Here is a 144,179-nt window from a genome sequence, read left to right on the forward strand (position 1 = left end):
CAATATATTTATTGATCATCTTATTTATTTGTTGATTATTGTAAACCAAAACAAAAGAAGCAGTGTGATGCACATATCTAGAACAGTTTGGCCGTGACCAGCAGGCATACTGGCTTAAATGATGAAACTTTGCAGCCATCACATCTAGCTGAAAAAAGCTGTTCGCCATCTTACCTTGGTATACCAGAGATGGAATCAGAAGACTTTAACAAGCAGTAGATCTAGCACAGAGTAGACTCTGTTTACCTTCCCCAACCCAGCCATTACACTGTATGGGAAGATAGACACATTTTTTTCCCATGGAGAACATTGCAGGTGGGAAATTGTGATGCAAAGCACTGTCCTGAAGAAACGTATGACACTTCTTATGCACGAACAAATGTGAAACTGTTATTTAGAAAGCTATTGGAGTGATTTCTATTTCCAGTTATGGTTCTTGTATTATAGCCTTAGGATCGGGACAAGCAAAACCCCACCAATAGTGCAGTGGTGAAATCCAATTTTTTTTACTACCAGTCCTGTGGGCGTGGCTTGGTGGGTGTGGTGTGGCTTGATGGGCATGGCAGGGGAAGGATACTACAAACTCTCCATTCCTTCCCCACTCCAGGGGAAGGATATTGCAAAATCTCCATTCCCACTTCACTCTGGGACCAGCCAGAGGTGGTATTTGCTGGTTCTCCAAACTACTCAAAATTTACACTACCGGTTCTCTGAACTGCTCAAAATTTCCGCTACCAGTTCTCCAGAACCTGCTGGATTTCACCCTTCCAATAGTGTCAGGGTATTCACAACACTCCCACAGACTCCCTATTTTTAAAAGTCCATTTAAAAATATTTTTTGAAATGATGAACCTCGCATGAAATGTTGACGTCTTTATATGAGATCGTGTGAGACGTCAGATAGGAACATTAAAATCTTACCTTCATTCACGCAGGAATGTACAAGCTCTTGTTAATGAGATCTTCCAAATCTGGTGAGCTTTGGGGATCTTGTAAGATGCAGCCATCATTTTTCAAAAGGGATGCTGGTGGAATCTGGTGCTTGTAAAGATGGTTCTGTGTTAAGACTGCAACTTTGGCCAGCATTAGCCTGCTGGGTTGTTTCTATCTAAGATACATTGTTCAAGTGTACTTGCTGAAGGGTAGAAGTAGTTTATATTAGCCTTGAATTGGATAATAGGTTAAATGGATAAATGGTATTAAATAGGTAAGAGATGATATGGATGAATGTTTGTGTCACAGATGAATCACCAATGCAAGCGGAGGGCAGATTTTACCAATGAGAAGAACTCGAAAAGAAGTACTTGAGGAACTCCCTGGAGACATAGAAACATGACATCTTGATCACAACTTTTAACGGATAAAAATCCAATCATCTTATGTCAAGAGAGTTGCAATGAGGATTGAGGAGAGAAGAAATAAAAAACTTTACTGCCTGATATTTCTGTATTCTGGGTTGTTTCTATGGCCACAAGGTTTTTAAATAAAGGTCACATCAGATCAAATAAAGCAGAGAAGAACTGAAAGTTTAATTAGATCATAGTCAAAAAATAATTACTTCCTGTCCAGTAGAAGCTGCATTTCATTGCTTGGACCAGTCTATTATCTTCTAAAAAATAAAGATTAGACAGACCTGTACTTCAGACTGAATTGGGCAAAGTAAGATACAGTTTAATTTGGCTTCATAGCAGAAGCATACACAATTTATTCTAGAGTTTGGAGAAGCAAAAAAAGCTTGACATCAGGTGAAAGGATGCTCAGCCACGATGCCAAATGTATGTTTACATTCCAAGATTATCAGAGCTTGAAGAGCCAAGGGGAGTGCAGTGCTGAAATCATATATTATTACAATATGCTTTAATTTTTCAGGCTGCAGTAATCCATCTGAAATTAGATTCCAACCGCTACATGCATTCATATAATTTCTATCTTTTGATATTGTAATAAAAAATGCTTACAGCATCCCACTGATAGCAGTTTAGTATGCCAGAAAGTTTTCGCCTACTTAGGCAATTTCTTTCATTTCCTATTCCTGTAAAATTTACAGCTTTGGTCTTTCAGCCTTTCTCCTATGTCACAGTTGTTGATAGTTGCTAGATTTTACAAGATGATCACCCCATTGTTACCTACTCTCCTTTGTGGTTGGCCTTTCTAAAAATAAGTTGCCATTCTTCCTGTGGCTCAGGAAGCATTGTAATACACTTTATATATTCATTGTTTGAATTGAGGGTCGTTGACTCAGGATGCAATTTTAAGCAATATTCCCTAGAAATAAGTTATTTCAGATTAATAGGATTTATTTTGACAAAACCATGCTTAGGACCTGAACATAAATCAGTTCTGTTTCAGGTGAAATGTTTCCTTACATTAATATCATTTCAGTGGAGGAAAATTACATACAAATTGCAAATATACTTTCAGAATAATTCAGCTTGCAATTCCAAAGACACTTATTTGTGAGTAAGTCAAGTCATTTTCAAGTTGAGCCCAATTCTTCATGGCCAATGGATTATTATTTAGCTCACTAATGTTATAGATACAAGATTACCTCCTTTTATTTTTTCTAAAATTACCTACGTATCTAGCCTATAGCCTCAATGTTTTGTGGGGTCTTCTATCCAAGTGTTCACCAAATATGACAGTGGGTTGCTTTTTGTGATCATCCAAGGTCAGCTAGATGCTGCCACTTAGCTGACTACTGATGCGTGAACATAACAATACATTCTGGGTTATTATGTATTCAGCATTTTCCTAGACCACCTTTCATGTTGATACCCCTGACAAAATTTCATTATGCAGTGATACACCAACACTCATACCATAGTCTGGGAATAGCCAGGTCCTCATGGCCTGTGCATATCTCAGGAGAAAGACTGTTCTATGGGACAGGTGCCATAACAAAGAAGGCATGCCGGTACTTCCTAGAATTCACCAAAAACATTGCTTCACCAATGGAACCCAGAGCATGCTTACACAGCCATAACTAATGAGATGGACAGAAAATATTGGGAACAGGTACAGTAGTCCCACAAGAAACCTAGGACTCCACTAGTGCTTTAAAGGTGACAACCAACACCTTGAATTGCACTTAGAAGTCTAATGGGAGCCAATGCAGCTCATGTAGAAGTAGTATTACATAGATCTCCCACAAAGCACCTAATCTGCCATTGCATTCTATACTAGCTGACAATTCCAAATGCTCTTCAAGGACAGCCCTGTGTAGACTGCATAGCAATACTCTAATTGAAAAATGATTAAGGCATGAGTGATTGAGAAGTGCTTCCAATCCAAGCATAAATGAAAATGGTGGACAAGGTGTAATTGTGTGAAGGCCTTCCATTATCTGCTCCTCAAGCAGAAGCTATAAATTTAGGAGGACCACCATCTTGTAACAGACCTTAAAAGCCACAATCACTCAGCCTTCTCAGGGTTAATCTGAAAGTGGACTTTCCTACCCAAGCCCACATGGCCTCGAAGCAGTGAGAAAGCATCTTGATAGCATTACTTGGGATGAACAGCTGAGTAGTACATAGCCCATGCCCAGATGTTTCATATAGATGTTATAGAAGACCAGAGAGATAGTTGAACCTAGGCCACCCTCAAAGCAGATACCCAGGACTAGATTTCTTCCCTCACTGACTGGAACCAGTCCTGGAGGAAAAATGAAAATCATCAAAAAATTATACATCTCCTTCAGCTAGAACAATAACATGATCAATGCTATTAAAAGCCACTGAGAAATCAAAGAGGACCAGGACTACATCTAAGCCCACAAGAAATCATCTACAACAGCAAGCAGTAGTATATCCTGGCCTGAAACCTAACTGCAACAGATTCACCTCCCCCCCGATCCCTTTGGACCTGCAACCTACCAGCTTCTCTAACCTTCTAACCTATCTAAACTTCCTCAAGAAGGGATAGTTGGCATCTGTACAAAACTGTGATGTGTTCCTCATGACTTCTTGAGGAGGAGAGAACCAGTTCCTTCAGTTCAGGCAAAATCATGCCCTCTTGCAAAGATACATTCACCACCACTTGGCCTTAGCTATATGACACTTCTCAGCTGCATCAAGTGCATAAGAAAGGAGGAAGAAAACATTTAATGAGTGCCACTTCCCTTTTAACTAGACAGTAAATTTGCATTTGTATGAAGGAGTGCACTCCAAATTTATCACCTAGTCCCTCATTTTATTGCATTTTGTTTATTATTTATTGCATTACATTTATTATCATTCATTCATTCCCGATAACCAGAGGTCTTTATGTGGAAGTGTTTTGGAACATAAAAATCATGAAACAATCAAAAGTGCTGGCTTATGCACACATAATAGCAAATGATGAAAGCAGAACAAATATTAAGAGGCAAAACTCTGGACAGGCAGACAGAAGCACTCTCTTCAGAAGTCAACCTTTAGTTAGAGATCCAACCAAATCTGGATTTTTTTTATTACATGTCTTGAATTCACCCAGTAATAAATTAGGGTTGCATTCAGTGCCAGCTTCAAATCTGCTATATAGAATCACCGTTCAGGAGAAGTTGTTAAGCATGTGTTTCAATGCAGCTGAGACCCAGCCTAGACAGGGTTCTTCATTTTGGTTTCATGAAGAAGGTACTTCTTTCTAGAGGCTTCAATTAGCAGTCACAGAGCCGCCATCTTGGTTTCTTTTTTTACACACATACACATACCAGCACAGTCTCCTGTTTTTTTTTTTTTTAAATGTATGTTAAGTCTATTTTAGGGTTTGGGTTACAAACCTGGCGCGTCTTCTAACTCAAAATGCTGGAAACCATTTCTCCCATTTTTGAGAAATTGTGTTTGGAGCAGATTCAGGGGGATATGAAAAAGAAGCCGAGACATACAATATATGTCCCTTAATAAAAGAAACCACCCAAGCTTTGAAGAGAAAGTATGAATAGGAAGCCAGCTGATGGAAGAGATTTAATGGCTAACTGTGGGAACTGAAAAAATATAGAAATATAGAAGTGATATTGGAGTGAGACACATGGTATGCAACTAAACAAAAACAAATATAATTGGAAATTGGTTTTTCCAAAGAAAGCATGCCAAACACAGAAGCAAAAGCATTTTCAAAGAGAACTGTCTTTAAGGTGATATCAAGCAGAGCACAATCCATGACCACTTTCAGGAAAATGCTGCCCATTTCACTCTGCTTTAAAGTCTCTGCCAAGGTGTTTTAATCTGCATTTTCGCTTTGGAAGCCAAATTTTCTTGAAATAGCAAACTGAGAGCTTGGTTATAGATGCTTGCGTAATCTTCAGTGAGAAAGTAGCTCCTTTTTGATTCCCACTATTAATTCTCAGTAGATTACATCAGGGCAAACAGCAAAGTTAAATGGCCGAAGAAATTCTACCTTGCATTAATCACATGGCTAATTTATTAATTTGCATTTCAGTTATATCTTGAGCCTTGAATAAAGTTTATTGATAAAGTTTCCTCTCCTGCCTTTCTTATAAGACTTATCAAATGCTCAGGCAGCAATCAACTGGATGGCTAAATGTCTCTCTCTCAGAATTAATGCTATTATTACCACTATGCTGGTAATCCTCATTTAGCAAACAGAATTGGGATGGACAATTCAATCATTAAGTGAAGCAGTCACTAAGTGAAACTTATTTGAGCTTTTTCATGATTAACTGACCTGGGAAAGTTGTAAATGCAAATATTGGTCATAAACTTACTTTTTCATTACCATCATAACTGAACAATTACTAAGTGAGGCAGTCACTAGATGAGGACTACCTATATAGGCAGAATAGCAAGATTTTGTATCATTTCCCTTTGTTCTTGTCTATCACTAACAACAATTATCCTTGGTTAATTGTTTGAGTGAAGTTCTTTAGGACTTCATCTTGTTTTGTGGAGAATCTTGGAGGTAAAGTTGTTCTTTCTCAATGAAATATTATTGATTAGTTTACTATTTAATTTTTCTGCTATGGTTGAAATTCCTTTCTTTTTCCCTGTTCCTTACTCAGCATAATGACAATGGTAGGGATTTTCACTCACCTGTGTATCCAGATAACTTCCTAAGTGCTGATAAAATATGTATTTGATATCTTTTTATTAATCCACCATAAACCTATACAACATTACCAGCATCTTAGCCCATTGATTTCAATGGGCTTCAGCTCATGATATTCTTTGAAAATGGTCTCAGCTCAGCTGCTTTATGTTAAAGTTAAAGAAAACAAAACCTTTCATATCTGTGATTTGACAACAGTAACAATGATCTAAAGATAATAATTTAGAGATTTTGCTTGTGTTCACATTAGGCATTTATATCCACTATTCTAAGAGATTAGTCAATATGAGAAATTCTTTTCCAATATGTCCAAAACTGTCTATAAATACAGTGAACCCAAACATTTTTGCTTTGAAAATATGAATCAGCAAGAGATTCCTTTGGTTGCATCAAGGCTAAACTTGGAATTTAGAATTGGAATTCAAAACATGGGTGAGTCCCAAAGGCAGGGTGTTTTCTTCAGTTTACACACAGGCCTTCTTTTCTCTCTCTTCAGAGCAATCTCCTTCATCTCATTTCTGTCAAGATCAAGATGTGCCAGTTACACTGTTGATTTATCATGTCAGAGAAGACTTCTCCCTGAGAAATGCTGGGTTTCAGTTTTCATTCTTCCCCAGCTATTAGTTTCACTACCTCATCTGTTGCACTCTTTCATACATACTGTGGCAAAACACTTTTACTTAGTGACTCAAAGACACAGGAAATTTTCCATTCAGTGGCCCCAGGCCTGGTCAGAGAAGTGTGAAGGGTTGAGCCTGTGGGAGAAGTTGAGAAACATTTGCCATCATTCCCTGCTGAGTTAAAGTTCCTATCAAGACAAAGCAGATGCAAGAAGACTGACGGAAGAATCTTGTCTTTGTTTCACTCCTCTTTTTCCCCTGCTCCCAAAGAAAAGTAGATTTCTGTATAAGGAAAATATTTGGTATGCTTCCCCTTTTCTATATTCCAGTCTTTCCTTCAGATGCGCCTGTAATCTCTGGTGGTATGGGGTAGGGAGTAAAGTTACATTTTTAAAAAAATCAACACTTTAAATTGAGACCACTCCTAAATGCATACAACTCACAGATTGCAAGTTGAGCACAACATGTAGACAATCTAGTTTTTCATGTTAAAAATCAGAGAGCCAGTCTGAAGCAGTGGTTAAGGTGCTGGCCTAAAAACTAGATTATGAGTTCTAGTCTTACTTTAGGCATGAAAGTTGGCTGGGTAACCATAGACCAGTCATTCTCTCTCAGCCCAATCCACCTTGGGGTTATTGTTGTGGATAAAATAGGAGGAGGAAGGTATTACCTTTGTTTGTCTATTGTGTTAAACCTATATGCCACCCACCTTGCCAACTATTCAATAAAAATACCATGTAAAACATTAAAAAATAATAGAGACTGTACATTTAAAATTCAATTAACACAAGACTATGCAGCCTAGCCCCAAACCCCATAGCCGGGCCAAAAGGATGCCAAAGGTATTGAAGGCCAATGAGGGGTTCAATTGTATTGAAGGTCAAGGAGGGGTCAAGGAGAGCAAAGATGGATATGCTACCCCATCCCACTCTTGCCAGAGATCATCAACAAGTGCGACCAATGCTGTTTCTATCCCATAACGGGCCTCAAATATGATTGGAAAGTATCCAGATAATCCATTTCATCCACAACTCTCTGAAGCTGCCGTGCAACCACCTTCTCTATCGTGTTTCCTAAAAAGATGGGAGACTGAACATAAATTGTCCAGACAGATGGTTTTTTTAGAAGGTGATAAACCAGGACCTCCTTGAAAAATCCTGGAAACATCTCCTCCTGCAGTGAATAATTTTTACTGCCTGAACCCTCCTGGAGGCTTTCACCAGCCAAGACCTCCAATAGAATAAAACTGTTCCCAGGTATCTCTAATGAACCTGCACCATGCATGGATTTCAACTGGAAACAAATCTAAATGACTTTGTCTGCCAGATGTTCCACAAATTCTTCTGCATGGCCATGAAGATGATCATCTGAGCCCTCCTGTCCCTGATCCTGAATAGGGCCACCAGACAACACTCTGTGAGTGCAATAAGGGTAGGAAACAATGGTGTTTCACCACTCTTAATGAGATAGGCCTCTGTGTAAGGTCTGGTCAGATTCATCCCTTGTTTTCCTTCAGTACTGTTCTAGAATTGAAGAAGCTTCTTGGATGAAAAGTGAAACATTTTTAAAAGGGAAAAAAATGAAGTCCGGTTGACTTATGGAAAAAGCGCCTTTGGAACAACCATGACCTGGATGATTGAGAATCGCCATAGAATCGCCATAAGAGGCGGTGGTGAGGCCTCTCCTCAAGAAGCCGTCCCTGGATCCAGCAATATTGGCTAACTATCGTCCTGTCTCCAACCTTCGCTTCATTGCGAAGGTTGTTGAGAGTGTGGTCGCGCAACAGTTTCCACAATTCCTGGAGGAAACATCCTATCTGGATCCGTTCCAGTCGGGTTTCAGGTCTGGGCACAGCACGGAAACGGCATTGGTCGCGTTGGTTGATGATCTCTGGAGGGCTCGGGACAGGGGTTATTCCTCTGTTCTGGTCCTATTAGATCTCTCAGCGGCTTTTGATACCATCGACCATGGTATCATGCTGCACCGGCTGGAAGAGTTGGGGGTGGGAGGCACCGTGTTACGGTGGTTCTCCTCCTTTCTCTCCGACCGGTCGCAGTTTGTGTTGGCAGGGGGGCAGAGGTCGACCTCGAGGCCTCTCATTTGTGGAGTGCCGCAGGGATCGGTCCTCTCGCCCCTTCTGTTCAACATTTATGTGAAGCCACTGGGCGAGATCATCCGTGGCTTTGGGGTGAGATACCACCAGTACGCTGATGACACCCAGCTGTACATCTCCACCCCAGGCCACCCCAACGATGCCCTTGAAGTGATGTCCCAGTGCCTGGAGGCTGTGCGGATCTGGATGGGGAGGAACAGGCTCAGGCTCAACCCTTCCAAGACTGAGTGGCTGTGGCTCCCGGCATCCCGATATAGTCAGTTGACTCCATCACTGACTATTGGGGGCGAGTCTTTGGCCCCCACTGAAAGGGCTCGCAATCTGGGAGTCCTCCTGGATAGGCAGCTGTCTTTGGAGGAACATCTGACGGCTGTTACCAGGGGGACCTTTTATCAGGTTCGCCTGATTCGCCAGTTGCGGCCCTTTCTTGATCGGGATTCCCTGTGCACAGTCACTCACGCCCTCGTCACCTCTCGCCTTGACTACTGTAACGCTCTCTACATGGGGCTCCCCTTGAAGAGCACCCGGAGGCTCCAGCTGGTCCAGAATGCAGCAGCGCGGGTAGTGATGGGAGCAACATGGCGCTCCCATGTAACACCACTCCTGCGCGAGCTGCACTGGCTCCCGGTGGTCTTCCGGGTGCGCTTCAAGGTGTTGGTTATCACCTTTAAAGTGCTCCATGGCATAGGGCCTAGCTATCTCCGAGACCGCCTGCTGCTACCGATGACCTCCCATCGACCCGTGCGCTCCCACAGAGAGGGCCTCCTCAGGGTGCCATCAGCCAAACAATGTAGGCTGGTGGCCCCCAGGGGGAGGGCTTTCTCTGTGGGGGCTCCCACCCTCTGGAATCAGTTGCCCCCGGAGATAAGAAGAATCCAGGACCTCAATGCCTTCCGTCGTTCCCTGAAAACCTATCTTTTTCAGCAAGCCGGGTTGGCTTAAGAAGAAATTTTTAAAATTTTTAAATTCTTTTAATTAGTCTGTGATTTTTAATTTTTTGGGCCAAATTTTATATATATTTTTAAATGTTTTAATATTTGTATTCTATGTTTTTTATCTTGGCTGTACACCGCCCTGAGTCCTCAGGGAGAAGGGCGGTATATAAATTCGAAATTAAAAAATTAAAAAAAAAATACACCAGGAAGTATCACCATAGAAGACAATATGCAAATTAGATGATGTTATTCATTTTGCATAATTTTCATCACACCCAGAATCCAGTTTTCCTTGGCAGAGGATTCCATTTGCTTAGGTACACAATTAAATTAAGAAAAACACAAACAAAACATAAAATGCACCCATACCCTGACAGAAGTGCTCAATTCACACCATGAATGATGGCACTGAGATGCAGACAGTGAGATGGCTCCATCCAGTAATACATTTCAGCAATATATGCCCAAACATGTTCTTAAAGAAGACGGCAATGGCTTGGGGTTTAATTAGTCATCTGTAAATATCCCCAGATACAGAGAGAGAGGGGGGGGGAGATAACACTTTTAAATGCATTCTATGGGTAACAGAATCAAATTCACTGAATGTGCCATTCATTTGCACCATGCCAACATTTCAACAAAGATTATCACATAATCCAAATTACAGTTTTGTCCAATCTGAGAAGAGGAAATTAACTCCAGAAGAAGAAGAAGAGAAAATGGAAAACAGGAAAGGAGCTAACTGCAAATTATACTGCCATGCATCTTTTGCTACTTCTGTATCTATTACCAAAATTAGAGTGGAAAGCAAGGCAGTGCAAATTTATTTTATGCATGCAATTTAAGCCACTCTGAATCTTGGGTAATCTTTAGTTCAACCTAAATTGGTAATTGGATGGGAGACTATCAGGAAATTTTAGGACTATAATTAAACTGGGAAGGTAAAAATCTGGAGGAAACCAGACATCTCCTTAAAATCATCTGGATTTTAGCTTAGTTTATGCTGCTACTCAAATGCACACATACTCTTTTAAATACATGGACATGAAGTACATAGCTGTAAAGCAAATAGGTTTGGAAATATGTTTAAAAATTGTTGTGCCCATGTTAGTAGAGAGGTATGTTTTTGAAGTTGAGTTCCCAGATAGCAGCTCATTCTATCAATACAGCATCAATTTATGTTTGGCAAAACCATAGTTTGCTCTGATGTTTTTCCTCTCAATTTCCCCCTTCCTATCTTTCTTGATTTGGCAATCATTGAGAAAGAGAAGGCAAAAATAACAAGCCTCCCAAATTTCCACAGCTGTGATAAAAGTAGTTATTTTCTTAAGATTTGTAAGGCATCACTCAAACCATCTTCAGGCAAGTTAGCTATGCACTGAAGAGCTGCTGGGCATAAGAAACAGAGAAAGAAATAAAAGAATTGATTTTTTAACTTCAGAAGAATGTCCTTATCAGCATAGCTGGGGGCTAAGAGGAGAAATCATAGAAAGATGGGGTTCAGAGAGCATTTGAAGAGAAGGTGGGTTTGAATGGTATCTGCAAAGGGCAGGGCAGGAAAGTCCAATGTTTTAAGAGCTTTTCAGCATAGGAGCCATTCTGTAGTTACTATGTCACATGGAATTATCCTGATCTGTTCCACATAGAAAGAAAAGCCTCAAGGACAGCTCCTAAAAAAGTAGTTAATTAACACATATGCCACAGATGTTGGAGTATTCATAAATATTCCAGCTAGTGATGGATAGCAGGATAAACCTGAAGCACATGCCATAACTTCTTTATCTCTGCAGCTATCTAGAAGTTGGGATATTTACAGAAAATCACAGCTGCATATGCTTTTATGCCATGACCATATGTTTTATTATTTCACCCAGATGTAAACCATAAAACAGCTTTATCTATTTTGTGGTTTGGCAGAATGCTAATAAAATAAGCTGTAAATACCTAATTTAACAGCTCTGCTCTGAATCTTTGGGTTTTACTGATAGTGAAAGTGCTATTTAAAACTGAAAATGAACTCACTCAGATCCTGCCTTGGCCAACCTGGTGTCTTCCAGATATACAGGACTATAACTCTCACTCCGACCAGCTGGCAACAGCTCAATACATCTGGGGAATACCATGTTGGGGAAGGAAAGATGCACTAATCTAAAAATCTTTAGTTGCATGTGAAGCTGATGAAAAACTCCATCATTTATGGCGTGCTTCTGAGATCTGATAGAAAGGTAACATACCACTCTGTAATCAAATCTATACTTTCACTATGTAAATAGAATGGTTTTTGTTTTGTCATGAAGGGTTTTCATTTAAATTTTCAAATTAATATAGCTGCCTGGGTCACAAAAGTGACACAAAATAGTAGCCACTGTTTTGCAAACATGCCTATTTGACCTGGTTCTTGAAGATAACTTCTTTGCTGCTTCTTTTTTTAGATTTCCTATTTCCCGTAAAATAAATCACATTGTGTTCTCTGGAGTCCTGTGTTACTGATATTCTTCAATCGCTATAGACAGACGTTATTTTTTATATATAGAAAAATTGCTTAGTTTCTTTCCTATTAGTCTCTTTCTTGGGAGGCATTTAATAAAAACAAGAATATGATAATGTGGGAAAAGGCTTTATTGTGGTTTTCAATTGCATTTGAGTTCTTAAAAAAATATCAGTACAACATAGTATCTTGAGAAAAATCTATAAGGAAATATAAATAGATAAGGACAAATGTTTCCAGAAGCTAAGTTTGTTTACTTGATAAGTTTTCTAAGCTTGCTCAGAAAAACAGTTCTATCCCATGGATGATTTCCAGATCAAATATACTGGGCCATATGGAGAAAAAAAATCCCATTTTACAGTCAATTTCTTGAGAGAAAATGAGTTGAATGGGTCACTCCTAAATTAGGTTATTCGTACTGTAAATTGACAGATCCTGTTGGAATCTAAAGGACATTTGCAGCTAACTTCTTCCATGGATTCCAGTGAAATTTAAATTAAGGAAGCAGTGCTAATTCCCACATATGCTAAGCCATTCCCCCTTAAAGAACCTTTCTTCAAAGATAGAACTATTTCTGGCTGTTTTTCACAAAGTATAGGGTCTCCAAATATTAATGTTCTAGAATTAAGGCCGTGGTAACTCTGGATCCATTAGATTCAAAGCTTTTTGTTTCTTCTCGTGTCAAAGCCTATATAATTTCTAAATTAAAACTGAAAAAGACTATGTTAAAAGAACTTGGAGAAGACAGTCACTTTTTAGAAATAGATCAAAGATATTTGCAGGAGAGTCAAGATGGCAGCCACAGCCAAAGTCCCATGATGCCTGTAAAAAGGGACAGGACTTTGATTGTACAGCTACCATCTTGACTTTTTTGACACAAATTCCCCTTCTATGGACACCCGTAGGAAAGATAGTACATTGTTTAATTTTGTTTAGATGATTGGAAATGCCTGAAATAATGACATAATTTTTCAGTTTTCTTTTTCCATTGACTTATTTTTTTTTCTAAAGCAAAAAGCAAAACTTAAATGTAGTTGATGCTTTGGTTGAAACTGAAGTTTCCCATTTTTTTATCTTATTAAGATTTTCTTTTTCTTTTTCTCACAGTCAGGAAAACACTTCTAAAAACAAATCTGCTCCTCAGCACATGAAGCACCTTTGACTGAGAAGATTTTGACTCTAAAAAAAATAGTTGTATTCAGCTGCACGCATTATAATTTCTCTATCCCTATCACAACACCCCTTCCAAATATGAATTATGATTGACGGAAAATAACAGTGTTATTTTTGGAGTTGTGCCAGATTTTAAACAACTTAATAGGCAGATTTCAATGTGAAATCATATAAGTTAAAGAGAATTCAACAACTGTCAGAACACAGTCCCACAAGTGTTTGTGAAAACTGTTTAAATCTTTACTCCTTCATCATTTTTATGTCACTGCTGAAAGGGTAAGGCACAAAATGCCTGTCCTATGATAAATCCATTTCCCTATTGCTTACCATGTCTCAACAAATGTAGAAAAGGAAGGAATAAAAAAAAGACTTCTCTCCCCACACACAGGCCCATGCTCTGAACATCTGCTTCATACCCTTCTCAACCAGATTTGTTCCACTGCTCCATTTCATTGAAACATCTGTCATTTATATCAAGCAGTTGACAAATTCTCCATGATGAATTCCAAAAGCAAACCTGTCAGCTCTTTAAACATCATTTGTACAGACAAAGTGAAAAACAGCACCCCAATCTCCTTGAAGGTGGCAACTCCCAAAGACCCAGAGTAGAAACCAAAGATGCATTCTGGGCAGAAGACAGTTAATTCATTCCAGCAAAGGCTCTTCATTTTCACTCTCTGACTTCTATATTTAATGACTGAAAATCGTTCTGTGCATAAAAGACAATCATGTGTTATTGAGAGTCATTACATGGCTATTGTTTAGCAAATGTGTTTATCTGCTTAAAACACTAGAAGTTTCCAGAAAGCATCAAATCCTTAGAGTTTTACTAGCTTGGGTTTTTTTTTTTTTTTATGTTTCTTATAAAGAAGCTTTGCATTGGTATTCAGGAGCAAAATCGCTGGTATCTTTTGCTTTATTGCAGTGCAATTTCAGGAAAGAGAATAGAATTGCATACAAAGGCCTATAGATAAGTACACATGAACACACATACACACACACCTAACAAACCTAATTATTGCAAGAACTCATGGGGGACTGTTTTGATCTTGGGGAAATTGAAAGAGGGGGTCTTTTCAGGAGAGCAAAAATGTATGTTTTAAAAGAATTCTACCAAACAAATGATATGCCCAGATTTCTTTCAACCGTGTTACTTTGTATAAAATGTGAAGAGAGAAGTTTAACTTTTTTTTTAATTGCAGGGTTAAATTCTAAGTTACAAACTCTTGTAATTGGTCCACATCCCTAATACTTTGATTCATTAGATGCCATCAAATTACTTAATGAATCAAACATTGCACATTGATGTCTTGCCCTTGAAGATGACAATGGAAAGTTACAATAATGTCCCTTACCAGGGCTATTTTTGCATTTGTCCAGATCAATGGTGGGATTCAAAAATTTTTACTACCAGTTCTGTGGGCATGGCTTGGTGGGTGTGGTGTGGCTTGGTGGGCATGGCTTGGTGGGCGTGACAGGGGAAGGATACTGTAAAATCTCCATTCCCAACCCACTCCAGGGGAAGGTTACTGCAAAATCCCCATTTCCTCCCAATCAGCTGGGACTCGGGAAGCAGAGAATAGATGGGGGCAGGGCCAGTCAGAGGTGGTATTTACTGGTTCTCCGAACTTCTCAAAATTTCCGCTACCGGTTCTCCAGAACTGGTCAGAACCTGCTGAATTCCACCTCTTGTCCAGACCAAGGTTTCTCAACTTGGGCCACTTTAGGATATGTAGATGACAAGTTCCAGAATTCCTAGGCAATGTTTCTGGAAGTTGAACTCCAATTCTGGGAGTTGAGAAACCCTGGTCCAGACACTGAAGTTGAGTCAGTGACTCATGCTACAAAACTGCCCTATTTCACATCTGGTATCTCAAGCTTTATGTGTGGCATGTCTGCAAATTCACAGACCAATTTCAATCAGCAACTAGTGAACAACTATTGCTGAATCAATCTATTGAAATATTTAGGAGGATTGTGAAATTCTTAATTGTTGCTATTACCTTTAGAAGCCTCCAAGTCTGTCCTACAATTATTTAAGCCTAGGTTCCATTTTGCATTTTTCTTTACAAAGATTGTCATATATATGTACACACCCAAACACAGTGTGGGAAACGGGGTTGTGTGTGTGTGTATGGTGGTCTTGTCAATCCCTTCTAGAAGGTATTTGGTGCAATCCAGTTAGATTGATGATATTTTCTTTCTTACGTACACTAGTCATGAATTTTAAATGTTTATGTTTTGTTTCTCTGAATGTTTATTAAATAAATAAAATAAACTACATGTTTATTGTGACTTTTGAGATGGTTTATGTAGATTGTCTTAATCAAGACTTTTATGGGCAACTTGGTGAGTTTTGCCTTGCTGTTCCATACTTCATGCTACTAAATAAGGTTGATTCAAGCTAATAAGAAAAAAAATTAATCCTTTTGGATATTCTTTTACCAGTCAACAAGGCTGATTAATATTACAATAATCATTACAGGAAATCATGTTTAAGGTTTTCTAAGTCATGGACAGAAAACATCCTCTGTATAATAAGTAGGATTCGAATAAAATGGTAGTGTTAGACCTGTATCCAGCTGCACCATTTCAAAACCTAGACAAGGCCATAGGGGTGGGTCCACTTCCATTCAAAATGCCTCCAAAGCAAAATAATAATATTCAGTTTTCTAGTTTTTCTACTGTGTATACAGCATAATTTACTCTGCATGTTTGTTCCCCAAATGGCATGTCAGGCTTTTGAAATTAGATGACAGTCATTCATGGCTGAAATCTCTTCATTATTATTATTTTTTAATTTGATTTATATGCCGCCCTTCTCCGGAGACTCAGGGCGGCTTACAATGCGTTAAGCAATAGCCTTCATACTTTTGTATATTTATACAAAGTCAGTTTATTGCCCCCACAAACTGGGTCCTCAATTTACCTACCTTAGAAAGGATGGAAGGCTGAGTCAACCTTGAGCCTGGTGAAATTCGAACTTACAGTAATTGCAGACAGCTGGTGTTAATCACAATGCTATCAGTCTGCTGAGCTACCAGGCCCTTTCTGGTCAGTTTGTGGTCAGTTTGTCAACATACTGCTTGTTGCAGATTCCATATCCTAACAACATGATTATATTCCCAATTCCAGACCCCAAAAGCTATAACTTTGAAAAATTAACTATCATGGTTACTATTTTTTATTTCAAGCCAATTAGTATTAGTCCCTCCTTCTGAATATAGTGAGTTCCTTCTTACATATCCTGGGTAAAGATAAGAGTATTAATATTGTCATATATGCAGAAGAGGAGAAGGTAAAACACTGGATATTTGGCCAATAGACCAGCTTCAGAGCTACAATTCCAATAAGTCCAGATTTTCAATATCAAGACCTTTTTCCTTGTTTCCTGGAAAAATGCTACTGCCTGGACTTGTCTATTGCTTCCAAACAGAATGATTTCGGAAAAGGAAGCTCTAAACATGTATCTATAATGAAAAAGAAAGGATTTGTCACTGCACCAGGAATCCTGTCTCTTTAAAGAACTTAAATACAGAGTTTTATTTTTTCTCTGCTCCTGTTGATGGTTCTAAAAACATTAAACAAAGTAAAGCTTCTTCTTTTTTTAAGGCAAAAACTACTGAACCTAGCTATTACAAATGTCTATTTCAAACAATGAAAAACCATTAATAAAAAAGAATCTCTCTCTCTCTCTCTCTCTTTAAAAATTAAGTGGAGTACCATGAAACACCAGCATAGCATAGCCATTGTTAGTTGACATAGATCACCTGTCACACTTGGTCCCTAGGGTGCATATTAATCGCGATTTGCCATTTTGACCTTTGGTTGCATTTGTCAATTAATGACAGAGCAGGAATCTAAATTTTGGTGGGTGGAAAAGCATACCAGGAAATTAGGAAGAATCGCATGAATGAGGACAAGGGAGTATTAGGAGAAGCAAGAACTTATCAGCTGCAGTTGAATATTAGAACATATTCAGCAGGTTTGCACAGCAATAAATACCATGATTAGAACTGTGGAACTTGGAGTATACCATAAATCAGAAATGGCAGCACATTCTGAAAAATTGTTTCTGAAATTAAAAGTAGGAAAGGATTAAAAAATGCAAATTTATTATTTCACTCATCAGGTATATGCAAACACATACCTGAGAAGTATGTACTTCTCAGTGATTAGTTTTTCATAAGGTTGTAGGATATACACTCATCTTTATGTTTCATAACTGTCTTAAGTCTTAAGTCCACCAGAAACTGCAGACTGCAAGAAATAGAATTATGCTCTAGCATATTAGCATTAGCATAAACTTTTGAATCTCTAGACTATTTGCATCTTCTGTGGTGTTTTGCAGTGACAAAACAGAAGAGAAAATGTAATATCTAGAGTTTTGGAGAAAATATTGGATATATATCTATCAAAGATAAACAAACATAAGTAAATAATATTAAAACCAGGATGGGCAACGTTTCATTCATTTGGAGTCATATTTAATACCTGGGAACAGGAGAGGCATTGGGTTCTATTCTGTAAAGTGCAGATATGTTACACTTTCATTTTTCAAACACATGGATCAGATTTTGATTTTTAAGAAAGGCTTGGGAAAATTTCTTTTTTAAAAAATACCATGATGTACCATCTTAAGAATTATATGTAGTTTGCATCCATTTTAATTTGAACTTCTAAAGGGACAAGAAGTTATGCCACTAGAAAAACCTTTGAAGGTCAATCAACCTTTGAAGGTCAATGAAGCTCACCCTAGAACTGCAGTTTGTTCAGATTTAAGATGTTCAGGGAGAGAATATTCTAAAGCATCATTTAGCAACCTGTTGCCTCTGGACTTTTGAACTTCTCCTCAGTCATTCCCAGACTATCATTCCATTGGGCAATTTAAAATTATATTATATTATATTAACATTATTCAAGAGCAGGACAGGGAATTGGGCCTAAGAGTTTAAGAACCACTGGCCGAGCCACTAGAAGCAGAGCTTGGCTGAAGTTTTTTTTTCTTACAAAAGAATCATTAAATGCTGCTGACATGGATAATATCTAAGATGCCTGGAGAATATGCCCTTTTTAACAATTTTAGCTATTTTCGTATTCCAGGGTTTCAAAACAAAGGAGCACAGTTAAATTTAATACAGAGTAAATGTTTCTTTCTCAGTACATAACCTGATTCGATTTTAATGAAACCTGTTCTTCCGAGTTAAGACAATAAAACACAGTTTACTGCATTTGCCTTGGATCTATTTATCATTCAGCTTTGAAAGACCTTTGTAGTCACAGTCCTGTTCAGTAATTCTTTACAGAGAGATAAGCATATGGGATGTAGAAATCCAACATTTGGGATGGTAAACTGAAAAGGCTACAAAAGACTCAAGAGGAGTTGTAAATACAGAGACCAGAGGTGAGAATTCTAATGCATCAGGCGTGTAATTGCATTAATTCAATACAATGATTAAAGAGCTTTGAAGTAGTGCTTCTGTGGCAGCCAGATAAATTCTGATTAAACAACAGAGGTGTGAGGAAAAAAAACTATTATGGATCAAAGATTGATAAGATACATGCAAGGGGAGAAAATAGGTTGAAAAGATTTCGAAAATGATATTAAGTGGCTCTGAAAGAAATATGTTAAGTATAAAATGCAAATGAAGTGTGCTAGGCAGCATGACAAATATGCCATTAAACAAATGGATTGAATAAAAGGGGAAAAAATCAGATGAAAATATTCTGGTTCGGATTGTTCATTTGATCATCAGTTATTTCATCACAATATAAGACTTTGAAGACTGTAAAAGAAGGAGTATGGGAGTTCTCTTCCGTCTAATCAAGCAACTTGGAATTAAAGAAAAACTTCCTAACAGTGAGAACCATTAACCAGTGGAACAGCTTGCCTTCAGAAGTTGTAGGTGCTTCATCACTGGAGATTTTAAGAAGAGATTGGACAGCCACTTGTCTGAAATGGTATAGGGCAGGGGTGAAATGCTACCAGTTCAGACCGGCTCGGGCGAGTAGGTAGCGATGATGGCCGGTGGTTCAATGGAAGCTGGAGGCTCCGCCCACCCACACCATTCCCCGACTCCTACTGCTCACCTTTCTTCCTCAGCTGGCTGTCAGGGAAGGCAAGCGCCCGAAAGGTACCAGAGTCACTCACTCTCCTTCTTGAATGCGCCGCTCTGGTCCACGCGCCAGCTGCACAAGTGCACAGTTTATTTAATTCAGTGGCAGGTTGGATGTGCGCTTGCAGGAATGCACCATTCCTCAACTCTGGCCTTGCCACAGAGCCACTGCCTGCTCGCCCTTCGCCACACAGCTCCACCCACCTGCCCCATTCCCTGGAGTCGGGGAATACACCATTCCCGGACTTCTACTGCTCACCTTTCTCCTGCGGCTGGCTGTCAGGGAAGGCAAGCGCCTGAAAGATACCAGAGTCGCTCACTCTCCTTCTTGAATGAGCTGCTCTGGTCCACGTGCCGGCTGTGCAAGCACACATCCAACCTGCCGCTGAATTAAATAAACAGTGTGCGCTTGCGCAGCCGGTGCATGGACCAGAACGGCTCATTCAGGAAGGAGAGTGAGCGACTCCGGTACCTTTCGGGCACTTGCCTTCCCTGACAGCCAGCTGCAGAAGAAAGGTGAGCAGTAGGAGTCGGGGAATGGTGCATTCCCCGACTCCAGAGAATGGGGTAGGTAGGCGGAGCCACAGGAGAAAGGTAAGGACATGCTGGCAGAATAGAAATTTAAAAAGTTTTCTACAGGGTTCTGTGGGCATGACTGTGAGTGACTTTGAGTTGGCCATGCCCACTCAGTCACAGGATACACACCCCCACCAAGCCACGCCCACAGAACCGGTAGGGAAAAATTTTAGATTTCACCCCTAGTATAGGGCAGTGATGGTTAACCTTTTTGGTGCCGAGTGCCCAAAGCACCTGGAAAGCCTCCTGCACCAACCTGGAAGCCAAAATGGGTTGCAGGGGGCCGTGGGGACCCCCCCATGCCCCATTGTGAGCCTGGAAAGCCACCTGCTCCAACCTGCACCCTCCCCACACATGCATCCTGCCCCCCGCACATGCACGCATATGACCCCCACATGCACCCTGCTCCCCGTGCATGCATGGCAGAGATCCAGCTAGCCAGCAGGAGGCACATGCGCATGCATGGTGGAGCTGGGTTGGGGTGATGGCGGGCGTGCCCGCAGAGAGGGCTATGCGTGCCATCTGTGGCACACATGCCATAGGTTCGGCATCACGGGTATAGGGTCTCCTGCTTGAGCAGGAGGTTGGACTAGAAAACCAAAGTCCCTTTCAGCTCTATTCTGATTGAATAGAATAGAAAGCATGCCAACTGTACAATGATTGGAGAGATATAGCCATTTAGTTTCCAGCCAGGCAATTTTGCCCCCGTCTGTCTTCTCCTTGGCCTATTTTTTCCCCCCTTTTGCTCCTTTTGCCCCAAGACCTTTGCCATTCTTCAGATTTTGCACCGTCTCCCTTTACCAAGCCACAACTTCTGACCTATGGTTTGATATAATTTCAGCACTCACACATAATGATACATTTTTAAAAGCCATAGCTGCTGGAGCAATCCATATTTGGCATGAGAAAGCCAACAATGCACATGACAGAGCCAAAAGTTGAAAATCAAAGTATTTATTTCTTCATCATGGTGCTGTCTGTTCTATCTGCACTACTTATCTCATGGGAGATTCCCTTTTCTCTCAGTCAGAAGTACTTGTTATAAGAGTTTGGTGAAAGGAAAAAGCACATGGGGAATATAGAATGAAGGGTTATAAACTAGAAGCTGCAGTAAATAAGCATCACCAAACTAGATCTACCATATCTAAGAGGACTAGCAAATTTTTAAAAGATCCGTGCAGAAATTAAATACATTTATTTTATTATTTTTTACGTAGGACTGATAAACTCTGACTCCAAGATCTCTCAGATCTAGCAATCATAAAAGCATCAGTAGCTCTTCATGAACTACTTAAAATCACTGCCTTCCTTCTTATGATTTTCTCAAGAATACTTGAGGGAATCCCTGTTACATCCCATATAGCTTGGCCAGACTAAACACTGCTTTTATAACATTACATCTATTCCCTTGAAATTGCTTAATATTTGGAACTTTCTTGTGCTGTTTCCAATTAACCCCACAGCTTAAGGGAGATGGAGATGAAGACATGCTTTGCATATTAATATGGATACCACACAAATACTTTTTGTTTTGCTTCCTTTCTCTGCAGATTTGCTCTTCAGGTACTGGCCTTACCATCCACAGTGTGGTCACTAATACTCAAGGAGAACCACCACCAGCTTCTCTTTAAAACGTGGCTTATAAAGTGGATAAAATAATGGACTATGAACACTGTAAAACTAAAATATAAGAAGAAAAGAGAAATGGGGACAGTATACATACCCTGTTTTCCCCAGAATAAGACCCACTCAGAAAATAAGCCCTAGCATGGTTTTTCAGGATGCTTGTAAATTAAGCCCTACCCCAAAAATAAGCCCAGTTAAGACCGTCAACCAGACAGATGCATTTAGTACTGTATTTTCCCGAAAATAAAACCTAACTGGAAAATAAGCCCTAATGCATCCTTTGGAGCAAAAATAAATATAAAATCCGGTCTTATTTTCAGAGAAACATGGGTAGTAGCAAAAAAATAAAAAAAGGCTTAATGGGAATCAGAGATACAATTTGATCCTGGGTTTGAACTACCTGGGATTATAACTAACTAAAGCAACTGCACAGGTGACAAATGTCAGACTATGAGAAACAGCAACAGTCTCCTCCCTACAAACAGAGACACACACATGTATTCTTCCACCACACATTGTTCAATCATTCTCTTTGTAGATGACAGAGTTGTGTATGCCACACCCTTCTAAAACCTGGAAGGTATGGTTCCAACACCAGTATCAAAAAGGCAACAGCAACATCATTGGCTTTTTTGCATCACATGAGGAATGGCTAGAGTTGGAATTCCTTATCTTTCTTTCAAGCAACCCTCCCACACCTGTAAATTATTTTCATTCCGAAAGGTATAGCATTAATTCAATAAATAAAAATAAAACTTCTGGTAGATAACCAAGCTTAAATTTGGACAAATATCATGGGGCAAGCAATTAGATACCCTGTTTCCCCCAAAATAAGACATACCCTGATAATAAGCCCAATCGGGCTTTTGAGCACATGGCAATATGGCCAAGCGTTTATTTCAGGGTTCAAAAAAATATAAGACAGGGTCTTATTTTTGGGGAAACACGGTAATAGGTCCCTGTGGCTGGCAAAGATCTGTGGTCTGGAATTACATAACATTGTGGCTTCCCATTGTCAGTTTGATGGTATACAGCATGGGTGTCAAACTCATGTCATCACGGCGGTGTCACGTGACATTTCAGGACTTTTTCCCCCTTCGTTAAACAGGGCATGGCCATGGCCAGCATGTGACGCATCCAGTCCGTGGGCTGGGAGTTTGACAGCCCTGATATACAGCATATTAAATTGAAGAACTTTATTGCTCATAGTGATCCAGAACAGGACTACGGATTCTGCACTTTATGGAAAAACATTGGCTTCTAATTCTCAATTCTAAGCAGAAGCCTGCACAAGCGTGGAAAATTAAAGGATCAGTCTGTGTTCTGGAGAATTTCTGGTTCAAACTCTCCACTCAATAGCCAACAATCCCTACTGTCATCCCTTTAAACCATGGCATGGAAGGCATGGCTGCTTTATTTTTCTATGGGACTGAACCTGTAAAATGTGAATGTTCCATTTCTTAATCTGGAACACGAAAGTATCAAAAAGTTCTGGCAACACATAACAGAGGTTTTAGTGTAGAGAGGATGAAAGCTAGAATTATGCAGTTAGCTTTACTAGTCTGCAGGTTTCCATTAAATGGATGTATTTTCCTTGCTATCCTTCTCTGTAATTGACATGTCTGGGAAGCTGACACTCCCTAGAGGTTAATCTATTTTAAGTTTAATGGATCAAGGGAAGCTACTGAAAAACTTTTACTAAAAAAAAATAATAATAAAGGACAACAATTCTCTACCACTTTATTTCTTAAGACCAAAGGAAAATAGTATTGTTTCCATCTGTATTAATTGGGGACATTTATCTGGCACTTTCCCAGGCAAATATTTCCATTCTATGGTTTCATGTATTTATTTATAAGCACTCAGCCAAACATATACTTGTAAGTTTAGTAAGGGACTGAAGAGTCCAAAAAAATATTTTGGAAGAGATTTAAAATTAGAAACAGTCACTGAAGCTCATTTTTCAGTAACAACTTGCACAGAAGACATATACAAAGAAAGACATCAGTTCCTTTGGGGTCTTAAAAGAACAGCTATTTTACAAGAACGTTCTAAAAAAAAATGTTGGTATGAAGACACAGATATTATTGTGCATCTTAAAACATAGAGATCAACTTAGTGTCTTCTGCAAGTTGCTAGAATTGCAGTTTCCAGAACTTCCTTTGGCCATAGTAGCTAAAAACCCTAAGAGAGTTAATTTGGGGAGGCTACTTAGATACTAGCTCATATTCCAAATGTAAGAGATTCATTGCAAGAGAGGATTAGTGACAAATTCAGTTTGAATAAAATGTCTGATACTGGAAAAGCCAAGATAAGGATGCTAGTAGAGAGTGGTATAGAGCAAAAATTGTTGTAATGCATGAGTTCAAAGAATAAAAAATGTAACCGAGTTCACATGAGATAAATACTAAGTAAAGACAGATCCAGAAAGGTTTAACTTAAGCCTGGGGATAATCCACATCCAATTCCTCCATTCATTATATGCTGAAATTCTCAGAGAAAGGGGAGTTTCAACAGAGATAATAGTATGTGCTTCTTTTAAGGCAATAATGCAAACCGATTTTCTGTATTTTGCTCCCCATTATCCCGGTTCTATCAGTTTAAGTGTTCCCATATACAACGTCTAATTTGAATACTGTTTTCATTGCCATCCATGATCTGCTCTGACAGTTTCTCAAATGCATTCTCAGAATTTTTATTTTTCAGTGATATTTGGGGTCTAAAAATAAAATGTGCAACAGCTTACTACTTCATTCGGCATGAATATCTTTGATGATTTTTGTTGATCAGGGGGATTGAATAATTGACAGGAACAATTGAGCAATACATCCAACAGTACAATTAGATAATAACTTGTTAAGGGTCTGTTAAATCTTTTTTTTTTTTGATAGCTAAATTAAATATTTACTGTACTAAACACAAATAAAATACTGCAATAATAAACTACAAGAACTCTCCTCTCACAAAAAAAAATTCTCACCTCTTCCAAGGCTCCACCTCCATCTGATTACCCAGTTCAGTTGGTTTAGGGCAAATTATTGGTGTGATATTTGAACCCAGCCCTTTACTGCAAAGGTTTTCTTTGATATGTTATTGCATTTCTGAGAAGGGAAGTTTTGTATTGTAGACTCAAATTAAATGTTACAGAAATGTCTTATGCTCAGCCCTTTATTCTGCAAACTTGGACATCTTGATCACATTGATCAAGAATCAGAATAGAGCTGGAAGGGACCTTGGAGGTCTTCTAGTCCATCCCCTTGCTCATGCAGGAGATCCTATACCATTTCAGACAAGTGACTGTTCAGTCTCTTCTTAAAAACCTCCAGTGATGAAATACCCACCATGTCTGAAGGCAAGCTGTTCCATTGGTTAATTGTCCTCACTGTTAGAAAGTTTCTCCTCAGTTCCAGGTTGTTTCTCTCCTTGATTAGTTTCCATCCATTGTTTCTTGTCCTGCCCTATGGTGCTTTGGAAAATAAATTGACCCGCTCCTCTTTGTGGTAGTCCCTCAAATACTGGAATACTGCTATCATGCCTGCTCTCCCCCCCCCCCGTCCTTCTTTTCTTTAGACTAGCCCAAATCCAAATCCTTCAACCATTCTACATATGTTTTAGCCTCCAGGCCTTTAATCATCTTAGTTGCTCTTCTTTGCACTTTTTCCAATGGTGAAGAGTACAAGTAAGCCTACAATGGCAGAGAAGAAAGTTCTATATTTTCTGTAATGGTGTGAATAAGTGCATGATTATATCTAAAAATATACTCTAATTCAAATGCCTCAATTTTAGATTATTATTTTTTTCAATAAGAATCTTTGGTTAATAAGTAAGTTGAATCCCACCAAAGGCCACCTAAATACATCTGAGGAAGGTTTCATGACTGTGGATTTTACTGATATCAATCAACTTTATTACCATGTAAGGATAGTTAGGAAAGCAATCTGTGTTGCGGACAAGCAAATGCATCTACATATTTTGTCATCAATTTTATAGCATGTCATATATTATTTTAAAAACAGACCATAAAAAAGGCTGCTTCAGGAATCCAGCAGTTTATATGTTACTATGCACTAAACTGCCTTTAATATTTGAGAATACTGCATCTTGCATCTTGATGCAAGCACTATTAAAAGATCCCATGCAAAGAGAGATGGGGGTAGGGATGAAGGAGAAAATTTTCTGTAATTAAGCCGGCAATATATAAACTGCAATTTCTGCATTCTTGTTAGTACCTTGCAAACCCAATGAGTGAAAAGGGAGCTAACTGAAACTGAAATGGATTGTCCTTTCTTCCAACCTAAGCAATGAGAAGATTTCACTGCCTGCCAGTCACAGCTCTAGGAAGCTCATCTTCTTTCAAAGCATTTCAATTTTTCAAGCTGTTGGAGGGATTGCTATAGATCTTGGGGCCATATGCCTGAAAGCAAGATCATAATTCAGCAGTAGGAGGCCTGCTTATCTCACTCAGCAGTGAGCTGGCAGAAGACAAGAATCCAAGCTTTGTTTATGAAGGCAATAAATAGCATGCCTGTTTTGTGGCCTAAATGGTTTTTAAAGCCCATTGGCCAGGGAAAGTATGAGCTTGTGTGCATGCACAAATAGGACATTTACCATAACTACCTCTTTAAAAGCAACACCTTTTGTCCCCCTTTCCCCAAAAATATCCACCATCCATTTTTGCTGTTACAGTTTCTTGATCTCTTGGTTAAATTGTGCTTTTTTTACAGGACCATTGTCATTCAAGAAATGCCACTCCGTCATTTTAGCGGAAAAAGTGGAGAATGGAAAAGCAGTGGCATTTCAGTGACTAGGTAGCAGTTGAAAACATCACAGTGTTTAAAACACAATGAGAGTGGTGCATCCACAAGACCAGAAAGATTTAAAACTGCCTATGTAACAATGGACACATACTGTATATCTGTTTCCAGACCCTTTGCACAGTGCCTTTGTCTACAATATTAGCCTGTGTGACAATAGAGATAGTTATCCAATGCCTGACTTACCTCACCTCATCAGTAAGTATGTTGAAAGAAAATCAAACAAATGAAATAAATTTGAAGCTTTTCTTTTCATGAATGAAGATCATGAATGAATCATTTCATTCATGAATCATGAATCATTTCATTCATGAATCATGAAGATCATTTTTGAATGAAGATCAAAGCTATTGATCAGTAGAAAAAAATCATTCGGCATGACATTAAGTACATATCAGAAGGATATAGTGTACTTCTGAATTTCATTGGTAGTTTTCATCTAATGAATGTTTTGATGTACCTCCTACATGTTTTCATTGTCAATTGATACAGTGGCCTCCAATTTATCACTACAACAAATACACTATTGCAAGAATGATACAGCAGAGGGTAATTCAAATCCAGAAAAAGCTGTTATGGTTTCTACACTGGTTTTCCTGGAAAATTCATAACATCAGAAGTAACATTACATCACATAAGATAACTGTCTCATCTGGTGCCATATGGCCAACAGGGACAGGAAATACATGGAGTCCTCGACTGACAACAGTTCATTTAGTGACCAATTTTGGGCTCAATTGTGGTCATAAGTTGAGGACTACCTATACATGTCTAAAGTTTCAGGCACTTTATTTAGTTTTATCCAAAGGTACCAGCTATTACACTTAGAACATTTCATGCAACAAAACCAATGTTCTCTCATTGAACTAAAGCTGATTTGCAGTTTATCATATTATTTCTCTGGAAAGTCCTTTGTGAAATTCTGAGTTTCCTCTTATCCAAACTCTCATCAAATCAATATATTTCAGATTACTGGAACGGTCTGAACAGTAATGGAACTGAGCACAACTCTGGAGAGTCTGAGTGCACAACTACTCTGAAGCCTTGTTCAGCCATTAATTTTAACTTGGTATAATAGGATTCTGCCAGGGCAGTTGATAATTGCCAATAACCGATTGTGTCTCATATAAAGTTGCAAGGCAGCTGTTCTTTGAGCTCTTGATATACAGGTTACTTTCATGCAATGGACCTTTTTAATGGTTGTCTTAGTTTTTTTTAATAATATTGGGGCCAAATTATTTAATATATTTTAAATTGTTTTTAAATTTTATGTATACGTGTGTTTTATTGCTGGCTGTGCACCGCCCTGAGTCCCTCGGGAGAAGGGTGGTATAAAAATTTAAATAATAAATAAATAAATAAGTAAGTAAGTAACTTTAGAAACTCTTATTCATTAATGTCTGGGATAATTCTATGGAGATGCAACCAAGTGTATGAAAACAAATATATTGAGTTAAAAGGAATATTCAGCTAACAACTAGTGGTTTAAATATTATTAATTTCTTTTTTGTTGAAATTGTAAAAGTAGTTTCTAAGGACAATTTGTATGGGTGCATACTGATTTATAATCCAAGACAAACAGCACAGTTATAAATATTGTTAACTACATATAATTATTGGAGATGTATGCTATTAAATTATTTAAGTGAATCAGGAATTTTAGGAAGAAGATGTTACTATTATTTCTATAAAGCAAAAGACAACTATCTACCCATTCACGTAAGATAAACATGTGTGAGGAGTGAGGGAGGGAGAGAGAGTGGGAGAGAGGAGACAGGGGGGGAGGAAGAGAAAAACTTCATAAAGACTCACTAGTTAGATGCACTAATTAATTTAGGATAACTTTTTAATATGCTTTAGTAGCAGTTGTAAAGGTGGTTTATAACATATTTAAATTCCAAAACCAGAAAAATCAAAACTACAGCCATCAAGTTTATTATCACTGTAATTTATTTATTTATTTATTTATTTATTTATTTATTTATTTATTTATTTATTTATTTATTTATTATCTGCCCTTTATTATTTTAACAAACTGCTCAAGGTGGTAAACATATCCAATACTTTTTTTTTTCTTTCTATTTTCCCCACAACAATCCTATGACATGGGTTGGACTTAGAGAAAGTCACTGACCCAAAGTCACCCAGCTCACTTTTCACGCCTAAAGTGGTATTAGAACTCATGGTCTTCTAGCTACTAACCTGGTGTTGTAACCACTAAACCAAACTGGCTCTTCTAGTGAGAGAAGTCAACTAAGAGCGAGCAAAGCTTTTGCCATCTTGGTGCAACAGTTGTTTAAACAAGTGACTTTTAGGCTCAGGAGAAATAATGACTCATTATATTCAAGGAACTATTGCTCTCCTTTCAATTTAGAAGACGACTAGACAACCCATGACAACCCGTCTTTTCAGAAATATTTCTTTACCTAAACCTTTCCTTATTTTACAAGTGGGCAAAAAAGCAGTGGGAGTAGGAATGACTTCAACTTCCTGCTGGCTTCCCCAATGACTTTCTTTGTAGGAAACTGGTAGGGAATGTTGGAAATTATTATCATCTGCATGCGATTGACCACAGTAATGTGGTATGGCAGCTCTGAAGTAACCACAACTTTGTCAAATTTCAATCCCACAGGAATAATGGGAGCCCAGATTTTGAATGCATGTTGTAAGTTAACCCATTTGAGGTACATTGATTCAAAAATTGTTGCCCTTACGATGCATCATTTCATTCAACTGAAGGTTATAAACAATCAAACAGACATAAAACTTTTAGTAGTATATAGATGTCCAGCATGGTTCTATTTAAGAATTCAAATTAGTACAAAGGTCAATCAAGAGTTGCTATTAAAATTGTCTGTTGATATTTTATAATTTCTTTATCATCCTGCTCTTTTTCAGATAATGCTCTGTTATTTTATCAGTGACAGCCAAATATGAACCAAAAAAGTATCCCTGATTATATTGATTGGAAAGGATAAAGATGGTGCCATTGCAGTAAAATTTGGGATGGAAAGGTATGGAAGCCATGAAGTTTGTTTGCTTGATGATTCCTTAATATAAGTAATCCAGTATGTAAAACTTTACTGAAGCAGAAGTCTGGCTCTTCAATTTGATATAGAAATCAAGCATATAAAAAGGAAGTTTTGTTAAAGCACATTCTATAGTCCAGATGTTCAGAACCTTTTAGAATACATTTGGTTGCTGTTGCAGAACACTGTGGCTCTTGACAACATAAAAGATTTACATTAGCTCCACTTAACTTTGTAAACAGATGCTCCATCTTTATAGACCAGTAAAACTTTTTCAGATGTGGTAATCTTGCAGATGGCTGTCATAACTGCTACAATTGAAGAGAAAGATAGTATAATGTAGTTTGGATGAATATAATTAAATTAAAGGAAGTTCATTGTTATTTAATCTGCTTACATGCTGGCAAATTATTTATGTCTGCTCCGGATAGCCCAGCCTAAAAGAACACTGTTGTTATAAAATCTCCCTTTTCATTTTGCTCCAATTTCATAATTGTGATACAATCCCCATATATTTCACATGACCAGACACTTTTTTTATACAAATCAAACAAAAAATGTTAAAACAATGGAATTTGATGTACCTATGTTTATATGCCGCCTTTTGTTTGCACTGTACGTGCAACATGTTTTTAAAAACAAGACTATCAAGAGCCTTGATAGTACAGGGGTTTAGTGCACCCTGTTATTAAGACCAGCTGCCTGCAATTACTGCAGGGATCAAATCTCGCCAAGGCTCAAGGTTGACTCAGCCTTCCATCCTTTCTAAGGTAGGTGAAATGAGGACCCAGTTTGTGGGGGCAATAAGCTGACTTTGTATAAAATATACAAAAGAATGAAGGCTATTGCTTAACGCATTGTAAGCCGCCCTGAGTCTCCGGAGAAGGGCGGCATATAAATCAAATTAAAAAAAAAAATGTGAACCTTTAGCCTAAATAAAATAAGGAAAGCATTAAACATTGTGAGATCCATCTTGGGCTGCCCACTGAAAAATGTGGTCTCTTCTTAAGCAGTTGAGGCTTCACCCAAAACAAAGTCAGCAAAAATCCAACAGCACAGAGCAACATTGTGGGGCTGAGAGTCCTTTGAAAAAAGCCGGTGTGCTGAATATTAACACTATTTCACACATTCCCAAGATGTATGCAATTACCTCCGGGAGAAGAGCTGGGAATGTGAGGTCTCCAGGGCTTAGATAATGACATAAAGTAAGTGGCAACGATTATCCATGTATTTTTTTTTCCCAGAGACATGTTATTTAAAGCCTATCTTAGTTTTCCAGAATGAAAGACAGAGGAATGTCCACTTTATGAAATTGCTATTAATGTATGACCTCAAGTTGAAGACAAGGTTAATTATGGGTTTTTAACAGAAGTTTCATTTTGACTTAATATCAGTGCTGGGCTCTTAAATATTGAAGTAAGTTACATTTTTCAGGGACAATTGCCTTTGAATGAAGAATGGCAGGCTCTGATCTTTACTGACCCTTACAACTCCCACTGGGTAATCCATAGCAACCACGTTTCTAAGGCAACCAAAGAACACGTAGTAGAATAGGATAAAACCATGAAATCTGATGTTATACTTTCTCCAGGATACAAAATGGAAAGTAATCTTTTAAAGTGGACTTATTAAACATTTGACCTATTGGGTAAAAAGGATGAGATGCGGTGTGCACTATCTTTTCCATATTGCTCCAAAACAGAAACCTATCTCTGGACAACAAATATAGCAATGTGCATTGAAGATTGATCTGGAAGGAGTTTTCAAATATTCCATATCATAACTGCTTATGAATTAAGCTGCTGATAATGCCTTTATCACAATCTTTATTTTTAGACTCTGTACCAAATCATGTTACATCATTTTGGATAGTAATATTACAGTATTATTTCATTTGCTTTAAAACCTGGTAAGTCATCGTTGCACAGCTTTCCTCATTTTTTAAAGGAGTATCTGGACCATTAGCCTATATTCTTTCAGAGAGAAAGAGAGAAAATTTTGACTGACTGATTGATTAATCATAATTTTGCACTTATTAAATACAGCATATTCTGTAAACCGATGAAGTGCCTACCTAGGGATGTGTTATACTCATAGTTACATTCAGTCTTACCTATGCAATTTGTTTCCAGATGTCTTGGGACTACAATTCCCCAAACTACACAGCTGGCCCTGAATATCTTCTGACTTATGTTCAAATATTTGACTTGAGTGAATGTAACTTAAATCCTGAAGCAGTGCATCCTGCACCACGAGCTAATGAGTGTTCCTTTGCTGCATTTAGCTGTGGTGTTCAATATTAACAATGTCATTTTTAATAAACAATTGTTGCTCTATGCTGGCCTATATTTAAAAATGAGATACAGCTCCTGTTAAATCTCAAGATACAACATTCTTTCTTCTACAGAGGAGTTTATATTTTTAGGCTGCTTCCAATCTGTTCTGGATTTGATTATTTTATCAACTGAAGAATAACTTTTTGTTTTAATTTACATGTTTCTATTTCAGTTTGCTTTATTTGGCCACCCCTATAAATACTAAAAGAAAAAGGGTAGATGAATCCCTATAAATATTAAAAGAAGATAGGAAGCCCTGCATATTTTTAAAAGTGCAACCCTATATGTATTTATTCAGAAAGACGGATTTCAGTGAAGCTTACTTTAAGTTAGCTAGAAGTACTTTTACAAAGTTGAGAAACACAAATGACCCATGTACTCTTTCAAATTGAGGATGTAGTACAGTCATTAATATATCCATCTTCAGCTCTTCAACTTTACAGTGTATCAAAACCCACCGTTTAAGACGGCATTTCAAACTGAAATTAAAATGCACCAAATAAGTATGACTATTAGTCCTCTCTTATCAATCTATTGCAAATTTTTGTAATACAAAACCTTGATGTGATGCCATTATATGACTTTTATGGCTTCGTGTGGGTGGGGAAACTTGACACACAGTGACATCATGGCATATGGTCTGGATTAGCAGATGTTAACAGAGAATAAAATGTGGGAATTGTGGTTTTCAGGCACAGTCATATGAATCTCACAATGTCTACTTCCAGTTTGATTGAGAAGTGAACTCAAAACCTTCTAGGAGATAGTCATTCAATAATAAGCAGTTACATAGTTATGCATGGAAGTTGTCATTTACTATCACTCTCTTATGGAAGACTCCATTGTCTCATGATGCCCTCTATTGTGCTCCTTATGTGTGATACCTGCAAAACTATTGGATCCTAATTTTTAATAGTAACATTTTCTAAAGGATAATAATGACTGGATCAAAGCACTGTAAGGCATTTAAACACCAACTTAGGTTGGTGTGTGTGCATGTATGTGTGTGTAAGGTTGTTACAAACATTAAAACTCCTTGAATATTATTTGTTCTCTTAAATGAAATTGACTGGAACTATAGGACTGCTATAAATTAATCCAAGTGCTCTTTAAAGATATTTATGAGATATAGAACAGAAGCCCTTATATACTGTCATAGAATAATGATCAGATTATATAGAATCCAGAACCCTGAGTTCTGATTAAAACCATTTGCAGTGGAAAGGGAAACAAGTGAAAATTTAACACATATTTTTCTAACAGTGAAAGCTGGGGGGGGGGGTAGCTTTGTTCATTCATTTGAAATCTATTGCATACATTTACATCCTGCTTCTTTGTACTTTGCCCTCAAATTATATTTTTATCATGTATTATTCCCAAATAGCTTTAGAAGAGGGCCTGATGAGTAGCTCTAAGTTACATTTTTTACAAGAAGATTTGTGAGGCAATTACAGTTTGATGGGCTGTCAGATGTGCATAGGCAGTCACATAATTGGCTCTAATTAAAAAAAAGAAAGAAAGAAAAGAAATATATGAATGCAGTTGTACTGGTAGCCAAAGAAAATAAAGGAAAAGGAGAGGAATGGATAAAATCTTACTCGACTGTTTTTTTGCAAAAATCCTGCAGTTTTAAAGAGAAAAAAGCGAAGAAGCCATTTGCCTTACATGAAGAAAATGCCTCCTGTGCAGGTATCCACAGGGTGGATATTTTTATGAAGTCCTGCAGTATCTCAACTTCATCACCATCTGCTCAAGTTCTATCTGATTGTACGAGAAGGGGGAAAATATAAGTATGGCCATTTTTGTGCAAATCTTTTTTGTCCCAGCCCCCCTCTACAGAGAGGGGATGTGGGACAGAGAGAGAGAGAGAGAGAGAGAGAGAGAGAGAGAGAGAGAGAGAGAGAGAGAGAGAGAGAGAGAGAGAGAGAGAGAGAGAGAGAGAGAGAGAGAGAGAGAGATTAAATAAATCTCTCAAATATTGTGTTTTCTCTCTCTCTCTCTCTCTCTCTCTCCCTCCCTCTCCAGCAAAAAGTGATGGGTTATGATTGAACATTAAAGTTTTAATATATTCTATGCTCTGCCATGACAACATAAGCAGAGTGACTATTGATGCCTCCATACTGTTTTCTACTCCTCTCTCAGCATAGAGGAAGAAGGAAGAAAAAGAGAACGTCCTCATAAAATTAGCACAGTAATTAGAAAGGTAATAGCAACAGCAAAAGACATACAGTCATCTCCTGGAGCATTTTTAATTGCTATAGAAAGCCCATACAACTTTGTAGAAAGTCTCCATTCATTGAGAGAATGTGCGTACTCTTGCTACTCTGCTTCAGAAACAGCAGAAAGACATTGCAAGCAAGAGAGAAGTTGGACCTCACCCGATAAACTTAAGCTAGGAACCTGAAATCTGACTCACTGGGATAATTTGCAGACTCCTTCTGTATTCTGGGAAGTGAGCCTACTACTGCTTCAAAAAATGCAAACTTGATAATTTCATTTCAAAAGGAATGAAATTTCCCTCCCTCCTTGTCTATAGCTTCAGTGTTACTCTACATCTGTGTATCCCAAATAGCCAACACACTTAACCTATTTTTCTTCCTCTTTATCACCATTCCCAATAAAGTAACAATGAAATAAAATTGAAATAAATTTTAGTTATTTAATCTAAATCAGACTTCCTCATTGGTGGGACACAGATAGGACTCAGAAGGGATAGTAAGATAGACGATTTGAGATTGACGAAGACACATACCATCCATGTGGCTGAGAAGGGAATATATATGTACATACACATACATACATGAATGTCCTTCTTAGAAAGCATTGCCTCTTTCTATGATATGACAAATTGTGGTATCAAAGGGCAATAATAATAACAACAGTAAAATAGAACAAAAAGAACTAAAGAAGATAACAAAATACAAAGACCTGCAAATAGAATGGAATGACTCTAGCAAAAGAAAGCAAAAGTTGTACCAATAGCACTTGGTAAAATTTTTAATTTTACGGTTGGTAAAAGTGTAATTCCCAAACAACTGGAGCATCACCTGTCAAGCCACAAGCCAGTTTGTGATGGATGCATTATTTGGTGCCTGACATCACCATCAGTTAATTGCAAAATGCAGATTTACTTGGAACAGCTTATATCCTGCGATGATACCTCTAACACTATCAAACATCCACATCTGCCTATCCCACGTCCTTGGGAAGAATTTGATAGAAAGATAAAAATGCCAAATCCAGTCTGAATAGCTGACTGATTGTGTGACAAATCATAATAATAATCATAAAAATATCCACCCAATCTTCCTTCCTGCTAGATGTGCTGTACAATTTTTAGACACCATGTCAATGGTCCTGAGAATTTTGAAAGCCATTGTCCAATACATATGGAGGGCTGCAGCTTGGTAAAAGTTAACACAATGTATTCTGTGTATAATTTGGCTTTTCTTGCTAGTTTAAGGATTTTTTTAAAAAAACAATATACAAATGCCACATACAGAAACTACTGTGAACAACCCTTTATGGTTATATTTGTTGAGAAATAGGTTTTAGTAAAAGCTTCTTAATTTGCCTTGTTCAAATACAAACAAATACCCCAACTGGAAGATAACTTGATGACTACATTTTTAATATAACATTCTGAAAAGTACAGATGTTTTCTGCACAAATTTGGGTAGGCCTGGTCAGGCTATTCAGACCAAGGCCCTCCTCAAAACTAGACAGATAACAAGCCATTTCACAGGCTGGAATGTTTTTTCCCAAAAAACATTTCATAGTGTAATGAAATAGAGCAGGGGCGGGTTCCAAATCCCATCGCTACCAGCTTGCTCGTGGGCGTGCACATGCTCGTGCTCTCGGCGCTTCTGAGCATGTGCAGAAGCGTCCAGGCAGCTGGGCGGAGCCTCCCGCTGCCACCGTTACCAGTTCGCCCGATCCAGTGTGAACCGGTAGCAACCCACCACTGTATTAGAGCCTTTTGAGCCCTGTTGTGTATGTGTGTGTGTGTGTGTGTGTGTGATATGGAATAACTTGTAGCACAACAAACAAATCTGAAGTTTAATATCCTAATTTTCTCTACTTCTCTTATATTCCTACATACAATCCCAGAAACTTGAAATGGAACTGTTAGGAACTGATGAAGACATTTGTTTGTTTGTTTGTTTGTTTGTTTGTTTGTTTGTTTGTTTGTTTGTGGGAACCTTTATTATTTTTATGAATAACTCAAGGCAGCAAACATACTTAATGCTCTTCCCTCTTCCTACTTTCACCACATCAATTAGGAAATGAATTGGGCTGAGAGAGACTGACTGGCCCAAAGTCACGCAACTGGCTTTCATGGCTAAGGTGGTACTAATGGTTTCCCGCTTCTAGCCAGGTGCCTTATTTTATTTATTTATTTATTTACAAATATTTTTATGCCGCCCTTCTCCCAAAGGACTCAGGGCGGCGAACACAAGTTAAAAAAACATACAATAATAAAGGAAAATCCTAATTAAAAACCAATTAAAACAGGGACAAATAAATAATAAAACCCAAGAATCAGAATCAGCCCATTTGTTGAAACAGCCAAGTCTTTAGGCCTCGACGGAAGGAGCGGAGATCAGGGGCCATCGGGAGCTTGGTGGGTAACTCATTCCAGAGAGCAGGAGCGCCCACAGAGAACACTCTACCCCTGGACGTCGCCAGCTGACATTGTCTGGTCAACGGTACCCTGAGGAGGGCAGCCCTGTGTGAGCAGACAGAACGGTGGGAGGCGGGCAGGAGATGGTCCTGCAAATACCCCGGACCTAAGACATAACCTCTAGGGAGGCCAAACTGAATGTATATAGTTAAAGAATATGCATAGACTTTTACCACATCTTTCAAAAATAGCAATTCCTTACTTGGCAGTTCCCCTGAGAGAATTGATTTACTACAGATCTACCAAAATATACTTGAATTTTTCTATAAGAGGAACTATTCCATTACTACATTTTAATGTGAATCTGGCCATTGTTATTTTCCTCTTAGCAATTAATCCATCTTTAACACTCCAAATAAATGCTAATGAAAGAAAATATATAATTCAACAAGAAATGAATGAACCCCAATGGAAAGCCATTTTAATTAATTAGAGAAGCTACACAGAACATATTCACTCCTCAGATGCCTCATGGAAAGAACAGTCCCCAGCCAATACAGACAAAGTAAAATTAATTACTCTTAGCCAAAATATAAAGACAGCTCTTGTCCACAGCTGATTCTGAGTTCAGTTTTGAAAAAAGAAAAAAAATCAAACCAATCCCAATCAGAAGCATCTAATTGTTAATATCTATGGAACAGAGCTTAAAGAAATGTCTTTTTTAAAATACAGTACAGACTGTAGAAATAACCCTTGTTTTCCTCTGGGGATCTGTTATTTTTTCTACCCTGTATTTTAATAGGATTTTTATAGGCGCTGAACAGATAAATTTATAGCTGTAGGGTTACTCGGCTGCCTCTTGAGTTTTGCAAAAGGTAGAAAGAAAATAAAGTGGGTTTTTTCCTCCTCTTAGTCAGAAGTTATAACAAAAAGATGGGGAGGGAGACTTATCAACCAGAATTTTTATTTTACAGAAAAATGCAGAATGACAGAACCAATGTACTTAACTTTTAAATACTCTTTTTGCTTATTTTTTTTTAAAGACCAATGTGCATAGAATAAGCTAATGTTCTTTCATAATGACCATATACTTTCATAATTTACAATGATAATGAAGATTTTACCTAGCAAAGTATAAAAGTATAAAATAATAAACATTCAAAGAACTGTGCATTTAATATAATTTTATGAATGTGCTTTTCTTGCCCAAATTACTTTCAAAATAAGGTTGTGAAATAGTATGGAGTTAAGCAAACTGAAGAAAGAAGAATAAGTGTCACTCTGAGAATCTCAAGATTACCTACAATTGCCCAACAGTTGGGCAAATCTTTGGCCATGAACATTTTCAAGCATAACTTAGGGCCTGTCTCTCATCTACATTTACTTCGCTGATTTATGAGTATAAAAAGAGAAGAATTTCTTATAGGTTTCCTTAGTTGCTTGAGGATAGTAGAACAAACTATATAATACATAGATCTTTTGTGATGCCTAGCAATGATTTTAAAATGTTCTTTAGTGATACTGAGTTTACAGTACTGATGTAAAAAGAACCTGAAGTGAGTGATAAAGCCTTGGATAGCTTATACCAAAAAGTTCAATCTGCTGTTTGCCAGACAAAAAATGAATTAACATTGACATCAACTATATGTAGCACAGAGGACTTGAATGGGCAGTGGGATACCCCGTCAACATTTACAACTGCCATTTTAGGTCTAATTCCAGGGGTGGGCTGCTGGGGGTTCGCAGGGGTTCGAGAAAACCTCTAGCTAAGATTCTGTGCAGTTCAGAGGACCCCCAAATCAGATGGCTGCCGTCCCCCGCCCCGCCCCAGTTAACCCCATGAAGCCTGTTTTGGATGCAGGTAAGTGCAGGGTGTGCGTGGAGGCTCAGGGAGGGTGAAAAACGGGCCTACTGGAAGTTCAGGAAGGCCGGAAACAGGCGCCGGAGCCTTTTTAATGAGAGGAAGCTGCTAAATCACCAAGATGCCATTCACTTTGGCAGCAAAATCTCTGTGAGGCAAGAGTTTTTATAAATTGTAAAATGGACCATCTAAAATAAGTTCACAGAACAGCAGCATTTCAGTTAGATGTATCTGGCATATCAAAGCTAAATTCAGAAATATTTTAATATTATAAAATAATACTCTGTTCTTTTGAGGTATAATCCACAATGAGTCAAGAACAAGGATAGGTTATAATTTGAAAGTGGTGTATTCCGAGGCCTGAATTTAACTAAAATATATATGAGAAAATCCAGGTTCCTCTGCAGTTGCAATCCAATTACTGCCTCAAAATCTTACCAGGAACTAGTAGTTTAATGAGTGGTCAATAATTATGTAGGATAGCCAGGGCAGGGTGTATTTTTTTTAAAAATAGATATACTACCTCTAATTCATATATCCCAATTCCTTTCTTGGAGGAAAAAACCTTACAATGATATCCTTCCTATTATTCTCTGATTTTAACTACCGAAATGTGCTTTTGGTGCCTTTGTATCTAGTCTGGATACCTCAACGGGTACATAATTCAGCAATCAATTGCTATTTAGAAAAATTCAAGGAGACCAGATTACTCCAGTTGAACTGAAAGCATTACACTGTCAGCCAAACCATGTCTGAGGGAAATATATAATGCTGTTTAGTTTTTTAAAAGACTCTTCGAGGTAGGCAAGGTCAAAAACCAGACAGGGCATGGATTCCAGGAATGCTTTTTATTACAGAATGATAAAATAACAGAATCTTGAAAACCCATCAAAAGTTGTTCTTTGCCCCAACTTACACCAAATAAAATCAAGGTGAGGTTGCTTTAAATTTTGCTTACTTTCCCAGAACTGAGTTGTCTTTCCTTCATTTCCTTTTCTTTCGTTAATGTTTCATTGTTCTCTTCCCAAGGTCAGATCTGAATTTGTTCTCGCTTACATAGATTGGGTGTAGATTACCAGAGATATTGTTTTTTCTAATGTTTCTCTTCTTTCTTCTTTGACATGATCTGGGAAGGTATATCTACACACGCTATGGGCTCCTCTGGTATTAATCTACAGGACATATTTAGATTAAGCTAGTTTATATCTGTCCTGGTCTAGGGAATGCACCTCCTATTGAATTAGAAGATTGAAATTCCTCAGTTTAAATTTAAGGACCTTAAAACACATTTTTAAAGTTTTAATTACTAGTTTAATTAGATTTCAATTATTATTTTAATCTTGTATTAATTCTGATTGTATGCTTGTGTTGTAAACCACTTTGAGTCTACAGTAGCTGGCAGTTTAATTTTTAATAATTATTAAACTATATATAATTGTCAATTATAATAAATCACAAGTATTAAAAGCAATCTAAATTAACAAAACAGAATTAATAAAAATGTATTGTGTTTTTTGGAACTATCATGCAAATTACTATTTGCTTCTTTTCTTAAAGTACTGAAGCTCTGGCTCATTCTTACCAAGTATATAATTATAGAGGAATGACATGCAGATTTTTTTAAAAAATGAGGTCATATTGAAAGTATTAGAAAAGGCCCTTCAATACTTTATGAAAGAAACACCACAAAAGATAAAGCAAAGGCAAAACCAAGAAAAAACATCAGTGACTAAGCAATTGTGTACAGAAATCTTAGACACAAAAGGATGACTTCCCAAAGCACAGATTACATTTCATAGAATTGCTGGGTCAGTTATGAGACAGTGAACATTCAGGAACTCCAAAAAAGGGATGTGGACTATGGGGAAATCAAGAAGGTCAAGACACACATGAAGATATTTCTTCTTGAGGCACATAATAGAAAGAAAAGTATCGGATTTTGTCCTTGGCAAGCAAATTCAGACCTGACTAAAGGAATAACAAATTAATGTTTATACTTCCACCTTCTGCATTTGCTTGCTCCCTCATACATGTGACCTTTTTCTTTGTAAGGTTGATTTTTAACATTCTGTCTCTGGCAAATTTCTTTCATCTTCTTTATTTAGCTTGAACTTCTGTCAGCCTTCAGATGATGCATCTATCATGGTTGTTTCTGTTCAGTAATATGTAAAAAGGAAATTTAAGATGAACTACAGTTTGCTTGCATAGTTACTTACTCATGATTAACTTAGTCTTTTTTAAACATTAACCTAATTTTCTGAGTTTACACAAGACACTTAGACTTAAGTTCACCACATGACTCAGATTTTCATAACATCTTTAGTCTAACCTGAAATGGCTAGAGTGTCGTTTAGCATGTCTTGTCTTTTCCCATCACCATGATTCATATCATGGTGATATGAATCATGGTCTCCACTATAATCTAACTAGCTTTAAATTCTAATGCTGTTTAAAATTTGAGATTCTCTTTTCAACTGACTGGTTTTATTATCCTTAATTTTAACATCAACCTCAGACATAGCGAATATATACTTGCAAAAAAAGAAAATCTAAGCAAAGGGGCTTCACTTCCCCCAGTATGATAAAGATGACCAGGGTGGGCTTATTGTCAAGAAGATGAATGTATCATGAAAGATATTGTCTGTGAGTATATTTTGCATGGATAAGTGGCAGAACATTTAGCAAAATGGTCTTTCTGAAATTCAACACCCTTATCTAGAAATGGAAAACATTGCTATTTCTATAGCATAGCAGCACAGACTTGGAAGAGCTCATTCTAAATTTAAGCATTTCAACTGGTGGCTGCCTCACCACCCATTGCATGTCCAATAAAGGGGAATCCATCACTTCTCCAGATAATTAGTTCCACTGTCGAACAATGTCAGTCAAGTATTAGTCAGGCAAGACATGGAAGAGTAGATACAATTGTTCCTTTGGTGACACTAAAGGACTTGAAGTTTCCAACAACTGTAACTAAGCTGGGAAGAAAACTATGTTACTAAAGGAACTACTGATAAGAGATGAGACAATCTTATTGAAAAAAAGGGGTTGATTCAAAGAGTTCACTTTTGGACTTTAGAGAAAGGAAATGGAGCAAGATTTTACCAATTGCTGACCTTTCAATGCATACGACATAGCCTCAATACAATTTCCCACATCAGTGCCACAACAGTTTTTGTTTTACATGATTCCATCCTATTCAGAACTACCTCTTGGTAAATATAAGATTATCTATCATCTTCATGGCCTTCTAAAAACAATATTCCAGAGGGCTTTTGGGATTTGAACATTATCTTACTGTTCTGTTATGGAATTATACCATACATTGGTACTGTTATATGATGTTATGGTATATTACTTTAATATGATGGCAGAAATAGGACGTAATTATGATTATTGTGATTTTTTTTATTTTACCATGGAAGTTTTAATATTTCTATTTATTGTAGATAATTATTGACATTATTTATTCTAAATGGACCATGGATGAATTATAATGCAATTGGTGGCTTATAACATGGATAAATAATAAAAAACACCTCTTCACCAGCTTTGTATTTGAAGTGTGAATAATTTTAGAATGTAAGGTAGGTAATTATTCTTATTTTACAGTTCTGAGGCTCAAAGGTAGGAGCTTTTCAACTTCTATTATTAATCAGTTCCCCAAACTACACAGAGGAAAATAAAACTGCATTAAGCCAGCCTGCATGGCAAATGGAATGGAAATTTCAGCAAACAGCAATGAAACATTTAGACTAAATCCACTGGAGGGTGAAAATGCATACTCTTATTTGCCCTAACTGTGGCACTTTGCACTTACAGTGCTCCTGAGACTTTAAACATGAAAAATATTGTAAAGATCTAAGAAATAAATGCAAAGTAACGTTCTGTTATGTGGAAAAGCTTTATGTCTGGTTGTACTGTACAACCTTTGTACTGAATTAGACGCTATCATGGCCAAGCTGAATAATGCTTATTCAGGAATCATGGTTTGGTGGTTAGATTGCACTGTTTTTAAAATTACAGGATCTGTACTGTGCCCCAATTAATATAAACTTTGGCCAATGAACAACAAAGCATAAATAAAAGAGATACCAAGATGAACTTCTTTAAAGCCAAAGGCACAACTACTAGGGGTTTCACTTCGCATAATACAAGCAGAGAAGAAAACAAATATGTTCATGGGGCAAAACATGTTCCAGAGAATGGGGGCTACCATAGAAAAGATCTGATGCTATCAGCAGGTACTGATAGCAAGGTGAAGAATTCTCAATAGACTTGTCTCCAGAAGTTTGAACCAGATAGGCAGATTTGATCTTGGCAATGCAGTGTTTGATGTGTCTCCCAGGTACACCTTATGGGCTTGATAACAGCACTTAATCTGGAAGTTTAGTGATACCAGGTTACCAGAGATGGTATTTTGCATTGATGTGGGTGTTCTGCCAGCAATCTGGTTGATCTATTCTGGGCCATATGAAGCTTCTGATTTCTCTTCAAAGACAGATTTTGCTCACATAAAGTGTGTTGCAATTGTTCAACCACCTGATAATTTACCATCAAAATAATGTTGGGGAGAAAAAAGGATTGCATTCTACAGATTAGTATCTTTAAACAAGGCAACAGTATATAAAGTATTTCTTTCAAAGACCTTGATAAGTCACTTCCAACCTTAGGCTAGATTAGTGCCCCCAATGTATAGCCTGTGGGTCACATGGGGCTTGGGTGTAGAGGAGCAAATGTGAAACAGTCTCACATTACAGATTCTATCTCTTTTGTACTTGAATATCACACTGAACTTCATAAAAGACATAACATGTATGGCAATGTCACATGATTTTGTCCTTTTGGTGACTTTTCCATTTGCCCATTGATTGAGCTCTCCGAGACATTTTCTGCAGTTTACAACTATATTTTATAGGCTCTGATAATGCAGCCCAGCAAGGCCAAGGTAAGAGGTGCAGGTTGGACCAGGGAAAATACTCCAGAAAATAGAGCAGCCTGATGGTGGGTTTGGGACTTCATGGCTTAGTCAGCAGGGTTGTGTAAACAGCACCCTAAGTCTCAGTCTTAGTTTTATTTAATTTACATTGATGGCATATCATGGCACTCTCCATTTTCTTTGTTTTTGACTCACTAAAGGTTTTTGTATCAAAGTATGAAAAAGCTAATGAACTAATCCTTCTAACATTCCAGCTAGAATGAGCAATGCCTACCAACTTCAGTATCAGCCCACCAGGTAGACCAAACTGCAATAGAAGATTAAAACTACTTTTACTGAGATAAGATATAATAATGGACATTTCCAAATCTGATCATGCTGTACCACCTCCCCATGTTTATATGCCAGTAAATTAAGGCAGCATGTTGACTCATTTCTCATGATTTAAAAACATTTCAGCCCCCTTTCCTAGATAACAGTTCTTACATATTTCTGACACGGTCATCTTTCTTAGTCTCTATACCAGTTTTATATGTTTTTATCATTCAACATGTAATTCCTGTTCAAACTTTTCATCTGAACAACCAGAGAAGTAGCATTGTATTGTCTACCCCACTGCTCATAGCTGCATTATCTGAAACAGCCACAGGCATAGATTCTGGATACTTAATGATAGTACAGTAGCTTGAAGACCAGGATGACCTATCACATATAAGCAGTGTGTATAGTTTATACTCAGGAAGACTCTTTCAGGAACATAAAGGCAGCTACCAGAATATATGACCACTCTCTCCCTTAAGTGTATTTAAACAAAACTCTGAAATTTATTATTAGAAATTTATATCCAGAGTCTATCTGTGAGTAAAATGGGCAGTTTCTAATTTTGATAATAGAATAAAAATAATTTGTTCCAGGATTAACAATATTAGCTGAATAGCTCAAAAGGCATTAGGGTAGGATTTGGGGAGCATAACTCAAGAGTCCTGTGTAACACCTCATGATGACTGTTAACCCAGTGCAATTACTTTCCTTCATACTCTAACTATTGAACAAATGTTACATTGCATAGCAAGTGCTTCCTGCAATTCTTTTGTGAGATTACTGAATTCTGCTTGCGGTGGTTTTCCATTTCAACATAACCAGACTGCAAAAATCAATTACGCTATTGTAATCTTGGGAACTAACTCTGAATAATTGCATGAATATTGTTTTACCCTATTGTTCAAGAATGAATCACTTGTAAGTATTTCTTAATCATTGAATTTTTTTTCTGATCAAATTATCTCTCGTCAATTTACACTGAAGGGAGATCTGACATGGTGAGGATATATTTCTCAAGTCATTTGGATATTGTTTATAATATACAGTTTAACTTTAGACATCTTATATACACACACAACTCAAGACATCGATATAATAGCTTTACTTCAAAAATTGTACTGACTGCGGTTTGGTTTCTGAATGCCACACAAGATGTGGCTGTTACTTTTAAAGCACTTCATGATTTACGGGCTAGATATCTGCAAGTCTTCCTTCTCCTGATGATATATGCAGGCAGAGTAGACTCTCTGTATATCCTCTCATTAGAGATTGCCACACATAAGGCCCTGGAAATACGTCTTCTCATGCATTGCCCCCGCCCAAAACAATATCCCCTTGATGTTCAAAAAGGTTATTCCCTCCTGATTTTCAAAACATCAGGGAAACCTAAATTATCCCATCAAACCTTGAAGACTGGGCTGCTAGGACTACTTCTCTTACAATAGTTTTCTTATAATGAATGTAGATTTATATAATCACTGCAATAATATGGGTTTAATGCTTAATTTGATTATTTATCTGTTTGTTTTTAATCCCAAATTATGAATTTATGGAACTGTATGCCACTTTATCAGAAGCAAGAACTTAGTCATAATATTAAGTTCATCCCACATAAAGATATGATCAAACAATGCAGGCTGGTGACCCCCAGGGGGAGGGCCTTCTCTGTGGGGGCACCCACCCTCTGGAATCAGTTGCCCCCTGAGATAAGGAGAATCCATGACCTCAGTGCCTTCCGCCATGCCCTTAAAACTTTCTTTTTTCAACAAGCCGGGCTGGCTTAATTTCTTTTAAGGGTTTTTTAATTGTTTTGTTTTGTTTATCGTTTTAATTAATGGGGCCAAATCTATATATATATTTTAAATGTGTTTTAATATTTGTATTTGATGTTTTTATTTGGCTGTTCACCGCCCTGAGTCCTCAGGGAGAAGGGCGGTATACAAATTCAAAAATAAATAAATAAATAAATAAATAAATAAATAAATAAATAAATAAATAAATAAATTTTGGACCTCTTGAAGGGGAGAGATTTGAGGGTTCCAGGCTAATGCAGGCAACTTAGAACATGGCCCCAAAGCAAGTCACGTAGGTGACACATGTAGAAAGACATCCAGAGACAGAAATAAGCTCCTTAAAGCTAAACCCACAACTATCACATCCATTAATTTAGTTGTTATTTCAAACCAATGACAGATAAAATAAACTTCACAATGGCAACCTCCCTTATTCCTCTCTTTCCATTATTTTTCTCATTATGTTGATTTTCTATTTTATTTTCATCCACATTATAAATTGGAAATACAGTCCCATTTGGAGGATGTGGATGATAACAATACTACCACCATAGGGTTTTATTGCCATGGAATATTGTTTCTCCTTTTAAAAAAGGAGTTATTCTCCTTTCGTTTTGGTGAGTCATGCAGTATTCTATTGGGCTTTCCCCCTCCCTCCATCCCCCTCCCTTTTAGGTTGCATTATCTCTCCTAACCTCTCTGCCCTGCTCTTGTGACTGGCTGACATCTCCACTCCTTAAGGTTAGGCTTCCTTCAGGTTTTCCCTTTGAGGGAGCTTTTGCAAACTCTTTTAGAAGTGAGGCAAGTCCCTACCCCCACCCTTGCTCTCTCTCAACCTCTTGAGAAGGCTCCCTGTGTGCTCAGCTTGAAGGAGATAAATTATAGGGGTTAGAGTGACTTGTGATTATCTGAATTGAATCTGACATGGATATACTGGAGTCTAAACATTATGTTGGCCCTTGGCAGGCCATAAAGTCCCAGTAATTCAGCTAGCTGATCTTACCTTCCTTTTCAATAAAATGATGATCCAGATGAAATACTCCTATTTTTAGCCTCTGAGGAGTCAGAAATTTTAACTGATAATTTTACTCAGTAAAATCTGGCTTTCCTTAAAATTTAGTGATAACTTTAGGCAGCTGCAGCCTTCCTCAATTATTATTTTCCTTATAAAACCAGCTGTTATAGGGATGGTAAACATTTTGCAAGTTAACTTAGAAGACAAACAGCCTAATATGCAAAAAAAGTGGGTTTATCATGACCAACTTAGAGAAACAAACTGGAATATTAGACCTCTTTAAATCTTTTCTTTTTTTAAAAAAAACCAAGTTGAACAAACAGTTCAGTATAATAAACTGTGTAACAATTTTGCCTTAAGGGATAATGGGTATACAATGTATGGACTGCATAGGTTTTGACATGTCCTTTTATCAGCTGTTTAAATGAATACTTAAAATGTTTTCCTTTAAAAGTAGACATTTTGTATTTTAAAAGTACAATAGCTGTAAAAAGAAAAAAAAAACCTCAGGAATTTGAAAGCATAAAAGAGACTGTGACAGCCACTTACATTGTTGTCTTTGCACCTTCATCTGTTCACGTCTTTTGATATTTAAGTTCATCAAAATAAATAAGAAAAAGGCAAAAAAAGAGAGAAGAAGGTAAGACAAACCTAGCAATAATTTCAACCTTGTTTTCAGGTGAAGTGAAAGAATGTGAGGTGGATTACTTTGGAGCAGAGAAACAGAAGACAGAAACAAGTTGAAGAATTTCATTTTCCTTCTGCAATTCTGCCTTTTAAATAGTATTAGCATATAATGTGTAGCTACATTCCCAGAATAACAATGTATAAATGTATTAAGTGGCTGGGGCTGCAATTCTCTCTCTCTCTCTCTCTCTCTCTCTCTCTCTCACACACACACACACACACACACACACACACACACATACACACACACTTTTTTCTGTTGATACCTTCATTGTCTTTCTCTGCGACTCCTTTCTATCTCTTTTCCTCTTCATATAGCAAATTTTTCAGAAAAAGCACAAATTGCTTTGGTCATAGCCCAAACTGATAATTTGTGAAATGGTTCTAAAACCAGGCTCAAGGCCACATGAAATTAAGCCAAATTTCATGTGATTGCCCTTAAGAGCAGAGGTTGTTCTGTCATTGCTCCCACAAAACATAGCAATCCCTCTAAAAAATGGGGGGGAAATACTGGTGTATTAATATTAAAAACTAAGTAGCAAACATCCCAAGCAGTTAGTAACAAAAAGAAAACCAATATATTTATTAACATATGTATCACTCTCCCCCTGCAATTTTGCATTCAGATTAAATCTAAGGGGAGAAAAATGTTCATTTCTCAAAAAGCTGTCATGTCCCTGTCTTTTAGAAAACCACTGACATTAATTTGAACAATGCAAAATTGTCACCCCTGCTAATAGAAGAGTAAAGGGAAAATGTCCAAGAATTCATTTCTGGAGATTAAAAGAAAGAAAAGAAAATGAAGCCAGCTTTGATTTGTGCATTTCTACCCCATCCACCCTCTTTAAGTGCACTGAAGGATATGTTTAGAAGCATAAATGAATGCCCATGGGAATAAGAGACAAATGCATAAAAGACAGTATGCTTGATGATTTTTCAAAGTGAAGTATTATTATTTAGGAATGTCAGCTTGCATTAGAATAACAATTGAATATGGGAAAAATTGAATTGAATTGGGAAAAGTATGTATCTATACAGGTCCAGGACATGACTAAAGGAAGGAAAAATCCATTTAAGAGAGGCAAAACTGTAGAAACATGGAAGAACCAGCAAATTTTGATGTGAAGTTCTCAGAGGTTATCTATCTGATAATTCCACATGTTTATTCTTAAGAGACAACATGCATCTTTGCTCTTCTTTTTTAAAAAAAACTATACAGGGAATATGAAAAACTTGGGCATTCAGAAGTATCTTCTCCAATATGGATGTCAATAGCAGCTTGATGAAAACCAAATATAAAATGAAGGAAGCTTTTAAAGTCTTTTAATAGCCATGCAGGAAAAAACTTCCTCTACTTAGAACTCAGTATCAAGCAACTACAGGGACCTATAAGAGGCAATGAGGAACGGCTACTTCTGCTCGCTGGTTGGGGAATTCTGAAGAGCTGAAATCCATGGGTCTTAAAGTTGGAGAGGTTGAGAAACACTAATCTGGGCTATGGATTCTTCCTTCTCACAAAGATCATTACACAGAATTCTCTATGAGTCAGAACAGCAGAATTATAAGCCCTGGGCAACAGAACCATCTGTTTCTATTATGACAGGACTGCTGAAATATTAAGAACTATCAACTCTTTTTTTCTTCCTTTTTCTATTCCCATTTCCTTGTCTCTTGTATCTGGGTTCAGGATCACGATCTTTATTATTATACAGTATAACCCTTTTCAACAACCTTTCAGGTTGAAATGTGGGATAGAGAAATTACAAACAGAAGTGTCCCAAAAGGAAGCCACCAACCGTACTGCAGAGCCTAGGCCATAACTTGCAAACAGAAAATCATTGTACTCTTGTTCAAGGCCCCAAGAAGAAATCCCCAGCTGTATTATGTTGGATATGATTTCATTTTTTCAGTCAAGTGAAACTTCCAAGATTGCAGAAGTGGTCTGCATTATCATTTGTCACATCTAAGGCACTTTCCTTCAACTTCTCCTTATAATTCCTGTCTCCTTTGCAAGAGAGTTACAAGTAAGTCAGGTGTTATTTTTATTGGACCAACTTCTGTCTCTCTTGTGATAAAGCCATTAATCATTCACAGTTTCCTCCATGAGCAGGGTGGCCTTAAGAAACCACAATTGTCCTTCTTACAGGAAACCTTAAATCATTCCCAGTCAACTAACATCAAGGCAAAGTACCCCAGCTTCAGATATCTAACCCATGACCAAAGCATCTCATCTCCCTACCTTTCTTTTATTCTGTTATAGCTTATTAATTGGTTCCAGCAATATCTTTCAGCTTTCTAATGGGCCACAGCTGTCAGCATTTACCTTCACAAAGCCAGGCAACAAATCATCATCTTTAAACAATTCCATCAGTTCCCTTCCCTCATTAAAAATTGTATTGTGTATCCAGCAGAATACACAATACAAAATAGATATGAAAGATAGACATTCCCAAACCAATAGAACATATCTCTGATACAGCACAGGATAAGTACATTATGGAATCTCTTTCTCTAAGGAGAAATTTCCTGACAGTTAGAACCATTAATCAGTGGAACAACTTGCCTGCAGAAATTGTGAATGCTCCAACACTGAACATTTTAAAGAAGAGGTTGGATAACCATTTGTCTGAAGTGGTGTAGGATTTCCTGCCTGGGCAGGGGGTTGGACTAGAAGACCTCTAAGGTCCCTTCCAACTCTGTTATTCTATTCTATTCTATTCTATTCTATTCTATTCTATTCTATTCTATTCTATTCTATTCTATTCTATTCTATTCTATTCTGTTTCACTACTTTTAGATTGATTTTTCTACCTCTTATATTCATAATGCTAGCACCTAACAAGCAGCAAATCTAGTCAACATTATAAAAAAGGGGGTAGTCTCTTGATCTAAAATAAAGTTGTTCCAAAAAGTGTACACAGCTTTATTAAAAAGCAATAAGTTTACATTAGTTAATATATAGAGAAATCCCCACTTTTCTAATTATGTTCCTCAAACTGATTGTAGTTGTCTTATCCATCCTACGTCTTCCCACTGCTAATGCTTCTCCGGCATTATTTTTGCCAAGTGATTTAATCATCCACTGTATTTTCCCTTCACAAATGTGTTGTTCTTAAAACAGTGGGGAAGATGAACCTGTGATGAAGTGAATGTGGTTTCCTGCACTGTGATTTGTTATACTCATACTAGATTTACTAGATAAACTCGATGCAAAGAAAAACAGGACCCCTGGATTTTTGCCTACTTATTTTGATTGAAACTTGGTTTTTTAACCTAGATTTGAATACTTTAAAATGAACCTCCTTTTCTTTGGTTTAGCTTGTTTGTCTCTTTGGCAGAGACTGTCAGATCTTTAGTACTTTAACTATCATTATCATAATTTATGCAGGTATAATTTTCCATAAAATAGTAGTCTTCTCCATCCCGGAGTCCTCAAAGTGTATTTGGCTGACAGTTTTTAAATTTTTACAGCAGAGCCACATGTCATACTGATTCAGAATGTTTGAAATTATAGTCTAAACCACATCCAAACTTGATTGGATTCAGGACCCCTCCCTGATAATGAAAGCACAAACTCTGCTGAAATAGAGCTGCTAAATGGCCTATACTTTCCACTAGTTTTGAATTTCAATTTCATTTAAATTTGCATCCCATGGACTGCTGGTAAAAAACGTAAGTCCAGAACAATAGAAAAGATTGCAAATTTACCAGAAATTATAGGAGAAGGAAGAGGAAGAAGCAGCAGCACTCGTAAGGAGAAGCTACAAACAGGAAACATGGAACTGGAAATAGAAGAATTGGATTTATTTCTGGAAAAAAAAAGAGGAACGAGTACCATTGGGAAACAAATCAGTAGAGTATATGCTAATAATGAAAAGAATTGGAACCTGTTTTGTTGTTTGCCAATGCAGTTATTGCAGTGGTGCGTTTCAAAAATGTTTACTACCGGTTCTGTGGGTGTGGCTTGGTGAGCATGGCGTGGCTTGGGCATGGCAGGGGAAGGATACTGTAAAATCTCCATTCCTTCCCCAATCCAGGGGAAAGTTACTGCAAAATCCCCATTTCTCTCAATCAGCTGGGACTTGGGAGGCAGAGAATAGATGGGGCCAATCAGAATTTTTACTACTGGTTCTCCAAACTACTCAAAATTTCCGCTACCGGTTCTCCAGAACTGGTCAGAACCTGCTGAAACCCACCTCTGAGTTACTGCCTTTAAGACAGAATCTCGCTCAGTTTTCTGAAAATACATTTTGAACCATTTGAAGGTATGCTTTGCTTCACGGCTTCTATGTTAACATCACATAGGTATTCACTCCCTCCATTCATTCCGGTTCAATGTAGAATAAACATTGCCTATTTTATAAAAGAAGAAAAGAAAAAAGAGACACCCATTCAAGACAAAATAAAAAATGTGAAATTCTCTTGGCATTTCTCTTTACCGTTTTTCCTCCCTTGGAAAGGTCTGGTTCAACTAGTATGCCTAGTAGTATAGCTCTCCTGCAATTAAAATGAGTTTCAGAGAAATCTTCATGTATTATTGTATTCACTGAGAAAAATACCCAATCATTGTTAAAACTGAAATTATTATATTTCTTCTCCTGAAATGGGGTCAAAGTCTGGGTAGAAAAAGCATATTTAATGTTATTGCATTTAACATAGCAAGATTCTAAGTAGTCATCCTAAAATTATGGCATTAAAGAAAATTTCATCCTTTCTTTAGAGGTGACAAACAGTAATTATATATGTTCTACATTATTGGAGTTTAGAAAAATGGGCTAAAGCCTACAACTCATATTTCTTTAGAATTTTATTTTATTTTTACTTTATTTAAGAAAATTTATATGGTCACCTTACTCACTCTCAGTGACTCCTGGCAGCTTACAAAGATAAAAACCCAATATATAAACAATAAAAAAGCAATAACCTCCACCCCCAACTCCTGGAGACAACAGTAAATCAAATAAACCACTTGATGGGCTCTATCTCACTGTGGAATCCTGAGTTCCATTGGCAAAACCAGGTCTTCAAGGCTTTGCAAAAGAGTATCAAAGTGAAGCCAATCTTATCTCTCTGGAGATGATGATCCATAGGTAGGGAGCCACCAAGGTCAAGAAGCCCTTGTTCTTGGTTCCACTAGAGCAGGGGTCAGCAACCTTAAACACTAAAAGAGCCACAAAGGTCCTAACCAGAAGCCCCTGTTCAATTCTGGAGCCAACCGGAAGTCCGGTTCCCCTATCATAGTTTCCTCCTAGAGCGGCATCCTTTTTCCTCTGCCAACTGGAAGTTGGTTCCCCCACCAAAGAGTCTCCTCCTAGTATGGCATCCTTTTTCCTCTACCTGTCCTAACTGAAAGCCCTATCAATTGTGGAGCTGACCAGCAACAGGTTGCCGCAGCAGAGGGATGAAAGAGCCACAAACGGCTCCAGAGCCATGGGTTGCTGACCCCTGCACTAGAGCATGGGTGTCAAACTTGTGGCATTAAGTTGCTGTCATGTGAAGTTTTGCAATGTTTTTTCCCCTTCGTGGAGTTGGGGTAGGTGTGGCCTGCGCATGATGCATCCGACCCACCGGCCATCAGTTTGACTCCCCTGCACTAGATGGACCTACTTAGGAGAGGGGGCCTGCAGTATTCCCTGCCTCCCTGCTTTTTTGGGTCTGATAGATGTGAACAGGAAAAGAGGGTCCTTCAAATAACCTGGTCCAATTGGGAGAATATATTCATTGTATTTTTGGAATATAGCTATATTAGTTTGTTACAATAACCTTCCCCATAGTTTTGTGATTCTTTGAAGATTCATGAGTAATCATGAGTTAATCATGAGTTAAATTTTTATGAAGTACATCTCACTTTTATATATAAAATAAGAAGTGAACACTTTAGAACAACTTTTATTTTGAAGCTACACAACTCATTGAATTTACAGGACTCACTGAATTTAGTGAAAGGAAATGGTAAAAATGGTAAATGGATAAAGAACTGGTACAGTTTTAGTTTAATTGAATTCAATTTAATAAATAAATAAATAGTGTCTTCATGCTTAGTTAGAATAAACCTTTAGATTATTTAGGGTTCAAACCCGCAGAGCTGAAAATCTGGAGACCTTTAGACACATTTGGAAGCCACCAGGTAGGACAAATCTGTGTAGCTACAAGAGTAACATTTTTTATCTGGAAGATGCTATACAGTAGGGTTTTGACTAGATGCAAATGAATGAGGATTAGATATTGTTGAGTAATGCAGAAGAACCTTTTTGCAAGAAACTTGAAAGCCTATAGGCCTTACCTGCATTATTTATTCAGAACACAAAAGGTTGTACAGACTGCAGAATCTGTACTGACTACAATAAATGTTTTCAAATATTTAAATATGTCACATTTCCAGTCTTGCCATTAAAACTAGCAAACCAAATGGCTGTTTTGTTGAAATATTAAGTTCTTCCAAAGGGACACCTCAGAAAGTCAGTTTTGCACTATTTCTATTTTACTGTCTGTGCAGTAAAAAAGCAGTATGCAAACATCACATTCCTACCAGCTGCAACAGAGATACTGGATAGAAATGCTTGTGTAAGTACTGTACATTTTTGCTATACAGAGCTCTGGCTGCTTTAAAATTTTACATTTGGAGGGAAAATGATGAAATAAAAGAAAAGCAGTAACTAGAAGGAAATATAGAAGGAAAAGAGATAGAATTGGAAGAGTAGCATGTTTTATGAAAGGATTATGTGTAATCACACATTGTCCTGATTGGTTTCTTATTCATCCTGGTTTTGATTTTATTACTGAAGAAACAGTGCTACATAAATAAGGCCAGTGCTAATCTAGCTGGCAAGTAACAATGTAAGAGAATGTTTCAGTATAGACTTTTAATAAAAATACTTGCATCTATCAAAAAGTCAAAGTGTCAGCCTCAGCTTTGCCTGCTTCAGCTGCCATAAGAAACGGGGAGGGATTAGTTATGGAGCAAAGGGGGGGGAAGGGAGCAGGAGGTGTTTTTTTTTCTTTGTAGGATGGGTCTTCGTGAGAAACGAAAGTGAATCTTCAAAAGGGGACGGCTGACCAACTGCCCTACATTCCTGATGAATGACGCTGCCAGACGTGTTGCCACCTGACCTTTGGAAGACCTTTGGATTGGCTGATGATTTATGAACATGAGGGGGGGAAGCTTAGTAGATGCATTTCGCGCATTTTGCTCACTTCCAGCTTTACCTGGGTTGCTATCATTTCATATTCAGTAAAAGTACTAAATTCTTCAAAATGCTTGAGTTTGGGGTTTTCTTTCCTGGATACTGAAGGAAGCATACCTGACATTAAGCTGGAAGTCACAACCAGTCATCCCGGACAAAAACCGAGGGGACTGAAAATCCAAAATATGTCAGATCGAGGGAGTGATGGAGAAGAGAAGATGGGGGCAGCGAGTTCAACCGCCCTCCAGTCGGAAAGAGAAACTGCAGAATGGTTGGAAAAACTCTGTTTGGAGCCGGAGGAAGCTAGATGGTCCAAAGGAGTGGGGAGACTGCCGGACTGGGGGGAGGACCCCCGGGGAGTGACGACTTCCCGACCCCGTAAAAAGGAGGCAGTGTGGATGCAACAGCAGAAGGAACCTCTCATGATAGACCAAGCCTTGCAGCTTATCCGTGATGTAGAAGAAAGCAGAAAAAAACGTGAGTCTTTTGAAATTCCTGTGGAGAAGGGGGAAGCAGGCCCCAGGGGGGAGCCAGAAGAGACAGCCTGCGGGGGAGAGGAAGAGTTTGAGGAGGGAACATCCCAGGCTTCAGCAGCTCGAGGGAGAGATGCATCCGGCCAGAGAACCACAGCCTTGCAGGGCCCCCCCTGCAGACGTAAAAAGCCAAAAATCCCCCCCCTTCCTGGGAAGTTTGATGGGAATCCTAAAACCTTGGGATTTTTCCTGACCCAAGTGTGGAACCACATGCAGGATTGGGGGGAGGACTATGAAACAGAGGCGGCTAAAGTCAGAAGCGTCGCGAATGCCCTAGAGGGAGTAGCTGCTGAATGGATGGTGGTTCTCCACAATAACAACTCCCTCTTGCTGAGAAATTACAACCAGTTCATGAGGGGCCTTAGGAGGCGTTTTGAAGACCATTTAGCTGAACGAAAGGCAAGACTCAGAATGAAGAGCATTCAGCAGGGCCGGAGGCCGGTAGCAGAGTATATCCAAGAGTTTTGTGAACTGGCACCCTATATGACAGGCTGGTTAGAAATGGCTCTTTTGGAGAGTTTCAAGGATGGATTGAATGAAGAGATATATCAAGACTGCAGAAGCATGGGGGTCCCCGATGATTTGGATAGATGGTACATAGTAGCTGAGGACGTAGAGATCGAGCTGAGATGGAGCGAACTCCGAGGAAGGCGGATGGGGGACCAGTCATCCTCTTTCCACCGTAAGGGGACACCCAAGATGGCTGGCAGGAAGACCGAATTCAAACCCAAGTCAAAGCCCTTCACCTGTTTCAAATGTGGGAAAGACGGTCACCGGGCTGCCAAATGTTTCTCCAAGCCACCGCCAAAAGTTTCCGGGGCCAGCCAAAAGAAAGGCGACAAAATACCTGCCAAAACCCGCGGCACCGCCCTGAAAGGAGAAGTCGTTGAGTTCACTCCCCGAAACCAGGGTGAGTTGGGAACTCCGACCAACGATGACGACAGCGAGACGGACTCCGACTCCGACACCGACGATCGGGTGAGTCACATGGAAGAACCCTTACTCATCCCCTTAGAAATAAGGGTGCCCTCCACAGGGGCTCACGCGCAATTGTTAGCCCTGTTGGACTCGGGGTGCACTAGGTGCATAATTAGCCCCAAAGTAGTGGAGGAAATGGGACTGAGACTAAAAACTTTAAAAAGACCCATTGCATTTTGTCAATTAGACGGATCAATTGCAGGAGGGGGCCCAGCTAGCTTTATGACTGAACCCCTTGAACTGCAGTTGGGGAATCATGTAGAGAATCTCAGATTTATTGTAGCCCCTGGTATGGAAAGACCCCTCATTCTAGGACTGCCCTGGCTTCGCAAATGGAACCCACGAGTAAATTGGAAAACGGGGGTCCTACGCATCCGCACGGCAGAACCAACTCCAGGAAAGGAAGGGCCCCCCCTGAGGGACAACATAAAACCAGAAAGGGCGGCAGTAGCCATTAACTATATTGAGGGAGAGGAGAAAATTCCAAAGGAATATTGGGACCTCAAGGAAGTGTTTAGCGAAAAAGCATCGGATGCTCTGCCTCTCCACAGGGCCACTGACTGCACCATTGAAATACTCCCTGGGGTGAAGCTTCCCAAACCAAACCTCGAGAATTGGGGGAATTGCGAAATTTTATTGACAAAAACTTAGAACGGGGATTCATCGAACGAGCCAAACCCAAGGTGGCAGCGCCAGTAATGTTCCGCGAAAAGAAAGATGGATCCTTCAGATTAGTAGTTGATTATAGAAACATGAACGCCATTTGCGTAGAAAATGTCTATCCCCTCCCACTCATGAAGGACATGTTAGCCCATTTAGGGAAGGGAAAATTTTTTACCAAACTTGATTTAAGAGAGGCATACTACCGAGTGAGAATAAAGGAGGGAGATGAATGGAAGACAGCACTTAATTGCCCACTGGGATGTTTCCAGTTTAGAGTATTTCCTTTTGGACTACAGGGAGCCCCGGCTGTATTCATGCAGTTGATCAACTAAGTGCTGCATGAGCACCTCTATAAGGGGGTGTTGGTCTATTTGGACGATATTCTAATTTATTCTGACAACATGGCCGACCATGTAAGACTGGTTCGAGCGGTCTTGAATAAATTCAGAGCAGCTGAACTCTATGCCAAACTTTCTAAATGTGAATTCCACCAAGACAAAATCGACTATCTTGGATATCGTATATCACATGAGGGAATAGAGATGGACCCAGAAAAGGTCCGGGCAGTGATGGAATGGGCCGCACCACGCACCCGTAAACAGTTACAGAGTTTCTTAGGGTTCGCAAATTTTTATAGACAATTTATCCCCTTTTTCGCAAAAATCGCGCTGCCAATTACAGACTTGCTAAAAACCAAAGGGGAAGTAAAACCCAAACCCTCGAAACCACTAGAATGGACTATGGACTGTCAAGCTGCTTTCGAAAAACTGAAACGACTGTTTGCAGCTGAACCTGTGCTCAAACACCCCGACATGGAACAACCTTTTGTAGTAGAAGCTGATGCTAGCGACGTCGCTGTAGGAGCAATACTCTTGCAAAAGAATGAGAACTGGATATTACAACCCTGTGCTTACACGTCCCGTAAACTATCAGACACGGAAAGGAGATGGGCCATATGGGAGAAAGAAGCGTTTGCAGTTAGATGGGCACTGTTAACATGGAGACAATTTTTAGAAGGGGCAAAACACCCTTTTGAGGTGTGGACTGATCATAAGAATCTAGAAGCATTAAAAACACCACGCAAACTATCACCAAAACAGGCACGCTGGGCCCAACACTTCAAGCGTTTCAATTTCACTTTATGTTACCTTCCTGGTGGAAAAAATTTCATGGCGGACGCACTTTCCAGATTGCCACAGTACAACAGCATAAAAAAGGAAGTGGTTCAACCAATGATCCCCTTAACGCAATTGGCAACACCTGTCACTACCAGAGCGCAGAGTAAAACCGAACCAGAACTCTCTGGGGATTTGCTTGAAAAATTACGAGAAGCGCTAAAAACTGACGAGTGGTTTAAGGCCCACTCGAATGAATGCACACTTCGCGACGGACTACCTTGGGTTGGATCGAAATTGTATGTCCCAGCCACATTAAGAACAACCGTATTGAAATATGCTCATGATGCCAAGGCCGCAGGACACTTTGCGTTTGTCAAGACTCTACATCTTGTTAAGAGACAATTTTGGTGGCCTGCACTTAAAAAGGACATAGAGGCATATGTGGCTAGCTGTCCAGTATGTGCCTTGGCTAAAAGACCTCCAGGAAAATCCCCTGGATTACTGCAAAGTGTGGCTAGACTGAATGCCCCATGGAAGGAAATATCTATGGATTTTATTGTGGACTTACCAGACAGTGAGGGCTGCACTATCATTTGGGTAGTAACTGATTTGTTTTCCAAACAAGTACATTTCATCCCTTACTCAAAGATCCCTTCAGCAAAAACCCTCGCAAAACTGTTTATTCGGCAGATTTACCGACTACATGGATCTCCGAAAAGAATAATTTCTGACAGGGGTGTGCAATTTACTTCCAGATTCTGGAAGGAGTTTTTGAAATTGATAGGCTCCGCACAGGGGTTAAGTTCCAGTCACCACCCTCAGACAAATGGGGCCTGTGAAAGAACCAATGGGATGCTCGAACAATACCTTAGGTGTTACGTAAATTACCAGCAAGACAATTGGGTAGACTTATTGCCATTTGCAGAAGTGGCATATAACAATTCTGTACACAGTAGCACCGGATTCACCCCTTTTAAGGTCGCATCGGGCCAGGATTTTGTACCCATTCCCGAGCTACCACAAGATGATCCCCAAAATCCCTCCTTGATGGATTGGATTGAACAATTAAAGAGCACCTGGGCAGTGACTCGGAAGGCATTAGATGAGGCACACCGGGCTCATAAGGCGCAAGCCGATAAGAAAAGGTCCCCAGCTCACATTTATAAAGTGGGGGACAAAGTCTATTTGTCTACCAAATACTTACAAACCACCCAGAAGTCCAAAAAACTGGGGCCTAAGTATGTAGGACCATTCCGTGTGATTAGACTGATTAATCCAGTAACAGTTGAATTGGAATTGCCAAAAACCTTGAGACGAATACATCCTGTATTTCATGTTAGTTTATTGAAACCTGAACACTCATCTCCCCTAAGGGCTGATCAAAGCACCCCTCCAATTCCCATTCTCATAGAGGGGGAGCAACATTTTGAAGTTAAGGAAATCTTGGACTCTAGAAAACACCATGGTAAAGTCCAATATCTGATTGCCTGGAAACATTTTCCTTTATCTCAGGCTGAATGGGTGAATAAACGAGATGTCCGAGCTCCCAAGAAAGTACAACAATTTTATACCAAATACCAGATAAACCATAATTATTGTATATATTCTGTTTCTCTCTCTTTTCTTTCCTTTTATTTAGGACTAACGTCTCTTCTGCAAGGGGGGCCGAATGTCAGCCTCAGCTTTGCCTGCTTCAGCTGCCATAAGAAACGGGGAGGGATTAGTTATGGAGCAAAGGGGGGGGAAGGGAGCAGGAGGTGGTTTTTTTTTCTTTGTAGGATGAGTCTTCGTGAGAAACTAAAGTGAATCTTCAAAAGGGGACGGCTGACCAACTGCCCTACATTCCTGATGAATGACGCTGCCAGACGTGTTGCCACCTGACCTTTGGAAGACCTTTGGATTGGCTGATGATTTATGAACATGAGGGGGGGGAGAAGCTTAGTAGATGCATTTCGCACATTTTGCTCACTTCCAGCTTTACCTGGGTTGCTATCATTTCATATTCAGTAAAAGTACTAAATTCTTCAAAATGCTTGAGTTTGGGGTTTTCTTTCCTGGATACTGAAGGAAGCATACCTGACACAAAGTGAAAATAAATTTTGTAAGAAGCATAAGTGAAAGGTGTAGGACCTTCAGTTCATGCCATTCACATTTGTATATGAGGAGAAAGGGAAGTTGGCTTAGGGAGAGGTTAGATCAAACCCTAGAAGACCCATAAATTTATAATTTTTCCCCCAATTTGGTACCTCCAAATGTGTTAGAATACAACTCCCAAGAATTCTCACTGGTGTAGCTGTGTAGATAATCATTTATTTATTTATTTATTTATTTATTTTATTTTATCATATTTATATACCGCCCTACTCCCGGGGGACTCAGGGTAGTGAACAGCCAAGATAAAAATACAATAACATACAAAAGTTAAAAGCTATTAAAAATAGATTAAATAATTTGGGCTCAAAAACAAATCTAAAAACATCCAATTTATATAAAACATTTAAAACCCAATTTAAAAGGGAGAGTTAGGCCAGGCCAGCCTGTTGGAATAAAAACATTTTTAGGGTGCAGCGGAAAATGCGTAAATCTTGGATCCTCCGTATCTCCAGGGGGAGCTCGTTCCAGATGGCAGGTGCCCCTACAGAGAAGGCTCTCCCCCTGGGGGCCACCAGTCAACATTGTTTGGCCGACGGCACCCTGAGGAGCCCCTCTCTATGGGAGCGAACTGGTCGGTGAGAGACTACTGGTGGCAGAAGGCGGTCTCGTAAGTACCCTGGTCCTGAGCCATGTAGCGCTCTAAAGGTGGTAACCAAAACCTTGAAGCGCACCCAGAAGACCACTGGGAGCCAGTGCAGCTCGCGTAGGAGGGGAGTCACATGGGAGCGCCACATCGCTCCCATCACCACCTGCGCGGCCGCATTCTGGACCAATTGGAGCCTCCGGATGCTCCTCAAGGGGAGCCCCATGTAGAGAGCATTGCAGTAGTCCAGGCATGAGATGACAAGGGCATGAATGACTGTGTGTAACGAGTCCCGATCCAAAAGGGGACGCAACTGGTGAATCAGGCGAACCTGATAAAAAGTCCTCCCGGCCACGGCCGTCATATGCTCTTCTAAAGACAGCCGTGAGTCAAGAGGACGCCCAAGTTGCGAACCCCATCTGTGGGAGCCAACGACTCACCCCCAATAGTCAGTGATGGCACCAGCTGACTATATTGGGACGTTGGAAACCACAGCCACTCGGTCTTGGATGGGTTGAGCCTGAGTCTGTTCCTCCCCATCCAGATCCGTACGGCCTCCAGGCACCGGGACATCACTTCAAGGGCATCATTGGGGTGGTCTGGGGTGGAGATGTACAGCTGGGTGTCATCAGCGTACTGGTGGTACTTCACCCCAAAACCACAGATGATCTCGCACAGCGGCTTCACATAAATGTTGAACAGAAGGAGCGAGAGGACTAATCCTTGCAGCACCCCACATACAAGGGGCCTCAGGGTCGACCTCTGCCCCCCTGTCAACACAGACTGCGACCGGTCGGAGAGAAAGGAGGCGAACCACCGTAAAACAGTGCCTCCCACCCCCAACCCTTCCAACCGGTGCAGCATGATACCATGGTCGATGGTATCAAAAGCCGCTGAGAGGTCTAATAGACCCAGGATAGAGGAGCAACCCCTGTCCCGAGCCCTCCAGAGATCATCAACCAATGCGACCAATGCCGTCTCCGTGCTGTATCCAGGCCTGAAGCCCGACTGGAATGGATCTAGATATGTCGATTCATCCAGGTACTGAGGCAGCTGTCGCGCAACCACACTCTCAACAACCTTCGCAACAAAGCGAAGGTTGGAGACAGGACAATAATTTGCTAACACAGCCGGGTCCAGGGAAGGCTTCTTGAGGAGGGGCCTCACCACCGCTTCTTTCAGGGCGGCGGGAAAGACACCCTCGCTCAAAGAAGCTCAAAGATTTGGTAAGGTTTTCAATATTTTTCAGATAACTGATATAAGGTTGTTATTTTTCTCTTGGATTTTTAGTAGGCAATGTGTGGTCAATTATACAGAAAATATCCCACATCATTCCCTTCAGTGTTTTCATGCGTGGTTTGCAATCTGGAAGCAACTCATTAAAAAGTAAAGCCTTTGTCAACTTGAGATTGATTTATCTTGGCACCAACACAGAAGTAGTTCATCAGGGAATCCTTCAAGAAACCTTTTTTCAACTTTCCAGTCTATCTCAAAGCATCCCCTGGCATCCCCCGAACGTCACTAGTAGGTCTAGTCCCACTTGACTGAGCTGCATCAAGTCATCATTGAAGTGATATAAAAGCTGCCTGTATTATTATTATTTTGACGCAAGAATGGTTGGTTAACACTAGTGGATGTTATAAATCACTGCCACAGAAATGGGTCTATCAGATCCTTCCTGCTTACAAACTGCTCTCCTATACCTGCATGGCTATATCCTCCTCTTTGCTTTGGTATTGGAGATTAAATCCTGTCTCTTCTGTACCTCACTCCCAGCATGTAGAGCAGGGGTCAGCAACCTATGGCTCTGGAGCCGCATGTGACTCTTTCACCCCTCTGCTGCGGCTCCCTGTCACTCAAAATATGTGTCACAACCGCCAATGTGCAACACCCACCGGCATGCAATTTATTTAGCTTTTCAACCCCCGGTAGGCCAACCATGGATAAATCCAAGAAAAAAGTTTCAGAAGAAAACAGAACGTTTAATTCAACTACATATGCTAGTTTTATGGCCGCTCAAGAAATAGTCAGGCACAGGAAGGGTTTTTGTGGCTCCCGGTGTTTTCTTTTCTGTGGGAAACTGGTCCAAATGGCTCTTTGAGTGTTTAAGATTGCAGACCTCTGATGTAGAGTGAAAGTTTGGGGAAAGTAGTCAAGTAATGATACCTCAATGGACTGATTTGTTCTTTTTTGGGGAATGGCAAGTAACTCCAATAAATTGAAGCATGAGAGAGCTTAAAATTGAATTTTCTATTTTGGGGATGATTCAGCCTGTTTTATGGATATCATTATTTTAGCCATGAACGCTAGTAGGAAATCATACTTATCAAGTTTTTAAAAATGAAATGATAAAAAAAATATCAAACTTAAAAGATACAGTCATTTTTGTTAGAAAAGATCCGTTATGTGCTATACATTTGAATTTGATTGTCCTTCTTTGACATGAAACTTAAATTAGTAATGCCACATTTATAATACTGAAGGACAGCATGACATTTTTATTAGTGTTATGTAATCCACTGTTGCTTCAAAACATGCAGGAGCATGTTTGAAATACTACTATTTGAAGATGTTCTTTTTCCAAATTTCTGTATGTATATGAAACAGCTTCTGAAGCAGCTGACACACATAAACATATAAGTATATCGGAAGATGGTCACCAGCAGATACTAAGTTAATTTTGTTATAACATATGTGGCTGTATGTTAAAATTATCTGTCTTCTTCAGTACATTTTATGCCTATTCTTCAAATCAGCAGCCATTCCACTGAAAATGACCCATAGAAATAAATCTTCGAGAACGATAATGATAACCATACCAATAGTATAATAAAAATATGGGAGAAGTATCATAAGAAACATAAATACACTAAACTTCATACAATGTTTTTTCTGAAGAAGGTAAAGATGATCAAGGAACAAGGGTTAATCAATAGATGTTTTCTAATTCTTACATATTTCAAGATTTGGTAGTACATAAAATTACAATAAATTCTTATGAAGGTTACTGAAGAATGAACCAAACCTCCTAACTGATTTAATTATGTACAGATTAGCACTATAGCATGCAAAACAAATGCAGAAGTTTGGAGATCATAGGAGAGCTTGAATTTGAAAACGTTTTAATAGGGTACCTAATAATAAGTGTTCACCCCACAAATTTATAAATTACTGAAAAAAACAATTTTAGGAATCATAGGACCAGATATTCAGACTTTTCAATGAAAAGGGATTTATTGATGCAATGCTTTTTTGTTTTTAAATTTTAACATAGCAGATGTTAGAAGCATCACTTTCTTATACTTTCATTCTATTTTAAAGAGAGTCTTTTGTTATTCAGAATGATTCAAGGCATACACACTATCCTATTTTTCATTTAGAACAGTTTGATTCAACCCAGATTCATAAAGAAGTAATGCATTCTGTTGCTGCATTCAGTCAATAGCTCCATGTCAGCATCAGTTTAAATGCAAGTACATCTTTTCTCTTCAGTTTAAAAAACAGGGGATATGTCAACTTGGTTTTATACAGTGTATAGTCATAAAAACTATCCAACATTTGTAAAATTCTCTTTGCAGATACTCAATAGAAGAATTTAAAAATCTACTTAACACAAAGTCAGCATCATCCATGACTGGCTTAAGTATCCAAGTCTTACATTGCCCTACTTGGAAAAGCTAGGGATTGAACCAGAAATTTTTACTAAACAACATATGTTGTGATGCTGAGCTCTAGTCCCATGTACTTTCAGCTTCCCCAGTCAGTCCTCCTGAGTCATTAACAACATAGTTGTTAGTAGTGGCAGCTTTTCACTATAGTTGCCATGTCATAAAATTCATAGATTTAATTTCATGACCAGTGTAGGCCAATTATTTTTAAATGATGGTGTCTATTTCATTCTGCAAATAACCGGTGCTTTATGGGAGGGAAATATTTCATGACTTTGAAAGCACACAGAAAGCACCTGGATATTTAAGAGGTTTAAACATATAGTAAGAACTGTTAGTCTAACACAGCGGTCTCCACCGTTTCCAGCTTTGTGAACTGGCGGGAGGGAGAGGGGATGGTTCCCCATGCAGCTACATTTCTGCCCACCACTTGCACAAATGGAGCTGTGTGTTAGTGGTGGGATTCAATTTTTTTTGCTACCAGTTCTGTAGGCGTGGCATGGCTTGGTGGGCGTGGCTTGGTGGGCGTTGCAAGGGAAGGATACTGTAAAATCTCCATTCCCACCCCACTCCAAGGGAAGGTTACTGCAAAATTCCCATTTCCTCCCAATCAGCTGGAACTCGGGAGGCAGAGAATAGATGGGGGTGGGGCCAGTCAGAGGTGGTATTTACCGGTTCTTTGAACTACTCAAAATTTCCGCTACCGGTTCTCCAGAACTGGTCAGAACTTGCTGAATACCACCTCTGATGTGCATGTGTGCTCACCCACCCACTGTGCTTGCAAGCAGAACGGTGGACACACGCATGCTTGCCTGCCGCTTCTGAGGCCTGGTTCTGAATGGGCCACAGCCTGGTAGTGGGCTGCACCTGGGAGTTGTGGACCCTGGTCTAATAAATATGATTGCAAAGGCCTGAGTTTAAATTTCAGAACCAACTGCAGTTTTATGTACAGTTACTTGAAGTCACTGCATTGAGAAGGACTTTTTTCTTTTTTTTATTAATTTATTTCTTTTTATCAACAAGGATAAAGTAGAAAACAGAAAAATAGAAAAACGAACATCCAACACTAACGAGAAAAAAAAATCTTGTGTACAAAAAGAAATAAAGAAAAAAACCCCACAGATGTCATATAGATCTAATATGGAACCAAAAAAAAAAAATCTATTTTGGCTGGATGCTGAAAAGTAAATAAAAAAAATTGATAGGTTCTCCTCCCCTTACATAACAGGTCTACAAATAGTTATAAGCTTTCCCGTCCTTATTTAACAAAAATACTATATTAAATAAACAAATACTCCAGATGAGGAAGTCTCTGACTAATAATCAAATAGACCCACAGAGGGACTTATTTCTGAGTAGGCAATATAGAGTTGTAATTTTAATAGTCTTCAAAGAGTCAGGTACACTAACAGAAGCTAAAAATAAATTCTTATCTGAAAGACAATGTTGTGGAAAGAAAGAAGCCCTTAAATGTCTGGAAAAAAATGCTTCAGAAGCAAACAATGCAGAAGATACAGCAGCACACTCAGAATCTACTTTTATGTGCAATCGCTACAATAGCTATGATTATCGCAGGATCAGTGTACCTGATGCATTAAAACGCTCATACATATGAGAAAGTGATCATTTGTATGATCATTTATATGAGTCCTGCCATCCTTTTGTGATAAAAAAAAGAATTCAAACATCACTCACATGGGAGTAGCTCCTTTGTTTAAAGATCCTTATATCTGAAACCTAACAGAGTAATGTAGAATTACTGTGCCTATATTTTTGGCAGTGAATTGAAATTAGAGCTATTTTTATCTTAGACTGAGAGATTCTCAGACATTTCCAGTGAAACAAATTTCTGCCCCTATTGCTGATACATTTTCCATGCTAGTGGTCACCACATTATCATATTATGTAACAGTCATAAGGTTTCTGAACATCACTGAAGATTCACTCGTCAGTACATGTGAGGTTAACTCATCAAAGATCAAAATCTCAAGGAAACTCATTAGCCAAGCAGTCGGAGGAGCAGTGTCATTTCCTTACTCAACACTCATTTGTGGGTCATGATGTTTGCCTGTTTCAGAGTTCATATTTGGAAATGTTTGCATTGGGTTTGCGTGTTGTCTCAGAGCAGATAACAAGAAATAATATCAATGTGTCACAGGAAAAAATTCCTAAATAGAGACGTTTCTGTATCTATTAACTGAATTTTAGATTGAATAGTGGAAATAAGGGCCTTTTGTTCACCCATTCATTGTCCACATAAAGTAGACCTACTCCCCTGTAATTAAACATGCACTTACCTGTAAAATAACAGAGTGGTGTGGATTGAATATAGACTAAGCTAGTCACCAACTTCTTCGTAGACATGCCTAGAATTACACTGTCAATCATGGTACAATTATTTCAAAGATATTTTTTAGAATAGAATAACAGAGTTGGAAGGGACCTTGGAGGTCTTCTAGTCCAACCCCCTGTTTAGGCAGGAAACCCTACACCATTTCAGACAAATGGTTATCCAACATCTTCTTTAAAAACTTCCAGTGTTAGAACATTCACAACTTCTGGAGGCAAGTTGTTCCACTGATTAATTGTTCTGTCAGGAAATTTCTCCTTAGTTCTAAGTTGCTTCTCTCCTTGATTAGTTTCCACCCATTGCTTCTTGTTCTACCCTCAGGTGCTTTGGAGAATAGTTTGACTCCCTCTTCTTTGTGGCAACCCCTGAGATATTGAAAGACTGCTATCATGTTTCGCCCTAGTCCTTCTTTTCATTAAACTAGACATACTCAGTTCCTGCAACCATTCTTCATATGTTTTAGCCTCCAGGCCCCTAATCATCTTTGTTGCTCTTCTCTGCACTTTCTCTTTCTAGAGTCTCAACATCTTTTTTACATTGTGGCGACCAAAACTGAATGCAGTATTCCAAGTGTGGCTTACCAAGGCATTATAAAGTGGTATTAACACTTCATGTGATCCTGATTCTATCCCTCTGTTTATGCAGCCTAGAACGGTGTTGGCTTTTTTGACAGCTGCTGCACACTGCTGGCTCATATTTAAATGGTTGTCCACTAGACTCCAAGATCCCTCTCACAGTTACTACTATTGAGCAAAGTACCACATATACTGTACCTGTGCATTTTGTTTTTCTTGCTTAAGAGGACACATTAATTGGTGAGAAGAGAATAATTCCAGAATCTCCACAGAATTCTTGATTCAAAATTCTTCCTCAACTCTTGACTCAAGAAATACTAATAATCTGATTCCAAAATAATAGTTTTATAAGATAACTGCAAAATCAGACTTAAAGGCAGAGGAAAATAATGGCTACAAAAACATTCATCCGCAAAAAAGAAGCAATTTTGCTTAGTTAAACACAGGGCCTTTAGATAATTTAGAGGCAAATGTTTAATAACTATTCACCCAATCTCATGATGATGGAACACTAAAAATTCAGTTTGTCCCTTTATTTCTGATACTGTCATCAAGTATTACTGTAAAATATTAATGAAGTACCAATGCATCTCAATGAAACAGTTTGCTTAGAAATGAACATAACTTAAAATGTATACCAGCATGTAATGGTTACCATGGGAAGGGCAGTAACTGACAAAACAAATATGGTGAAAAATATTATTTACCAAAGGTTGTGAATTTATTTTGTTGCTGTTCAATTTATATGGCTGCTCATGTGCCAGAGCAAGTATCAACAGCAGTATTTAGTAGCAGCAGTAACAGCAGTATTAAGCAATTGCTTTAATACCATAATAATTGCAATTTTGCTCTATCTTCTATCTATCTATCTATCTATCTATCATCTGTCTAATTTATAGGTTATAAATTAGATAGATGGCCATCTCACTATGCAGAGTGACTTATTGATTTGATGTTTAATTAGAAGTTAATAAAAGCAGATGAAACAGTATTTGCATATCAGATTTAAATATTTGTATGGGGACTGCTAGGCTAAACCTCAACTTTGTAGATCTATTTTCTTTCCTACTACCAAAATTTTATTGAATGTATCAACTTCAAATGAATGTTGGAAATGCAAATGTAAAGAAGAGACTTATTTGTGGTGGATATGTAATAAAGCAAAGAAAGTAGTAGGATTCATATTCTAATACAGAAGATCCTTAAAGTGAATATAAAGAGTATTACATCTATGAAATGTGCAAAATATTTCTATTTACTTCCTAAGGCTTTTTTCCATGCATTTAATTCTTGGTGATCCAGGCTGGATATGGCCTCAGAAAGTAGAGCTTTTAGCAATCATACTGAATTGCTGTAAGAATATCAGTTTTTCCATCTTCCATCAACCAAGAAATGTAAATAAAGTATTTCCCACATTATAAAGCTGCTCAATGAATTAATGGATTGACAAATACTAGCAATAAATTATTCCAAGGTGAAAGAATAAAAGAGCACCATTTGTGGTCATCTATCCCCAGGTAAAGCCAATCAAACATCAATGATAAGGCTACCAATTCTGGGCTGAAAAAAAAAACCTGGACAATCTCTAAGTGGCAACGAAGAGTCATCTAATTATCATTCATCTTGCAAAATGAAGCTTCTTTTTTGTAAACTGGCTTGCCCAAGACAACATGGACACCAGAACTAAATCTGCAACTTAAATGCCAACTTTGTTCCCATATACATCAACATTACGACGTAGCCTAATAGCTGCACCTACAACAACTGGGGAACTTAAACCACTTTGTCTTCCCATTATGGTATATGCTACCATTATTCAACATCTTGCCACAATTAACATTGGGCAATTTAGGCAATAATAAAAAATAAATGGGCAAAACCTATAAGCATAAATGGCCATATTGAAAACTAGTGACAGTACATTTCACTCCTTCAAGACATTCTATGTTGACCCCAAAAATAATTGAGATGTACACAAAGACTGGTTTCAAGATGAAATAGTGGCATCAGAAATTATTAAAAGATTTCACACAATTCTTCATGGATTCATCAAAGACCAACATTTCTTATCTCATAATATACATTCGTAGTCTGAATGCAAGAATGTTTGTGGCTCTTTCGTCATTCTGTCCCCTCTCTTGCTTTCCTTCAAGCAAAAATTATGCATTTGTGTAGGAAATCTGATGGAATGAAAAATGTGTTTAAGGGGCTACAAGTCTTGTTTTGCATTAATTTTACCATTCATTGTATCAGAGACAGGACTGGAGAATAGCAAATTTATTGGCCATCAAAAATTACACCTGTATGTAAGTAGTCCTCAACTTATGACAACTGGAACCAGCGTTTCCACTGCTAAGAAATACACTTGTTAAGTGAGTCGTACCCAATTTTATAACTTTTTTGCCCTGGATGTGAAGCAAATTACTGTTGTTGTTAAGTGAATCAGTTCCCCCCAATGAATTTGCTTGTTAGAAGCCGACTAAGGTGGTTGCAAATAGCAATTAGATGACCCTGGGACACTGCAACCATTGTAAAAATATTGCCAAGGGCCCAAATTTTTATCATATGACTGTGGGGTTGCTGCGATGGTCATAAATGCAAGGATCAGTTGTCTCTTTTTTCAGTGCTGTTGCAACTTCCAACAGTTAGTAAATGAATGGTTGTAGATATTGAAGACAATCTGTACTAAAATGCAAATATGAACTCAGTGCTTCTTCATTTGCAGAGGCTAACATTAAAAATCTTGCAGGAAGACAGGTACAATACACTGCATTTATAAAGGAAAATGTTTGTACCTCAGGATTGAAATGAGGGCTCCTTGGTGCTCTCTTGAGCTTGGATTTTTTTCTTGCAGACATTTCATTACCCAAACTAGTTAACAGCACTGATTATGTTACCTAGTTTGGGTAACAAAATGTCTTAATGAAAACAACCAAACCCAGAAAACACCACACTATATTTTTTATCCCAGTATCCTTGTAATGATTGTCTTCAAGAGGTATCCCAGCTTTCTAAATTATACTATTTTGTAATGGCTCCTGCATTACAAATGTGAGATTGAATCTAGATTCCAGTCTTCAAATAATTTCAATGTAGGGCAGGCAAAAAATGTGATTGTTCAGGAATAAGATCTGCAGCATCATACTTTGGGATGGGGCAAACACATTTTCTCTTTTTCCTGCTCCACAATTGAAGTAATACCAAAAATGGGGTATTTGAGACAGCCTTTTGAAAATTTGGAAAGGTTTTTTTTTTAGCTCTGAGAGTTTGGTCCTGGACATGTATACATCCAAACTAAACTGTTTCTCCGCGTCATATATGTGGGTATATGTATAATTTTGTATATATGTATGTATTTATTTAGTCATGTTTATGTAGTGTTTATTAGAGGTGGAGACCCTTTGAGAGCTGTATGCAATGGAATTTCATTTTATTGTATGCTGATTAGTCTACATTCAAAGTGACAATAAACTTAGTCTAAGTCTAAGTAAATTTTATTTGCTCAGTTCCTGTATATAATCCATAAAGGGATATCATGAATCAACTATTTGCTCACAAACAATTTTAGTATTAAGGTTAGATCTCTAGATTTATATATAATTCATATGCAAGTAGGAACTTGGCTCTTTCAAGTTCTTAACAAGCCACACTTGACATTCTTGGGTGAATGAAAGCAAAACTTTTCTCAGGCAGAAAAGGATCTTGGAAAGTTCTTCACACCCCTCAATATTATATTAAAATTTTAACTTAGAAAAGAAAGAGAAAGTTTGGAAGAACATTTCCCACCCTCCATAAAAAGCTATTGAATCCATTATTTCCATAGGAAAAAAATATTTTATTTTTTTTAAAGAACAAATTCAGTTTGAAACAGATGTGGAATGTGAATTTTCATAGATTTCAATTTCTCAAAGGGGCTAACTGCAACATAGAACAAAGCAGATTTCAAAACTAAGACAGTCTAGTTTTTTTTTTTAAAAAAAGAAAAAAATATTTATAACTCAAGCATAATACTGTGTTACTTACAAACTGGACAAAGGAATTTTTAAATAAATATTCATGGTACACAATTACAGCACAAATATGCAGCAATTTGGCAACCTTTTTAAATCTTATCTCTTTATCCTGGATACTGTGCAAAGGGGAATGACACGGCCTTTAAACAAGCTGTAGCTAAATACATAGCAAAAGTCAGATTTTATACAAAACATCTTGCTTAGACTTTATAAAAAACCAGTGTTGCTTTATATACACAGTCTGGTTAAGAAAAGATGTTTATTCTTGATTCCATGTGTATTTTTAATTGAATCTTTATTTAAAAAGGTGAATAAGGCTACTGTAACACCCCAAATCCATATACAGTCAATCTCAACTTATTTACAGCATCTTCACTCTTAAAACAGGATGTTCTAAATTTTCAAAAAGTTAGGGCTAACACAAGCAAGGCATTTACAGTAACTTTTCAAAGCTGAACCAAACACCAACCTCAAGGAACAGTTGGCAAGATTGTCATTATTCTGCACAAGACACAACACAGGTACACGGGGCTCCTTTCTCCCAACCCCCCCTTCTCCTGGGTTGCAGGTTGCTCTTCTTTATAGATTTATTCAATATCTCCCCTCCCCATGTTTAGTACATTATAAGAAGGGAACTAACTGGCTAAACAACCTCTTTCAGGTTTTGTTTTTTAAAACTACCCCATCTATTTTTCCACTTCCCCTCCAAATCCTAAGGACTTACAAGAAAAACCTTGCATGGATGGGTTCATAGAGAGAAAAGCTTTAGGAAAGGACTGCTTCTGTGCTGCAGCTAGTTACCATAGTAACCTCCCACAGAACCATGCTACTTCTCGCTTTCCTCTCCCCTCCATCTCTCCCTTCGTGCACCAACGTCATTTTCAGGTTCAGGAAATACCAAAAGTAATCATTTCTATGACAGGACTCTGTGGTGTAATGTGGTGTGGTGATTTTTGTTTTTTTGTTTTTTCCTTTCTCCCCCCCCCCTTTTTTTTTCTTTTGCATGTGCTCTGTGGAAGTTGAGAACCTTAAAATGCTGTAGCTACAACTTCTTTCGAGTCCAGAAAGTGAAGTGTTGCTATGGTAACAGGATTATGTGATAAGACATCTATTTTGCATAGCACATAAAAAAAAGTAGATTTATGTCCCCCAGGGTGCAGAGGTTGAAGGAGAACAACAACTATGCTTCAAAGCAGGAACTTTATAGTAAACTTTCCTATTGGTATCCAGCTCAAAAAATACTCCATCTCATAAGGCAAGGCGGGAAAACACAGCACAAAAAAAAAGAAAAAAAGAAAAGAAAAGCCATATCAGAATATCTTGTTAAAATACATTGTGTAGTTTATACACTTATCTCTCATGATTCAGGGGCTTTGTTTCCTAGTCTACTGGTTATGTAAAACAGCTAAGAGGGCTTGATTATTTTTACATTTCTTCTCACTATTGTTCTTTTTGGAGTTAAAGATCTATTTTCCCCCAGAAGTAGCCAAAGTAGATTTCATGGTCACAGAGGAATTTCACATCTTCTGTAAGGATTCTGTGCAATTTCAATATATAGATATATTAGTAATCTGAACAAAATCTGCTACCATACATCCCTTGGGTTCTATACACTTATTATAAATAAGTCACATTATACCTCCCCTTCTTGTAGCCAAATGTGTTGCATCTTTATGTGGTGGTTTACCATATGTGCTTTATTTCAGAAAGAGAAAAATCCCACAAATGCAGTGCAAGACTAACTCAAAATGCACTGCCAGAAATCAGAATGTCAAAAGGCTTGATTGAAGGAAAAATACAATCCTGACCAATTTTTATATAGATGTGAATGCTTTGTTTTAAATGATGGAATTATAGCCCTCTTGACCATTAAGCTTGTGATTTGTCTATGTCAGATGTTATGTCAGATGTTGCTGTTTTCTTTTTCCCTATTAGATAAAATATGATAAGTAATAGCAGCTGTGTCTGCTTAAAAAAATCATCTGAAGCAGACCAAGATTTTGCTACAGCTAGTTCAAAGCTGTACATCTTATTGCTGGTAAAGTACCACAGCAGTCGTGCCCTAATATATCACCAGCAGCCTTCTATTGTCTTGTCTTTCAGGCACATTAATTTACTTGCACTACTTTGTGGGGGAAGTATTTCCTCCTGCAAGTTACTATTTGAGAAAACCTTGGCATCCTTCAAGTACAGACCCTAATCAGCTGCTCCTATTGCTGTGTGTTAACACTCTTCATTGAACTCCGGATATCAAAGTGCTGTGCTATTTAAATTGTCTAGCTTTGTCTAGTTGATATTCCAGAGACAGTAGCATTCTTTCAGCCCTTCCCTCTCTCTTCTGCCACACGTCACTTCTATTGTGGATTCGGCCGACAAGCTAGCTTTTGGCTGGAAGATTCTCCTTTCAGCAAGCCCAAAGTCTCTCCCAAAGCATTATCCATTCAAGTAAGGCTGCTTTCACAAATAGGTGGAATATGGGATGGTAAAAAATAATTTTTTTAGAAAAATCACTTTTCCGAAAGCAATGCATGACATGGAGTGCATAAATTTTCATATGAAGGATGACAGAATGCCGTTCGGTTGAAGTAAAATGCCACAGGGACTGACTAAAACAAACAAAAAAGTTTAAAATCTTACTTAAAAGCAGAGGTCTGTAAGACAAATCCATGAGCACCAAGAGAAGCACACACAAAGTCACAGGACTGCATTTCAAGCTTGATGACTTAAGACTCTCTTCCTAGAATGCCTAAAACCATTAGTATCTGCGAGTTGCTCCATCTTCCCTGGGGGGTTTTGTACGTGCCTGAATGCCTACAGCACATGGCTTAGAAGGTGATGAACAAACAGCAATTGCTATGGGAATCTTCTATGTAACTTCTTCCAGCTTCCAAGTAAATGCTTGTTCACCAAGACAGGAATTCTACAGACTCGAAAGCTGCCCCCTCAAAGCAGCTCTCTGTAATAGGGTGGAGCTTGCTGTTCCCTCCTCTGCATCTGGTCCAGGAATCCACACAGTGGCTCATCACAATCCCCAACCTCTGTGTCATGGATAGCATTTGACCAGACAGAGAGAGAGTTTCAAAACAGGTACCACACTGAGTGTTCATCAGACCTTGTAATAAATGTTTGCTGGGCTTTGAGGGGGCATCTCTTGAACTATGTACACAGGATGTCCATAGTCACCACTGACTTTCTCATAGTGAGGGCAAAAAACACTATCTGCAGTCCTCAGAGGGATGATAATGTCACTGGGTTCAGACCCGTTGTTGTTCCCACTGCGTTTTGGGGTTGCTAATGTACTAAGTGACAAAGTTGTCGTGTGCTGAGGCGAATGCTTCCTGTGTCTCCTTCGATACTTCAACAAAAGAACCACCAGTGTGATGATGATGAGGAGGAATATGATGGACCCTGAAGCTATCCCTGCAAATAAGGCCACCTCTGAACCAAGGATACTGGAATGTCCAGCTTTGCTCCCATCTGAGTTGGGACCTAGGAATAAGGTTGGAGGGAGACAGGGAGAGAAAGAGAGAAAGAGAAGGGAGAAATCTAAGTTCAAAACAATCACTGTCCATCACCACTTTGTAGCCATATTTAATTGTCTTCTGAAAACCTGAGTAGCTAGATGCAACCGTTCGCATTACAAAGACATTCTGACCTTTGTTCTCCTATCATGTTGCTCCCAAATTACACTTTGTATCTCTCTTCACCCATCAGCATAGAAGGACAGCACTGATAAAACAGCCTTTGATGCATGTTATGTCTCCCCAGACATTGGCCAGCTTAAGGCAGCTAATAGAATAAAATAGGGAAACAGGAATTCTCAAAACTCATCTGTCACTATCTTTTACAAACACCAATTTGTATTAAACTATACTACTGTGTGCCTTTTCCTATCTGCGTATGCATCTTTATTATTAGCCCAGAATTTAAAACAAAATGAAAACACTGATAAGTGGAATAGGTATCTATAGGCTTCAATGTAACTGTTCTAATACTGATTGAAGGAACTGATAGCTTATCAGTGTTGGGACTCTAGCCAAACCCAAGTCTTGGAACTGACTTTTAATAGCTTTCCAAACCCAATGTTATTCAACTGGTACATAGAGAATCATATTTTGTAGTGAGGCATCATGGCCCACTGGAACCTTCTAGTGTAGTATTTTTCAAACTTGGCAACTTTAAGACGTGTGGACTTCAGCTCCCAGAATTCCCCAGGCCATCCTGGATGGATAATTATGGGACCTGAAGTCCACACACCTCAAAAGTTGCTAAATTAAAAAAAAAGAAAACCCCACTCCAGAAGGTTCCAGTGTGTTGGTCATACTTAGTTAGCAAGGGACATGCTGCTTATAAAATTCAAACAGTAAAACTGTGACATCAGAAGCAAGCATAATACGAGCAGCAGTCCTTATTGCAAGGATATTTAAGTTTTATTAATTAAATCAAATGCTCTCTCACTGGAAAAAATCAGTGCTAATTTAGCTGCAACTGGATGCTTGATTTAAATGGGAATATTGCTGTGATGTTAAATTTAGGTGAAAAGCCACTGCACATTATATTTCTAGCATATAAAAGAATTGATGTTTACTAACTGCCAACTAAAAGGTCTATAAGCATGAGGGCGAATAAATTTGAAAAGAAGCCATGAAACAACTAATGGGAATTTTAAAATAAACTAGTATCTACGATTGAACAGTAATCTCAGTTTGCTGTTCTTTCTCCTAACTTTCTCCAGTGTATTCTTTCTTGTTCAAGTGAAGTAAAGAGAAGAAGCTGATGTTAAAGTGGTGGCCGGTAACATAATTAACCAAGCAAAAATGCCAGCCACCATGGCATGCCAATATAGAGGGAGGGGGAGGGCTTTTGAACCTTGATAATCAGTTTCAGGAGATGGGAAATTGCAACACAGAGTCACTATCATGCAAACTTTATGAATGTAGCAGTGGTTAGTTGCTCTAGCAGAAGAGCAAGCTGTTGATATCAATAGGGACAACCTTTGTACAGCAACTATATCTTTGCATGGGAAGCTGAAATCAGGACAATATCTCTATTGCTAGCTTCTCCAAGTAATAGCAGGCTGGTAGTTTCACCAGGTCAGGAAATGAAACTTTCAGAAATGCTGCCAGGATACAATGATGGCAATCCATAATTGATTAAATATAAAAATATAAATTTAAAAAGCATATCAAATAAGAGGGTTTAACTATGTCCTGGACTGCAACCCATGTTTTTCTTATTTTTTTTTCTTTTAATAAAATCTATTTCTTATAATTGCAAGATGTTTTAGAGCAAAATCTGTTCCTAAAGATCAGTAGCAACTATGTACGAAACCAAATTTATACGAAACCAAACAGGAGAGCGAGGGAATACATTTTTGCAGAAGCTCTTTTGGATTGGTATATTCTTTTTTAAAATTGGCTGTTATATATTGAATTTGTTTGGTTTGATTAATGCTTTTGAGGTGCAATCTGATGTTCCCAGGAGACTTTTCCATGAACAGATAGAAAAATGTTTGCATAGATTGTCCCTTGATCAGCAGCCAAAGCTCCATGGCCATGCAGGTGATAAGGACAAAGGAACATACCAGAATGATATAAGGGAAGCTCTGAAGCTAAGCATTTTCATTCCCCAACATACTCTGAATTTGTATGTGTGTGAGAGAGGGTTATGCCAGTCTTGGAAGAGACATAGATAACTTCTTTCCAACAGAATCAGTGGGGAGGAAGCATGTTTTTAAGAAGAGGAAAAAAGGAAAAAAGCCATTCTGTCACTCTTGTTGTAGCTGTTGCAAGCTCTAAGGAGTTTAGGAAGTGGTAGCTCCTCTACCGTAGGTAATCTCTCCCCCACCCCAGTCTCCATAGGATTGCATTTAGATAAGCCCATAACAGACCCTCCTTCAGGATCTAGATGTTCTCCTGTTTACCTGCATGATCCTTTACAAAGGGACTTGTTGTGGAGCTTTTCCCGTTGGTACCAGCTTCCTGTTCCGGGCGTTTAGTTGGATCAGCATTATTTGGGGACCCACCAGAATTGGGAACTGAAAGAACACAAATGATTCACTACAAACTAATAATAATGTGCTTTCTAAGCTGGTTATTAATTTTCATGAGGCACGAATGGCTTTGAACAGAAGGTCCTTTATTTAGAACTACAAGGAGATATGAGAATCTAATTTTCCTCTTTAAAGCAAATTTTTTTAAAAAAATAATAAAGCTATATAGTTATTTTAGAGATTCAGATCGTGAAGCTATCAGCAAAAATGAAGGGGGTTCCTGAAATTGGCAAGAAAGCCTTTGCAAATGACATTTCAGCACAGCCAAGCAAATTGATTGACTACTAAATCAACCCCTAATTAGGAAGAACAATTCATTCTTTCCCTGTACAATAGGTTATCTGTAGATGAGAAAAAGACCATGAACAAAACCCTCATTTTTAGTGAGGTTTTGTTACAAGCAAAGCTATGAAAACATTAGCTCCCTCTCCTTTTAAAACAATTTTGAGCTGTGAAACTGTACTTTAATATATAGTCTACAAGCAAGAATAACTGGAGCACATACTATTCAAGGATGACTTATCCTTCTAAGAAAAGCTGTTCAATGAAAAGATCTTAGTGAATTAAATCTTCCTATAAAATGTCAGTAACTTAGCTGCAGAAAATAGAATTTTGCTTCAGAATATAAGACAGTTTCACCCACTTTGCAAAGCCAGGGCCATTGAATTGGGGAGCGAGAGCTGTTTACAATTGTTGAATGAATAATAATAATAATAATAATAATAATAATAATAATAATAATAATAATGATGATAATAATAATAATAATGATCACTACCTTGTTCAACTTTCATAAGGATCTTCATGGCTTTTGTCTGGCATACACCTCCCTCCTGGTTATCCAAGCCTTCAAGGGATCCATTGGATGTTGCTGATTGGGGGGAAAAATCAAATTAAAGTTTTCAGGATACTAACAGGTACAGCCTCACACACAAAACAAGAGTAGCTGAAAACAGATGTCACTTGTCCAAATTTACTTCTGTTGTTCAGGTTTATCTAGAAAAAGCTGGGAAATACTGGCAATTAAGAGAACAAACAAACATCCAATACAGGCTGTGTTTTTAGTTTCTAATTCTTCCAGGTGCCTTTTTCCATAGCTGTCAACTGACTTATTATGCCAGTGTTTGCTCTCCACACCCACCTCCACTCCCTTGAAAAAATGAGTTAGTTCAGAAAGAAGTCTGCCAAGTTCAGCAGAACAAGGAAGTTTAGTTTTTAATTTTTTTATTGAACAGATGAAAAACATTCAGTATTTTTAGATTGCGAAAAATTGTGAATATCTTTGTTTTACAGTTTGTAATAGTTCATTTATACATTCTAGTGCTACATTTATACATTCTAGTTCATTTATACATTCTAGTGCTTGCCTTTATATACTAATAAGGTCAGATATGATATGAATGAAAGTCTAACATCTATTTAGCTTTGTATCTTCAATGAGGCAGGTAAATCTGCCTCCATTTACTTGAGAAACAGTAAAATTATTATCAGGGGATGTTTTATTTTGGGGAAAACAGGGGGAAATATATATAATAATAATATTTGGGGGAAATATATATATAATAATTTAAATAATCATGTCACCACATTCCCAATTCCTTAGCTACTTTACCTTAATTAATCCTTTATCTACACTTATCTAGTGATATATAACAATCCTAAATGAAGAGAGACACTTTCTCCTTTAAAATGGAATCATATTGCTTGGCTAAATTCTCATGGCAGCAATCGTATTCTTTCAGCTTACAGCTCTCTTCACACAGCTCAAAAGCATGCTCTAAAAATACTGATTATGTAGATCAGTTGAGAGCCAAACATAAGAAAAGTGTCCCTCAGAAAATAGAATAGGTTAAAATTCCTGCCATGTTATTGATTAGAAGACCACGAGGGGCAGGATGGAATTGGCAGGCTACCACTCTAATCCGCAATGTTTACTACAGAAATCATTCAGAAATAGTCTTGCAGATTGTCCATCTTGATTTACAAAACTAAAATTGCTAATTTATTGCATCGGTGCCAAATGGTTGATCTTCATTTCTAAAGGAATCGTCCCTACACATACACAGAAAGAGAGAGAGAAAGAGAGGCTCTTCAGCCTTTCATAGCACATATGCTACATCTGGCCACTTACTCAAAATATGAAAGAAAGGGAATAAGGGAAGGCCATGAAAATACTTGTAGGGTTTCCCATGGAGAAAAAGTAATTAAATGAGACTTCTGGCACTAAGCAGAATCTCCCTTTCATCTAATTTAGATAGGGCCCCATAAGTCGTCTTTTTCTTTAGGTCTTTTAGTTATCCCACATTTTTCCTGGGGGATTTCTTTTCTTAAAATGTACCTTATATATATTTCCTGTTTCCTTCATATGCCCAGAGTCTTTCACTAGGTCTTCCCAGCCCCATGTTGATATTTTTCTTTCTCTAATCTTCTCACTAGCTGCAAAAACTATGAACTTTTTCTCTGCCTTTGATCTACTTCTTGCTTTTGTTCTACGTCTCCCTCCTTGTGTGTGTAACATAATTCCTCCCTACATGAACTTCCCTTTCTTGCAGCTCCTTCTCCTATTTTTCTGGATTCTGAAGCCCATTTTGTCTTCTGGTGTTAGAGACTAACAAAATTTCACCTCTTCATTTTCTAACTTCTGCTGTACATTTTTAAAGTGAGTAATTCAGGAGAAAACAGATCTGATGTGTTACATTTGAACTGCTAGAAAATAATGGAGATGTATAGTTTTGTTTTGCTGAGATCTTTTTCTTCCCCCAGAGAAAAGAAAATCAATACTAAGAACCAGTTTTGGACATAAATCAAATGCATCTTTTGTTGTGTTTTTATGACCTTTTGGTTTTTGCCTTTGTGCCCATACGGTTTACAGAAATAATAAAATTAAACTCTAGTAGACAGCATAGTTAATAAACTGTGACTTGTTCTTCTTAATGCCAAGATGCAGGAATTCACTTGTTTAAAACCTACCTTTCTCTGATTAACATGTAAGAGTATAGCCAGTGTCATGCTGATTTTCAAAAAGAAAGGGTATGGTTTGTTATCTTAACTAGATGCCACTCTAATCATGTAAAAAATCCAGAGCTTTATTCTCAAAATAGAACAAAACCAAACCCTTGAAAACTAGTATTGCCAAAGAAATATATAATATTATGTAGTTGCTTACCTTAAGGAACTGAACCTGCCTTGGCTTGAAGCTGGTTTTGCAAAAATGCTCATGTTACATGTATAATTTAATGTAATCTGAAGGAATTATGGATATTTGGTAAATGATTTTGCAATAAAAAATATCAGAATTCTTTACTGTGGGAGCTAGTGGCTTCTTTCAGAGTCAATTTTTAGATGTCTGAATAACCAGGTGAGTAGCTTCCTGCACTTCCTGCACTGTCTAATGTATTCTGTGTATGTGTGTGCATTCGTGCATGCATGTGACATGTTTATAACAAAAGAATGCTGATGTTTAGTTAATTTTGTTAGAACACACAAGTTCTCACCAGGCTATTATATTCCTCAGCTTTTACCCTTCCTTTAAGTATATTTCAAATGCATGTAAAGATCTAAAAACGCAAACTAAGCCTCAGCTCCAATGCAACTACAAGTCAATGTGATAAGCTTGATCAATTGTTCTTTTCATCCTTAGTTCCTGTCTTGAAGGCTGAGGAGAGAAATGAGCCAGGAAAACCATACAAGAGCTTCATTTCTGTCATGCTCTTGACAGTACCCACTAGACACTACCTACATTCAAAATGTGACCATCATCTACCATACAAGCAATGTAATGGATTTTTGCCATGTAATTGGAACACAGCAAAAATGTACCATAATAAAAAAATAAAAAAAGATGGCCAGCTACTAGCAACTTGCTAGGAAATCGAACAGTTGTGCATGCTTGCAAATAATAATAATAATAAAAAATTCTTAGGTTGCCACATTAGTTAAATTTATTTTTCTGTTATGTCCAAAAACATTTGCAATTTACAGCTCAGCAGTAAGGTTTTTGATAACCATACTTAAAACCATAATACAAGAGTTTAGATATGCTGCTCCCATTTTTTAAAAGTACATGATCTGTATTTCAGTCAAATGTGCTATGCAGAAAAACATAAAAACCGGGAGCATATTTTGAATGCCTCTATATAAATGTTTATACACATTTATTTCTGCATTTTTAAATGCAGGTTTTCTATTATTTGACCTAGTACTACATAGCATGTGTTCAACGAAGTGAGAGAGCTTAATATTTTCTAGGATATTTTAGCATATAGAATACAATCTACAAATTAATATTTTATTATTAGTATGATATGAAGCAAAAAGTATTTTTCTCATGTTTGAGATAGAAATAAATTAGTAATGATAGAAAATGTATAAACTGCAAAATATCAACCATATATTTCTGCTATAGAAGGACAGTGTGTCTAAAGCTATGTCGGCCTATTCAAATGTAGAGTTGATTCCATCACAGAGATATTATTTACATGATCCCACTCATTTCGTAAATGTAAAGGATTGTTTTTTTTTAAAAAAGCATGGCTACAGCAATAAAAAGGATAAGTCTGAAAGAATAGGAGAGTGTAGCAAAGCATACCTGTTCAAATCAACACAACACATCCTTAGGAATCTCCAGCATTACAACTTTGAAAGGCTTTCCCACAAGTATTCATTTGTGCAAATGCACACACTGCTTTCCTGCCAGTCTGCCCACACACAAACAACAGTTCTGCTGGTATTGCTAGTGAAACAGTGGTGGGATTCAAATTTTTTTACTACCAGTTCTGTGGGCGTGGCAGGGGAAGGAGACTGTAAAATCTCCATTCCCTCCCCACTCCAGGGGAAAGTTACTTCAAAATCCCCATTTCCTCCCGATCAGCTGAGACTCGGGAGGCAGAGAATAGATGGGGGCAGGACCAGTAAGAGGTGGCATTTACCGGTTCTCTGAACAACTCAAAATTTCTGCTACCGGTTCTCCAGAACTGATCACAATCTGCTGAATACCACCTCTGCATTGAAACAAAGTGGTTGGGCACATGGATAGTGGAGACAAAGTATCAATCCCAGCCATGGCTCGCCACAAGAATGTCCACACACACAACGCTCCTGCAACAATTCCAGGAGGAAATGTGCACAGGGTGGCTAGGTTTTGGTTGTGGTGGCAGCGGTTCACTAATGGACTATTGGTGGTGGTAGAACGGGTACGAGATGAGGGGATACGTGGCCGACGAATCTACAGCATCGTGGCTTCGGAGCGTTGTGATCCCATATCCTGGCTAGAGCGAGCAGGAAGCGGCTGCAAAAACTCCGAACAGCTGAGACATGCTACAAGGGTGGGGCGCGGGTGGCGTGGCTTGTTTAAATTGCGCTGAGCGGCGGTTGCTCTCAGTGCCGACTTTGTATGGAGCGTACTTGTCTTTTCCTGATTCCCGTATATAGCAAATTAAAACCAAGCACTGATCATCCAAACACGGTGAACTGGTTTTGATTGTTTCGGCGTTCACATAGACGTAGATTGGAAAGCCAAGATAAAGCTTTTGAAGAACCTAGCTGCTTTAATGCTTTCAGGAATAATGTTTTAATCAAGCCCACTGTGTTTTGCAAAGTGCCCCTTTTCAAACTTTAATCAGTCAATATAAAGATGCTTCCTAGATTTTGTGCAGCTGTGCGCTTGCACATCTTTGAGTCAGTGTTTACTCCTTGCAATGGCCTGGATTGGGGTGGATAAGCCCTTGTAGTTTCTTGGCAAAATTTCGAAGGAGATTTGTCATTGCCTTCTTCTTTCTAGGGCTGAGAGTGAACAACTGATCCATGCTCATAACTGGCCTAAAGGAGGGACTAGAATTCATAGTTTCTAGCTTGGATGCTTTAAGCATTATACCAATCGTAGATTTATTTAGAATAGCTACATTTTGACCTTCAGAAGGCAATCTTATATTAAAAAGAGAGGGAGTCTTTCAATCAAGATTTGATTTGTTATATATCTTCAGAAATCTGTGAAATCCTTATTTATAGAAATGTATCTCAGTCCAAATGAAAAAGAGGAAAAAACAGAGTGATATATACAAAGAATGTCTGAGGTATTATTTTTATACAGTCCCTGTGGATTGGAAATAATATTACATTTTAATACTACTTCATTTGACTGTTATTATTCTGCCTTCCTAGAAGACTAAGCCACTGGCTGAGTCTTGGCTGCTTTCAGCCTATCAAGTTAGTAACATTGCTCTAATCAGATGGAGAATTAAGCTTCTGGATTTGTGCCTAGATGCAGCCTTTCATTCACAGAGAGATTAAAAGCAAAGGCAAGACATACAAAACGCACAAAATCAAAACTGACTCTTAATTCCAAACAGGGTGCGTTTTTTTAAAGCAAGCAAATATGATTGCAATGAAACTGCAGATGGTAAAAGTCATTTACCAATTGGATGCTAGCGTCCGTTCCAAATGCATCTCATTTTTAAGCAGTTTAATATAATCCCCTTTGGACTACAATTCAACCAATAATTTAATTAACAGTAAATAAGATGCATTTGATTTGTACTACCTTGTGAATAATTTTGTAAGAAACTACATATAATAAAGATAAATGGAAGAAATATAAAATAGTAATTGCTATATTTTGGAAGATAAAACAGGTATGTAAAAATGCAGCTTTAAATATTTCCAGCTAGTTCAGTACATTTTCCATTATAAAATATGGGAATGGAACTTCCATTTTTATTGTACTGCTATACTGCGGGGTAAAGTTAATGGAAGTAGAAGTAACAGGAAGTGTTTAATGGAATTGTATGTAATGCCAGACTAACTTCATCAGTCAAAATTGTTAATTTCATTTTTTTTTTTTTTTTGGTTACAGAAATTAGGTGATTGTTTTCATCAGCTAGATATACCAGGCTTTCCTCTACCATATTCATCTGCTATCTCCAACCAACTAAAAACATACATAGATCCATGTATGAAAAGATGCCCCACACCAAATAAGAGAGAAATTCAAGAGGAAGCATAGGCTGACAGCATCTTCAGAGACTGACTGTCTCTGCAGAAATCTACTAAAGGACTAGTTATCTGGTTATTTGATGAAGAATTTAAGTGCATCTCCTCCTATACTCAATCTGTGAGTTTGTAAATATAGAGCATCACACATTGCTAAATATTATAATTGATCTTCTAAAGGGAATTAAATGTTGAAACTTCTTTCTGCGTAGAGAAGCAAACTGAACATATCAAGTTTTCACAGTGGTTAGGGGCAGTCAAAAATATTTCATTTACGTCTAGTTTCTATGAAGTCATTTTTCTTTGCTAAATTCTGGAACAGTAGCACTAAAGTCATTCAGGTATCATGTTAGACAACACTTTTTAAAAAAGGCGTACAACTTGTACTTCCAAGCAGTCCTCACAGTCACAAGAAAATTGTAGGAAAATATTATTAAAAGACATATTTTTGCCATCATAAATATCACTCAATACAGCACTGGAGAGTTATTGCATTAACAATATTTATTTTTTAATGAAATGTACATGTAGAGGAATTTTTTCCTCAGTTTTTCTTAATGTGGCCCTAAGCATATTACTAAAAGGGACAAGTGCATTTCTCAACCTGAGAAGAACCGAGTTCCCTGCTTTAGAAAAGATTGAAAAGGCCACTGTCTCTTGAGTCTCCCACTCCCTTTTTCTCTACCCTTATTACAGTTAATGAAAAAGAAACTAGGAGGTTTGGCGTTTGTTTAAGCCAATTAGGTTTACCAGGGCAAGAAATGGCTAGGGAAATAAAACAGACTGATACTGTAGATTATGGTCCTTCTTTTTTTCCAGTTAACTGAGAACAGATGTGGAAATCACTGTGCAACAATGAGACATTGCATTCTTCAAACCTTTTAAAGTACAACTCTCCTCAGTCCAACCAGTATGCCAACCAGTATATCAGGGACAGATCTGGAATGGCAGATCTAATCCAAATCAAATCCATTTTAATCTCTCACCAGTAAAGACAAAGTTCCAAAATAAATGTATTATTTTTTATACACTTGTTCAATCTCTTGACGCATTCTAGAATTTATTCAAGATATATACTACTACTATGATTGCCAATAATGTTCTTCAGTTATTGTTGATTTTCTAATTAAAATAGAAAATACAGCTTGACTAATAAGGGCTGGTAAAAAAAATAATATTTTTTGAAAGTGGAAGTGTTTCAGAAGCCTTCTTTGGGCTCTCTGGGTATTTTGGGCTTCTTCAACCCCATTAACTGAAGTCCAATACATTGGAGAACAGCAAATTGGAGAAATTTCTACAGCTGATACTTCAGGATATTCTGTTGCACAAAAAAAAAAAAAATGGAATGACACTATTCTACATGAACACATGAACATAGAAAGGAATGTGAAAATGCTTCATATGCATCTTTAAGTTCCATATAAGGTGATATGATTTCTTAAACATAGTGTTAAACCATGATAAATAAAAGTGAAGAGATCAGAAACTGGAACAAGGTCAAAAATTTCCTTCTGAGTGACCAATCAGAATGTATTCTGTTTACTGTCCTATTTTTATTTATTGTATTTATTTATGTATTTATTTGTAAGCCACCTTTATTATTTTTCTAAATAATTCAAGGCAGCAAATATATCCAGTACACCTTCCTCCTATTTTCCTCACATCAACAACCCTAAAAGGACAGTTAAAGTTGAGAGAGAGTGACTGGCCCAAAGGCTTTCGTGGCTAAGGTGGGACTAAAATTCACAGCTCTCTTAAGGATTAAAAAGTAATATGAAGAAACTCTTTCAAAAATATAACATTTAAAAATTATTTCATCTCCCATAACAACAATAAGAATACTTTCCAATATAAAATTGTCTATTATGAATTTATCAGTTTTTCAAATGCAAAGCCTTTAAAAGAAATCTTTTTAAAAATGTGTTTGCCATAGGATTGGGTTTGTATGCTGTAGCCGATGTTGGTTGCTTCCACTTTCATTAAATACCTACTTTAGTAAAGCATCAAGTAATTACTTCTTATACATATGTTATCTAATTTTACAAGACAGTTTCAAAAACACCCAGACTTACACTGGAAGAAAAACCACAAATCAAGGTGCTTGTTTTAGTAGCAGATAGAAATTGCACATAAGCAGCTGTCTGTGGTGATCTAAGCACAGAGCTTTAATTAAAAGTATTACATTGCTTTTATACCAATCCCCTGATCTCGGTCCTCAAGAGCTTGAAAGCTATAGAAGAATCTCTCAGACAGGGTTTAAAGCCCACAGAGGCTCTCAGTGACTGTGCTAGCTGAATTATGATAGACTTTGTTCCTAATACAGATTTCCATTTAAATTTAATTATTGATGTAAGCAGTTTTCTAATGCTACAATGTGACATAGATAAAAACACAGGTCCTACTGGCCACAATTTCGTACCTAGTGTGTGTGAGTGTTTGTGTGTTTTAAGGAGATTATGTTGCTGAATTATCCTGTCACATTTAGAATTAGAGCAAAAACTCCCTTTGGAAAAACCCTGCAAGAAATCCACAGCATACATCCTACCATAACCCATTCAGCTTTCTAATCATTATCTATTTATAGATTACATATCTATTTATTTTAAACAATCACACTGTGATTGCTTTTGCTGACCATTTATTCTATACCCTAGAACTGGAATACAAAAAGTATATATCAAGAGGAAATTATTCATAATTATTCATTAGGCAGGAGATCAGCATAACACTCCTTATTTTCAGGGGCATTCATAGACAGAAATAAAATAAAATAAAGATATTAGCAACAACTGCAAAATTAAAGATTTGTTCCTTTTATACATGGAGCTGCCATCTTGACTTAATATCTCTCCCACTTTTCACAGATGCCCCCTGCTCTTCAGGTATTATTTCATTTCATTGTATTCATTTACACAATCTTAATACCAATACAATCTAAGTGACCAGTTGCAATGGTACTTGGGGATGATGGACCATGGGAGACAGGGGGAAGAGCTGCAGCCAGGAGAACATTTGGATAAGAGGCAGCTTAGCCCACAGCAAGAATGCAGGCATGGCAAATGTCTCAGAAGGAACCCTCCATAGTTTATTATGTGGTAAAAGTGACAGATGAGAAATGTGCTTTCTGAGTTCAAGGTTCTCTTACCGTAATCTTACAATACAGTAGAATTAGTTAACCTTGGTGTGTTTCCAACCTTCCACCTAAAAAGGAACTTCACAACCTTCAAGTATGTCAAAAGTGAAACATCAGCCTTATCTCCAGGGACATGTTCTATGCTGCCAGCAAAACCACAGGGAAACTCTGCCTTCTGGACACATTCTTTACATTACTTACAGTGCCAGGACCTCATATAAGGCTCTCAAAGTTCTTACAGGTGTTGAGAAACATTTTGTATAATGTGGTTCCTAATGTAACCCAGCACTACAAGTATAAGATCTTATAGGCAATAACCAACATTCTGAATTTGGCCTAAAGGCAACCAATGCAGTGACTGCAAAGTAGATGTGTTATATCTGCTGAATTCTATATCAACTGCAACTTCAAGCCATCTTCAGAGGTACCCCACTATCATCAATCCAGTAGGTTGTTATACATTACATACTTCCAGCAAAAGCGAGGAGTATAGCAGTACCCTCAAGTCCCAGGCCTGCTCTTTAAAGGGAGTAAAAAAATCAATGTTAGAACTGATATTTAGGAAATGTCTACACATTTGCTGATAAGTACCGGCAAATTCTTAAGAGTTCATTTATTTATCTAACCCCTCCCAAAACCAGTTTATGACTTCCATAGCATTTCCACCTCAGCCTAGGGCAGCAATGCAATGGTAGATATATCACCTTTATTCCTCACTGCTAATTGGCAGATCATCTTTCTCAAACAGTTTCAAGTAGATATGGGAATGAAGATTGTGATTGCACTCCTTTCTCATGAAACTCATTCAGATATATAACTTGAACCACAATATTATGGAACTTCCCACCTCCATCCTTGGGAGCAATGCACTAGAATACCACAATATTAAAGGCTACTAAGTGATCGAGAGCAATCAAGAACTTCACCCAATCCTAACAAAGGTAACTCAACAAGTAACTGATGCTTTTTTTAATCCTATGTGTGGGCCTAAATCCTGACCTAGGAAGGATCTAGATGATCTACTGCTTCTAGAATCTTTTGTAGCTGTAATTGTTGAGAAGATAACATCCATTATTTTCCTCAACAGTTTTCTCTCAAAGGAAAGCATAAATACTGCTCAAAGTTTGTCCAGTATGTCCAAATTTAGAGAGAATGGTTAAAAATGAAACTGTCGAGTTCAACTACAGCGTTCATTGTATGCACTGCCACCTCCTATAAACTAAATATTGGCATTTCTATTTATAACTAAATGATATCACTCATCTAGTTGGGTGTGTCTATATAGCATTAATTTGAAAGTGAGTAATTCATAAACGTTCATGATCCAGAGAGATGCCTCACCAATAGTAAATATTTTGCCATACAATGAGTAACATAATTTGTTTTTCTGGTACTAACTGAGTGACATCCGTGCAAAAAAACCAGGAGTGTGGGGGTCCTTGGTGCTCTCTAAGCTTGGTGGTTTTCTTGCAGATGTTTTATTACCAACTAAGTAACGTCATCAGTAACGTCAACATTAAATTCAAGCTTTATTTTCTTCTTTAAAAATGTGCTGATATCAATCACAGCTCCTCAAAAGTTAGTTTTGGAGAATGCTTTTATAAATGGTGCTTCAAAAGATCTTAAACTGATACACATGGCACACACTTGCTTTAGTTTAATTTCTGTTGTGTGAGAGACTTGTTCGTTTGTATCCCACCTTTATTATTTTTAAAAGTAACTCAAGGCAGGGGACATATCCAGCACACCTTCCTTCTCCTATTTTCCCCACAACAACTCTGTGAGGTGAGTTGGACTGGACTGACAGAGTGACTAGTCCAAAGTCACCCAGTTGGCTTTCATGGCTAAGGTGGGACTTGAACTCTCAGTCTCTGGATTTCTAACCAGGTACTTTAACCACTAGACTGAACTGGCTCTCAGTCTATATAGCAAAATTTCTTTTAAAAGACAGAAGGAAAAAATCAATGCAGAATATAGCTTAGTGCTTAGTGTTCTAGTAAACAAGTAGGCATTCTCATCCTCATTTCACAAATCCATAGGAGCCTTACTAGTTCTTACCTTCCTCTCCACAGGAATGGCATTGCAATTGTTTTCTGTCATGTAGAGCACATACGACAAAATTTATCTAAGATTCAGCCCTAAAGGCATTACAGCTGCGATCTGCTCTCAACAATGGAACAGGTATGATTTTCAAGCTCTACAAATGTCTCAAAGCAAAAGAAATGCTTACAAAATATATAAAGATGAAAAAATGTTTAAACTGTTTAATTGTAAAAAATTCAAAACCTGAATTTCTAAAAAACAACTATGTCTTCAGGAGTTTTATGGATTGAGAACAGGTTGTAAATACCACAATCAATAAACCAATCAACGTTTATTTTGCCCAGTCATTTTCTCTTCTAGTTACTCTACAGTCCACCTGTAAGAATAATTAGCAAACTTTTTACAGCTTTAAATGCAAATAAAAAGCATATATGTATTAATGCTAAAAGAGAGTAAAGCAAGGCCCATGCAAATTGTATGTATTTTTAGTTTTAATCACCTCCATTTTAATGCTGATTTTTCTATTTTTAATCTGTTTTTATTATATTGGACACTCACACAATACGCCACCCAAAATCACCTTTTGAGGGATGGATGACTATATAAATTTGATTTAACAAATAAGTAATATTAAAAACATTTGTTCCTACTTTTTAATAAGAATTTAGGCCTGTTTCAGGAAGGCACAAACTTGTTATAATAATTTGTTGTGTAGGTCATTGTAAGGGTAGCCTGTATTTCACTTATGCCACCTGTAGCAGATAATAGCACCAAGCAGAGGAAAACAATTTTAAAAGGATTTTGTGGTATAGATGCAAGACAAGAAATGTGTTATGGCACACCAGTGAGGTCACCAGTAGCAGGCAGAAAAGTGCCACAATTCAGAAAACCTCAGTCAATTCAACAAGTTCAAACACAAGCACTACTAAGAAGATCAAGAGTCATGTGTCCTCAGCAAGTATTTTCTTGAATTCTGTGAAAGATGACCTCACTTCTAAAAAGAGGTCAATCTTTGACATCTGTAGACTTTTGCAACGGATACTCTTAACAACTTTAGTGAAATAAGCTGGTTCTTTGGGTAATTGCTGTATTGTTATGATGAAACCAGGCACATTATGCTGATGTATGATTAATGCTTATATTGTAGTTATATTATATCAGGTTATATGACATCCAGAATACCTGCAAACTTGAATTTTTTAAACAGAAAATCGGGCAGACCTGGCAAAAACGAGCATACAAGTAGAAAAAAAAGGATGCAAAGAAGACAGGTGTTCATAAAAGGAGAAACATACCATACCATTTGTGCACAGCATTCAGTTGAATAAATCATATAAAATGAGATAGTCATGTTATTCATATTGCCGTAAAGATAGTCATGTTATTCAATAAACACGTAGAGAAATACGTGTTTATTTATAAAGAAATTACTTTCTTAAAACAGTATTTTTAAGCGATGGCAGTGGTGGTTGCTACCGGTTTGTCCCGGATCGGGTGAACCGGTAGCGGCAGGAGGCTCCATCCACCTGCCCGGATGTCTCTGTGGATGTGCAGAAGCATCGTGCGGAAGCGCACGAGTGCCCACAAGCAAAACGGTAGTGGCCGAAATTGAAACCCACTACTGTGTGATGGCTAGCTTCTTCTCCAAAATAAGAAGACCGTGTTTAGACTCATTGAAGCTACAGTAACAGAAGTAATTTATTTTTCTTTCCTGCCCAATTTTCTATTTGGGGGGGAAACTTTCTTCAATCTTAACAGATCTCCCCAGTATTCCTATAGTTTATTACTTTATCTGCTGCTGGAAAATATCTAAAAGAAAAGGTTCCAATTGGAGGCAGAAATATATAGCTGACTCCTTGTGCAGTCTGCTGTCACTAATTGCCGGCAATGATATTAATGACCCAGTAATTGCAGTAAGAGTGGCACTGAAGTGGAAAACATCATCTCAAGGCAGAGTTCATCTTTAGGTGGTAGGCCATCACCACTGACTGATTTAATGCCTAGTGACATTTCAGACTATAACACTACAGACAAGAAATGTGCCACTCACGCTCTAATGACTTAAATGGACATGACGTTATTTGCTGTGACTGCAGAGTCCAGCAGTACCCTCACCCCACACCAAAGTGACACAGGGTTTGTCCCACAAATGAACCATGTTCCTTTCAGGAGAGATAATGTCTAATCTAACAATCTAGTGCCACTTTCCACATTTCGGCTTCCATAAAAAAAATACCTCCTACTTTTAACTTCAGCACAAAGAGAAGTTTGTTCTATTGCACAATGGGGAAAAAAAGCTTTTTTTAATCCTGTAACCACAGCCTACTGTAAAAATAACTTAGCATTTAAAAATCAGCAAGTTAGGTTGATTAAGATCGACCTTTTAAATTTGAGCAATGTTACAAGAAACATATTATAATATATTGCTTTGAATCTTTGATGCTTTCCTCACTTTAACAAAAGAATTTCCAACAAAATGTATTTCATACAGTGCAAACAATATAGGACAATTGTACATTAATATCCTGAAATGAAAATGAAAGCCTTGTACTTTCTGAAGCATTTTTGCCTGAATGGAGATCCAGGGTTTAAAGCATCTGCATTTTTGGCAAAACTTGTGCAGCGTCTCCAAAAGCTAACCCCAAGCACAGATAACATTATTCTTCAAATGTTTTGCACAGCTCTAAATTAACAAACAAAAATGGCCATATACAGGTAGCCCTCAACTTATGACTGGACTAGAATTAGAACTAAAATTTCTGTAGTAAATCAAGTCAGACTTGATTTTACGACCATTTTTATGGTGGTCATTACGGTGAATCCACTGTTGTTAAGCACGCTCACAGTTGTGTGAATCCATTCTTCTGAATGGGCATTTTACCAGCAAAAAAAAATGTATAATCATAAATACAGATTATATGACCGCTGGATACTGCAAAGGGTCGTAAATGCGAGCTGGCTGCCAATTGCCCAAATTATGATTACAGGACCAATTGAATTTTCTAATGTGATCATTTTGCTATGGAAGTTAATATAGCTGGTAATCTAGGACACAGTACAATATATACTAAAAATACATACAGTTGATCTTGCCCCAATATAAGAGCAATCAATATGGGTATAAAAACAGTTTTCAAAACTGAAGCTCACACACAATAAGTGCTATAATCACTTTTTTTTTTGAACCACCCTTTACAAAAACGTTTTCAAAACTAGACTTGAAATGCTGCAATCAGTATTCAACTCACTATTAGAAGGGAATATAAAGCTTGCATTCAGCTTCTCCATTCCTGCAAAGCAACTGATACTAGAAAAACTAATTGTGATATTGGTTGTACAGCTAAGCATTTACCATTGTGCAGCTCTCTGGATCACTGACATCTATGATAAATTGTATTATTCACACTGGATCTAGATAGTACAGTGGTTTAGTGTACCCTGTTATTAATACAGCTGCCTGCAATTTCTGCTGGTTCGAATCTCTCCAAGGCTCAAGGTTGACTCAGCCTTCCATCCTTTCTAAGGTAGGTGAAATGAGGACCCAGTTTGTGGGGGCAATAAGCTGATTTTGTATAAAATATACAAAAGAATGAAGGCTATTGCTTAACGCATTGTAAGCTGCCCTGAGTCTCCGGACAAGGGCGGCATATAAATCAAATTAAAAAAAAAAAAAGTTATATGGACACACCTTAAATGTTGTATCATTTAGTTTATAGAGATGCCAACATTTACTTTATAGCAGGTGGAAGTTTATACAATGAATATTGTAGTCTAATTGAAAAATTTCACTTCTAAACTCAAATTTGAGACATTTCGAAGGTTTCCTTGTTTCTAATTAAAACTTGGATTTTACATTTTTATCATGATGTATAAATAAAGGAGAACATCATCATGACAGTGTTTGAAAAATCCTAAATAAAAAAACTCAGATGGAGTTTTCTTTTATTTTCTTTCTTTCTTTCTCTCCCTCCCTCCCTCTCTTTTGCACAAAATTTTCTTCTTATCCTATTAAATACTCCAGGGGAAATTTATCTATAAAACTGGAAATGGGAACCATTACCATCCTTACAATATGTTTTATGGTTCTGTTATTCCACCTCTACAATTAAATATTTTGTGTACCTTTTGCTTATCATATCTACCCAGAAAAAAATAAACACGTTGCAAAATGTATTGTGTTACATTTAAATTTATTCTGACTTTTTTAAACAGGCCTACTCTTCTACAGGATGCAAATGACTTCCTCTGATTTAATGAGAATTCTTCAAATCCCACTGCAGGAGGAAAAGAGCCTTAGGGCACTAATTTTGCATAGTTTTACACTAGTAGTTAACTTTACACATGGGAGTAGTTTTACTTAAGTCACAGAGATGCTTTATATACATAAAAATCAAACCTCTGCGTGTAAGCCTTTGTAACTAGTAGTTTGTGTTATTTATTATGTTTAAAGCATTTTAGTTTAATTTAATACTAATCTGCATAATGAATACATAAAAGCTCCTTAAGCAGAAAAAGGAGACTCTCCTTTGTAGAATTTAATTGTCAAAACTTTTATGTGTTTGTGTATTCACGCATGCATGTGAACTAGTCATGGCATGAAATATTAAACAAACCAGCTGAAAATATTCAACTGATTATAAAACAGTAAAAGCAATTCTAAGCAACTCTGAAATGCTTCATTTTCACTTGTAAGCAGCGTCTTCTATCTTCCTGTGTACTTTAATACCCACCATACCTTGGGGAAAAGGATGGCTCACCAGTTCCCGCCTACTTACAAGTACAGCCATTTTGTTCTTTCATTTGCTACCCATGAGAATAAGAATGGTACTTACATATTCCCTTCTGGAGTATCTTTCTATCTAACTATAAATGAGATCAACTGATGGCACTGCCTATGTAATGCCACATATATGAATGAAGGCATTGTATAATAGCCACATTAGTATATTTACAAGACCCCAGTGGATTAAAAAATGCACTTCCCACAGATTCTACATCCATTAGTTCTATCCACAATGTACAGAGAAATGGGGGGAGGAGAGGGAGACCTAAAAATCCTTACTTTTCCCCCTTCGGTAATTTTATGTTGATGATGTATATTTAATTCAAATAGAACTGAATTAGCTGAATTAAGAATTATTCTCCAAAGATTCAGTGACTGAACTTTCTGTATTATATTACGCTAGGAGTCAAAGGTAATTCCTTTCTTTAACATTAATAATTCCAAATTTTATTAGTTTATCCAAATACAATATAAAATACAAAAAAAGATAAGGGAAAAATAAGGGAGAAAAAAAAGGAAAAGGGGAAGATAAAAGTGTAGGGCAAAGGGCAAAAAGAAAGAAAAGGTGTTGACTTCTGACTCCTTTTGGTGCAGTAGAATAAGATAATAGCATCAAACCTCAATGTTTTACTTTTATATAATAATACAAACTAGCCATTTCTATAACAACAAACCTACTTAATCAAAACCTCAAATCAAAGTTTCATTTTTTTTCACTCAAGCACAAAGTCCAAAAGTGGTTTCCAAGTAGAAACAAAATTAATTTTGTTTTTAATCAGAGCAGTCAATTTGGCCATCTCTGCTAACGCCATCAACATTCATCCATTGTGGGAATCGAAGTGTCCTTCCATTTTTGTGCATAAAGTAATCTTGCTGCTGTTAACATATATAACATCAAAGTCCTTGGTTTTTTTTTTTCTAAATCTTTTCCATTAAACCCAAAAGAAAAGTTGAAAATAATTTATGTATGTGTAATATAATTTAAGACAAAAGAGAGAATGCTAAGATCGTATTTTGCCTATGGTCATGCAACATGATATTCTTTATAAGTGTTCACATATTACAATAAAAGAAGGTCACGTCCTCAAAATCTGCAGTTTATCATTTTAAAAGTTATTGCTTTTAAAAAAAATAATAATGGCAGCCTATAAAAACAAGAACATCAGAAATAGCTGGCATTAGGGAATGGAAGTGTTCCTATTCAAAACCTTTCGCTAATACTATTGTGTATAAATACGTAGTAGAATTTTGGTTTTTTAATTATTCTGTTGAATATAATTTTTCTGGACGAGATTATATTTTTAAAGTCAGGAACAGGTTGAACTACTTTTGCTTACTTTTGTTCGCCCTTAGAGTCAAACAGATGGAGTTTTATCCATTTAAGAAGGCATATCTGGGAATATCAATTGGAAAAACTAACAGTGTAATAACTTTTGTAAAACAGTCTACAGTAAAACACCCAAATAAGAAGGAAATGTTATTGTGCTCATTTTTATCAATGTAAGAAATATATTTTTGTAACCTATAAATTATAGGTTATACATGCATATTTATTCCCAGAAAGCTTCTATGGCTGAAAGTGGAGTTGAATTATATCCTGTTCTTGGCAATCTGACTATAGAAAATTCAGTTTTGCAAAAATGAAATTTGTGGGTTTTTTTTTTTTTAAGTAGCAACTTTTTCTTATCATTCTTTTGAACCATGGACTTTTTTCAGATTTTAGACTAGATACAGTAGTCATAATCAAAGTCACAGTAAATAATGCCTGATATCTGTGTAAAATCTGTAATACTCTTTTAATCCTTTTCTCAATTAGGATTTTTCTTATAATTTTTTTTTAAAATCAAGTAACATCATTAAATCTGTATGCCGATAGCAAACAGTTCATTGTAAATTACAGGCGGTCCTTCGTTAAGGACATTAGGACCACAATCTCCATTGCTAAATGATGTGGTCCATAATGTGTGATATCAAATGACCACATTACTTAATGCAGAAATCCCAACAGTCCCTGCTGCCATTGTTAATTGAATCCCATCAGTTATTAGGAAAGGTGCCCCTTATCCAAGCCATTCCCAGTTTGGTGCCCCGAGTCTCGATAAGGTAATTGTTGTTTCTTCGGTTTGTCCTAGCTGCCTATCTTCCCCTCATCTCTATCCTTTTGACCAACCTGCACAGCGGCACTCCACAGTGGCAAAATCTATGGCACTGGAGCTTAAAAAGAGGCCTGCATCTTCAGCAGTATCAGCCAGCTGCTGCCATTTCTGGATTGCAATTTAAACCCCAGTGCTGGTGGCGCCACCATTGCTGAGGGGTGCCACCTCAAGACCTGGGTTGCAACCACCCCTCCCAGTGCAAAGCCCCTAACAACTTGCACTCTGCAAGCCTTGTTGGCCGCAGCAACTGTTGGCCACATGTATAGGCCTTTTTCCTTCACATGTACCATTCTCCTGATGCTTTGGAAGGCAAAAATTTGAGGAACAGCACACTCAATTTGAAGGAAGGTGAACACACCTTCTCATGAAGTTTCAGATGACCTCAAAAGTCTTCCGAATCATCACAAAAATGGTGTGTGCACCTCTGGAAAGAGGCCTGGTGCAGCCAGGAGAAAACAGCAAATGTTGACTGAGCACAGCAGGGCTGGTGGAACCCATAGTGACATTTGAACAGTTGCTGATCATTAAGCAAGGATTATCTGCAATTGAATCTAGTTCACTATTCTCATTTCTGCTTAAAAGTTATGTTACTTATTTATATGATTGTTTGGCACCCATGTTACCATCTGGGCAACTTACAATCATATTGTGAGCCATTTGCTAAAAAAGGTAAACAGTTTCAGAGTTACCTACCACTACTACCAGTAGGTTATCAAAAGTTTTAGAATCTTGGCTGGTTAAAAAAGAAAAAATTGAAGACAAGGAGAAAGTCATTCCTTTTCTGACCTTACTTATGGTCAGTTCAAGAACCAAGATTAAATCTTATATTTGTTTCCTCCTGCCAAGTGTCAGTTAGGAAGTGGATCACAAGAGCCTTCATGAAAGAATTATTAACTGGATGAGAGAGTATATCTTATCAAGTATTGTTACTGAGAAATACTTTCAATAGTTACTAATATCTGGAAATGGTTCCCTATAAGACTACTTGGAAGGAATCAAATTGGTTTCCCAATAAAAATACACAGACAGAGCTATAGATTAAGTTAACCAACCTCAGGAGATTTTGTTACACTAATCAAGACAGATTCAACTGCTGTAAATCTACTACTGTAGATTTCTACTTAGCAAAGTTACAAAGGGTAGGAATGCAATCTATTCCTTGCACTTTTACTCTTATTTATTCTGTGATTTACCCTCTGTCTCTTCTTTTCTGTTTTGTGCTATGTCATCTTTCTTCAAGAATGATCAAGAGATAAGAAAAATAACAACTTGGCTACTTTTCTTCAGACTTTTACTTAACTTTGTTCACATACAGGTATTTGACTCTTGCATTGGGATTCAGGCTTTTGATATGACTTATAGGCAAATTTTAAAACTATTTTATTTAAAAATTCATGTGAGACAAAGTATCTCAACCTATGGTCAGATTTTTATGAAACAGTGTTTTTGATGAGGTTTTTCAGTGAATTGTACACTAACCTGTGATCAGAAATTAGATCTTAAAGGCACCACCCCATAAGATCCTATCAATTTTTTTCCCTAAGCTATTACAGTAAGTCTGATACTACTTCCAAGGCACCAGGCTGAAAGATGTAAATTCTCTAAACCCCAAAGAATGCTATAATCCCGGAAATGTAATTATTATACTGTATTACCATAATGAAATAATTATACAAAAATGAAGAAAATGAGTCCTATTTATGGATTTACTTAGAATAATAAGTTTTCCATAAGATCCATTTGTCCATAAGTCTCAAGTCATAATTAAAATGGTACAATTTATGTCACAGTTGGCCTTCTATTGAGAATTAATCCCCAAAGCATTAAATAACTGATATATTTTGTAACAGCTATTTGAGCACAGAGGGACCTATACTGTACATTTTCATAAGGAGTACTGACTACTATCACTAGTTTGAATTCTGTAGCTTTTATTCTAGCAATATAAAATTTACTGATTCACTTCTTTCTCAGAAGTGTTAAGCATTGAGAAGTCTTGCATGTAAAATTACAACAGCCATATTTTAAAACAGATCATACGTGCACCAAATTAAATTTTCAATATTCTATTTTTGTTCTGAACAGCACACATTTGAATTTCATTAATGATATTTACTGTACATATGATGAATTTACTAATTTTAATAGTACTTTTTTTAGTCCCATTCTGTTCTTTACAATTTTTAAATGAATATACATAAAAGGAATTTGTTGGCACTTTGTTTTTCAGGAATGATTCAGAGCCTCGGTGGTGCAGCGGACTAAAGTGCTGTTAAGTGCTAGCACTTAGCTGCCAGCTGCCTGCAATTAGTGCAAGTTCGAATCTCACCAGGCTCAAGGTTGACTCAGCCTTCCATCCTTTCGAGGTAGGTAAATTGAGGACCTGGATTGTGGGGGCAATAAGCCAACTTTGTATAGAACAACACCGCTTAGGGGCCAAAAGCCCTAATAAACAGGTATATACAAAAAATATGCAGGCTATTGCTATAATGCATTGTAAGCCGCCCTGAGTCTACGGAGAAGGGCGGCATATAAATTGGACTAATAAACAAAAGTAAGACAAGGTTTCTTTAAAAAATATATAATTTTTAATACTATGCTAAAATACTATGCCTACTTACATAGGAATAACCTAATAAAATCATTTCTTTTATTTCCAAATGGATTAAAGGCACTAGTGGGTTTCAAATTTGTTTGCTATCGGTTTGCTCGTGGGCACTCACGCACATTCGCAACACTTCTGTGCATGTGCAGAAGCTTCTGCGCATACACAGAGACATCCAGGCAGGTGGGCAGAGTCTCCCGCCACCACTACCAGTTTGTGCAATCCAGAGCAAACCGGTAGCAACCCACCACTGATTAAAGGTAGTTCTCAATTTAGGACTAGAATTGGAACCAGAATTTCCACTGCTAAGGAACGCAGTTGTTAGGTAAGTCAAACCTGATTTTACAATCTTTTTCTCAAAATTGTTAACTGAAATACTAAAGTTGTTAAGATAATCACATGCTTGTTAAGTGAATCTGGCTTCCCCTATTGACTTTGCTTGTGGGACTCTGTCTGGGAAGGTCATGAATGGTGCTCACATGACCTTGGAATACTGCAACCATCATAAATACATGCCAATATCACTCAATTATGACTGGGACACAGCAATGATCTGTTGCCAGAAGAACAACTACATCTACGTATTGCCCTGCTGGTCTCTTGAGAAGCAGGAACGTCCAGCTTCTTCTTTTCACTCAAATTTAAAGCACCCCTCCACAAGACAAGGCATCTTAGCTTTTTCCCACCCATCCTTTCACCTCTTTCCTGGCACCACTGCTGTACCAACTAACCATACCCCATTTTGATTTAAATATCTAGTAACCAAGAAAGAAGAAAACAAAACTGTTCATGCAAATACCAACAAAATTTACTCCAATGGTATTTTATGTTTTCTATCTGAAGTTATTACCTCACTTTGTGATCACTTTTCTTGTATGTTATGTGTGTATAGGAAACACACTGCCAAACACATTGAAAGGGTTAAAGTGTCATTCTATTACAAATTAGGATTGCTATTTATCACTGAATGAACATTGACTGGATATTATTGTATCTTATTACATCTTAAAAACCAATGTCTTAGTATTGCAAATGGGATTTAGGGAAATTGTATTAAATCAGAAAGATGACCTGTGGGATACTGTCCTTTAATTTCTAGTATAACTGAGTTTTCTTTTTCTTTATACTATTTAAACTATATTAAAATACCCAGGTATTCATCAATTACATTGCTAATGTTGACAGTTCAGCCTACCCCAGTTGTCTGAAAACCTGGAAATAAAACAGGATCTAAAAACAGTAAAGAGGAAGTTAATAATAAGCTACCATGAAAATACTTTCAATGAAAACAATATAAATCCTTTAAGCTTCTTACTTGATTGAATACAGTGAATAAATTAAGAAATAGCAAGACCAAAAAAGAAAGGAAACAAAGTTATTGTTCACTTACATATGATGTAATAGTCTTTGTTTCTCTGAAATTCTAGACCCCAGAGGTTAGGGCTAAACTCTTGAAACTTGATGGTAAACTTAACATCTTGATCAGGCTTGGCACAGTTGAGCAGAGGAGTGTTGTCCTTTTTAACAGTACAGCTGTCTGCTTGGTCTTTCTCAACCATATAGACTTTGTAGTACTCATACTGACCACTAGTCTTAGAGTCCACCTTTGGGCATATAATATCCAGTTTATCTCCAATCTTTGGATACAGTACTAATCCCTGTCCAGGATGGAATCTAAAAGAAAAAAAAACAGATAAAAGTCATTCATTAGATAAAGAGAAGTATCATGTCCATAAAAAGAAACCTACAAACCGATGATGATGATGATGATGATGATGATGATGATGATGACAATAATAACAACAACGATACAATCCAGGCTACAAAAGTAACAATAGGAGAAACCCAATTTTAGTTTTCTTTACTATGGACAAGTTGAAATCCAAAATGATTTAAGTTAACCATCACAGAATTCAATTGCTTTTAATGAATCTACCTTAAGAACTCAAATTAAGTTTCATTCAACAAGAATTAATGAAATATTTTGTCCTCAAGCTTGTTCTATGCAAAGAGATACTGGGTCAAAAGAAATGGATGAAATAGGATCATATGATCTAGTATCCAAATATCAAGTATTGGATAAAACTATTTAGTGCTATTCATTATACGATAAACAACTATTTCCACTGAGGTAGCAGCAGCATCTCTCTCCTAGTCTGCCATATGGAGAACCAACAGCAGCTGTAGCTTCCAAGCACTGGATATACATTTGACCGTCTTTTATGACATCATTTTATTATCCCTTAGGAAGGTTTCAGCTCATCTTTTTGAAACATAAAACAAAAGAGTAAAACTTTTGTTTGTTAAAACTAGAACATGCACCAATAACTTGTTAAATGTTCCTAGTATCAACCAGACACATTAAAAATTTCAAATTACTTAAAACTGGCTATTCACTATTCAAGCAACTCAGTTTACCTTAATGTAGAGCCCTAACAAAGATTAAGGTTTAAATGAAAATAATTTCTTGAAGTATTGGTTTAACTCCAAATAAATGTACTCTTTTTAAGCAAAAAAAAGTCACTGCAATCTTTATTTTCTGCCTATGATGCATGAGTCCCAATTAATATTTTTAAAGCTATGGATGCAGAATCTCCCTAATATTAATACCCTCTAATATTAATATAAAACACCTCCTAATCTAAACATTTCATGGCAGTTATCTTACTGTAAGAGAAAACATTACTGAAGAAATTGGCTTCTTAATGAATAGTTATTTCCAGCAGTTTATATTAAGGACTCCACAGCAGACATTCACATGATCAAAAATATAAAATAAATGGATTCAGCCTGCCTTGGCATCTCCAAGGCAGGCTCAAAGGCACAAATTGTATCCAGGCATGCAGATTTTATAGATGAGAATAACTCGGATTACTGCAGATAGAGAGTTGTCATAATTTTAACTTGGCCATTAATCAGAAAGATAAAAATCTGAAAGTTTGTATTTACACACAGTTAAAGCTGCTATATACTATTTACATCAGTGGTGAAATCTGAACCGGTTTACTACCGGTTCACTGGCCGCGCATGCGCAGTGCACACCATGTACCAAATGCGAGATGCGCGCAAGCAGTGCACACCAAAAGGAAGCATGCGATAAGTAGAACAGCGCGCAAGGGGGGGTTGATCAGCTGTGGCGCGCAATCTTTTTTTTTTACTTTTAAAACCTCTTCGGCTAAAAAGGTTGTAGAAAAAATGCTTTTAAAAGTAAAAACAAAGCCTCTGATGATCGCACAGCTCAGCTGGGCATGGAGGTGGGGCAGGGATTTTTGCTACCGGTTCTCCGAACCACCCGCCGTCATCCCTACCGGATCAGGCGATCCGGTTCGAACCGGGAGCATTTCACCTCTGATTTACATAAACCTTCAGCAAAGGAGGCAAACTATGAACATCTTACAGTAGCTGATAACAAATTAAATGCCCCACCCGTTTTGGAAAAGGTACATAAATTGGCAGTGCTCAAGCTAATTAAAACAGATACACAGTTTTTGGGCTTGATCAAAAACTTCCTAAATCCCACACATGGTACTAAACATCTGAAGCACCTATCCTCTTTTTAAAAAGTGCAGTGTGATATTTTACAGCAGGTATAAGCTACGTACATCTATAGCAGTTGGGTGTATCTGGCCGCAAAAACATGAAATAAAAAGTGCCCCACAATTGACTTACTGTTCACTCCCTCTGTACATTTTTATTCAAGTAAGAAATCATATAAATGAAGCAGAGGAGCCCAAATAAGTATTCGATGAATATAAATGTAAGGTGAGGCAGACAGAGAATATATAACTTTTAGGGTGGATATACAGAATCAGATGAACAAAATGGATTTAATCTTCCTTTAACTGTTTGAGCCACGGTGGTGCAGTGGTTAGAGTGCAGTACTGCAGGCTACTTCTGCTGCCTGCCAGCTGCCTGTAATTTGGCAGTTCAAATCTCACCAGCCTTAAAGTTGACTCAGCCTTCCATCCTTCCGAGGTGGGTAAAATGAGGACCTAGATTGTTGGGGGCAATAGTCTGACTCTGTAAACCGCTTAGAGAGGGCTATAAAGCACTGTGAAGCGATAGATAAGTCTAAGTGCTATTGCTATTTGCCTTACTTGTAGCTGCGACAACAGAAAATATGGAACTGCATATGGTTACTAGGATTCCATCCAACAGACACAGATTGATGGCACCTTTTGCCTAAACATATCCAGCTTTTATATTATCCTACTTCAGCACTGGGACAAGCAATTTGAATATGAAATACACAAACTCCAGAAAGAGATTTATGGGCTTATTTTTACTTTGCTGAAACATCCCATTATTCTTGAAAAAAAATCTAGAGTTAAGACATTTTAAATTTGAAAATGTATGAATACATACTATATCAGTATTTACTGTACATTCTAAAACCTATTTTTAACTTGGCTACAATTTATGTCTCCTTGTTATGGCATATTTTTGTGATTTTTAGAGAAAAGGGCATGAGATTGTGTCGGTTGGTTATATCTGTGTCTCCTAAACATCGGATACTAGGAAAAAACGAGCCTGTAGTCTAAAAGTGTGACCATCAAGGAACCACATCATAGTTACCTTAACCAGTGGATGGAATCCCATTCCTCCTTACATTCACAAAATGTCTACACTACTGCTTCCCAACCTCTGTCACTGAAATTACACAAATATTAAAGTTGCCAAGGCCAAATATTGCTATCAACAGAGGGAGTACTCCTCCAAATATGGTTCTACTTTGTAGATTTATCTGATTTAATCAAAACATATTTATTTTATTTGTACCCCATCTTTACAAATAACTCACGATGGCGAACACATCCAATACATTTTCCGACTCCCATTTTCCCCACAATAACAATCCTGTGAGATAGGTTGGGCTGAGAAAATGACTGGCTCAAAGTCACTCAGCTGGCTTTCACGGCTAAGGCGGGACTTGAACTCATGGTGTCCCACTTTTCTAGTCTGGTGCCTCGACCACTAAACCAACTAAACTACTAAACTGTCTCTATTAGACCAATCACACAAGTAATATATTTTCTCATTCTTAAGATCGGTTTACTTGCTTCTTGATACAGCTAGCTTTACTATCATCTTCATCTTTGTCATCTTCAATATTCGCAACTCTCAAATTATGACCATTTAATTAATAATGGTGTGAATTAATGATGGCTCCAAAAAAAGTGAGGTAAGACTTAAATGTGGATTTACAACTATCACCGTAACCTTGTGGTCATCTGATAACAATTCTGGCACTTAGGAATCATTTTGCATTTACAACAAGTTGCAGCGTTCCACAGTCATGGAATGTGAATTTGCAATCTTTTGGGCCAGTTTCTGACAAAAACTGCCATTGGGTAAGCTAGATTCACATCTTTAACTGCATGACTTGACTTATGACCATCATAAAAATGTTCGTAAACTCAAGTCAGGTCACACGATGACTCGAGTTATGACAGCAATGACTTACAACAGAAATCCTGATTCCAACTGCAGTAATAAATCTTGGACTACCTGCTTAGACTACTTCTAAGTAGTCTACTTAGAAGACTACTATGGAATTTTATTTTTATAAAAGCAGAACTTAATTCAAATTATTCAATTTGAGCAGAATCAGTTTATTCTAAGAATATGTCATTACTGAGGACTGCAACAGGACAACAGCTTCTAGATAAGCTTAACAGACTTTGATTTTGTAACACTGTGATTCTTAATCCCTTTTTATACACTACATTCTCTTCAAGTGATGAGGAGATTATACAGATGAACATGCAGGCTTCTCAAACATTCCCATTTCCTGTGTACACTTGAGATGAGGAGATAAATTTTGCACTTGGATCTGTTTTCTTGATTTAGAAATGTTACCAATTACAGGAATATTTATAAAGCCCAAACAATGGCCTCCATCTTTTGGGCCTTAGTTGAACACATCTGGAAATTGGATAGCATGTTATGGCAGACCAAAATGTCTGCCATGGGGAAAGGCTTGTCTATTCACAAAATGTCATCTGGAGAAATAGTATCTGGAGAAATAGCCTCCAAAACACACTATCTCCTCTAGGTTTCCTCCAGGGATATTAACAAGACCCCTGCTTTCCATTTTTGTCTTCTTATCATTGATGACTAACTTCTAAACAAATCTCTAAGCTGCAACCACCTACCATTTATATTCTCTAAGATTATATAGCATCAGGGACATTCTTGTAAATACAAGTAGTCCTTGACTTATGACCATTATTGAGCCCAAAATTTATGTTGCTAAGGGAGACAATTGCTAAGTGAATTTTGCCCCATTTTATGCACTTAACTTATGTTAAGTGATCCATTGTAGTTAAGTTAGTAACATGGTTGTTAAGTGAATATGGCTTCCCTGACTTTGCTCATCAGAAGGTCGCAAAAGGGAATCGCATGCCCTGGGACACTGCAACCACCATAAATATGACTTGGTTGCCAAGCATCTGAATTTTGATTATGTGATCATGGGAATGCTGCAATGGTCATAAGTGTGAAAAATGGTCATAAGTTACTTTTTCCAGTGCCATTGTAACTTTGAAGGGTCACTAAATGAACTGTTGTAAGTCGAGACCTGTAATGATGACACAAAGGTTTTGAATTGCAAAATGTCATGTCTCTAATTTCTTCAGATTAAAATGTTTCTTAAAAACGTATAAACAGTTTTACAGTTCCCAAGGGAGAATGTACTGCAGAACAGAGTAACAGAATTGGAAGGGACCTTGGAGGTCTTCTAGTCCAACCCCTTGCCAAAGCAGAAATCTTTATTGCATCCCGGACAAATGGCTGTTCAATATTTTCTTGAAGACCTCCAGCAATGATTGTCTGCAATCATACTGCTTTTCAAAAAAGAATGCAATGAAACCTGTTAATCCAAACAAGGTTTGGAATTAGTGTCAAAAATGCCCCTTCTTCTGGTTTCTGGACCTGCCTTGGATGCCAGCAGCCCTGGACACCTTCCCCTCACAAAAGGTCAGGGTGAACTTCTAACAATGCCAAGGACAGACAATGGCTGCTGGATCTTCCTCCTTCAGGAGGTCCAAGACTGGTGTCCTTTAGAAAGGCAGAAGATAAGTAGGAGCAGCAACAATGCCCCCTCCCATGACTTTTATTATTAGATTTTTATTAACTTTTATTTTACTAGACTTGTATTAATTTCTATTAGATATAAATCAGAAAAATGAATGAATACATATTCTTTTATTTATTAGATTTTTACTCCACCCTTATCAATGTATAAGTAACTCAAGATGGCAAATTTATCTAATACTTCTTCCTCCTGTTTTCCCCACAACAACAATTCAGTGGGGTGGGCTTGGGTTGAGAGAATGTGACTGGACCAAAAGCACCCAATCAGCTTTAATGCCCAAGGCTGGACTAGAACAGTCTTCTGGTTTTTAGTCTGGTGCCTTAACCACTAGACAAATATACTTCTAGAGCAGGGGGTCTCTAGAAGCAAAGCTGGCTAGGAAATTCTGGGAGTTGAAGTCCTCCAGGCTTAAAGTTGCCAAGGTTGGAGACCCCTGTTCTAGATCATGTTCTTGTGATCTCCACTAGAGGTGGAGGGATGCCAGGTTAAAGACATAGTCCTAGAATAAATAAAATGTAAAAAAAAAAAAATCTACTACATATATATCCAAACCAGGATACAAAATATTTCATAACTGTGGCATAAGAACATATGGAAAATGTTAATCCATTTACTGATTCATGTTTGGTTACACAAGGAAGCAGCTGGTATGTGGAAGATTTGTTATCTACCAAGTGAAAAATGTTTGGGAGGAGAGAGGGGGGGGTATTTAACTTTGTTATAATATGTCCAATATGATATTAGACATGATAATTCTGGTTATTCTGCTAATATGTCTAGCTATGAAACTTGCTACCTACACTGAACTCTTACTAACATGAGAACCTCCAGTATGAAAGAAAAAGCTCAATTCCACTGAAATACTATTTAACCCAGATGGTCAGAAATATACAAGGCATCAGTAGTAAAATTAGAGTTGTGTCTTTAAGAAATGGATTGTGAATGGCTGTGGAACTACTAGGAGAGAATGAAGCCTTAACATACAGACACAGGGAAATTAGATGCTTACTCCCACTACTTCTGGATGAATCATGCCTGCACCTCTTGGCAAAAGTCCAACTCTTGACCTCATAACCTCACTCCACATTTACTTCTCCAGATCTCAATTCTCAGCCTCAAAGTTCTCTCTCTTTCTCTTTTAAGTATGCCCTATGTTTTCAGAGAAATAGGCTGTTAATAGAGAAGGCAAGGAAACTGTTACTGAATTAGGTTCTTTGAAAAAGCACTTTAAGAATATGCTTCAAGGAAGAATCTGAGCATTTCCAAGAAAAATGTGGGGGAAATTGCATGCTGGGCTGGGCGAACACAGAAAACAAGATCACATTCAGTTGAATGTTTACCATTAAAACTATGATCTTTACACTTTTTTACATGCACAAAACACACAGGCATTTTTAAGACCGCTAAATGCAGGAAAAGAGTTGCCCAAAATAACAAATTAATCAGTAATTGAAATAACAAATCAATAGTAAAATGAGAATCCACATTTTTTTTAACAAAAGGCTGTTCGCAAAGATAGGATTTTCTGGGTAGCACTTTACTGCCCCCTTTTGCACTTTAACATTAGAACAGGTCTGAGCATGAACATGCTATTGTGAATCCCTGTGAAATAGCAGATGACTAGGGCAGAAGTAAAGGTTTACAGAACTCCTAAACTGCATTTTATAGCCTTTACACTGTTGAATATGTTACGGTAGCAAGTAGGATGACAAAGCAAGTTAAACAAACAGCTTAGGAATTTGTATATGCAGGGTTAAACCCAAACATTCTATTTTTCTAAAGGCAAATCTACAGGAATCTTTTCTGTTATTTTACATTGTCCTCCTTTTTTTAGATCTAGGAAGGGAAAATATACTGCCATTTAAATTTGTTTGCTATGGTTACAAGGAAAGAGAGCAGGAACTAAAGGCCACTGTAGGATAGCCGTAGCAAGATCTTAAATGCACAAAATTATTTTCCTACAATGCCATGGAAAAATAAAAGTAGCACAAATTAATTCAAATGCCCTGCTATCGAACACAAAAGCTAGTTCAGTTATTCTAAATTATAAACACACAGTAATTTTATTAAGCGTAATGATACTGTACTCCTGCATACTTCTGCTTCTTCTTTTCTTTTCCAAGCAAAAACATCTTCCTTTGTGACTCACTGTTTAAAAACATACCGTCCTGATAATGGGAAGGAAGACAAACTCTCTCTTCTAAAGGTACCTCAGAATCCATGAATAAAGCCTGTATGTGCTAGGCACCTTTATATGTAAACCTAATCCATTTGCCTGTCATCTTAAAATTGCTAAACAAGTCCCGATAATATTACATTCCACTGCCCTTAGCAATATGCAACTGAACCTTCATTGTGATGAAAGCCAACTCCCTTTGATATAAAATTTAGTTTTCATTTCTGCTGCCACAAAATAGAAGAGTCTGACGCTGTATTAAAAAGGCAAGCATGTGTGTTCAAACTATACACCACTAACATTTTTGTGTTACAAGAAGGCAATCATTTTTTTTCGGCTATTTTTGTAACATGATTACGGGGTAGGAGGAGATCTGCTTGATATGGAAAGTTTTGTTGAATTGTGTAGTAGGATGCTGGCAAATGTTCTTTGTTTTAAATATATACAGAATCTGAAGTAAGATAGCAAAAACCAGCTAGTTCGCTTTATTAATGGGCATGGCAACTTATAAGCAAAGCTAGCAAAACCAACACAGAAATAATTTTCCATTGCTGGGCTATCAAAGATTCTTACTCTTAAAATCCTTTGTTAGTCAGAATGTAAGACTGCAGTTTAAAGTTTGAGGTTCCTTTTCATTACAATTGTGGTTTTTTTTTTACTCCAAGTTCAAAAAGAGTGGTGACAATCTTGTCATTGGCTGGAATGTCAGACAACTGCACCTTATAATACAGGAAATTCTAGTTTCGTTATTCTTTGATGGAAAATTGCCTGAGTAAGAAAATCACAGGGATGCAGAAATATGCTGTTTTCAAGCTGAGATTTAATGCAGCAGTTATTTCTTCACCCAGGCAATATCTATATATAAAGCTAGCCCTATTCAAACCCATTCTTTCTTCTTTTGGAACTGAATTTGCACTCAGCACCCCGCCTTGCAATCAGGATAAGTCCAACATCAACACCAAACAAAAAAACCACCAAGATATAAATTATAAAATACTTAAAATACCAATTTTAACACTGTTTAATGAAAATAAAATTACCATACATGATCCAAATAGAAGCAAACAATGTATTAAAATGGATGACTCAGTATAAATTGTTTTATTTAGTTCTGATGTATCCTTGTTTTATATATAATACTAAATCATAATGTATGTGTGTCTGTTTCTTTTTAATTTGTACAATGCATGAATTCTTCTTACTAGAGATGCATGCATAGATCACACTACAACCCAAAACAAGCCAACTGTATGGGGAATTGTTATTTGAGAAATAGATATTTCCAATACCTTCAGGTCAATCTATTGCCATATAAAGTTCATTTCCAAATTCCTGTTTCAGCTCTAATTACTGCATTCATTATATATTTAGTGAATTGTTTTAAAAAGCATAATTCCTTAAAAAGTAAAAAGTATTAAAAAGCCTGCAAAATACGCAATGCCACAAATTTATAAATGTTAAAACAAAAGTATGCCATGATGTACAACAAACTGATTTAGGGTTAGAACCAAATAGAGTTGTGTTGGACAGTGACACAACTAACTACACTGCTGAATCAAACTGAAAACTTGTGTATGGCTCTTTCATGCATTCAATATAAGGTTTATTTGAAATTATGCATATACTGAACAGGACCCAGCACTTATGTGTCACGTACAAAGCATACTTTTAATCTATACTGAACAATGGTATTTAAAATTTATGAGATACTTCTGCTCAGATACCAATTTCACCACCACAGATGTCACGTGTGGTTATCAAATTAAACTGAGCTATAATCCTATATGTATTTTCCTGAAGAAAACCTCTCTAAACTCAGTGGGACTTCTGTATAGATGTGCTCAGGGCTGCACCATTATTTATGCCATTCTTATTTCACCCAGGCTAGGTTTCTAAAAGATTTCATGAAGTTTCACCAAGCTTTCTTCCTCTAGGTATACAGTATTTTAGCAAAAGCCTAAATTGTAACAATGGGTGTCATTAGCACTACATTACTAAAAAACAGATTGCCACAAAGGTTATATAAATCTATTACTTTAATCACTGCACAAAACAAATGCTTTAAGAAAATCATGAGAGTGACACTAGTTTTGCAGAGCCTAAAATAATAGAAATGATGGTCACATCTGTTTTTTAACTAATCTCTCTTGCAGAATTTCAGGTCCTCACCAGGAAGCTGATTTTCCCATGCTCATTTCACCAATGAAATCTAGAATTCTCCTGAGGTAGTGGGAAAAACCAGGAACAAAGCACCAAAGATAAAGCACTGCAGAATAGTTAAACCAGATTGCTCTGGGAATATAAGTGAAAATTAATTAAGCATGAGGAAAACAAATGGAGAGTGGACAAAAAATGCAAAAGGATGGAACCTTCCCCCTCCCCCCCAAAAAAAGATGCTCTTAAATCTAAATGGCACTTTTATCCAGTCAAGCATACAAATGAACTGCCATTTGGGCACCACTACGGCCAACGGTACAGGTGGCCTTATTGGATATCTCATCTGAGAGTCAGCAAGGCAACAATATTAAGATACACATACATTACTTTCCAGCTGGACTTTTTAAATCCAACTTCACACGTGAAAATCTCAGACAAGCATAAAGAAGTTTAAAATTTAAAAGTGGAAGTACCAGCTTGCTAGAAAATGGGCGGGACTTGAGCCGAGTGTTTTTTGGGGAAGTCAGTGAGGCTATCAAGTTAGGAGTTAAGGACTGCCTCAGACACCATGGTATTCTGCTAGAATAAGATAGACAGCCATTTCCAGGATGGGTTGCTTACATGAAGGTCTATAGACAAAGTGGCCCAGAATGGCAGATGAAGCCAATTTAAATATAGAATGCAATGACGCTCTTCACTGCGTCTGGCAGTGGGAAGCTGGCTTTAAAGAGAACATGTAGGCCGTAAAGCCTGCCTCTTTCAAGTTTGTTCTTTTTGGTCAACATCTCAATGCTCCAGTCATTTTTAATAATTAAAAAAGGATGTGCCGCTGGAGGAAGTGGGAGAGCTGGCTCAAATCAGTATGGGGAAAAGTTATAGGAAAGCCAAAAGCAGTATGGATAATCCTTTATAAAATGATAACGGCATTACAATAGTCCCAGAGCCACATGGCTCACTTCATTTTTTATGCTTGAGATTTTGCTGGATCTCTGTTGTTTAAAAAGTGCCAAAATACACTTTCTTTTATCTGTAACATGGGGTGTATACAATGGCTAGTCTGAAAAAAAAAATCCACAAAATGGTGGATGATTTTATTTGTCATATTTATTTATATAGTTGGCCATCTTTCTAATTCAAAGGGAACATACAAAAAAGTTGATATTCTATCAATATGAGCTACAATTTAGAATATGAAAGTTACAAGCATTAAAATTAGTTGGCTATTAGTTGGCTATTTCATTCCAAGCGAAGTCTTCCACAGGATTTTTATTATTCCAGTAAGGAACAGCAAGATGTTACTCACCGAAAGACTCTAGACAATGTAAAAAATAAAGAAATAGCAAAAGCAATGGATGAGCATTGCTTCTGCTATTTCTCTAGCTTCAATCAAGTATTTTAAAAGCATTCAGAAGAATTAATCTTTATGGTTCATTCTTTCTGTGATGTATCAACCAATCATAGAAGACCATTTATATGATTTATGTCATTTATTCGTATATTGTTTTATAATGCAAATAAACAGTTGTATTTTCAGAATTGTCTACAATATCTAAAAGCCACAAAAATGATTGGGTGAAAATGGCTATTTTGGAATGATAAAGTTTAGGAATTGACCAAAAGTTGCAATTATTTTAATGAAAATAGACTTAAGGTCCAACTACACATCTTTTGGGAAATGATAAAATAATGTGTAACAATGGTGTTTCTTTTTATAGAGTAGATAACATGAAGTGCTTTCACACATCAGGCAAAACAACTATACATCTAATAGTCCTACAAAAATGAATTTCAAAAAGATCTAAAGCAGAATGCTCCACAAGTGAAACGCCATAACGTAGTCCCTCACAAATTCCCATATCAATTGTGGAAGACTCTTTCAATGATTGTGTCAAAGCACCTTTCTTTTAAGCTGTTAGAGCTCCCACAGACACCTGGAAAAGAATTTTCGGCTAAAAAGGTATCTGGCTAGATCCTGCAGAGCTCTGGTGTTCTAGAAAGATCACCAATCAGGGGATGGAGGAGAAAAGGGACTCTTTAACAGGATAAGTTTCACTGGAATCCAGATGTAGGAACTTATAAAATAGCAGATCATGCAACAATTCAATCCTACCCATTTGGAGTTCAAATTTTCTTTGGCCTTAACTTTCAAAAAGGGCAACACTTACATACATGAATACATAATGTTTTGGATCCGGTTTATCAAAAATATTTGGATCGTAGAAAAGTAGTACAAATTAGGATCAAGTCTATTCTCAATGGAAGAAGCTCCACTGCCTTTCAAATGTCTTTTGAGAAATCACTATCTCCCTGCCCAATCTATCCCAGAGTTTAGCCAGGGAGGAAAATCCCACTTTGTGCACAAGTTAAGATATAACTTGTATAAAATTAGAAATAAATTATATACAATGGTAATATGGTAATTATATAAAGTGAATGTGGTAATAAACTCATAGCTGCAAAAAGCTGAATTTCTTCTAATCTAAATGAGTAAGATTTCCAGAAGGAAAATCTAGGTATGAATAAATACGAATAAAATGCAAGCAGAACAATATTCAATGTCATAAGAAAGAGTTTGACCTCTACACAAGGAGTTATTCCTTGCATTTACCATCCGCCTTAGTGTGTGCTTCAAGAAAGAAATCAGCACAACTTATCTGCCGGCTAAGGGCTTCTTCACTGCATTGTGAAAATTCCTTTCAAAGAGATAATACAGTCCTCCAGCTGCAAACTTCAATGCAATGCAAGTTCTCATCAGAACAAAGATGTACAAGTAAGAGAAATGTTAAAATGTACATGTATGGATGATTTCTTGAACGAACATCCTGAAGAAACATACTTGACAACCTCTGCATAGAGAAACACTATATAAATAATTGCCTCTTCTTGATGTATCACAATGTACATAGCCTTATCTGCAACATTTCAGAAATGAGACATGACAGGTAGGTTCGAAAGCTAAATGTTGGATAATGGTTAGCAAACAAATGACATAGGCTTTTGCATTATTTCTTTAATCACTTTAACCCTTGTTCCAACAGAAAGCATAAGGCCAGAGTAATTCAGCTGCTTCTTTTGTCATTTGCCTTCCATAAATATGCACCAGTCTGCATTTGAAAGGCTGAAGGAGGCTGCAAGCTTGCTGGACATTTATCATGCCCTGTTCGCTGTGAACAAGCAAATACTTTAGTTGAATAGCCCATTAGCAATCATTGTCAAATGCAGAATGTAAGGTGCTTGGATGTGACCAGCCTTTAAAGCAGTGAAGGGCCTCCCCTGAGCTTTGTATATTATCTGCAGCCTAAAGGGATCTTTTGCTATAGATTTCTGAAGGTTAAGGAGAAATACTGAAAAATTCGCAATGCTCATTGTTATATATTTCTTAAAGCAAATCAGCTTTGGATAATTTGATTATTTGAGTGATGGGTCAAAAAAAGTTTCACAAACATTTTTTACACAGGAAGATATGTGATTCTGTAAATTTTAACCAGTCAGCTTTCTCCAAATATGCCAGAACGTAAAATACAAAATGGACAGATTGCAACAAGCCTTCTATGATCCCTTAATCCATGCTTTGTTCTATTAAAACACTCCCTTCTCTTTTGTATATGATCTACAAACTTGAATTTTTAAATCATAAATATCATAAAAAGTTTCACAGGCGCTTCATATAAATTTAGCCACTTATCAGATGACTATAAAGATTTTAAATGAACTTTTCTTATTACTAAACACCGAGGGCACAAAACAGAATATTTAGTTTTGCTTCTCCTGTGGAGTACAAGACTGAAAGCTCTGGCAGAAAGATAACTAAAAGCCTTCTCTTAAAAATAATTTTTAAAAAATCAGATAACCTCCATTCTACCCATCTCCTATTTTCTGTTCCTTGCCAGCATGTTCCTACTTGAATCCCAAACAGATTAAATAAATAAATGTGAAGTGCGGCTAATCCTACAGAAGGTAATGTCATTGCTAGAGCTGAAGTTTAAAAGGGTGTGTGTGAAAGATTTGCATTTGAACCATTCCGGGGTTCCAAAGTTTTAATCAATCCAAATCTCAGCAATAAAAAAGGCAGTAAATGAAATCCACCTTTACTATATTAGGCACCACCAATGAGCAAGAACTGAGCAGCCTTTCTCTCCTGCCCATGCAGTCTGGCCATAAGAAGGTCTTTATATTTCCTAATCCTAACCCTCCCCCCCCCAAGATTTTCTCTCTCCCTTTTTTTTTTTTCAATTCTCACATAATACCTTGCAGCCCCGAAGGCAAGGCCCTTAGTTTCTACATCCCTTTCACCGACATGTCATTTCCAACATCAAGCTAATCTATATGTTGCCATGGTATCCCCCTTTATCTGCCTTTACATCTTATGAGCGGCATGGATTTACCACATTATTTTTTTATCTGAAAGACAGAAAATGGTGGTTTTATTGCCATACAATCAGATTACCGCTGCTAGTTTCTCTATGCCTTTTTACCATACTTCAATCAAAAGGGATCACTTTCTTTATACTCTGCCCTTGATTTACATTACATCTGTAAGGGCCTAGTCTGGGTTGTAATCCCCTTATTAACTAGGAGCGGGGTTGATTTGCCTAAAAATAAAAGCAAATTGTGTCCGACCTTTTCATTTTGTTTTTGATTCGGAACTACAAAATGGATTATCAAAGAAATCTTCAGAGTTCACACGGCCACTATACTACTGAATTCAAAATGAGAATTAAACAAGTTAAACAAGGAGAGCGATGTCAGGGGTTTACATTTTCTACCATGGCTGAAGAGCTGAATAGTAGTGCTTCTTTGTATACTTTGCCTACAGAGAAAAACAATGGATCTGCACGAGTTTTGTTCCCAAGCAGTTCTGACATAGTCCCTTAGCCATCAAATTTACACTGACCGCATTCAGATGGGGGCTGGGTGGGTAGGATATGGTCTTAGACCCATGCCTCAATACCAACATATATTTAGCCCCTTGGGTTTCAATCGAAATACTTTAATTAGGTAAGTCCCCTTAAGCAAGATCTACTTGATTGTATAGAAAAGACAGAGTCTACATAGAACAATGTTCATTGGTGGAAAAACATTTTTGTTTACTTCAAAAAAAAAAAAAAAGACCAGATTGAGAAGAGGAAAGTTTTGATAAGAATATTTTTTCTTAGAACCAGCCAGACTCGGGAGGGAGGGAGGGAGGGGAAGGAAGGAAGGAAGGAAGGAAGGAAGGAAGGAAGGAAGGAAGGAAGGAAGGTAGGTTGGTTGAATAAACTCTCTACATGGTACAGTATATTGCCATTACATTGTCTCCATCAAAGATCATGAGCAGAGAAGGAGAAACATATAAAGAAAACTTCCTAAGTCAACTTGACTTTTAGTGACTTCATTGTCTACAGCAATTACTGAATTAAGATGCCATATGCTAAATAAAGCAACTCTTAATTCAGTTTTTTTTTAACTTCGGAAAGTTTATAGGTAAGAAGCTTTGAGATTTTCTGTGTGTGTGTTTGTGTATGTACACATATACACATACTATGTTTCCAACTGATCATATAATAGCAATAATACTGTATATGAAGCCAAAAGGAAATGCATCCCAAATATAGCCTTTTGGTGTAGAGTAAGCATTATCTATTTTTTTAAAGCTTGAGTTACTCATTGCATCTTGTGTCCTTCAAAGATATTGGACTGCCACTCCCATACCTATCAGCCAACATGACTCAGTCTTATGGGAATTGCAGTCCAACATATCTGGAGGTCACTACATGCAATCAGTAAATCTCTTTAAGCATATGGATATTTCTCAAATAGACTTAGATTAATCATAGCTAGGACTACACTTCTTTAAACCAGAATTGGCAATGTGGTTTAAAGTGAAATCTGAAAATTAGACTTAATTTCATTATATAAAATTAACTTTCTATATTGAGGTCAGATACACTTTATAGAGATATGGTCTTTTATTATGATGATAGTTTTATGAGTTCCTAGTTAAACCCTATACATTTGGGGAGGATAATATCCAATGAGTGATAAAGATTTCATTTGCACCATCTATAACTCACAAAAAATAATATATATGCAGTGATTTCTAGGTATCCCTATATAAATTATACATAAATTTCACAGACACAAGACAATAATAGTTAAGATTAAGAAGCAAGGCTCTGGGTTCCTAAATAAATCATTAAGAAGGTTTACCAAACGTATCACAAGATGTAGTCTCTCTTTGCTCAGATAGCTTTTGTATCCTTCTGAAACAAGACTGTCTCTTACAAGTAGTTTATCATCCTGGCAAAATGCAAGAAATGGTGACGTGAAGGCACTCACAATTCACCCCCATGATTCCCCCACTTTCCTTCTTCTCTGTATTAAAACCGACAAGATTAACCCAAAGTAAATTGCAGAGCACAGTTCAAGGAGCTATTCATTCAGCAGTGAATGTGCATTTGTTTGCCTACGAGAAAACAAGAATAAGAATTTCACAAACAAACAATGAGAAGCAGGCTGGTTTATGCTACTGAAGACAGCTTAAATAGGCCCATCAATTGTAGGCCATTTTATCAGTCTCTGACAGGCTGATGTTTATTCAGGCTAACTGCTGCAGATTTTATGTGTAATAGGTTATCGGAATACTGTTTGGCTATTTGTTTGCTTTTCCTTAGTCAAATTACATCTCGTTAAGGAGAAGAGTTCCACCACTGGCAGAATATTTGGCTGACATAACTTCTCTACACAAGAGAGGACAAATTTAAGTAACCTCATTGATAAGTAAATGTGTCTGCCCTTCACTCTAAAACTCGCCTAATAAAACTTCAGTTTGGGATTTATATGTAATTGGGAAATCACCCTACTGGCTACAAAGATAAAAAAAAAAGTCAAGATACGCAAGGCAATTGTTGGCAGGAAGAAATTTCTTCGTTCTGTCACTAGAGCTATACAAGAGCTTATCTTGTCTTTGTATCTAGTTTTCTAAGTGATTGAGAAGATCAGAGACATCGCCTACGAAGAAAATCTGAGAGCAAAGCACAACATATGTGGTATCCCTTATGAATTAAAAAAAAAAGCAGCAGCATAGGGCATTTTCATGACAAAGGCATGAAAAGCCACAACTGGAACATTAATATGAAAGTCTCAATTGACTGTCTCCTTATTTTTCTTTCCTAATCACTGTTAAATATGCTAGTTACCAATATAAATCACAGAACTGGAATTTGGAAATCAGGTTGTGAGAGAATGCTGGTTCAGCTTCTATGGCATTACCTCACATTCAGTGGGACCTGATCTTGAAAAAGTCTCCACCGAATCACTTTCAGGATAACAGATTTCTGAGTTATAGTAAGCTTTCACCCTGAGCAATGAGAGCTTAGTATCAATTATGCTAATTATGTCTTTAAACTATTAAAAAGTATTACAATGCAATTCTATGCATGTTTATTCAGAAGTAAATCCCATTCTGCTGTAAACACATGAAAAAAGTGTCTTTACAACTGCAACTCTATTTATCAACATTGGATCCTTCTAAGTAGAGTGTCATGGGAGGCAAGGGAAGAAAAAGAAAAATCTCTCTATAAAAGATATTTCCTTTCTTTGAAGGAATAAAATGCTATCCTTCAGGCTCAGAACAGAAAAGCACCCAGAAATACAATACGTTGATTGAAAATGACAATCGGACACATTTCACACAGGGTAGGGTTACTAATGCATTTATCCAAAGTGCAGGCCATTTACACATGCTACCTTCAGAAAGGTGATAAAACATGAATAATTAATACCAATACATTTCAATCCCATCATGGGGCACTATTTATTCGAAATGCTGCATTTAGAGAATGCAGCATTTTGAACAAGTAGAAGTGGAGAAGAGAGTGCTACTGATTAAATTATAGTTAACTCGCTGCTGATAATATTTCTATCAAGTAAAATCAAAAATTGAAGAATCAGTTTGATGACAAGGCCCCTCTGTTGTAAATTGGTGAGTCGGGTAAATCATTTGATAGTGAAAAATGAACCCTTGGTTAAGGAGTAGGGAGAAAGAGCACGTAGGCAAGCAAGGCCTGGAAACTGAAGGGAGAAGGAAAGGACTACAGTACAGCTAAGTGAGCTTTTAAGTACTGGAAGAGTGACCTCTGTAGGAAAAATGCAACCACTAGACTGCAGCGAAAGGTGGGAGAATATTTTTTTTTTTCTAGGACTAATCTTAACACTATTATATACTAGGATAACTTCTCCACTTCAACATGTAGTTACACACCTACGCACAAGCACTTCAAATAAACTCTACTAATCCTTTGTGGTAGATTTCTTTTCTGGTTTAATCTGAGTTTAATCAAAATATTTTTTAAGTTGCAGAGAGAATGCTAAAATAAGCTCTTGGCATCCCTCTCCAGCAGTAGTAAGAGTGTACATCTATCTCAAGAAAGGGAGAAAGTGTTACTGAACCTGGACAAAGCATTTCATGGTCCTCATAAAGGATAGGGAAGTATGCCACATTTTAATGAAAATAAAAGCCATTATTCATTTAGTCAGGTTTTAACTGAATGTTTAACTAAATATATTAATCAGGGCCGCTTTGGACCAAAAAAAAAACAACAACAACTTTGGGGAAAAGAGAGGAATGAGCAGAATCAATAGTGGAGTGGGAGAAAAATGATGGATATCAAAATATTTTAATTTATGAACATAGTATCTTAATTAAAGTTTTTACTTTTAGGCTGAAATTCAAATGCGTGTTATTCTAGAGCTGCAAGTAGTATATCCAACTCATAAACTATTTCACACTTGTGAGAAAGGCTGTTCCAATCCAGCTGGATTATTTTACAGAGAAAAATGTAGTCTGTTCACGCCCAGCAAGCTTAGGTGGTTATGCAGAGAAGCGGATCTCACTATAATCACTTTCAACAAACCACTTGCTAAGAAATCATCATCAGGATTGATGTGGCTTTTAAAAAATTGTTTTCTCAAGAAAGAAAAGAATTTAATTTCCTCTACATTTCTTTTAGAAACAAAACACAGAAAAAATCCACTCAAATAATGGTTTCTTAGACTGCAAAAGTTAACAGACTTAGTTATTTGCAGGAAGATATTTTTCAACAGGAGAAAGAAATATCGAATTCTTCCCAACCACCCCCCTTTATTCTAAGCATAAAGCCCTTACATAAGCATGTTCTTACAGTATTATACTTCATCCTTATATCATACGGTAGGAAACTCTGAACTACGCCAGAAGTTTACCCCAGAAGCTTTTGGAGGGGGGGGGAGGGAGATGTCTAAATCCACTAGACTTAAGATGGAAACTCCCACCAGATGTCACTTTCTAATTCTTTGTATCAACTCTTTCTCAAGCCCCAACCCTTTCTAGGGTGCCTATTATCTTTGTTCTGCTTGGATCCCTGAAGTGGGAAAACACTCGGCTAGGCAAACATCTTCCTCAACGCACTGGCCTGGTTTCTGCTGACAAAATTAGAATGACTCTTGATTATGCCTGGGAGCCTTTACCTGGGTCTACAAAGAAGGGCAAAAAACTGGGAAGACGCTGGTCTCTTCAATCCCTTCCCACTTTTTCCACACAGGTCCTTTCCTCAACAGGCTACAATCCTGGAAAAAGGATGCCCAGTTCGCCTCTACAAAGGACCTACGTTTCTGGCAAACCAGGCCCGCTTCCTAACACTCTGCACGGCCAGAAAGCTTCGGGGTGTCCTCAAGTCATTTATTGCCCCTCCTCGCCAAGAAACGATTCCGAGCCGTGCCTTTCGCTGGGGCTCCGTTCCTTTCAAGGAAAGCCTCCAGACCAGCATGCGGATCGCAGTCAAGAGCCGCTCCGCGTTTCGCTTCTAAAGCGGAGGAATGTCACTCCCACCCATGCAGCGAAGTGTGCAATATATATATTTTTTTAAAAAAAGAAAGAAAATCGCTGCACGGTACTTCGAGATAGCCGCCTCCCCCCCCCCCCGCCCCCCAATTCCCCCCCTGGAGAGGCTCAGCACCCGAAGTGCCCACCTAGCAGAGGAGGGTCGAGGACTAAACTGCGGGCTCCCTCCCCCCCCGTCTTGTTCCAGTTGGCAGTCCCGTTTGCCCGGCCTCTCCGACGGAGGGCTCTCGGCCAGGGGTTTGCGACCCATTTGCCCTCCCGCAGCTCGCTGGGATGGCGACGCCGCGGCCTGCCTAAAGGGCCTTTGGGCGCGCGTTAGAGAGCGAGGCTGCCCCTTTGCCTACCCGCTTTAGCCGGGGTTGGGGAAGAAGCGAGCCTCCCCGGGTACTTACTTGGAGTTGGAGGAGTTCCAGTAGATGGGGTCCAGCACCAGAGAGCTGGCCAGCGCCGTCCGGCACAAAAGCACCCAGATCCCCCAGCAGCACTTCCCGAGCGGGGATCCCCCCCGGCGTACTACCATGGTCGGGGGCGCCGCCGGCGGGTCCTCCTGCCCCAAAGGTTCGCCAACTCCGCGGCGCCCGGAAGAACGGAGGCGTCCACAATCTCCCCCCACGCGAAGGAGCCACAACCAGAGGCAAATCCCGGGCAGCCAACGAGCTCGCCCTCCCGGACTTAAGTCGTCGAGCGCACGGCCGCCGCCGGCATGGAAGGGCAATCCCGAGCTGGAAGAAGGCAGGCGAGGTGCAAACGGCCCCGGGAGGCCCCCCCAAAGGAGCACGACGACGACGACGACGACGACGAGGAAAAGCACCGCCCGTCGCTCAGTCCTGCCGCCGCCGCTGCGCTCAGCTGCTCCCGCCTCGCCTTGGCGCCGGTGGCGGCCACCGGGATCAAGCGCGAAGGAAAAACCGAGCGAGGACGCCCAATTAATTCCCCGGCGGCGCCCGCAGTTTTCTTCGCCCCTTCTATAAATCCACCTGGAGAACGCGAGGTAGCCGGTGCCGCCCGGCGGCAGATCCGCGGGGTTCCATCGCCCAGAAGAGGCTGCTTATTCCTGGCGTCCGAAGGCTTTTCGTCCCCTCTTCAGCGGGGCGAGCCCGGCAAAGGCAGAGATGCCTCCGGCGGGCTCCCAGCGCCCGCACCGCCGCCTCCGACGACGACGACACGGCGAGGAAGAGAAGACGGAGCGAGAGGCCAGGCAGGCGCCCTCGACTTCACATTCGTCGCCGTCGCCACACAGAGCGGCCGCTGCCTTTTCTCTCCCGCCGCCGCCGCTGCCGCTTCCCTTCCCCTCCCCCGCCGCCGCCCTCTTCCTCCTCTGGTTCAAGGCTCGCTCGACCGCGTCTTGCCGGGCTGCCGGGCTTCCTGCCGCGGTCTCCTCCTAGACTCCAAACGCGAGAGTGAAGCTCCGAGTCGGCGCTCCCGCGCCCTGCCTCCTCATTATAAACCCAGCCACCCCCCTCTTCCAGCAACTCTTGCGCTGGTTGGGTGGCGCCTCTGTCACTTACGCCCAGAAGCGGAGCCCACCTTCCAAAGGGGCGGGGCCGGCGCGGGGAAAAAAGGGGGAGAGAGGGACAGGTAATGCGCCCTATCCTGCAGCGCGAGCCGCCTCCGCCGGGGAGCCGCTCTGGGGAGCCGAGAAGGCCAAGCGCTGCTTCCCCCCTCACCCCCCCCACCCCCGCAGCTGGGCGCAGGTGTGTTTCTTAAGGATTGCGCGCAGGGAGCGTCTCGCACTTCTCGCGTTCCCCGCCAAGCCTGTGAGCGTCCTTCGGAACTCGCCAACTTTGCCTTCGCCTTATTTCTCCTGCTTTGAAAAGCAGGCGGCCTCTGACCGCTGAGCCCGAGACTCTTTTTAAGGTTCGAGTTACACACGCCAGCCAGATCGTAGCCCTGGAAAGCTCCTTTGCGGACTCGCTGCTGGCAATAAGGAGCGCGCCGGGAAGCGGGGAGGGGTTGCATTATTCTGAACCCTTTCCCTTGCTAAAAAGCCTGCGCGGCTCGCTTGCGACGCCAGCCTCGTTGCAAACTCGCCCGGTGCAAACCTGCGACTTGCGCAAATCCTTAACTACCAGAGGGGCGCGAGGGGATTCTGGCTTGCGAGCTTGAAGGCGCAACTTCTCCCGCGCAACGCATCTGTATCGCCTTTGCGTCCGCTCGTGTGGGGGTGTGGGGTCGCTTTGCAACCCCCTCCCCCGACACTGGGGGCTTTATGGGCGGCGCGGTTAGGTTCGGTTGCCGGGCCCAAACGGGCCAAAATATTCGTTGGAAAGGGAAGCCCCGCGACAAAGTTTGGAGCCGATTTTTGAAATTAAAAGGACGCGCTAGCGCGGCTGCTCTCGCTTTTTGGACAAACCCAAGCGCTGCGTTCTTAGCCTGCCGCTAGCTGTAGGTAATTTCATAGAGCGACAGCACCCACTAGCGGCCGCTATGAAAAGACCGCGGCTTTATTTTAACCTTCGTTTTGGCGATCCTCGGAAAAATTCGCCTTGAAGTCAAACTGGACTTTTTGTTGTTTTTTTTGTTGTTGAAATCATCGTCGTTGTTAACGCCGGGCTTTTTAAGAGATTGAACCCGTTTAGGAATGAGAGGTGAAATGTGCTGCTTTCGATCTGATCTGTCTAATCGGCAGGTAGCCAAAGCAAACGAACGCAAATTAAAATCTGGCTAAAACTAGATCGAGCCCATATGTTATGAATTATAAAACGTTTTAATTGAGGAGTTTTGAGTAGTGGAGAGGTAGGAATTCGAAATTATCTCCAAATGATGCGGATTTCAAGCAAGATAGCCATAAAAAATAATTTTGCGGCGATATTAGAAGGGTATGTGATCCCTCAAGTGTATGGTTCTACATTGGAGGTTTGTTCGAGAAATACCTATTTAAAAATAAATGCAATGACGTAAAAAAAATTAGTTCTTTCGGACTGAGAAGCTGAAAACACTTTTCAATATTGGCTTAACCACAGGGAACAAAGCAGCTGGAAAATAAATGTCAAGTCTACGCAGAATTTTATCCTCCTCTCATCATTAAAACTTAACGTTCTTGCACTTAAATAAAACGATATCAGAAAATCATCACGAGAGCGGGTTAATAATTTAAACCGGGTTTCAAATTTCTGGAATTTTTCCTTGTGTACTTAGCGGGAGAGGGGAGTATTATTTTTTCTTAAAGCGGAATGAAAATCCCACTTCCAAAACCGATTGACTCCGATTTCGCAGCTCCAAGTTTGGCACAGTCTCCCGCAGTCACCGAAATGGGGTGGCTAGAATCTGCTCATTCCGGATCGAGCGCTTCTCTCTTTTTCCTGGGACACTTGAACAAAATTGACCTCCTCCAAGCGGACTGATTCGATGTCCCTGAGCAGCCCAAATAATTTTTTTTTGTGGGGGAGGACAATCCTCTGTGCCCCCCCTCTCTCCGGGATTCAATGCTGCGAATCCCAGCCCCAGGTGCGAAGAGAAGCAGAAGAAGCGGGACGATTATAGAAATGGGAAACAACCTTTATATTTCTTCGGCAAGTTACCTTTTCCAAAAAGAAGTGACGCTCCCTTTTAGAGGCTCGGAGCCCCATCCGAAAAGAAAGTCGGCCAATTCGCCCTTCTGAGACAGGCGCCTCTGGAGCCCTATAAAAACCCCGAGAGCCTTCAACTTGAAGCGGCTTCGCCAGCTGGGAGAAAAACACATCTGGAAATAGCCACGTTGAGGATATTGGGTGGGGGGGAAGGAAACGAACAAAGTGAAGCCAACCACTTTAGCCCCAAGGAGACCCTTCCCCAGAATATTTGGAAGAATTGCAAAAAAAAATGCTTTTAAAAAATTTCAACTTTTTCTGACGTTTTTATTCATTCAGGAAGACGGCGCCTGGAAGTTCGGTGTGCCTACTACCCGCTGTTCCGATCTATTGGATCCGATCTAATTCGCTGAGCTGGACGACCTATAGAGAGGTGGCTCCTTTGGCTGTTGTGGAGAAGCGGTGCGAAAAGGCCTAGGAGCTCTGATCGGGATTGGTGGGGCCGGGGGAGGGAGGGCAGGTGTGTAGTCAGCGATCCGGGATGGGGGTGGCGGTCTTGGAAGACTCGCTCCGCAGCCTCGAGGTGGCTTTTCCAAAGGAACAGTGCAGAGGATCGGCTTTTAGCTCAACCTGTTCAGGGAATCCAGGCCGAAGTCCTCGACAGTTGCAGCAAGGGACGGACCGAGGTTCCCAGGTAGGGCGCCCTAAAAGATGCCTAAGGAGAAGCATGTAAAAAGGGGGGAAGATGGGGCTGCTTAGGATCTCTGCCGCTGCCGTCGCCCCAAACTCCGGTCTCTCTCTCTCTCTTTTTTTTTTTTTACGATTTTTTTACGATTTCGGAGGTCTTTCGCTCATCTCCCTTTGAGTAGAGGTGGGTGCTGCGGCTGCCTGCTGAATGGCGTGGGAGAGAAAGCTTGAGAAGGACGGAATCACTTCCTCGGCCACTTCATTACTTCTTCGGATGTTTCCCCCCCCCTTCCTTCAGCGACAGCACAAATGAACTCTTAAGGTTTGCACGTTTTCAAGGCAGCTCGATAATAAACCGCGGGAAGCAAGAAGATTGGAGATACCAGATCTGGGCTGTCAAAAATCCGGTCGACCACTAGATGGTGGCAGAGACAGGCATCTCTCATTCATTCTTACAGGGGGGTAATGAGAATCACTCGGATTTGTATAGCCCCAATCTAGTAACCCTAAAGAACTGCGCTTTTTTGAAGTTCCTGATTACAATCTCTCGGGCAGATTTTCGCAGGACCAAGTCTGGCTCAGCACTAGGGCTTATTGCCAAAGAAATGGGCGACGGAGAGGAATGCGTAAAGCTCTCTCCCGGCATTGGGATGCTAAAGGGGCCTACAGCTGCGGTTGCCTAAACCGGGAACGAGCGACTTTCCCTCCCCTTCGGAATAAGTAGGCCCGGGCTACCGGCAAGAATTACTCTGATTTGTCTTAGCCTTAAAAGTGAGCGAAGGGATCGAGCCCGCCACGCGTAGCCCGCAGGAGGAAGACAAGCCGACAACAGCAGCGAAGTGGAGAAGGTGCCAAGCCTCTAACTTTAGGGCTTCAGTTTCGCTTCTACGTCGAGGAAGGTTCGTGCGCGCTCTCGGATGCTCGTCTACCTGGCCATGGTTTTGCGGTCCCAAAAAATAAATAATAATTAAAAAAAGATGAAATCCACCCGGATTGAAGAGAAATAAAAAGAGGAAAGCAGTTTGAACAAATTGACTTGGGGAGTGGCAACCAGCTTTTTCCTCTCCTTTGCAAAACTATTCCCTTTGGGAACAAAGGGACAATTAGCTCAGCACAGGTTCCCCTTTTAAGGAGAGAGGAAGGTCTATCCTAAGGGGAAAGTACCATTTTGTGGGGGAGGGGGATGTTTCTCCCTCCCCCTTTGGATATATACAACCTTCTGGGTCTTTGAAAGTCTTATGCGCTTTAAATTGGAAATAAAATCTATGCCTTGGTGACCATAAAACTGATAAAACCATTTGTGTCTGGATTTCAGGTAAACAGGCCTTGGATTGCAGGCTGGGATAATTCGGATTGATTTCCAAGGAACTGTCCCCAGGATCTAGCTTCCAAGAATTCTTGTTGGCGCTGGGCTCTTAACCAGAAAGCCTTGGCCGAACCTAAGACGGAATTACAATAGGAATCAAGTTGCATTTGGGCTGGCTCCACAGATGCAAAGAATTCCATCTTTTCATCAGACAGTCTCAGTTTTGCCAGAATGAACTTAAAAGCATGGAATTAAACCCTGACTAAAGAATCAGTCCTCTTGACCAGTCCTCTTGACTTTCGTTCAAGGAAAAGAAAAAGCAAATTGAACTTGAAGCTTCGTCACCATTTCCTCAGCTGCTGAGAATAGTCACAATGCAAGAAAGGAAATAAAGTGAAGGTCAGTGGCAGAAACCTTGCAAAAATAATCCCCTGGACAAAACCACTTTTTTCTTTCTTCCCCATAAATGACTGTCTTGACAATGTCCTTCCAGAAAATTTAGTTGCTTCATGGGCAGCAATTGGAATCGCTCAGGATGCCACACCAGAAACTGGTAATTGTAACCCTTTCCTCTTCTAAATAGTTACAGACCCCCTGTTCCATATGCTCAGCATTTTTTTGGGGGGGGGGGAAATCAGCAGTTGACACCATATTAAACAAAAAAGACAGACTCTAAATCTAGTAATAAAAATATTACAATTTCCAAACTTGATATTTTGGGCCTAACAGCAAGACCAAAATTAGAAAATTTGTTACATGTATAAAACAGGATGAGATGTGGATAAATTCTGAACAGCTTTCTTTAGTGCAAAACTAAAGCTGTCCCTTGTATATGGAACAAAAATAAAGAGATTTAGTGAATCTGCAATAAAAATGGGAATCAGGATAACTTAGGCTTCAGAGATTCAGCAACCTAGCTGAAAGTTAAGTCAACACCATGTTTCCTGGTAGCAGGAAAGCTTTAGAAATAAGGAGCATGCTTGTGATATACACAGTGAAGAATATTAATCAAGGAATGGAACCACTTTTCCTTGTCGAGGAAGATATGGTTTTATTAGACAACTGATTACAAAACGTAATTCTGAATGAATCAAACTTGAGCTCCAGCTGTACTTCAAGTTCAGCTTGTTGGCAGAATTTCACTAGCAGCTTTTGCAGTATAGCTAGAAAAGCCAATTATATTTAGCATGCTTGGTGAAGCTATTTTAGCTATTTTTAACTACAGGAAGAATTTGGAATGTCTAAACTTTTTTTTTGCGGTTTTGATCAAGATGTATTAATTTATTTTCCACATATTTTATTTGGGACATTGCTAATAGTTGGTTTCCACTGAAATATTTCTGCTGAATAAAACTTCTATGCTGAGCAGCACACGAGCACAGGATCGTTTCCTATAACTGAGCGCCATATACGCATACACACACACACACACACACACACACACACACACACGTAATGTACGATATATATATACACACACACACATATATACACATAAATATGTAATGTACACACACACACACACACACTGCCACTGTTGTGAAAGTTTTGTTCATTATTAGGACTTTCCAGTTCTCACTCCCTTTTTTAACAAGTATCCATTTTATTTTACAATTTAGCATTTATTTATAATATTCACATTTTGTATTGCCAACAAAGACCCCATCAATTAAAAAAAACTTCATAAAAATTATAACTTATAACCAACCTTACAACTTAACTCGAGCACCTATATTAAGCAACAATATTTCAACTCTTTAAAAGCCAGGTAATAACATTTTGATTAAGGGGTCTGTGGAAGAGCCATTTCCATGGCCCTCCTGAATACCATCAGGGAAGGCACCATTCAAGATCTACAAGGTAAAGATAGCATGTACATCCTCCTCCAAAATATGATGCTCCTGATCTCATATGGTAAGTGGTACTTTCCACATTTCCATCTGGGATGAATGAACCAGGGTCAGTTCTATGCACAAAGACTTACTGGAAACTAAACAGCATTCCACAAAGCATTCAGTTTATTTTTTTAATTTTACTGGCAGATTTCATCAACTAGCAACTTTCCATTTTGCATCAACTTTGAGGCACTCACCAAATGTAGCCCCAGATAGATCAAGTTGTAGTATGCAGTATTTTTCTTTTTGACAGCCCATATGCTGGCATCAGCAATACAAAGCCCTTCTTCTCCCCAAGGTCAAGCGCAACCCAGAGCATTATCTTGCTAACGTTTGATAATAAAGTGAACACATTTTTAGTGAGGGGATTTTTAGGAGAAATAAAACAGAGGAAGTCATAGCAAAGCAAAACAAACAGGTCAAACACTCCCAAGTATATTTCCTCAGTGAAATTATTGCCTAACTGGATATACTACAATTATAAGGCAAATATATATTAAAAAATCCACTTCTCAAATGAAGAAGTAGACCCTTAGACATAGCAAACTGTGAAAACTAAATAAATAAAAATGCTTCAATCCATAACACGTTTTCCGGAGAGATTTTTGATTTGGGATTGATGATTGATTCCTAATTGATCCCTTCCTTGAGATTGCCTGGGCCTGTGAAAATATGATCCAGAAGGTTCCAGAATCCTCTGAATATGTACAAGATGCACATGGAGAGGGGGGAAATTGATACACCTTCCCTCTACTCTTCAGAGAATGCACCGTGCTTTGGCAAAAGCAAACTCTGTGTCTAATTCATTTGATATAACAATTTGATAGAAGTTGTATGCACAGGAGTCCGAGATTTGAAAACACCAATGTACAATTAGTACATTTAGTAACTGAAATTTCAAATGGTCTCTTCCAAAGGAATGCTTCTAGTTACAGCATCAGAGCAATTAATTTTTTTTATAATCTATTGAGATTTGAAATAATCTGAAACTCCCAGGCATTATTGCTTTATTTTAGTCTGATTAAATTAAGAACAGCACAATGGTCACAGCAATATTAATTTATTAAAAACATCCTCAGAGATACCGACTGTTCAACTGTATACTTCGTGATCTTTCATTCCGTACTTCGTGCAAGCAAAACAGGAGTCTGTTCAACCTATGCCACATACTGGAAACTTGATACAATTAATGTTACATAAAAACAAAACTAAAAGGGTACCATTGTTGTTGATATTTTGTTTTAAATACTGGAATAAGAACATTAACTAAGGATGCTGCAAGTCTAGAAGAAATAGTACATGACAAGGTTCAGCCTACATGTGAAAAAGAATTCAAGGAACTGCCGAAAACAAGCAAGATGCAAGTGTTGCACCTTCTAGGACTAGCAATTACTTGGAAACTTAATCTTTATTTAATCTTACAACATTGGCAAAAAAAAAGTTACAAAATTACTGTAATGAACTGTTATGCCCAAAAGTACCTGTGAATATTTTCAGGAACACAGTGCCGAATTAAGGGATTACAGGATCGTAAAACTGGAATACTCTTAATAAGATTGTTCCTATGTGGCCAGTTTTATTTGCCCATCATGTTCAGGTTGGGGATCCAAAAACTATTAAACTAATTACAAGACCAAAGCTGTCCTCAAATAGAACTCCATAACACTCCATGGCAATTGGTTTTGAAACTAAGCCAAGTATCAAGTCCACAATTTTATTATGTAAGGAAACATGATAGTAGCTATCAAGGTCCTTGCCAAAAAGACAGTAAATGCACAGTTGAAATAAGTGCCCCACCAGTGTAAAAACCATCATTAAACCAGCAAGAGCCACTTAACAGGACAATAATTTCAACCTGCAGTGTAATCTTGGCTCTGAAAGTATGAAAAATGTTGATGAACTTAATTCCAATGTGTGCCTGATTTGAGGAAAATAAGTTTTATTAACATAAAATATACATGCACTAAAAAATTTACTTAAAACATATGAATTTAAGTTTCATTTTATTCAGCAAATTGGTTTATTTACACAATTGGGAATGCTGGTTGAGTTTTATCAGTGGAATAAAAACAATTCTAGTAGAGACAATACTGAACTCCCTTTACACATCTCCAGCAACACTGACCAACTTTTTCCTTACCTGTATCAGGAACATCAAGCACAATAGTGGAATAGTATCAAAAGACACTGGTCTAACAAACCACTGAGGATCCAGTACACTGTGGGAATTAACCAATATATTTGCCAAACTTTTTTTTAAAGTTAGCAAAATAAAACCAGCTTTAATAGTTAGCATCAGAGTATAACTCTGAGATCAGCGGGTAGTAAAAACCTTATCAGACCATACATAATTAATAAGGTGACCTGATCTGCATCAAACCACTTTATCACAGAATCAAAACAGATAAGAATAGATTTATTCTTTAAGACAATGATCTGATAAGGATTTAACTTAACAGACGTTAAAATAAGAGATGCAGAGCACAGCCCCTATTAGAACAAGCTAACTTTTCAGATGTCCCCCAAAAAAAATAATAATCACCAAAGAAAATAAAAAAAAAAAAACCACTTCAACATGAAGCTACTATACAAAGATTTTTTTTCCCCAATTTTCATTAAGAGTTCGGAGCTGAAATTTAATCCTGAGTCTTTAGTGAGAATGACAGTTTTGGCCTAGTTTTTCCCTTGCCTAGGATCATTTTTTGTTCTTCCTTTTGTTGACGTTGTCTTTCTTGTTCTAGTTTCATCCTCTCCTCATGAATTTTTCTTTGTTCTTCAACAATTTTCAATTGTTCTTCAGCCTGTAACCATAAAACAAGAGAGTTTAGATTACATTTTATACTCCTTGCATAACATTACATATAACTTTGTAGAACTAGCATAGCTTTGTTGAGAAGAGCCGATTTCATTCTTTAGCATTAGGAGAAATAGTGCAATACCCATAAACTGACTTGGATTACTCAAAGAAAATAAGCCATTTTCACATTGTTTCCTATCACAATTTCATTAAAAAAAAACACTTGACAGTGGTGACAGGACACAGAGTATAAACAAGAATCAAAACAAAGAAGCTGAGAGGAGTAAGCAAGATTAAATAATGTTCCAATAGAAAGTTAGGAAAACTATTTGGAACTATAAAATCAAAAGTAGCTGAGAAATATTGTCCCAAGATGCTTGAAGTTTAAAATCACCCAGATTGCTATCTAAAATTATGTAGGACCACAATGACGTTAAAAGATGTTAAAAGATCAGATTTAACCAATCCATCTAGAATTAATTTGTACATTTGAGTATCTCTCCTATTTCCTTAATTTATGAATTCAACCTACAGAGTCAAGTATAATCTGATCTGTGAAAAAACTCCTAGTGCAAATTAAAAGCTAGGAGTTAAGAATTCTAGGACAAAAGTTAAGAATTACTTTATTCAATTTTTATATTGTGTTTTCACCGTTTTTTTTGTTTTTTTTTGTAACAACAGGGAAAATTATCCATAAATACAGAGAAGTAAAATCTTTTGCATTTCAAACATTGCACATGAGATTGATTTTAAGAAACACTGAATGAGACTAGAACAAAATTTGAATTCATTTTCATTTAATGATACTAAATTTAAAAAAAAGCACACAACCATTCTCAAGTCCCATATTTAATAATGTTCTCTTATTATATTAACAATTTGATAACATTCATAGATTTAAGGAGCAAATACAAAAGCTGGATGTTTGGCAATATCTACAAAAGCATATCTTTTGCTTCTGTAAAGGTGGTCCTTGACTTACGATTGTAATGAAGCTCAGAATTTCCATTGTATAGCATGACAGTCATTAAGTCGAGGCACACGATCAACCCAATTTTACCACATTGATATAGCTGTCATTTTTTTTTTAAATTTGATTTATATGCCGCCCTTCTCCGGAGACTCAGGGCGGCTTACAGTACGTTAAGCAATAGCCTTCATACTTTTGTATATTTTATACAGTCAGTTTATTGTACCCACAAACTGGGTCCTCATTAAGTGAACCATTGTCCCCAGTGAGTCATTTTTCTTGGAAATGTAGGTTTCTCGCAAAAAAAAATAATCCTAAATCACAGTCATGTGACCCATAAATGTGGGCCAGTTGCCCAACATCCAAAATACGATATATAACCAGGGGGAAGACATAGCCATCAGAAGTGCCAATCTAGATTATAAGATATTTTGGGGAAAGGTACATTGTAACTGGTGATAAATTTAGACTACCAGTACAATGGTTGGCTTCCCCAATATTTCCAAAGCAGATTTCAGTGAGTGAGAAGAAAGAGATAATGACTACCTCCCAAGAAAGAGATGAATATTTTTCAATCAAATTATGGGCCTAAGAATCAGTGACATTATGCAAATCTTAACCTGTAATTTATGTTCTGTAATCCTACTCCATCTCCCCCATGGATTTACTGCTTTATCTCTCAATGATAGTAAAACGAACTTACCAATTTAGCTTGTGCTTCTGCAATTTTTCTGTTATTCTCTTCTAGTATTCGTTCAAGTTCCTCACGCTTTGCACGCTCTTCCTCCTAAACGGGAGGATAGGGTAAGATGTTAGAAAAGTAAAATACTCACTTAGCCATCTGCACTAGTCTTCCTAGAAATTCCTTCTGTGCACTGACTTAAAGGGACAGCTTTATAGCCACCCTCTTGTCTTCCAAACAGCAAACTGTGCAACCACTAAAATTGGTCTCTAGCTCTAAATTTAAATCATCCCTCCCAATCCAAACAAACAGCAACCAACTAAACCCTCCATAATCAGAGAATCCTAGCCAATTATTACTAGCATTTTAATATCACACAAATCAACAAGGACAACTACAAAACTGGATAGCATTTACCAAATTAAAAGAGTAATATTTAAAATATAAATAAAGTGAATAGTTTGTCTCACCAATTATGTATACCTACGCATTCTTTACCTATACTCCTTTAATCAGCATTAAAAGTTGAATATTTACTGTCTTGTCCAGTGTCCTGCAGAGTGTGCTCCTCGGCTGCCATACGCGCCAGCTTCCTCTTTAAAATGATTTGTACTGTTAGCTTGGCAATGCCTGCATCAGCAGCTCAACCATTTATAAAGAAACAACATACAAGGAAGGCTGAGCTGAAGAATGCAGATGTTTACGGTAAGAAGGAACAAAAAATATGTAAAACATTCCTAAGCAAACAATTAATAAGAAAAAATACATTTACTGTTAGCAAAAAGTACAAATGGTAATCCATATTCTGTAGAACTATGGGCTTCCTTTATGGGCAAATGGACTGAACATCCTTATAGTGTGACAAGTTTAAAGACAGTATTAAACTGTCCGTCTACCATTTAAACTGGTATTCAGGAGTCCATTGAAAGTATGATATAGAAATCAAATCTAGGTTTCTTTTTATAAAAGTTTAAAGAAACTTTGTTATGCAACTCATAAGCAAAAAGATTGCAAGAGTAACTTCAATTAGCATAATAAATATTCAGATTATTTTATATTTGGCAGTTTTCGTAAACAGCCTGAGGTCTGCACAAAAATATAGTTTAATAAGAACAAAGCAAGTATTTGAAGAAATATTTCTTGCTATGTCTAGTAACCAGCTACAGGTTTGCACCCTTCACTCCAGGAATTCAAGGTTATGCTCAACAGTAAAAGTTCTAATGTGACTACTCACTGACTACTGTTTAATCTGCTCTTAGAATGGTGAGGAACCATGATTTCAGCCAAAATCCATTAGAATTTTCAAAAAGATTTGAAATCTTATATAATTCAGCATTTATGTAAAGCCAAAATCTTGATTTGTAGAATTAAAATGAATTTTCATCACATGCATTTTTTAAAATTTTAATCATATTGTATTAAAAAGTATCTTATTAAAACGTCTTTCCTATTATCAACTAAATTGATTAAAAGCAACTAATCAAATCATAATACAGGAAAACATGGAGAGTGTTGTTTAATTCAGCACTATTTTTAAGGAAGTTTAAAAGGAACTTTAAAATTTGGGGATCCTGGAGTGATTAGTGCTGACAAGCATTAAAACCTCCAGTAGCAAATTACTGTCTCACAGAAAGACATTTTCAGCTTCTGCTCCAGCTGCTGACAGAAGAAGTCACATGTTTAGCTCAACTTCAGACAAGGACAACCTGCTCTTTTACAACTCTCTAGTCTAGAGAAAAAGAAGGAGTTGTTAGTAGCACTGGTAAAAAATGGATCTCATGAATTTGGCATAGGCCTTTTGTGAAAGTGAATGGGATCACAGTTCCAGAGTTACTCCACTGTGTAGTCAAGAGGAACGCATGACTGCCTTAGAGGAAAAACAAGAAAAACTCTTTCTTTAAGATAAGGCATTGCAGCTCAATGATGGACCCTGCTGTTATTATTTTTTTCTTGCTGACTGAAGGCATAAAGCCTCTTACAGTCTAAATAAAACAAAACAAATGAAGGATACAAAGTCACAGATTGTTCAACCCATTCCCCCAGTTAAGAAAGAACTGTGGATATATCCTGCAGCCATGGCAAAAGTTTCAAACAAGTCTCAAATAAGTAGGCCAGTTCCATTAAAATTCAAGTATCCTTTCACAGGTTTTGGAAGAATGTTTGAGGTATCAGTTAGCTCCTCTGAATAAGTTAGAAATTAGGTTTCGCAGCAATGCAAGTTTACACAAGAAAGGAATTAGATTTGCTGTATTCCATCTCCTTCTCAACGTAACAGGAGGCACAACCCAACACTGAAAGTTTTGCCATGGACTGTCTCTACTTTCCAAACGACCGAGCGTTACCTCTCTGGCCTTTTGTGCAGCAAGTTCAGCTTGTCGCTGTCGCTCGAGTTCTTCGAGCAACTGTTTTTCCATGATGCGCTTAGCCTCCTCCACCCTGCGGAGAACTTCCCGCTCAATTTCATCTTTCCGCTTCTCCAGTTCTTCCTCCACTCGTTTTGCTACAAGCTCCTCCACTCTTCTGGCCGTCTCTTCTTCAATAAGTTTCTCTTCTATTTCTTGTTGCCGACTACAGGGAGAGAAATATATACGTTTTCAAATGTCAAGAAAATTAAATTCTTCATCACATTTCAGCAATAACCTGTTGCATACATCATGCCTACACATTGTAATATGCAAATGTTGAGCATTTATATGATAAAAAAATCTTATATAGATAATTTTAGGAACAAAAATATTTACAGGAATATTTTCTATATAGGAATATATATCTATATAGGAATATCAAAGAAATAATTACATCTCTTCGGTTATAACATAGAACTCAAGTGTTAAAATCTAGCACTTCATGACAATTCATCAGAGAATTTATTTCAAGCAGTGAAAGGTGTTGTCAAAGCATTACTGTCAAATAATAAGGTAGTTATCAATTATTCAGCAGGACAAAATGCAAATGTAGTGCAAAAATTAATTAAAATTATTAATTTTTTAATGAATTTTTTAAAAAAATCATCTTGAATAAAACAATCAACCCATCATCAGCCATAGCTGCAATTTATGTCTATTGTTAACATTGTTATGTTAGAATAAATTCTTTTGAACACATACTAGATGCTATAGATGGGAATATATTACTGATGCTAGTTTTTACCATGTCATAAAAGCAAGGAACAAATTTAGACTGGAGCATAAACTCCTCAGATTTTAATGAAGCATATTAAATATTATCCAGTTTGTGTTCCTTGGTGCTCTTTGATCTCATTCCCTACTAGCACTGATGTTACCTAGTTTAGGTAATGAAATGTCTACAAGAAAACAATCATGGTCAGAGAGCACCAAGAAGACTCTCATTTCAACCCTGAGTACAAATATTCTCCTCTATCAATTTCCCAGTTAAATGATACTTTGTGAAAATGGAATTGCATTCATTTTGATACCTCAAAGTATTTGGTGTTCAATAAAAAGCAAAGCAGACACTCTAATAATGTGTTGTTGCCCACCTATCTTTTAAGCATCCATTATTTTCCATCACCTTTTTGATATTTAACCTTGTTTTAACCAACTGATTCTGTAATGCCAAATATCCAGACACTGATTTTGACAGTATCAAAGTGCTAATCAACTTTTGTTACCAGTGATGACTAGTTAAATAGAAATTCAGTCAAGATTTTAATGACTTAGTATCAACAGGCCATCTCAAGCCCTGAGACATTCCACATTTCAGCTTGAATTGGGGTGCAAACTTCTCATTGTTATGATAGAAACTGACATTTAATGCAAGCGTTGCACTTCCCACAGCAATGTTACACAAATTACAAGACTGGTGTAGGCCTTCTGTCAAAATGAATCTGGAAAACCAATATTATAAATATAATCTAAAACAACATGATTGTTTACATAGAGGAAACTCTTGCCTTTCGACACAAGTTAAAAAAGCAGGTACATTAATCACAACAGCTCAGACTACGCTTTTTATTTTATTTTTTTAGCAATAAAAGAACATTGGGATGTATTCATGGAAGCTGCTCAGCAAGGTTTATTAGAAATTAGAAAATGCTAATTTGCAAAAATTATCAGTGAACTTCCCTAAATGTACATATATAGTAACAAAATTGATTACAAAAAACAAAGAGTGAGCCAAGGAAAATTTATCTTAATGCTCAAGGCTATGGCAGTATACAAATAAAAAAAAAAATGAAAATGAAATTTCCTTTTTATACTAATTCTAATCCTAATAATAGCAGATTGAAAATCTAAATGGAAAGCATCATGCTAACTTGTGGTGAATATAGTCAGCCTACTTCCTGCTCCTTCTTTACTAATACATGAAATATGGTGCTCAAATAAAATTTACTCTACTACGGAAGTATCAGAATCAGAAAGTAGAAAAAAGGAACTGCAAAGTTTGCAGTTAGAAAACTGTGATTATTGCTCTCAGAAAAGGGGGTAACGGGTCAAAATAGCTAAGAATTGTCATGAGGATATTTTAATATAAATTTATTATCTTAAACAAGTCCATCCTTAGCAACAGAAATGTTCCTGTACTGGGAAGTAATAAAAAAGTTAACAATGTCCTTGAGTCACATTCAAGTTTCTGATGAGTACACAAATAAGGTCCAAGGTTTTTTTTTTTTTTTTCCAGACAACAATAAGGAAGCATGGTTTGACATCCTCTCCTAAGACCACGTTTTTCCAATCCACAGCTTTGTTGATCTCCTCGTGGTCCCACATCCAAAGACTAACCAGGTCCAATCCGATCCTTTTCCATTCCTCCCCACTTACCTCTTCTGGCAGGTTGGAACTACGCCTTCAAATCTGCTACCCAGCATCCCAGGCCTAACCCAGCGGTTCCCCACCGTCGGTTTAACGGCGGATGCGCATGTTGATTTTTGCATCGCTCAGCTGCCTCCCGCCAACCCTTCAGAAACCGCCGCCCGTCCATCCCGACAGGAGCGAAGGAGCCACCCCCGGCCATCCGCCCCGCTTACATTTTCCGCTGCCGCTCGAACTCGGCCTTCTTTTCCTCCTCCTCCCGCTTCTGCTTCTCATCCAGGCTGCTTCGCTTGCTGACCGTCCGGCCGAAGATGTCGATGCGGTCGGGCGGGGAGGAGGCGCGTTCCCGTTCGCGATCTCGGTCGCGGCGGGAGGGCGCGGTGTTGGAGCGGGACCTGGAGCGGGATTCCCTCCGGCGACTCCGTTTGCCCTCCCGCGACTTGGAGCGCTTGCGAGCCCGCTCTTTCTCCCGCGAACGAGACCGAGATCGGCTCCGGTTCTTCTTGTTGTGCTTGGAGCTCTTGACGCGCTTGGAGTGGGACGAGCTCCGCGAGCGGGAGCGGCCCATCCCGAGCGCCTCAGTAAACGCGGGCCTGGCGGTCCTCAGCGCGACCCCAAAGGCACCTCCAGGATCCACGCGGGACCGCTGGGTGCACCACGTCCACCTCACGGGCCCCTCGGCACAGCAGGCCCAAGGCCCGGCGGCGACAGCGAGACAAGATGGCGGCGGCGGCCCGACTCTAAAACGGGGGAATTCTCCTCCTTCCTCCGCCCCAGGATCCACTGCGCTCGCCCACAATGCACCTCGGCGGCGCGCCTAAGAAAGGGAAAGCGCCGCAGTCCTCTACGGAAATGCCCGAAGAGGAGAAGAGACCGAGAGATGGGGTTTTCCGGGAATAGCCGAATATGTGTGGGAATGCTAAGCGGAGAGGGGGCGGGAAGGGTGATGACGACGACGACGACGTCGCTCGAGTGATTTCGCGGTTTACGGCGTTTTACGGAAAGAGCCGAGTCCGTTCAAATTCCGGCGATGGGCGGTTTGAGAACGTTGGGGACGGAACCCGTGAGCAAAGCCCCAATTTCGAAGCAGGAATCGTACTTTGTTTCAATTATAGTCACAATTACAATAATATAAGAGAAGGACAAAATGCATAGCCGCATTTGACCTGTAACCAATGTATGCCATCGTGTACAGGTAGTCCTCGACTTAAAACGGGGGTCTCCAACCTTGGCAACTTTTAAGACTTGTGGACTTCAACTCCCAGAATTCCTCAGCCAGCAAAGCTCAGCAAAGCTGGCTGAGGAATTCTGGGAGTTGAAGTCCACAAGTCTTAAAAGTTGCCAAGGTTGGAGACCTCTGACTTAAAACTTGCTAAGTATGACGCTCTCAACGGGATGGCCATTTTCTATGTACCCCCAGCAGAAACACTGCCTCACTTGAGTTAATTTTAGTTTGAATTTTGAAAGGAAGCTTATCTACAGTTACACAAAATACCAACTCCCCCCCTCATTCATTCATTCATTCATTCATTTCATCAAGCATGTATTTTATGACAGATACAAATGTAAACATAATTATAAATACATGAAAAGGATACGAATAAAAGGATAGAAAACATTAGGACAGGGACGGTGGGCAGGCTGGTCTGCTTATGCACACATCCCTTAAAACCTTTATTTTTTCTTTTTATGACCCTGTAACCCCTTGATCTGGGGTGGAGCCGGGGTGACTGAATAGAGTTGAGTGTTTAGTAGCCGGATGTTCTTCCTGATGCCTATGAAGTTTTTGAAGCAATTGTTTTCTCTTTGAGCCCTGATAGAGGTTTCTGTCCCTGCCTAGGATTGAACTCTCAACCTTCCAAGTGGGAGGCAAGCATCTTCACCTCTAGGCCACTGTGCTGCCTCTAGGCCGCTGACCTTAGGGTTGCCAGGTGTCCACTATTTGAGTGGACAGTCCACTTTTTTCACATTATGTTCACTATTTTTTTTCACAAAATAGTGGACATTTTTTTTATTCAAAAGCTTTATGATGAAATGGTACGTAAGTTTTGCGAGTCAGAATTCCATGAAGTTTTGCGCCATGTTCCAAAACATTGGTTAAGTTTGTTTAAAGCGGTCGAAAGACTTCTTTTAAACTGGATACCTCTAAAATTGTATTTTATTTCTCTTGGATCTGATGAGTGCCATAAGGTTATCTGGAACCTTATTTTGGATCAGGAAAATGAACTCGCAAAGGACGATGAACCAACAATTTCAGAATTGTATTTATATTTCACGCACTTCTTCATGTCAATAATGCAAGACACCCTACTGAAGCTGGAAAGCAAGAAAATTCTTGCATGTGATCTTCACATTATCATGTGTAAGCTGTGTGATTCTTTGCAAAAAAAATACGCTGAGCAGTTTTTTGGAATGAAAGTTTTATTTGTCTTACGTAAAAAACATTTGCCTGAGAATGCCGTGCAAAAGTTCAAGAAAGAAGCCATCAACGTGTATCAAAGAGCCATTGCGTACCTAGAAAAGTGGTATAATTTCACCAATTCAGTATATGAGACGCTAAGTTGTTTCAATCTAATTGATCGCAATAATCCTCCAACTTTAGAAGAAATGACGAACATCTGGTTATTATCACCATGGCGAGAACTTCCACCCAACACTCTCTTCGATGAAATTTCTGCCTTAGAAGAAGTTTATGTTCATTTGCAGGGCGATTCATCCCTTGATAAGTGGACGTACTTTTTCAAGAAAGAGCCAGCTCCGAGTTTACTGAAACTGTTCCAGTATTGTGCATTAATTCTGGTATCAAATGCAAACATTGAACGAATTTTCAGCATCATGGGAAATTTGTGGACTGACGAACGTAACCGACTGCTTGTACCATCATTTCGAAGTGAACTTTGTATATTTTTTAATATTTCTCAATGTTGTACTGAAATTAAAGAATTATTCCTTAAACACAAAGAATTGATCAAAGCTGCAGAGTCAAATAAAAAATTCACACGACAGCAAAGTAAAATGTAATTTAATATTTTACATATTATTGTAATATATTTGATGTTTTGAATTTTAAGTAAAGTTTTGAAGTGATTATTTTAATACGTGTTAAAATGTTTGTAAGAAAATATATAATTTAATTGTAAAAAATTTTTTTTTATTTTTTTACTACTTAACCATCACCACCCCCCGCTTGTCCTCTATTTTTTGGAAACAGACCTGGCAACCCTAGTCGCTGTGCTGCAAATTTTTTTAATAACTAATAGTGCCTTGGATTCCATGTAGAGTAGGCTTCAAGGTTGTTTCCAAAATAGCAATGGACACTATTGGAGAAAAGATCATTAGAAGAATTCATCCTATTTGTGACTTGTAAAATTTCCTTCCCTTGTCAAGATAAAATATGTTTGGTCCACTCAAACTCAGAGTCACCAGATATCTGAACAAGCAAAGGACGACACTGACAATTGGAAAGAAGGACAAACGGAAGAAAAGGACATAGTAATTGGTTAATATTCTTGGCATCTGCAACAAAAGTTACCAGGAAAAACTGCAAAAAAAAAAAAAACATTTTTAATTATGTCTACATGTACATGTAATTAAGTTTTTCCAGCATGAGAAAGACTGGTTTTTCAATGGCAGGAATGTGCTAGAGCCAGTTAGGAAGCAAAAGCTCAGTGTGTAAATTGATTAAGGTATTACAATTTCAGGCAGTAGTGCAAGCAACCTTAGGATACTAATTAAGGTTACAGTGAAATTTGTGGTTAGCACTTATTAGAAAACTGGTATGGCAAAGAAAAGTTACTCAGGAAGAGATACCTGGTAAATACTAAAAAAGAAATAGAAATTTGATTTAAGGCTATGCCTGCCAGATACTGGTCTTGAGGACAAAAATCAGGACATTTTGTGGTACATCTGGTCACCCTACTCAAGCAGGATACTAGAGGACTTCAGCCTTCAGTTTATGATGGCTTTGCAAAACCAGCTTGTGCACACATGACATATTCAGCAATATTCTGTGGCCAAGATACACAACAAACAAAATGTATTTGTAATCCATCAACAAGAAAGTACGTGATTCTAAATGTCATTTGTTACAAATTATTTATAAAAAGAAAATTTAAAATGGACCTGATTTGCTAAGATGTATCTGCTAAATGTCAAACTACAGCTTCAACTGTTGCCGACCAACTTCCTTGAAGTTTAACAACATATACAATATAGAAACCACTCTTCAATAGCTACTTGTTCTAATGCTTGCTAAATGTTTAAACTCGTATTGAGCTCAGGATTTCCATGCTAAAACATTGACTAATATTGAAATAGTTTGAATTCTTCAACCACACAGAGTATTGTCCAGTGATTTTCCTTCTTTTAGGAAATGTGCTCAACTACCAACCGAAAAAGTAAGGAACTTTAAAGTGGGTAGAGAATCAGAATGTGCCTCCTGCTAAACAAGTGTTGTAAATGACCATGGCTTTTTAATGAATGAACAAGCCCTTTTTCCTTTGACTCAATCTGCCAATCAAATCTTTATTTCTGGCATGGGCCATCATAAAATACCAGCAAGAAAAATTACATCAATTTCAATAATAGCACTGAAACTAACATGAAATAAAAGAAAATTAAAAGCTAAAACTGCTGATATTTATTTTATTTATTTATTTATTTTATTTTATTTATATACCGCCCTTCTCCTGAAGGACTCAGGGCGGTGAACAGCCATAATAAAAACAATGTACAAAATAGAATTTAAAAGCAGATTAAAACAATTAAATCATAGGCCGAATTTAAAACTCTCATTTTAAAACCAATTTTAAAACCCCATTAAAACCAAATTAAAATTATTTATGCCATCAGAGCGGCTTGCTGGAATAACAGGGTCTTCACTGCACGACGGAAGGTGCGGAGGTTGGGGATCCTTCGTATGTCCAGGGGTAATTCATTCCAGAGGGCAGGGCCCCCCACAGAGAAGGCTGTCCCCCTGGGGGTCACCAGTCTACATTGTTTGGCTGACGGCACCCTGAGGAGGCCCTCTCTGTGTGAGCATACCGGTTGGTGGAAGGCAATCGGTGGCAGAATGCAGTCTTGTAAATAGCCAGGTCCTAAGCCATGGAGCGCTTTAAAGATGGTAACCAACACCTTGAAGCGCACCCAGAAGACCACCGGGAGCCAGTGCAGCTCGCACAAGACGGGTGTTACATGGGAGCGACAGGTCGCCCCCATTATTGTTCGCGCGGCCGCATTCTGGACCAGTTGGAGCCTCCGGGTGCTCCTCAAAGGGGAGGATATAATGCTATTAAATTATAAATAAATTATAAATTAAATTATAATACTGAAATATATTTATAAAAATTCTTAAGTTTATAGGCTAAGTGGTAGTGGTAGTTTTAAAGGTCACAAAAGGGATTCAAAAATAAAGATTTAAAAAATAGGCGGATGGTAGCCTTAGCAATCATTTTGTGAGAGTTCTTAAAATGCCAGATGTTCCCCACAATCCCAATATAGTTAGGAGCTGCCACCCCACCCCCAAGAATGGTTGAAAATATACAACAAAAGGAAGATCAACTCAAGTTGTTAAGGATCATGCTGTGCAGATCCTTATGCTTCTCTCTTACGTGAGTCAGTCAAGTTACAGAAGATATTATGGATTTCCTTTCTTCCCCACATGTTATGTTATCTTATGAAGCAAATTGCCACTATAATAATTTATAATACTATCCTTTTAAAAATGAAAGAGCATTTTATAACTTCTTAATTTTGAATGATAAACAACAATTGAAACATGTACAAGATTGAATTCTTCGATGAATCATTGCAGTGATTTCTTTGTGGATTGATGTGTACTTCCAAGTGTAATTACCCTTTTTACTGATTCAGTATATGATAAGATTCAATTGTTTAACCATGGTTTGAATTAACAATTATGTGGGTTCATACATAAGTCTAAACTGTAAATCAGGGGATTTATTTATTTGATTTGGATCACTCTTGATAATAAGAGGTAGGCAGAACTTAATGCAGCAAACTCATTGCCCAGACAAACCTAGTGCTCAGAGTCAAAAGAGTGGAGTTTCTCAAAGATTCAACGTGCCCACTTTAAGGGAAGTGTCTTTTGTGAATACAGGTATACATTCAAATGATTGAGAAACTGCAATGAATTTCATGTATCAGCTTAGCTCATTCCACATTTCATACCACAAGGCATCCACATTTTGGAGTATATCATAAAATATATTTATGTGTAATTGAACTATGTCCTATGTAATCTTTTGTTGGCCATCCTTAAGCTTATAGAACCAAAGAAAGCTATATTAAATTGAATCAGAGTATTAGTCAATCTAGATCAGTGGCCCCCAACCTTTTGGGCACCAGGGGCTGGTTCTGTGAAGGGTTATTTTTTCTGTGGACTGGGTGGGCATGGTTTTGTGTGCTGCCTGGATCCCCTACATGCACAAATGGGGCATCGCTCACATGGGCCAGTTTCTGGCGGGCTGTGAACTGCTGCCAGTCCACAGCCTAGAGTTTGGAGACCCCTGATCTAGATCATCACTTTTGAAATTAAATGACAGTCATACCCTGTTATTCATGGTAGAATTTTTGCAGTCCGATGGTGTGCACAACATTAATATTTGGTCCTCTCATCAGTTTTCCTTTGTCTCAGTGATTTAAATACAGTGATACAAATCGGACAAATTTTGGTTTACAGAAATTGCAGATAGAAAACAAAAATTCCTTACCTCTTGAGTGGTTGAAACACCTGGATCCAGATCCTGGGCTGTATTTGTACCAGGACTTTTAGAATAGACTATGATTAGATGATTTCCCTAGCCATATAACTTTTTTTTTTTTTGCTTCAATACCACTTGCCTATTGGTCTAAAAACAATTGGATCTATCTTACAGCCGAATAGAATAGAATAGAATAGAATAGAATAGAATAGAATAGAATAGAATAGAATAGAATAGAATAGAATAGAATAGAATAGAATAGAATAGAATAGAATAGAATTCTTTATTGGCCAAGTGTGACTGGACACACAAGGAATTTGTCTTTGGTGCATATGCTCTCAGTGTACATAAAAAGACAAGATACATTCATCAAGAATCATAAGGTACAACACTTAATGATAGTCATAGGGTACAAATAAGCAATCGGGAAACAATATCAATATAAATTGTAAGGATACAAGCAACAAAGGTACAGTCATGGTGTCATAAGTGCGAGGAGATGGGTGATAGGAACGGTGAGAAGACTAATAGTAATAGTAATGCAGCCTTAGTGAATAGTTTGACAGTTTGACATTTGAATATCCAAGATTAGGTTCACACATGCAAAGCCATAATATGGTTTATTTAATTTTGGCTTAGCACTCTATATGACTCCACTGTGGTTTACAGGGTTTTAACATGATATGATTATGGCCAATTGTGTATTAACCTACCACACTGGCTTAGCACAACATGAATAAATCACAATTTGTTTCAGTCATGCCAACACACAAGGCTTTTTAATATCCAGCTCAGATGAATTTCAGACAGTTGGTTGATGAGCTACTCCAATTCATGAACATGAAACTCCAAGGGAACAGAGTTT

General features: G+C 38.1%; 2 protein-coding genes across 3 annotated transcripts; both read right to left on the reverse strand.

Moving 5' to 3' along the window:
* Positions 1-73,994: 73,994 nt before the first annotated feature.
* Positions 73,995-120,632, reverse strand: EFNB2 (ephrin B2). The gene is made up of 5 exons (XM_070943216.1): positions 120,367-120,632; positions 100,077-100,360; positions 77,758-77,850; positions 76,851-76,964; positions 73,995-74,416 (listed from the first exon to the last, which is right to left on the reverse strand). The coding sequence occupies exons 1-5, from the start codon at positions 120,492-120,494 to the stop codon at positions 74,034-74,036; spliced, it is 1,002 nt and encodes a 333-aa protein (XP_070799317.1). The 5' UTR covers positions 120,495-120,632; the 3' UTR covers positions 73,995-74,033.
* An 8,725-nt stretch (positions 120,633-129,357) lies between these two features.
* On the reverse strand, positions 129,358-137,337 carry ARGLU1 (arginine and glutamate rich 1). 2 transcript variants are annotated; one of them, XM_070943118.1, is made up of 4 exons: positions 136,808-137,337; positions 134,163-134,388; positions 131,842-131,925; positions 129,358-130,172 (listed from the first exon to the last, which is right to left on the reverse strand). In XM_070943118.1, exons 1-4 carry the CDS (start codon positions 137,158-137,160, stop codon positions 130,008-130,010), a joined length of 828 nt encoding a protein of 275 aa, XP_070799219.1. In that variant the 5' UTR covers positions 137,161-137,337; the 3' UTR covers positions 129,358-130,007. The 2 variants fall into 2 exon arrangements, with proteins under 2 accessions (XP_070799219.1, XP_070799220.1); XM_070943119.1 differs by lacking the exon at positions 129,358-130,172 and adding an exon at positions 132,308-132,415 and having other exon boundaries at positions 131,841-131,925.
* Between the last annotated feature and the right edge of the window lie 6,842 nt (positions 137,338-144,179).

Source organism: Pituophis catenifer, unplaced genomic scaffold (assembly GCF_029215685.1).
Source record: "Pituophis catenifer annectens isolate HBS135680 unplaced genomic scaffold, rPitCat1.0.hap2 SCAF_4, whole genome shotgun sequence".
Taxonomy (NCBI): domain Eukaryota; kingdom Metazoa; phylum Chordata; class Lepidosauria; order Squamata; family Colubridae; genus Pituophis; species Pituophis catenifer.

Excerpts from the sequence above, each read along its gene's own strand:
- EFNB2 (XM_070943216.1), bottom strand. The coding sequence starts at position 120,494 with ATGGTAGTACGCCGGGGGGGATCCCCGCTCGGGAAGTGCTGCTGGGGG. Across the intron at positions 100,361-120,366 it reads TGGAACTCCTCCAACTCCAA|ATTCCATCCTGGACAGGGAT; the intron begins GTAAGTACCCGG and ends TTTTTCTTTTAG. Across the intron at positions 76,965-77,757 it reads CCTTATGAAAGTTGAACAAG|TTCCCAATTCTGGTGGGTCC; the intron begins GTAGTGATCATT and ends GTGTTCTTTCAG.
- ARGLU1 (XM_070943118.1), bottom strand. The coding sequence starts at position 137,160 with ATGGGCCGCTCCCGCTCGCGGAGCTCGTCCCACTCCAAGCGCGTCAAG. Across the intron at positions 131,926-134,162 it reads CTGCACAAAAGGCCAGAGAG|GAGGAAGAGCGTGCAAAGCG; the intron begins GTAACGCTCGGT and ends CCTCCCGTTTAG. Across the intron at positions 130,173-131,841 it reads CAGAAGCACAAGCTAAATTG|GCTGAAGAACAATTGAAAAT; the intron begins GTAAGTTCGTTT and ends TTATGGTTACAG.